The 143789-nt window shown below is 42.7% G+C and overlaps 4 protein-coding genes, 1 long non-coding RNA gene and 1 other non-coding gene across 19 annotated transcripts; 5 read left to right on the top strand and 1 right to left on the bottom strand.

The window, feature by feature from the left end:
* Positions 1 to 41432: 41432 nt before the first annotated feature.
* On the top strand, positions 41433 to 43079 carry LOC122219379 (olfactory receptor 1F12). The gene is made up of 2 exons (XM_042937613.1): positions 41433 to 41439; positions 42136 to 43079. The coding sequence occupies exons 1-2, from the start codon at positions 41433 to 41435 to the stop codon at positions 43077 to 43079; spliced, it is 951 nt and encodes a 316-aa protein (XP_042793547.1).
* Positions 43080 to 60576: 17497 nt separating this feature from the next.
* On the top strand, positions 60577 to 67327 carry LOC122219352 (zinc finger protein 165-like). Of its 5 annotated transcripts, none has more exons than XM_042937554.1 (5): positions 60926 to 61027; positions 61427 to 61469; positions 63598 to 64081; positions 64367 to 64502; positions 66352 to 67327. In XM_042937554.1, the coding sequence occupies exons 3-5, from the start codon at positions 63671 to 63673 to the stop codon at positions 67254 to 67256; spliced, it is 1452 nt and encodes a 483-aa protein (XP_042793488.1). In that variant the 5' UTR covers positions 60926 to 61027; positions 61427 to 61469; positions 63598 to 63670; the 3' UTR covers positions 67257 to 67327. The 5 variants fall into 5 exon arrangements, with proteins under 5 accessions (XP_042793486.1, XP_042793488.1, XP_042793489.1 ...); XM_042937555.1 differs by having other exon boundaries at positions 61421 to 61469; XM_042937552.1 differs by lacking the exons at positions 60926 to 61027; positions 61427 to 61469 and adding an exon at positions 60577 to 60647.
* A 1875-nt stretch (positions 67328 to 69202) lies between these two features.
* Positions 69203 to 69780, top strand: LOC122219466. The gene is made up of 2 exons (XR_006202386.1): positions 69203 to 69380; positions 69654 to 69780. It is a non-coding gene; the product is annotated as an uncharacterized LOC122219466 (long non-coding RNA).
* Positions 69781 to 79503: 9723 nt separating this feature from the next.
* On the top strand, positions 79504 to 108792 carry ZSCAN16 (zinc finger and SCAN domain containing 16). Of its 5 annotated transcripts, XR_006202354.1 has the most exons (6): positions 98264 to 98349; positions 98521 to 99152; positions 100393 to 100531; positions 102185 to 102337; positions 103833 to 104044; positions 107878 to 107963. XR_006202354.1 is itself a non-coding variant. In XM_042937590.1 (5 exons), the coding sequence occupies exons 2-5, from the start codon at positions 81267 to 81269 to the stop codon at positions 108396 to 108398; spliced, it is 1830 nt and encodes a 609-aa protein (XP_042793524.1). In that variant the 5' UTR covers positions 79504 to 79688; positions 81208 to 81266; the 3' UTR covers positions 108399 to 108792. The 5 variants fall into 5 exon arrangements, 3 of the variants coding, with proteins under 3 accessions (XP_042793524.1, XP_042793522.1, XP_042793523.1); XM_042937590.1 differs by lacking the exons at positions 98264 to 98349; positions 98521 to 99152; positions 100393 to 100531; ... (1 more) ...; positions 103833 to 104044; positions 107878 to 107963 and adding exons at positions 79504 to 79688; positions 81208 to 81665; positions 81794 to 81941; positions 90402 to 91338; positions 108053 to 108792; XR_006202353.1 differs by lacking the exon at positions 102185 to 102337.
* A 4466-nt stretch (positions 108793 to 113258) lies between these two features.
* Positions 113259 to 139330, top strand: ZKSCAN8 (zinc finger with KRAB and SCAN domains 8). Of its 6 annotated transcripts, none has more exons than XM_042937530.1 (8): positions 113259 to 113453; positions 115346 to 115462; positions 131071 to 131133; positions 131285 to 131793; positions 132395 to 132533; positions 135364 to 135455; positions 135745 to 135868; positions 136456 to 139330. In XM_042937530.1, exons 4-8 carry the CDS (start codon positions 131377 to 131379, stop codon positions 137415 to 137417), a joined length of 1734 nt encoding a protein of 577 aa, XP_042793464.1. In that variant the 5' UTR covers positions 113259 to 113453; positions 115346 to 115462; positions 131071 to 131133; positions 131285 to 131376; the 3' UTR covers positions 137418 to 139330. The 6 variants fall into 6 exon arrangements, with proteins under 6 accessions (XP_042793464.1, XP_042793468.1, XP_042793466.1 ...); XM_042937532.1 differs by lacking the exon at positions 113259 to 113453 and adding an exon at positions 114006 to 114521; XM_042937534.1 differs by lacking the exons at positions 115346 to 115462; positions 131071 to 131133.
* Positions 118584 to 118657, bottom strand: TRNAE-CUC. Its single transcript has one exon. It is a non-coding gene; the product is annotated as a tRNA-Glu (tRNA).
* Positions 139331 to 143789: the final 4459 nt, after the last annotated feature.

Genomic DNA, 143789 nt, shown 5'->3' with positions numbered 1-143789 from the left:
TTCTCTCAAGAAGGGAATGGCTGTGAACCTTGGAGCCCACACTCATACCAACTAGGGTTTGGATTGGAGCCCACACTCATAACAAACAGGGTTTGTGATTGGAGCCCTAGTAGGTAAAGTAAAGAGCGTCTAGCAGGTCACCAACAGCATTCATACAAGAGTCCATTCATGATTGTGTGCAAGGACAGAGGGACAGAACCTAGTGTACTTTACACAACACCTCAGTGCAATCACACACACACATGCATACATACACACAACTTGTCATTGGCTTAACTCACCAATTAAGTAAACATTCAGATTTCCTACATTTGTCTTCTTCATATTGGTGTATGTATTCACATGAAAGATCATCACTTCTTGTTAACAATAAAGTTAAAAACAAGATGCACTGACACAATATTCACAAAATGGAACTTCCCTGTTGTAATTTTCAAGATAGCATTTTCAAAACTCCCAACATATTTTAGATATTTTGGCAATAATGGAGAAAATGAGCATTTACGAGTTTCTAATTACACAACAAATATTATGTCATTTCACAGCCAATAAGGAACCAAGGGATAGCATGGAAACATATACTCTAATAGTTTCACACATATGCATAAAGAGCATATTTTATTACCACTGCACATGTATATTTAAATTAATTCCCACATGTGCCTACAGAGGTGTAATGAATGTACTACATAGAAGGAAATGTCTAGGAACGATGTGTTGATGTCTATACTAAATAATTAATTTTAGTTCTTCTCTTTGGTGAATTTTCATAGTCTATTCCTTTAAACAATTCATCACATATGCAAACCAATACACCCTTTTTATTTCAAGAACAATTGCAACGGAAAATAACTTCCCAATTCTAAAAGCAACACAGAGCCTTGTTCCTTTTCATTCACCTTAATTGACCTTCTCTGTGGGATCTAAGCTATTTCCCTGCCTCATTTCCAAGTTACTGCCTAAATATACTACTGGAAATTATAATTTGGCCATGTGTAATCAGTGTCTGCAGTAAATGCAAAGGTTGACTATACCAGCACTGGGTCATCCATATGTTTTTCTTAAGCAAAAGGACACTTTCTCAGGATGACTTCACAGATCCTCATGTGGTACCAGAGATCTGCACTTTGCCTCAAGGAGGTAGAAGATGAAGGCAGTCACAAACTCTCAGTATGGTTTCCCAAATACAATGACCTGCCTGTGTGACACTGAGACCCTTATGAGCAGGTGAGAGGGTGCCATGACTCTGAGCTGGGGCTGGGCTGGCACAGAGAACCAAATCCCTTCCCCTGCTGACATCTCTGGGGAACAGGTGCCCCACACTCTTAATGAGCCCATGTCACTGAGCTGTAGAGAGATGGCAATCCTCAGGGAGAATGACTATGGAAGACAATGTCAGAGGAGACCTAATCTGTGTCTCCTATTAGTTCACATATCTGTCAGAGGACAATAATTCCCTAGGCCTTCCCAGCTACCTTAGCTCCCATCTGTGAATGACCTAGATGTTTTGCAAAGCACTTAAGATTTTTCCCTTACAACTATCCAAAATATTTACATATAAAGATGCAAGGAAGATTCCATTCAGTTACTTAATTTGAAATGTTAATATGTGAATGAATTCCTCATTAATTTCACTCATAACCAAGTTATATGGGATCACAGTGCTAATAATTAGGCACATTCTAATATTGGGGTTTTTTTTGGCACTTTCTAATCTTTAGCTTGAATATAAAGGAGAGCAACCTAATTCTACCAAACTTCTAATGTGGCTAAGGGGAAAAAACTCAAATCCTCTAAAACACTGTACAGTTTATATCCACAGGTTTTAATGATGTACTCAATTTAAAAAATTATCTCTCTTCATTAAAATGTACATGGTTTATTTAAATTCAACTAGTCTTTGCATTTAAGTTCCAAACGATTTTGGCTTTACCAGGAGAGTTAAAATAATCATTAAGAAAAATGGAAAGAAGTTGATGGGTGGTTTGTGGCTCTTCTCATAGATCCGTACTTTAAGTTTAATTTACCATGTTCAGCCTTAAGAGATACGCTCCCTCCGGCTAAAAAACATTCTTAGATTTCAACTTTCTTAGCTATTCCCATACCAGTTAGATCCCATCCCGAGAGTTATGGGGAAAACTGGCAAAGACGCTGTACTCTGGGTGTCCCGAAGATGGAGGCAACTACAGACCTGCTAATCACACTTTCCTTCCCTGGCCTCACTCACTGCTGCCAGTCTACATGCTCAAATCACTTTGATAATAGTGTGACATTATCTAGAGACACTGACCCACACTGACACTCCCAGATGCCACACATCTAGAGCAATGCTTGGTCACCCATCTGAAGACACACATATAAGAAAGCTCAACTGCACCACTGTTCATATTAACCGAAATCTGCAAACAATCCTAATGCCCACTATCAGCAAACTGAGCAAATAGTGTTAGGAAAAAAAGAGTTCTCTAGAACAATATGAATAAAACTACAGCTAAACCTTTCTGGAGGGTGTTAAGATGGTGGGGAAGTAGGGGGACCTGGACCTTCCTCATCCCTCACACAGAGATGAATTGAGGTCTTGGAACACCCAGGCAATCGATCTGTGGAATGGCAGAAGGATCTCCGCAGCTGGAGGGAGACAACTTGGCAGGTGCCGGGCGCATGTATGTGTGTTGGGGGAAATAAAATGGTGGAGCTATGAAGGCGAGGGAACCCTTTCTATGGAGAGACAAGGGGAAAGAAAGAGAGAGGGGTTGTGAAAGTGCAGCATCAAATTAGCACAAGAGGAAAACCTCTCTGTGCCACAGATTTTTGCAAACTGCCTTTGGAGCTTGAGGCTTTCGAAGTGGCAACTCTTGGGGCACCTGGGTGGCTCAGGTGGATAAGCGACCGACTGAGGCTCAGGTCACGATCTCGCGGTCCGCGGGTTCGAGCCCCACGTCGGGCTCTGTGCTGACAGCTCAGAGCCTGGAGCCTGCTTCGGATTCTGCGTCTCCCTCTCTCTACCCCTCCCCCATTCACACACAGTCTCTCTCTTCCTCAAAATAATGAACATGAAGTGGCAACTTCCTCTGAATTTGAGCGGTGGCATGTGCTCCTGGGGAAGACGCAGCTGGCCCCAGAGTGCATAGCATGGTGTAGCTATCTCCATGGTGCACTGGGAGAGAACAGTGCCCTTCCTGGAGCACTTCTGGAAGTGGGTTTATTGCTTCCCCAAGGACAAATGACCCTACAAGTGCCAGTCTAAGGCCTTTCATCAGCAGGGTATAGAGGCTCTACTCGGGAGCAGGGAGTAGATACAGGCGGTGCTGGGGGTCCTTTAAGACATCAGGTTTTGAATCCCAGCCAAGAGCCTTGAAGAAGGCACAGGAAGACTGTGGGCAGGCCGACACATGAGGGCTATTCTGTGAGGGCTGCCTGAACAGCAAGGGTTGAGATCCCTGCTCTGGGTAAGAGAGACTGGGGTGACACGATTTTCCCCTCAACACTAGCACAGTAGGACTTCAGAGAGCAGCACAGGGGCCCCGGTGGAGGTGGGACCCTCTTACACCAAACCCGGCACCTCCATGCATGGTAACTGCTTATTTACTGGAGCGAGACCGCCTGAGCCAATGCAGCCGACCTCTCCTCCAGACCAGCATGGCCCCAGCCCCAGACACCAACACACAATTCTTTTGCTTCTTTTGTTTCCTCCCTCTTCTTTTTTCTTTTGGGATAAGGCTCGTGGTTTCTGATTTGTTTTTTTTCAATTCTTATCATATATTTTTTTTAATTAGGCTCTCTTTGTCCATTCTTTTCCATCTTTCTGCTTTCTTCTTGTTTATTTATCTCTCTCTTTCTATGGAATTAGACTTATAGTTTTTAAATTCTCTGTTTGGTTTTCCTGTCTCCCTTTTACTTTTTCTCTTTTTATGGGATCAAGCTCCACCCTGCCCTTTCTTTGTTCCAGGCTTACTTCAACAAACAAATCGAAGCACACCTACGTAAAGGTCCCAGCACTCCCCACTGCAGCAAGGAGGAACTCTGCAGACGACTGGCCAGTGGAAAACAGTAGCCAAAATGCAACAAAAGAGTGTACACAACATACACCAGAAACACTTCCTGGAATGCTAGGCCCTGGACAGTGCATGACCCTTTTTAATGTAGTAGTACTCTCAGGTGGGGGACAAAAAACAAGCTTTTAAAACATGCAAAAGACAGAAATTTAGCCAAAATGACAGAACAGAGGTACTCCCCCCGCAACAAAGAAAAAAGATCATGAGGAAGCCACAGCAAGAGAACAGCTAGTAACAGATATAAACAATATATCTCAACAAGAATTTAGAATAAGAGTCATAAGACTAACAGCTGTGCTTGAAAAAAGCATAGAAGACACCAGAGAAACTCTTGCTTCAGAGATCAAGACGTAAGAACTAGTCAGAATGAATTTTAAAATACTGTAACTGAGATGCACAATAAACTAGATACAATGATGGTGAGGATTGAAGGAGCAGAGGAGAGAATAGGCAAAATAGAAGATAAACTTGTGGAAGATAATGAAGCTGAAAAAGTGGGAAAGGGAATTACTAGACCAGGAGGGGAGAATTAGAGAACAAAGTGATTCCATGAAATGAAACAGTATCATTATTATAGAGGTCCCAGAAGAAGACAGCAAGAAAAAGGGGCAGAAGGTTTATTTGAACAAACTGTAGTTGAGAACTTCCCTAATCTTGGGAAGGAAACAGGCATCCAAGTCCAAGAGGCACAGAGAATTCCCTTCAAAATCAACAAAAACAGGTCAAAACCATGACATAGCATAGTAAAACTGGCAAAATACAACAATAAAGAGAGAATTCTGTAAGCAGCTAGGGACAAAAGGTCCTCAACTGACAAGGGTAGACACATAAGGTTAGTAGCACACCTGTCTACGGAAACGTGGCAGGCCAGATGGGAGTGGCAGGATATATTCAATGTGCTGAATAGGAAAAATATGCAGCTCACAATCCTTTATCCAGCAAGGCTGTCATTCAGAACAGATGGAGAGATAAAGACTTTCCCAGACAAATAAAAACTAAAGGAGTTCATGACCACCAAACCACCCCTGCAAGAGATTCTAGGGAGTATACTGTGCATGGAAAGCAGCAAAGACTACAAAGGACCAGAGAACATCACCACAAACATGAAATCTACAGATATCACAACGGCACTAAATTCATATCTTTCAATAATCACTCTGAATGTAAATAAACTAAATGCCCCAATCAAAAGACATAGGGTATCAGAATGGATAAAAAAACACAATATCCATCTATATAATCCCTACAAGAGACTCACTTTAGGCCTGAGGACACCTGCAGATTGAAAGTGAGGGGATGAAAAACCAGCTACCATGCTAATGGACGTCAAAACAAAGCCAGGGTAGCCATACTTATATCAACAAACTAGATTTCAAAACAAAGACTATAGCAAGACATGAAGTAGGGCATAATATAATTAAGGGGTCTATCCATCAACAAGAGCTAACAATTGTAAATATGCCCCCAACGTGAAACACCAAATGTATAAAGCAATTCATAATAAACATACACAAATTTATTGGTAATAATGCCATAATTGTAGGTGGCTTTAATACTCCACTGACAACAATGGACAGATAAGGTAAGCAGAAAACCAACAATGAAACAACCCTGAATGACACACTGGACCAATGGACTTAACAGATATATGCAGAACATTTCATCCTAAAGCAGAAAAATACACATTCTTCTCGAGTGCACACGGAACATTCTCCAGAATATATCACATATTGGGTCACAAATCAGACCTCAAAAGGTACAAAAAGATTAAGATGATGCCATGCAGATTTTCAGATCACAATGCCATGAAACATGAAATCAACCACAACAAAAACTTTCGAAGCCCTCAAATACATGGAGGTTAAAGAACATCTTACTAAAGAATGAATGGGTTAGCTAGGAAATTAAAGAAGAAATTAAAAATTCGTGGAAGCAAATGAAAATGAAAACAAAAGACCAAACTCCTTGGGATGCAGCAAAGGCAGTCCAATGAGGAAAATACATTGCAATTGAAGCTTATCTCAAGAAGCAAGAAAGGTCCCAAATACACAACCTAATATTACATGTAAAGGAGCTAGAAAAGGAGCAGCACATAAAGCTCAAGCCAGCAGAAGAAGGTAAATAATAAAGAGTAGAGCAGAAATAAATGATAAAGAATTTTTTAAAAAACAGAACAGATCAATAAAACTAAGGGCTCATTTTTTAAAGGATAAACAAAATTAATAAACCCCTAGCCTGACTTCTCAAAAAGAAAAGAAAGAGGACCCAGATAGATAAAATCACAAATGAAAGAGGAGAGATCACAACCAACAGCACAGGAATACAAACCATTTTAGAGAATACTATGAAAAATTATATGACAACAAACTGGACAATCTGGAAGAAATAGACAAATTCCTAGATACACACTACCAAAACTCAAACAGGAATAAATAATAAATTTGAACAAACCAATAACCAGCAAAGAAATCGAATCAGTTATTCAAAAATCTCCCAACAAATAAGAGTCCTGGGCCAGATGACTTCCCAGGGGAACTCTACCAGACATTTAAAGAAGAGATAATACTATTCTTCTCAAACTGTTCCAAAAAAATAGAAATGGAAGGAAAACTTCGAAACTCATTTTATGAAGCCAGCACTACCTTGATTCCAAAACCAGACAAAGACCCCACTAAAAAGGAGAATTGCAGGCCAATATCCCTGGAAAAACAGATTCAAAAATTCTCAACAAGATAGAAGCAAATCTAATCCATTAGTACATTAAAAGAATTATTCACCATGATCAAGCGGGATTGATTCCTCAGCTTCAGGGTTGGTTCAAAATTCACAGATCAATCAACATGATACTCCACATTAATAAAAGAAAGGATAAGAACCATATGCTCCTTTCAATAGTTGAAGGAAAAGCATTTGACAAAATACATAATCTTTCTTGACAAAACCCTCCAGAAATTCATGGTACGAGGAACATACCTCAACATCAAAAAAGCCATATATGAAAAGGCCCACAGCTAATATCATCCTCAATGGGGACAAACTGAGAGCTTTCCCCCTAAGGTCAGGAACACCACAGGGATGCCCACTCTCACCACTGTCGTTCGACATAGTACTGGAAGTCCTAGCCTCAGCAATCACACAACAAAAAGAAATAAAAAGTATACAAATTGGCAAAGAATAAGTCAAACTCTCACTCTTCACACATGACATGATACTCTACATGGAAAACCCAAAAGACCCCACCAAAAAACTGCTAGAGCTGTACATGAGTTCAGCAAGTCTCAGGGTATAAAATCAACATACAGAAATCAGCTGCATTTCTATACACCAATAAGGAAGCAGCAGAAAGGGAAATCAAGGTATTGATTCCATTTACAATTACATCAAAAACCATAAGAAACAGGAATAAATGTAACCAAAGAGGTAAAAGATCTGCATGCTGAAAATTATAGACTGCTTATGAATAAATTGAAGAAGGCACAAAGAAATGGGAAACTATTCTATGCTCATGGGGCACCTATGTGGCACAGTTGGTTAAGCATCAATTTCAGCCCAGGTCATGATCTCATGGTTCGTGAGTTTGAGCCCCGCATTGGGCTCTGTGCTAACAGCCCGGAGCCTGGAGTCTGCTTCAAATTCTGTGTGTGTCTCTCTCTATGTCCCTGCCCCATTCACACTCTGTCACTCCTTCTCTCAGAAATAAATAAACATTTTTAAACATTTTTAAGGAAAACATTGTATGCTCATTGATTGAAAGAACAAATATGGTTAAAATGTTGATACTACCCAAAGCAATCTACACATTCAGTGCAATCCCTATCAAAATAACACCAGCATTTTCCACAGGGCTAGAACAATCCATTCTAAAATTTGTATGGAATCACAAAAGACCCCAAATAGTCAAAGTCATGTTGAAAAAGATATCAGGGGGAGGCGCCAAGATGGCGGAACAGCATGGAAACTTTTAGTGTGTCTCAAGTCCATGAAATACAGCCAGACCAACACTAAACCATCCTACACTCCTAGAAAACTGACCGGAGGATTAACACAACAATCTGCACAACCTGAACCACAGAATTCAGCAGGTACGAGGCACGGAGAAGTGAACTTGGGGAACGAGAAGGTGCAGGAAGGGAGGTGCTTTTGCGAGCAGAGAGAGGATGGAGACTGCGGGGGGTGGGGGCGGAGAATACGGGAAAAGCCCCCCTCCCCAAAAGCAGCTGGAGGAAAGTGGAAAATTGAGAATGGCTGCAGGGACTAAACTAAAAAGGGAGAAAGGAGAAAGGAGAGGGTTTAAATTCCATTAAGACTGTAAACAAAGGGAGCGCAAAGGCTGCAATTCCGCAGCTCCATACCTGGCAGTGCTCTGGTGGGAAAGGTGAATCCCCAGGAACAGTGTGGGGTCCGGGAGGTTCTCGGGCCACGGGGAAAAGCGGTTCCACTGCTGGAAAGACATTTGGTACAGACCGTTGAAGCCACCTGGTCCCAGCAGACCCCCGAAGGCAGTCACATTCACTGATGCTGGGGCAAGGTTGTTGAGGGTGAAGCCTGGTGCCAGATGTGTGTTGTGATTTTCCATAATCCAGGAAACGCTGATGCTACACTGTCTTGTGATCTTTTTCTGGGGCAGGCTGGCACCTGGCCACAGTCTCGGGGCCCCAGCAACAGCAGAGTCCAGCGGGCGTTCCTGGGTGCAGCCGACATTCGGCCATTGCTCATTTGGCCATTGCTCAGTGAGACCCTCCCGCACAGGGGCAGAACGGGTCAAGGCCGCAGTCCTTCAGAAGTAAGGGGCGGGGGGAAAACAGCCGCATCTGAGACAAAACTCGGGAGGGGTACTGCCTGGGACCTGGTCACGGAGAGTGAAAACGCAGGGAGTGGATGAGAGCTGAAGACCGAGGACAGGTGCGAGATTGCTGATTCGGGAGAACAGACCGGGTGGCTGGGTAGCGCCAGTATTCACCGCTCCGCACATGCGCATGAGCACCAACCAGGACTGCAACAATCCACCCCAGTAGGCTGGCAGCGCCATCTAGGGGAGAGCTGAGCTGTTACACCGAGCCCTGCCCAACTGGGCCAACTTCACTCTTCAAGAACACAAACCTCACCGCCAGCTTAATTTATGGACTATAAAGAGCTACATGGACTGACCTGTAGGGGAAACGAAGCAATTTCACTCCTACTTCAATCTGCGAGCAGGTTCATCATTCAATTTTTTTCTCTCTCTTTTTCCTTTTTCTCTTTTACAATTCTTTTCTTTTTCTTGAATACAGAAAGAAAACACTCGCTTTTATTTTCAAGTTTTATTAAAAATATCTGGGTTTAATTTTTGTTACTATACTTTTTACTTTTTTGTAAATTTTTTCAAATTCTACTTTACTTCCATCATTTTATTTTAGTCTACTTCAGTGTACTCACCTTTTCAAATTTTCAACCAATTTCCTTTTTTCTTTCTTTTTCTTTTTTCTTTTTCATTTCTTTACTTTTTCTTGAATGCAGAAAGAGAAAAACTTCATTCTCATTTCAATTTATTTTAAAAATGTTTTTATTTTTTATTACTATATTTTTTGCTTTTATGTAAATTTTTTCCAATTCTATCGTAATCCCATCATTTTATTTCAGTCTACTACAGTGTATTCACTTTTTCAAATTTTCAAATGATTTATTTTTTCTTTTCTTTTTCTTTTTTATCTTTTTCCCTTTTCATTTCTTTTCCTTTTTCTTACATACAGAAATGAAAAACTTCATATTTCTCTTAAATTATTATTAAAAATATTTTTCTATACTTTTTTCTACTATATTCTCTACTTTAGTGTCTTCATTTTTTCAAATTCTCAAACAATTTCCTTCTTTTTTCCTCTCCTACCCCTTTTTTGTTTGTTTGTTTGTTTGTTTGTTTGTTTCTCTAATCTGTCAAACCACTTTCTACACACAGCCCAAAACACACCTAGTGTCTAGAATCATCTATTCGATTTTTTCAGTGGGTGTGTTTTTAATTTTTACTTTTAATATTTTTTTTAATTTTAATCTTTTTAATTTCAATTTTTCTACATCATTAGTTCCTTTTCTCCATCCAAAATGACAAAACAAAGGAATTCACCCCAAAAGAAAGAGCACAAAGAAATGACAGTCAGGGATCTAACCAACACAAATACAAGCAAGAGGTTTGAACCAGAATTTAGAATCACAATAATAAGAATATGAGCTGTGGTCGAAAATAGACTAGAATCCCTTTTTGCAGAGATAAAAGAAGTAAAAACTAGTCAGAATGAAATGAAAAATGCTATAACTGAGCCGCAATTATGGATGGATGCAGCGGCGACAAGGATGGATGAGGCAGGACGGAGAATCAGCGATATAGAGGACAAACTTATAGAGAATAATGAAGCAGATAAAAAGAGGAAGATTAAGGCAAAAGAGCACGATTTAAAAATTAGAGAAATCAGTGACTCATTAAAAAGGAACAACATCAGAATTATAGGGGTCCCAGAGGAGGAAGAGAGAGAAATAAGGGTAGAAGGGTTATGTGAGCAAATCACAGCAGAAAACTTTCCTAACCTGGGGAAAGACACAGACATCAAAATCCGGGGAGCACAGAAAACTCCCATCAGATTCAATAAAAACTGACCACCAACAAGGCATATCATAGTCAAATTCACAAAACACTTAGGCAGGAGAGAATCATGAAAGCAGCAAGGGGAAAAAAGTCCCTAACCTACAAGGGAAGACAGATCAGGTTTGCAACAGACCTATCCACAGAAACTTGGCAGGCCAGAAAGAAGTGGCGGTATATATTCAGTGTGCTGAATCAGAAAAATATGCAGTCAAGAATTCTTTATCCAGCAAGGCTGTCATTCAGAATAGGAGAGATAAAAAGTTTCCCAGACAAACAAAAATTAAAGGACTTTGTGACCACTAAATCAGCCCTGCAAGAAAATTTAAGGGGGACTCTCTGAGGGGAGAAAAGATGAATACATATATATACATATATATATATATATATATATACATATATATGTATATACATATATATATATATACATATATATGTATATACATATATATATATATATATATATATATATATATATGTGTGTGTATATATATATATACCAAAAGCAACAAAAGATTAGAAAGTACCAGAGAACACCACCAGAAACTCCAACTCTACAAGCATCATAATGACAATAAATCCATATCTTTCAAAACTCACTCTAAACATCAATGGACTCAATGTTCCAATCAAAAGACACAGGGTAACAGAATGGGTAAGAAAACAAGACCCAGCTATATCCTGCTTACAAGAGACCCACTTTAGACCTAAAGACACCTTCAGATTGAAAATAAGGGGATGGAGAACCATCTATCATGCTAATGGTCAACAAAAGAAACCCGGAGTAGCCATACTTATAGCAGACAATCTAGACTTTAAAATAAAGATTGTATCAAGAGATGCAGAAGGGCATTATATCATAATCAAGGGGTATATAGACCAAGAAGACCTAACAATTGTAAACATTTATGTGCCAAACGTGCAAGCACACAATATATAAATAAATGAATCGCAAACATAAAGAAACTCACCGATAGTAATACCATAATAGTAGACTTCAACACCCCACTCACAGCAATAGACAGATCATCTAATCAAAAAATCAACAAGGAAATGATGGCTTTGAATGACACATTGGACCAGATGGACCTAACAGATATATTCAGCACATTTCATCCTAAAGCAGCAGAGTACACATTCTTCTCCAGTGCACATGGAATGTTCTCCAGAATAGACCATATACTGGACACAAATCAGCCCTAAGTAAGTACAAAAAGATCAAGATCATACCATGCATATTTTCAGATGAAAATGCTATGAAACTCAAAATCAACCACAAGAAAAAAATTGGAAAGGTAACAAATACTTGGAGACTGAAGAACATCCTATTAAAGAATGAATGGGCTACCCAAGCAGTTAAAGAAGAAATTAAAAAGTACATGGAAGTCAATGAAAATGATAACACCACAACCCAAAACCTCTGGGATGCAGCAAAGGCAGTCAGTCACAAGAGGAAAGTATGTAGCAATCCAAGCCTTCCTAAACAAGGAAGAAAGATCTCAGATACACAACCTAACGTCACGCCTTAAGGAGCTGGAAAAAGTACAGCAAACAAAACCCAAAACCAGCAGAAGACAGGAAATAATAAAGATTAGAGCAGAAATTAATGCTATCAAAACAAAAAAAAAAAACAAAACAAAACAAAACAGTAGAACAGATCAATGAAACCAGAACCTGGTTCTTTGAAAGAATTAACAAAATTGACAAACCACTAGCCAGTTTGACCAAGAAGAAAAAGGAAAGGACTCAAGTAAAATCAAGAATGAAAGAGGAGAAATCACAACCAACACAGCAGAAATAAAAACAATAATAAGAGAACATTATGAGCAATTATATGCCAATAAAATGGGCAACCTGGAAAAAATGGACAAATCCCTAGAAACATATACACTACCAAAACTGAAACAAGGAGAAATAGAAAATTTGAACAGACCCATAACCGGTAAGGAAATCGAATTAGTAATCAAAAATCTGCCAAAAAGCAAGAGTCCAGGGCCAGATGGCTTTCCAAAATTCTATCAAACATTTAAGGAAGAGTTAACACCTATTCTCTTGAAACTGCTCCAAAAAATAGAAATGGAAGGAAAACTTCCAAACTCTTTCTATGAAGCCAGCATTACCCTGATTCTAAAACCAGACAGAGACCCCACTAAAAAGGAGAACTATAGACCAATTTCCCTGATGAACATGGATGCAAAAATCCTCAACAAGATATTAGCCAACCAGACCCAACAATACATTAAAAGAATTATCCACCACGACCAAGTGGGATTTATACCTGGGATGCAGGGCTGGTTCAATATCCTCGAAACAATCAATGTGATTCATCACATCAATAAAAGAAACGACAAGAACCTCTCAATAGGTGCAGAGAAAGCATTTGACAAAATACAACATCCTTTCTTGATAAAAACCCTCAAGGAAGTAGGGATAGAAGGATCATACCTCAAGATCATAAAAGCCATATATGAACGACCCAATGCCAATATCATCCTCAATGGGGAAAAATTGAGAGCTTTCCCCCTAAGGTCAGGAACAAGACAGCGATGTCCACTCTCACTACTGTTATTCAACATAATATTGGGAGTCTTCGCCTCTGCAATCAGACAACACAAAGAAATAAAACGCATTCAAATCAGCCAGGAAGAGGTCAAACTTTCACTCTTCGCAGATGACGTCATACTTTATATGGAAAACCCTAAATATTCCACCAAAACCTGCTAGAATTGATTCATGAATTCAGCAAAGTTGCAGGATATAAAATCAATGCACAGAAATCGGTTGCATTCCTATACACCATCAATGAAGCGACAGAGAAATCAAGGAAGCGATACCATTTACACTTGCACCAAAAACCATAAAATACCTAGGAATAAATCTAACCAAAGAGGTGAAAAATCTATACAGTGAAAAATATAGAAAGCTGATGAAAGAAATTGAAGAAGATACAAAGAAATGGAAAAAGATTCCATGCTCCTGGATAGGAAGAACAAATATCATTAAAATGTCAATACTACCCAAAGCAATCTACATATTCAATGCAATCCCGATCAAAGTAACACAAGCATTCTTCACAGAGATAGAACAAATAATCCTAAAATTTGTATGGAACCAGAAAAGACCCCAAATAGCCAAAGCGATCTTGAAAAAGAAAACCAAAGCTGGACGCATCACAATCCCAGACCTCAAGCTCTCCTACAAAGCTGTAATCATCAAGACAGTATGGTACTGCACAAGAACAGACACTCAGATCAATGGAATAGAATAGAGAACCCAGAAATGGACCCACAAATGTATGGCCAACCAATCTTTGACAAAGCAGGAAAGAATATCCAGTGGAATAAAGACAGTCTCTTCAGCAAGTGGTGCTGGGGAAACTGGACAGCGACATGCAGAAGAATGAACCTGGACCACTTTCTTACACTATACACAAAAATAAACTCAAAGTGGATGAAACACCTCAATGTAAGACAGGAAGCCATCAAAATCCTCGAGGAGAAAGCAGGCAAAAACCCCTTGGATCTTGCCCGCAGCAACTTCTTAGTCAACAAGTCTCTGGTGGCAAGGGAAACAAAAGCAAAATGAACTATTGGGACCTCATCAAAATAAAAAGCTTCTGCACAGCGAAGGAAACAATCAGCAAAACTAAGAGGCAACTGACAGAATGGGAAAAGATATTTGCAAATGACATATCAGAGAAAGGGTTAGTATCCAAAATCTACAAAGAACTTATCAAACTCAACACCCAAAAAACAAATAATCCAGTGAAGAAATGGGCAAAAGGCATGAATAGACACTTCTCCAAAGAAGACATCCAGATGGCCAACTGACACATGAAAAAATGCTCAACATCACTCATCATCAGGGAAATACAAATCAAAGCCACAATGAAATACCACCTTACACCTGTCAGAATGGCTAACATTAACAAATCAGGCAACAACAGATGTTGGCGAGGATGTGGAGAAAGAGGATCTCTTTTGCATTGTTGATGGGAATGCAAGCTGGTGCAGCCACTCTGGAAAACAGTATGGAGGTTCCTCAGAAAACTAAATAGAACTACCCTACGACCCAGCAATTGTACTACTAGGCATTTATCCAAGGGATACAGGTGTGCTGTTTCAAAGGGACACATGCACCCCCATGTTTATGGAAGTACTATCAACAATAGCCAAAGTATGGAAAGAGCCCAAATGTCCATCGATGGATGAATTGATAAAGAAAATGTGGTATATATATATACAATGGAGTATTACTCGGCAATCAAAAAGAATGAAATCTTGCCATTTGCAACTACGTGGATGGAACTGGAGGGTATTACGCTAAGTGAAATTAGTCCGAGAAAGACAAAAATCATATGACTTCACTCATATGAAGACTTTAAGAGACAAAACAGATGAACATAAAGGAAGGGAAACAAAAATATAAAAACAGGGAGGGGGACAAAACAGAAGAGACTCATAAATATGGAGAACAAACAGAGGGTTGCTGGAAGGGTTGTGGGAAGGGGGATGGGCTACATGGGTAAGGGGCATTAAGGAATTTATTCCTGAAATCATTGCTTCACTATATACTAACTCATTTGGGTGTAAATCTTAAAAAATTAAGAAATAAAGTTAAATTATAAAATATAACATAATTAATATAATATAATATAATATAATATAATATAATATAATATAATATAATATATTTGAAAATATATCCAAAGCTGGAGGCATCACAATTCCAGACTTGAAGTAGTATTACAAAGCTGTAATTATCAAGATAGTATAATACTGGCACAAAACTGACACACAGATCAATGGAACGGAATAGAGAACCCAGAAATGGATCCACAACATATGGCCATATAATTGTCAACAAAGCAGGAAAGAGTACCCAATGGAAAAAACACAGTCTCTTTAACGAATGGTGTTGGGAAAATTGGCATACAGAAGTGGCATACAGAAGAATGAGACTGGACCACTTTCTTACACCATACACAAAAAAATTCAAGATGGATGAAAGACCTAAATGTGAGACAAGAAACCATCAAAATCCTAGAGGAGAACACAGGCAACAACCTCTTTGACGTAGGCCATAGCAACCCCCTACCAGACATGTCTCCGGGGCAAGGGAAACAAAAGCAAAAATGAGGCTTAAGATAAACAGCCTCTGCACACAAAACTAAAAGGCAGCCTACAGAACGGGAGGAGATGTTTGGAAATGACTTATTGGATAAAAGGCTAGTTTCCAAAATCTAAAAAGAACTTATCAAACTCAACTCCCTAAACATAAATAATCCAGTTAGGAAATGGGCAGAAGACATGAACAGACATTTCTCCAAAAGAAACATCCAGATGGCTAACAGACACATGAACTCATCATCAGCAGAATACAAATCAAAACCACAACGAGATACCACCTTACACATGTCAGAATGGCTAAAAATAACAGCTCAGAAAACAACAGATGCTAGTGAGGATGTGGAGAAAGGGGAACCCTCTAACACTGTTGGTGGGAAAATGAACTGGTATAGCCACTCTGGAGAACAGTATGGAGATTCCTCAAAAATGTAAAAATAGAACTACCCTATGACCCAGCAATTGCACTACTAGGCATTTATCCACAGAATACAAAAATACAGATTTGAAGGGGTACATACACCTCCATGTTTATAAAAGCATTATCAACAATAGCCAAATTATGAAGAGAGCCCTTGTCCATTAACTGATGAATGGATAAGGAAGAAGTGGTATATATACATAATGTAATATTACTTGGCCATCAAAAATAATGGAATTTCCCATTTCCAACCACATGGAAGGAACTAGAGTGTGCTAAGTGAAATAAGTCAGTCATAGAAAGACAAATATCATATTATTTCACTAATGTGTGGAATTTAAAAATCAAAACAGATGAACATATGGGAGGCGGAAAAGAGAGAGAGGGCAACAAACCATAAGAGACTTAAATATGGAAGACTGAGGGTTGCTGGAGGGGAGATGAATGAGGGATGAGCTAGACAGGTGATGGGCATTAAAGAGGGCACTTGTGATGAGCACTGGGTGTGTATGTAAGTGAGGAATCACTGAATTCTACTCCTAAAGCCAATATTGCACTGTATGTTAACTAACTAGGATTTAAATTTAAAAATAAGTAGAAAAAAAAGAAGATATTAGATATATATCTACAATGTTACTCAGCCATCAAAAAGAATGGTGTCTTGCCATTTGCAACCATGTGGATGAAACTAGAGTGTATTATGCTAAGCAAAATAAGTCAGAGAGAGACAAATATCATATGATTACACTCATAAGTGGAATTTAAGAAACAAAAAAGAAGAACATACAGGAGGGTGAAACCAATTAAGAAAAAAGACACATCTGAACTTGTGGGATTCAGGAGAAGATGGCAGTGTAGGAGGACGCTGGGCTCACTGCATCCTGCTGATCACTTAGATTCCACCCACATCTGCCTAAATAACCCAGAAAACTGCCAGACGACTAGCAGAAAGGACTCTCAGGAGCCAAGTGTAGACAAGAGGCCCACGGAAGAGGGTAGGAAGGGCGGAAAGGCAGTGCGCGCTACAGGGATTGGTGGGAGGGAGCTGAGTGGTGGAGGGGCAGCCCGCTGGCAAGGCAGAGCCCCCAAAGTCTGGCTTGCAGAAGTGGAGGGGCCGGACTCAGTGAGTTCTGGCAGCCAGCGGGATTTAACTTGTGGAATGTTAAAGTTGACGGCTCTGCTCCGAGAGGGTGGGGCAAGAGGACACTGGGAGGGAGATGTGTTGAGCCCTGGAAGACAGAGCTCAGCTTGGTAGGGAACAAAGGCGCTGGCCAGGGCCATCTCCCTTGCCCATCCCCCAGCCAAAATCCCAAAGGGAACCAGTTCCCATCACGGAACTTGCTTGCACCACTCAAATACCCAATACTGTGCTTCTGTGGATCCATCCCTCTGACGGGTCGGCCTCCCTCCCTCCTGGTGCTGCAAGGTCCCTCCCACAGGGTACCACTGATGGCAAAGCAAGCTGAGCCTACCCCTCCTGCTCCTGTGCACCTTGTGGATCCACCCCGGCTAATACGCCAGATCCATCAAAGCAGCACCACAAGCCTGGCAGTGTGCAAGTAGCCCAGACAGGGACCATACCACTCCACAGTGAGTCCTGCCCCTGGGAGAGGGGAAGATAAGGTACACACCAGTCTGACTGTGGCCCCAGCAATGGGCTGTGGGCAGACATCCAGTCTGACTGTGGCCCCGCCCACCAACACAAGTTACTCCAGACAGCACAGGGGAAGTGATGCGCCACTCCAGGAAAGATGAATTTTGAATACAAAATGACGAAACGGAAGAATTATCCTCAAAAGAAACTCCAGGAAGTAGCGACAGCTAGAGAATTGATCAAAAACTATTTAAGTACTATAACAGAACAAGAATTTAGAATAATAGTCATGAAATTAATTGCTGGTCTTGAAAAAAAGTATATAGGACGGCAGAGAATCTATTACTACAGAGATCGAGGGACTAAGAAACAGTCAGGAGGAGCTAAAAAATGCTATCAATGAGGTGCAAAATAAAATGGAGGCAACCACAGCTCGGATTGAAGAAGCAGAGGAGAGAATAGGTAAATTAGAAGATAAAATTATGGAAAAAGAGGAAGCTGAGAAAAAGAGAAAAAAAAAAAAATCCAGGAGTATGAGGAGAGAATCAGAGAACTAAGTGATGCAATGAAACGGAACAATATCCATATAATAGGAATTCCAGAAGAGGAAGAGAGAGAGAAAGAGGCTAAAGGTACACTTGAACAAATCATAGCTGAGAATTTCCCTGATCTGGGGAAGGAAAAAGGCATTGAAATCCAAGAGGCACAGAGAACTCCCTTCAGACGTAACTTGAATCGATCTGCATGACACATCATAGTGAAACTGGCAAAATACAAGGATAAAGAGAAAATTCTGAAAGCAGCGAGGGATAAACACGCCCTAAAATATAAAGGGAGACCGAGAAGACTAGTGACAGATCTATCTACTGAAACTTGGCAGGCCAGGAAGGAATGGCAGGAAATCTTCAATGTGATGAATGGGAAAAATATGCAGCCGAGAATCCTTTATCCAGCAAGTCTGTCATTTAGAATAGAAGGAGAGATAAAGGTCTTCCCAAACAAACAAAAACTGAAGGAATTCATCACCACTAAACCAGCCCTACAACAGATCCTAAGGGGAACTCTGTGAGTGAAATGTTGCAAGGACCACAGTACCAGAGACATTACTGCAAGCATGAAACCTACAGACATCACAATGACTCTAAACCCATATCTTTCTATAATAACACTGAATGTAAATGGACTAAATGCACCAACCAAAAGACATAGGGTATGAGAATGGATTAAAAAAAAAAAACGAGACCCATCTATTTGCTGCCTACAAGAGACTCATTTTAGACCTGAGGACACCTTCAGATTGAAAGTGAGGGGATGCAGAACTATCTATCATGCTACTGGAAGTCAAAAGAAAGCTAGAGTAGCCATACTTATATCAGACAAACTAGATTTTAAATTAAAGGCTGTAACAAGAGATGAAGAAGGGCATTATATAATAATTACAGGGTCTATCTATCAGGAGGAGCTAACAATTATAAATGTCTATGCGCCGAATACGGGAGCCCCCAAATATATAAAACAATTAATCACAAACATAAGCAACCTTATTGATAAGAATGTGGTAATTGCAGGGGACTTTAATACTCCACTTACAACAATGGATAGATCATCTAGACACAGGATCAATAAAGAAACAAGGGCCCTGAAGGATACATTGGATCAGATGGACTTGACAGATATATTTAGAACTCTGCATCCCAAAGCAACAGAATATACTTTCTTTCCAAGTGCACGTGGAACATTCTCCAAGATAGATCACATACTGGGTCACATAATAGCCTTTCATAAGTATACAAGAATTGAGATCATACTATGCATACTTTCAGACCACAATGCGATGAAGCTTGAAATCAACCACAGGAAAAAGTCTGGAAAACCTCCAAAAGCATGGAGGTTAAAGAACACCCTACTAAAGAATGCATGGATCAACCAGGCAATTAGAGAAGAAATTTAAAAATATACAGAAACAAATTAAAATGAAAATACAACATTCCAAACGCTTTGGGATGCAGTGAAGGCAGTCCTGAGAGGAAAATACATTGCAATCCAGGCCTATCTCAGGAATCAAGAAAAATCCCAAATACAAAATCTAACAGCACACCTAAATGAAATAGAAGCAGAACAGCAAAGACACCTGAAACCCAGCAGAAGAAGAGAAATAATAAAGATCAGAGCAGAAATAAACAATATAGAAACTAACAAAAACTGTAGAGCAGATCAATGAAATCAAGAATTGGCTTTTTGAAAAAATAAACAAAATTGATAAACCTCTAGCCAGGCTTCTCAAAAAGAAAAGGGAGATGACCCAAATAGATAAAATCATGAATGAAAATGGAATTATTACAACCAATCCCTCAGAGATACAAGCAATTATCAGGGAATACTATGAAAAATTATATGCTAACAAATGGGACAACCTGGAAGAAATGGACAAATTCCTAAACACCCACACACTTCCAAAACTCAAATGGGTATAAATAGAAAACTTGAACAGACCCATAACCAGCAAAGAAATTGAATCAGTTATCAAAAATCTCCTCAAAAATAAGAGTCCAGGACCAGACGGCTTCCCTGGGGAATTCTACCAGACATTTAAAGCAGAGATAATACCTATCCTTCTCAAGCTGTTCCAAAAATAGAAAGGGAAGAAAAACTTCCAGACTCATTCTATGAAGCCAGCATTACTTTGATTCCTAAACCAGACAGAGACCCAGCAAAAAAAAAGAGAACTACAGGCCAATATCCCTGATGAATATGGATGCAAAAATTCTCAATAAGATACTAGTAAATCAAATTCAACAGCATATAAAAAGAATTATACACCATGATCAAGTGGCATTCATTCCTGGGCTGCAGGGCTGGTTCCACATTCACAAATCAATCAGTGTGATACATCACATCAATAAAAGAAAAGATAAGAACCATAGGATCCTGTCTATCGATGCAAGAAAACATTTGACAAAATTCAGCATCCTTTCTTAATAAAAACCCTCAAATGAATATTCCTGGGCTACAGGGCTGGTTCAACATTTGCTAATCAATGTGATACATCACATTAATAAAAGAAAAGATAAGAACCATCGATCCTGTCAATCGATGCAGAAAAAGCATTTGACAAAATTCAGCATCCTTTCTTAATGAAAACACTCGAGACACTTGGGATACAAGGAACATACTTAAAGATCATAAAAGCCATTTATGAAAAGCCCACAGCTAACATCATCCTCAACGGGGAAAAACTGAGAGCTTTTTCCCTGAGATCAGGAACACAACAGGGATGCCCACTCTCACCGCTGTTGTTTACATAGTGCTGGAAGTTCTAGCATCAGCAATCAGACAACAAAAGGAAATCAAAGGCATCAAAATTGACAAAGATGAAGTCAAGCTTTCGCTTTTTGCAGATGACATGATACTATACATGGAAAATCCTATAGACTCCACCAAAAGTCTGCTAGAACTGATACAAGAATTCAGCAAAGTCGCAGGATACAAAATCAACGCACATAAATCAGTTGCATTCTTATACACTAATAATGAAGCAACAGAAAGACAAATAAAGAAACTGATCCCATTCACAATTGCACCAAGAAGCATAAAGTACCTAGGAATAAACCTGACCAGAGATGTAAAAGACCTGTATGCTGAAAACTATAGAAAGTTTATGAAGTAAATTGAAGAAGATATAAAGAAATGGAAAAACATTCCATGCTCATGGGTTGGAAGAATAAATATTGTTAAAATGTCAATACTACCCAAAGCTATCTACACATTCAATGCAATCCCAATCAAAATTGCACCAGCATTCTTCTCAAAGCTAGAACAAGCAATCCTAAAATTTGTATGGAACCACAGAAGACCCCGAATAGAAAGTAATTTTGAAGAAGAGGACCAAAGTAGGAGCCATCACAATCCCAGACTTTAGCCTCGACTACAAAGCTGTCATCATCAAGACAGCATGGTGTTGGCACAAAAACAGACACATAGACCAATGGAATAGAATAGAAACCCCAGAATTAGACCCACAAATGTATGGCCAACTAATCTTTGACAAAGCAGGAAAGAATATCCAATGGAAAAAAGACAGTCTCTTTAACCAATGGTGCTGGGAGAACTGGACAGCAACATGCAGAAGAATGAAACTAGAACACTTTCTTACAACATTCACAAAAATAAACTCAAAATGGATAAAGGACCTGAATGTGAGACATGAAACCATTAAAAACTTAGAGGAGAAAGCAGGGAAAAACCTCTCTGACCTCAGCCGCAGTAATTTCTTACTTGACACATTCCCAAAGGCAAGGGAATTAAAAGCAAAAATGAACTATTGGGACCTCATCAAGATAAAAAGCTTCTGCACTGTCAAAGAAACAATCAACAAAACTAAAAGGCAAACAACGGAATGGGAAAAGATATTTTCAAATGACATATCGGACAAAGGGCTAGTATCCAAAATCTATAAAGAATTCACCAAACTCCACACCCGAAAAACAAATAACCCAGTGAAGAAAGGGGCAGAAAACATGAATAGACACTTCTCTAAAGAAGACATCCAGATGGCCAACAGGCACATGAAAAGATGCTCAACGTCGCTCCTTATCAGGGAAATACAAATCAAAACCACACTCAGATAATACCTCACACCAGTCAGAGTGGCTAAAATGAACAAATCAGGAGACTATAGATGCTGGCAAGGATGTGGAGAAATGGGAACCCTCTTGCACTGTTGGTGGGAATGCAAACTGGTGCAGCCACTCTGGAAAACAGTGTGGAGGTGCCTCAAAAAATTAAAAACAGATCTATTCTATGACCCAGAAATAGCATTGCTAGGAATTTACCCAAGGGATACAGGAGTGCTGATGCATAGGGGTACTTGTACCCCAATGTTTATAGCAGCACTTTCAACAAAAGCCAAATGATGAAAAGAGCCTAAATGTCCATCAACTGATAAATGGATAAAGAAATTGTGGTTTATATACACAATGGAATACTACGTGGCAAGGAGAAAGAATGAAATATGGCCTTTTGTAGCAAGGTGGATGGAACTGGAGAGTATTATGCTAAGTAAATTATTGAGAGAAAGACAGATACCATATGTTTTTACTCTTATGTGGATCCTGAGAAATTTAACAGAAGACCATGGGGGAGGGGAAGAAAAAAAAAGGGGTTAGAGGGAGGGAGCCAAAACATAAGAGACTCTTAAAAACTAAGAACGAAACTGAGGGTTGATGGAGGGTGGGAGGGAGGGAGGGTGCATAATGGGTATTGAGAAGGGCACCTTTTGGGATGAGCACTGGGTGTTGTATAGAAACCAATTTGACAGTAAATTTCATATTTAAAAAATAAAATAAAATAAACTGCACTTGTAAAAAAAGAAAAAAAAGAAAAATGACAGAGAGAAACAAACCACAAGAGGCTAAAAGACAGAGAACAAACTAAGCATTGATGGAGTGGAGGCAAATGGGGGATGGGCTAGATGGGGGATGGGCATTAAAGAGGGTACTTGTGATGTGCACTGGCTCTTGTATGTAAGTGATGAATCACTGGATTCTACTCCTGAAACTGGGGCACCCGCGTGGCTCGGTCAGTTAAGTGTCCAACATCAGCCCAGGGCATGATCTCACAGCTCGTGCTTACAGCCTCAAATCAGGCTCTCTGCTGTCGGCAAAGAGCCTTCCTCAGATCTTCCATCCCTCTCTCTCTCTGCCTCTCTCTTGCTCATGCGTGCTTGCTCTCTCTCTCTCTCTCTCTCTCTCTCTCAAAGATAAACATTTAAGGGGCACCTGAATGGCTCAGTCAGTTAAACAACCAACTCTTAGTTTGAGCTCAGGTCACGATCTCACAGCTTATGAGTTCAAGCCCCACATTGGGTTCTGCAGCTGGCAGTGCAGAGCCTGCTTGGGATTCTCTCTCTCCCTCTCTCTCTGCCTCCTCTAGCTCATGCTGTCTCTCTCAAAACAAATAAATAAACCTTAAAGAAAAATGAACATTAAAAAATTCTACTCCTGAAACAAAAAATAAATGTAAAAATTAAATAAATTGGAATTATTAAGTCAATAGATTTAAATTATCCCAAAGTGTTTGTTGTAGGAGAAATAAGACTATCTGACACAGAATACCAACAGGTGGTACTCTAGCTAAGAAACCTGAAGAAACAGAACTCTGGACTAGAATTTTCAACTAAATACCATCAGAAATAGAGGCCCAATAGCACCCTTAGTTCACTTCTCCACCTCCCTCATTAGGTCTAATGAGCTGAGAACTCTGGAAATGATTGTCCTTTTCATTTGCAGGAACTTAGCAAAGGTGCCCACCAGCCCCAGGATTGCCTTCCACCTGTGGCAGCACACCTGGGCCAGAGCTGGCTACCCTCATGCATGGAGGCAAGTATCAGACAGCCCAATAGGAGAGTTTTTAGCCCTTGTTACAGATCGTGTTTACAATGGCACAATATGTGCTTTGAAAAGTAGAGCCTTGGACACTGTATATGACACAGTCATAACAAGACTATGAAAGAGGAGGAGACAGACAGGCTACAGGCCTCAGGACCTAAAGAACAACAACACTCTGGTGAGTTCCCTGAGTTTCCATCTTCCCTCTCCTTGAACAAGACTGGGTGCACGAGAAGCCGGCATCCCAGAAACACCAGTGGGCATAGTCCAAAGAAAGGCATCAAGAAAGACTTCCTGAGCGCCTGGGTGGTTCTGTCGGTTGAGAGTCCGACTTCAGCTCAGGTCATTATCTCACACTCCGTGAGTTCGAGCCCTGCGTCAGGCTCTGTGCTGACAGCTCAGAGCCTGGAGCCTGCTTCAGATTCTGTGTCTCCCCCTCTCTCTGCCCTTTCCCTGCTCATCCTCTGTCTCTCTCTGTCTCAAAAATAAATAAAAATATTTTTAAAAATTTAAAGAAAGATGTCCTCCCCTAGCCAAAGGACAGGAGTGGAGCAGCTTAGAAAAGCAAAAAACTTTTAGACACTAACCACTGTATTCCAGAAAGTCTGTGGCCCCTTTCCCATCCACCCTGCCATGTTCAAGCTGATGTGATTTCATGGCAGCCTGGTAGAGAAGCACAAATGTCATCTGTACCCACGAGTAATGTGGTCACACCTCCCCCCTGCCAGCAGGGAAGGCTCTGTGGGGAGGAGAGGAGGCACCCACGCCCCTCCAAGCCCGTGTGGTATTAGAACCCTGGTGGGTTTACATGCCTGGGTCCCACAGGACTGGACCAAACAGAAGCAGTCCCCAACTGGCTATCCCCCCAAGGAAGCAAACTGAAACACCTAGTTATTCCCTGAAAGAAACCAATTTTCAGATCTTAATAGCTGCATCCTCTGGTGGGGTGGGGGATAGGATTCTAAATGAACACCCACCTAGGGGCCAACTGCAAGCTGACACGCACCATCTTCACTGTGCACCACCCCCAGGTCACCTGTGGATCTCTTGAAAGGAGCTTGTGCACACATCTGGAACCCCAGATTTTGTGGCTCCTGCCCAGAGGACACATTCCCTCATAGCCTGGCTCTGGTGGCCAGTGGGGCTTGCGTTACTGGGCTTGCGTCAACAGGATGTAGTAGCAGAGACGATTCTTAAACAGCAACGCAGAGGGAGCAGACGGAAATGCCATCTTCCCAACCTCCCCTGAAAGACATGTATTTTTTTTATGTTTTATTATTTATTTTTTGAGACAGAGAGACAGACAGAGCATGAGCAGGGGAGGGGCAGAAAGAGAGAGAGGGGGGGAGACACAGAATCCAAAGTAGGCTCCAGGCTCTGAGCTGTCAGCACAGAGCCCAATATGGGACTCAAACTCACAAACCGCTAGATCATGACCCAAGCCAACGTCGGACACTCAACCAACTGAGCCACCCAGGCGCCCCAAAAGAGATGTATTTAACACACTTTAAAAACTCCTGCCTGATGCTTCGGCTTCCAATCGGCCTGCATCTAGGTACTGCCTGACATCTCACTTTTGTCTTCACAAATCAAATACTGGGAGCCACTTAGAACAAAATGGAGCAGAAATGTCCTGCAGCTGTTGCCCACCTACGCCACTGCCTGAGAGGGAGGCTGAGAGAGAGATGGAGACAGAGGCAAAGGTGGAGGCAGCGAAATAACCTTCTTTAAGCCACTACGTTGTCAGGGTCTTTTGTTTTTGCAGCTTATCCCTGAACGAGGTTTCCACTAACTTCTCTGGATTTTCCTCCCATACATGTTTAGATTCTGACCCTATCACTAAATGTTGAAGTGCCCCACACCTTGGTCTCAGGTGATCTTCTTTCTCTAAAATCTCTCCCCATGAGATCTCCGTTCTTATGGCTATAAGTGTCTTTGATATGCAATAACTCCAAAATTCCTATTTAAAATCAAGACCATTTTAACAGGCCCCCAGACTCTGTGTCTTAGCAGAGGCTTTCCCAGAAAACAGAACTTAAAACAAAGGTATGTACACAAATCTAGAAAAAACGGACAAGTTCTTAGAAACATGTAAGCTACAAGAACTGAAACAGGAAGAAATAGAAAATTTGAACAGACCCATGTAAAAGAAAAGAACAGACCCAGTAAAGAAATTGAATCGGTAATCAAAATTCTCCCAACAAACAAAAGCCCAGGGCCAAACAGCTTCCCAAGGGAATTCTACAAAACATTTAAAAAAGAGTTAACACCTATTCTTTTGAAGATCTTCCAAAAAAAATAGAAATGGAAGGAAAACTTCCAAACTCATTCTATGAGGCCAGCATTACCTTGATTCCAAAACCAGACAAAGACCCCACTCAAAAGGAAAACTACAGACCAATTTCCCTGAGGAACAGGGACTCAAAACTTTGCAACAAGATATTAGCAAACCAGATCCAACAATACATTTAAAAAAGTATTCACCATGATTAAGTGGGATTGATTCCTGGGCTGCAGGGCTGGTTCAATATCTGTAAATCAATCAATGTGACACATCATATTAATAAAAGAAAGGATAAGAACCACATGATCCTGCGGTGCTTGGGTGGCTCAGTCAGTTGAGTGCCTGACTCTTGATTTCAGCTCAGGCCATGATCTCACAGTTTCATGAGTCCGAGCCCTGCATCGGGCCCTGAACATTGACTGTGGAAAGCCTGCTTCGGATTCATTCATTCTCTCTCTGTCCTGTCTCTCTCCCTCCCCTGCTCATTCTCTCTCTCTCTCTCTCTCTCTCTCTCTCAAAAATAAATAAGTAAACTTAAATTTTTTTAAAAAATAACCACATGATCCTGTCAATAGATGAAGAAAAAGCACTTGCCAAATTATAGCATTGTTTCTTGATAAAAACCCTAAAGAAAGTAGGGATAAGAAGAACATACTTCAACATCACAATGGCCTTATACAAAAGACCCACAGCTAATATCATTTTCTCAAACTGAGAGTTTTCCCCCTAGGATCAAGAACACAACAGGGATGTCTACTCTCACCACTGTTGTTCAACATAGTACTGGAAGCCCTAGCCTAAGCAATCAGACAAAAAGAAATAAAAGGCATTCAAATTGGCAAAGAAGTCAAACATTCACTCTTCACATACAACATGATACTCAATACGGAAAACCCAAAAGACTCCACAAAAAAACTGCTAGAGTTGACACATGACTTCAGCAAAATCGCAGGATATAAAATCAACATACAGAAATCAGTTGTATTTCTATACACCAATAATGAAGCGGCAGAAAGGGAAATCAAGGAATCGATCTCATTTATAATTGCACCAAAAACTATAAGATACCTAGGAATAAACCTAACCAAAGAGGTAAAAGATCTGTATGCTGAAAATCATAGAAAGCTTATGAAGGAAATTGAAGAAAACACAAAGAAATGGAAAAACATTCCATGCTCATGGATTATAAGAACAAATATTGTTAAAATGTCTATACTATCCGAAGCAATCTACACATTCAATGCAATCCCTTTCAAAATAACACCAGCATTAGGGATGCCTGGGTGGCTCAGTCAGTTAAGGGTCTGACTTCAGCTCAGGTCATGATCTCGCAGTCCAAGAGTTTGGGGCCTGCGTCAGGCTCTGTGCTGACAACTCAGGCCCTGGAATCTGCTTCAGATTCTATGTCTCCCTCTCTCTCTTCCCCTCCCCCACTCACGCTTTGTCTCGGACTCTGAAAAATGAATAAACCTTAAAATTTTTTAAAAATAAATAACAACAGCATTTTTCACACAGCGAGAACAAATAAGTCTAAAATTTGTATGGAACCACAAAAGACCCCAAATAGCCAAAGTAATGTTAAAAAAAGAAAAGCAAAGCTGGGTGCATCACAATTCCAGACTTCATGCCATACTATGAAGCTGAAGTCCTCAAGACAGCATGGTGTTGGCACAAAAACAGACACATAGACCAATGGAACAGAATAGAGAACCCAGAAATGGACTTTCAAACGTGTGGCCAACTAATCTTAGGCAAACCAGAAAAGAGTATTCAATGGAAAAAAGTCTCTTTAGCAAATGGTGCTGGGAAAACTGGATGATGACAGGCAGAAGAATGAACCTGGACCATTTTCTTACACCATACACAAAAATAAACTCAAAATGGATGAAAGACCTAAATGTGAGACAGTAAACCATCAAATCCTAGAGGGGAAACCAGGCAATGTCCTCTTTCACGTTGGCCATAGCAACTTCTTACTTGACATGTCTCCGGAGGCAAGGGAAATGACAGCAAACATGAACTATTGGGACTTCATCAAGACAAAACCTTCTGAACAGCAAAGTAAATGATCAGCAAAACTAAAGGCAACTGACAGAATAGGAGAAAATATTTGCAAATGACATATCAGATAAAGGGTTAGTATTCAAAATCTACAAAGAACTTGCCAAACTCAACACCTGAAAAACTAATAATCCAGTAAAGAAATGGGTAGAGGACATGGATAGACTTTTTTCCAAAGAAGACATCCAAACGGCCAACAGACACATGAAAAGATGCTCAACATCACTCATCATCAGGGAAATACAAATCAAAGCCACAATGAGATACCACCTTACACCTGTCAGAATGGCTAACATTAAAACTCAGGCAACAACAGATGTTGGCGAGGATGCAGAAAAAGAGGATCTCTTTTGCTTTGTTGGTGGCAATGCAAGCTGGTGCAGCCACTCTGGAAAACAGTCTGTAGGTTCCTCAGAAAACTAAAAATAGAACTACCCTACGACCCAGAAATTGCACTACTAGGCATTTATCCAAGGGATACAGGTGTGCTGTTTCAAAGGGACACATGCACCCCCATGTTTATGGAAGTACTATCAACAATAGCCAAATTATTCAAAGAGCCCAAATGTCCCTCGATGGATGAATGGACAAAGAAAATGTGGTGTATATATACAATGGAGTATTACTTGGCAATCAAAAAGAATGAAATCTTGCCATTTGCAACTACATGAATGGAACTGGAGGGTATTACACTACGTGAAATTAGTCAGAGAAAGACAAAAATCATATGAATTCACTCATATGAGGACTTTAAGAGACAAAACAGATGAACATAAGGGAAGGGAAAAAATAATATAAAAACAGGGAGGGGGACAAAACAGAAGAGACTCATAAATATGGAGAACAAACTGAGGGTTACTGGAGGGGTTGTGGGAGGGGGGAGGGGCTAAATGGGTAAGGGGCACTAAGGAATCTACTCCTGAAATCATTGTTGCACTAGATGCTAACTAACTTGGATGTAAATTTTAAAAAATTAAAAATAAAATTAAAAAAATAGAACTAGCCTATGACCCAGCAGTTGCACTAGTAAGTATTTATCCAAAGGATACAAAAATGTTTATTCCAAGGGGCGCATGCACCCCAATGTTTACAGCACTGTCAACAATCCCAAATTACGGAAAGAGCCCAAATGTCCATCGACTGATGAATGGATAAAGAAGACGTGGTGTCCATATATATATATATATATATATATATATATATATATATAATGTTTATTTTATTTTTGAGAGACAGAGACAGAGTGCAAGCAGGGGAGGGGCAGAAAGACACACACACACACACACACACACACACACACACACAGAATCCGAAGCAGACTCCAGGCTCCGAGCTGTCAGCACAGAGCCTGATGCGGGGCTCAAACCCACAAGCTGTGAGATCATGACCTGAGCCAAAGTCAGACACTTAACCAACTGAGCCACCCAGGCACTCCTATGTACAATGGAAAATTACTCAACCATCAAAGAGAATGAAATCTTGACATTTGCAACATTGTGGGTGGAACTAGAGAGTATTATACTAAGTGAAATAAGTCACTTGGAGAAAGACAAATTTATGATTTTGCTCATACGTGGAATTTAAGATGAACATAGGGGAAGGAAGGAAAAATAAGATAAAAAGAGAGAGAGGCGCAAACCATAAGAGACTCTTAAATACAGAGAACAAAGTGAGGGTTGCTGGTAGAAGGTGGGTGGGGGGATGGGCTAGATGGGTGATGGGCATTAAGGAGGGGACTTGTTGGGATGAGCACTGGGTGTTGTATGTAAGTGATGAATCACTAAATTCTACTCATGAAAACATTACTACACTATATGTTAACTAACTTAATTCTAAATAAAATAATCATAGGAGCACCTGTGTGTCTCAGTTGGTCAAGCGTCCGACTTCAGCTCAGGTCAGGATCTCGCGCTTCGTGAGTTCGAGCCCCGCCTCAGGCTCTGTGCTGGCGGCTCAGAGCCTGCTTCCGATTCTGTGTCTCCTTCCCTCTCTGCCCCTCCCTGCCTTCATTCTGTCTCGCTTGCTCTCTCAAAAATAAATAAACATTTAAAAAATTTAATAAAATAATAAAATAATAAAAATAAAGGTTTATGCATAAGTACTTAGTGCAGAATGTGATACAGATAGAGCATCAGTAGTAAAAGAAGGGCAACAGAAAAGGGAAGAAAAGTGGGCTTGTCATAAAGTTTGCCACCAGTGTGTGTAACTGGGTGCTCAGCCACATGTCCCCCTAAAGTACACACTAGGAGACATCCCAAGGAGAAATATTTACCATCAGCTCCCCTTCCCCATTGGCCAAATTTTCCCTCCCTGGGCACTACCTGCCCCACGATCACTAAGCTGTCTCCTCATCCTCTACCAGTGACTTAGTCGGAGCATCAGAGAAGCTATAGCGCAAGCAGAAGCCCAAGCTGAGGGATTGGCAGGTGGCACCGAATACAAACAGAGCTCACAGAACTAACTACTTCAGCCGTGGTTGAAATAAGAAGAACGAGAGGCCCCAGTGGTCTGAGGTGGTGCTCAAGAGATTCCTGGAACATTAAGATCCCTTTGTGTCCAAGCAAACACAGAGTCCCCTGCAGGGTGGCTGATAGCACAATCTCTATAAAATCTCAATACAAGAGATTTAGTGGGGTGCCAGTCTGGCTCGCTCGGTGTAGCATGTGACTCTTGGTCTTGGGGTTGTGGGTTCGAGCCCCATGTTGGGTATAGAGATTACTTAAAATCTAAACAAAAAAAAAAAAAGAGAGAGAGAGAGAGAGAGACATTTAATAAAACTGCTACAATCTCAATGCTGTGAGCTGTTTAGAAGCTTTTGGCCAAAAATAGGTCTCCTTTCTCCTCAGCTGCTGATTTAGCTAGCCTGTGTTGTTTGCCTGGAAGGGTGGTCCAGACATTTATCCTTGAGGCATCTGCATCACTACTTGCCTCAGTCTTGTATGGTCAGGGTTGCTGTGATTGCACATCGCCCCCCACGCACCAGACATACTCCTTCCTTCCCTTATGTTCAGCATCCACATGATCTACATCATCATCTGGGTGATAACCAAGGTCAGTCATCCTCCACCAGTACAATAATCCCTTTCTTTGCTTGCTGGCCCACTGGCATGAGGAGCCCAGAGTGGCCATGAGGTAGTCATAGCTTCGAGTGCACTGAAACCACTCCTGTGTTCCCTGATGGAAACATTCTCTTCCTTAGAATCAAATCTGGCTGACCTACAGGCACAGGGATGAAAAAGACAAATTCCAAAAGCATATCGTTTGGAGGAATGTTAAAATATATAGAGAGATAGATAGATAGATAGATAGATAGATAGATAGATAGATATAGATAGATACAGATATATATAGATATAGATATAGTACTTCCACCCTTGGTTGATTGCAAAACTGCCCACAGTTTTGCACTCCTCCGTGAATCTATGCCTTTTTGCAGTGTGGCTCTGAAGCTCCTCCACCAAGAGGGAGAGCCTTTCCCCATTCTTTGAAACTATGTTGGTCTCATGGCTTGCACTGGCCAACAGAATGCAGTAGAAGTGACATGGTGCCACTTTAAACCTAGACTTCAGAGGCTTTTCATGGTTCTACTCTCTCCCCCACCCCTCTCTCTGCCTACACCATAGAACAACTCAAGCTATCCTTCTGGGGGATGAGAGATCACATCAAGCACATAGGAGTCATACCAGCTATGGACATTCTAGAACGGTAAGCCCTAAATGAACCCAGTAGCTAACTGCAGGGATTAGAATGAGCCTAACCAAAGCCAGAAGAACGACCCATCTGAGCCTAGCCCAAATTGCTGACCCACATAACTGTGACATAAATAAGAAAAAGCTAACAGTTACACACCCTTTGGCATCTAGACACATAGGTTGGCACTGGGGACACACTACCACACGTGGTCATTTTTCCATGCACATACAGCGTCCTTGAGTTTAGAATCCCAAAACTTCTGGGTGGTATCCCCAAACTGACATATGAACTGAGGCTTTAGGAGGCATTTCACTGCTGTATCAGGCTGAACACTTTGTGGGGTTAGGGTACATGACAAAATGACCATGTGCCCATTGTCTCACCTCCTTTGCCAAAAAAATGGACCTTCTTATCTCAGGCAACATTGATAAATCAAGCATTTGGAAACCCAGAGGTGGTGTTGTTGACAGAGTAGTACAGTCAGGGAAGACAAATCCTATATTCAGAGAATAAGTCAACTCACGCTAGAAAAGATTATTTGTTATTGGTGTAATGTTTGATATTTGATGTTTGGGGGCCTCTTGGAAGGGGGAGGAGATGCGTGTTAGAACCCTTCCTAGGAGACTGTGAACAACTTCCAGATCTTTTAATTGCTTGAATCTCCCTGGAGGATTATCTGCCAGGTACATTATCCCTAGGGTTGCAATTGGGAAACCCACAAAGGGGATAAAGTAATTGTTACTCGAATTGAGAAAGCTTGCCAAGATTGGGTTCCCAGGCATGCAAAGAAGCTGTAAACTCCAGTGCTGGGGAGTCCTGAGGTCATTCCAGCCCTCACTACACCAAATACACCTTCCCCAAGAAGCATCCCATCCCTCATCCTTGTACATCCCGGAGGAGGGACAACATCCTTTTTTTTTTTTTTTCCTTCATTTTTCCCATTACCTTTTGACTTATAAGCTAAAGTCTCTTCTCAGAAGATTCCTGATGTGAGCATCTGGTAAGTGTTGTGGAAAGTGAGCAGATCTGAGAAAAATGGAGGAAGCATGTCTTTATTAGGTAAGTAAAACAAGTTCAGGTTCTACTCAAGGTCACCAAGCATTGTCTAACATACAGTAGTGACTAATACTATTTGTGGAATGAATGAATGAATGAATGAATGAATGAATGGAAGCCCTCCCTGTGAAGGTGTAAAATCTGAGATTTAGTAGTGGCTTAGTGAAAAGTTGACTAGATTTCAAATCAATTAACTCAGATACTGGCTCTGCTAACACTCAGTGTCTACATAATGAGGATATGTGACCATATTATAGAGGTGTTATGGGGATTAACAAACTATGAAACATGTAGTGTGGCATAGAGTATTTGATAGTGGTAAGCCTTGTCTTCATAGTTTTTCTATTTTTATGAAAATTGTATTATTTTTACAAAATTATAGAATTTACTCAGCTGATTTCATGTACTTTTCATCATTTTATGATGTTTCCAAGAGTGAAAACATTTGGTCCTATCAAAGCAGGGAGGGATGGGGTCCTCAACATTATCACCACTGCCCCACCTTCATGCATGGATGAAATCAATAAAATCTATGGTTATGCATCCAGAGTATATTTTCACATGCCCATAACTACTTCTTTATGTCTCCTATATATTGTTGAAAAGCTCTTTCTGCTCCCTCCAGAATATCTATTTTCTGGAATATTCTTTCGTATATTTTCTATAAATGAATGTTTCAATATTCAGATCAGTTCTTTATCAGAATCATACAAAGAGCTTAGGATAACCGTTAACAATAGGCTTGGGTCAAAATGAAAGAATCCTAAAAAAATATGTACCTGCAAAGGGTTGGATAAATGAGGACCAAAATGCCAAAGGGTATGAACTTGGCCCAAGGTAGGAACAAAAAAGCAGGAATCTGTGTCTTCAGAACTGAGTTTAGGAAGAATTGCTAGGTATGGAAGGTGCAAAGGTGAAAGGGAAAATAAATAGGGGACATCCTTTTAGATGGTAAAAGCAATTAAGAAATAAGTCAAAGTTGAAGTAAAGCAAGTACTATGTGACTCTCCCCCTTTTTCTGAAAATCTACTTTATTCTTCCCTCTCTGCAAACAGGTTTCCTTTGTTATTCAGTCCACATAGCATAAAGTAGCAATAGCCCCGTTCTAAATTTTTATATCTCCTATGTCCAAGAACTAAGTCACTTCACCTGGCCATTCCCCCACCACCTCCAAAGCTACTGAAAGTGACAGGGCAGAAACTCCGATGGAAGAAGAGAAGAAATTACAGGGGCCATTTTCTCTTTGGGTTTCTCTTTAGGTAGAAATGAAAGACCTATACACTAGTAATAACTGTCAAGGCAGAGAGAGAGGCATTCGAAAACTTCTGTGCAAAGTGGAGAAAGTCATGGCACTTTGGATCCAGAGAACCCAGGACTCATTCGCATTAGTGTGTAGAATGCCTTTCTCTTCCACTCACTTTCACGCTTCTGTTATCTGGTCACTGGAAAAGTAGTCCAACAGATTTCCTCCATTTTCTTGTTTCTTCCACCAGACTCTCCACCGCTTCAGCTAACATACAGAACAACAGGGCTAGGTGTAGAAGCAAGAATAGAATCCCAGTTCGTATTGTCTTGCATCCTCTGGCATGCAGTTCATCGCGCCTAAAAAATCAGTTTGTATTCACAGGCAAATATAAATCGTTGTTCATAAAACTGGGTTTCCCTATGCAAAGATGAATAAGATTCATTCTTACCCCATGTTGTCATTAGTCCATGTGCTCTCCAAAATAACTTGTAAGCAAGGAAGAGCCATGAAAGCAAAACAAGAAAAAAATTATAAATATTTGTATCTATCTATGTATGTATTCTTAAATGCTATATGGCCTCAGGGCAATGCAGTAGAGAATGTCTTAAGAGAAGCTTTAGGTATGGTGGTCAGAGTATTTCAAAGTGAGAAAAACCAGAGAATCATAAAGTTTCAGTTGTGTCAGGAACTTCTTAGGGTGGGAAATTAGTCACAGCAAGAGATAAGACTAGACAAGTAAGAAAGGGGTAATGAAGAAACTTGTGTGCCATGATAACTGGGAATTTGGGTTAAAGGCAATTGAAACCATTGGAAATTTTTTTTTTAATTTTTTTTTCAACGTTTTTTATTTATTTTTGGGACAGAGAGAGACAGAGCATGAATGGGGGAGGGGCAGAGAGAGAGGGAGACACAGAATCGGAAGCAGGCTCCAGGCTCCGAGCCATCAGCCCAGAGCCTGACGCGGGGCTCGAACTCACGGACCGCGAGATCGTGACCTGGCTGAAGTCGGACGCTTAACCGACTGCGCCACCCAGGCGCCCCAAACCATTGGAAATTTTTAAGGGAAGGAGGAAATTCTTGTTTTAGAGTGATAATTCTTTAATAAGTATGAAGGAGGACTGAAAGGGGGAAAACTGTAGGAAGGAAGACCAATTTGAGGGTTATTGCAAGTATCCACACAAGACATGATGAGGGTCTGACATAGTCATTACCATCAGGAACAAAGAAAAGCAGTATGGGTGTGAGAAAAGTCATAATCAACAGGGCTTGGTCATGAACTGGATGAGTCAAGGATAACTCTAAAGTTTCTGGCTTTGATTTAAAGCTCCTCAAGAGTAGAGACCATGTCTCTCTTATTCATTGTTCTCAATGCCTAAAACAGTTGCTTTCATGGTGATAAATTTTATTGTTTTTTTCATGGTAGATTTTAAGAATCTATTTGTTTAATAATAATATTCTGACTCCCAAAAAATAACATCAGTGGGGTTTAATTATTGACTGGATGTGCAGGTAAAGAGGTAAAGGAGAGGGAGTAGTCTGGGCTGACTCCCAAGTTTTCTTTTCTTGAACAACTGGATACATTGTGGTGCTGTTCATTGATAAAGGGCACATGGAGGGATGAACGGTCTTTGAGCAGGGAGGAGAATGTGATGGATACAGTTTGGGAAGTAGTAGCATAAGATGTCTGTGACATCCAAGTAGAAACATCCAGACAGCACCAGGAATGAGTCTAGAGAAATAATTTAGGAGAGATTGGCATACAGATAGTATGAAAGCCATGGGAGTGAATAGAATCATTCAGGAACATGTGTAGGATGAAAAGAAAAGAAAGCATAAGGAGCACCTGGGTGGCTCAGTTGGTTAAGCTGGGGTCATGACCTCATGGTTTGTGAGTTCAAGCCCCACATCGAGTTGTCTGCTGCCAGCGTGGAGCCTGCTTCAGATCCTCTGTCCCCTTCTCTCTCTGCCCCTCGCCCCCACTAGTGCTCTTCCTCTCAAATAAATAAATAAACATTAAAAGAAAGAAAGCATAAGACAAAACAACAATAAAAACAAACCAAAGAAACAGAGAAATGTCAACATTTAACCGGCTGTCAAAGGAAGTGCATTTTGCAAAGGCAATTGAAAAGGAATGGCCAGACAGATGTGAGGAAATCTGAAAATAAACCCAAGGAAAAGAGTTTCTCAAGGGAAGAATTCTAGGAATTCTAAAAACATAAGGACTGAGAAGTGAACATTGGGTTTTTCAAGACTCCAAATAGCAATTCATTGGAGTGGCTGGGGCAACAGCAAATTGGCATGGGGGTGTGAGGAAATGAAGTCTGTGAGGGGTTGGGCAGTGGAGAGAGAATCAGGAGGATGGCCAGAGGTAGACATGTATCTGGAAAGGGAAGCCAAAGGAAGGAGAGACGTCAGCTGAAAGTCAAGATCCAACAGAGCAGGAAAACATTTAAGTTACAGAAAGGAGCAGCTGGTGGTGACTGGCTGGCTCAGTCCAAAGAGCACGCAACTCTTGATCTTGAAGTTGTGGGTCGGAGCCCCACGTTAGCGGTAGAGTTTACCTATTTTTAAAAAAAAGGAGCAGCTGAGGCTCTGGAGTAGTGGGGCACAATGAAAGGAAAGAAGGAAGGATGAGTGGAGGCACAGGTAAGTTTCTTGCACTGATAGCAGAAAGTTGGACACATCCATTAAACCCTGGTTCTATTTTCTCTGTGAAAATAGGGGAAGTGATGTGAAGGCACATGCTGACATTCAAGAAGGGAAAATTTAAAACAGCCACTGTGGAGACTAAGGAGGAAACCTGACCTACCCAGTTCTGGCCTGATCACCAACAGTTTGCATTTATTGAGTAACCGTTACTTGCTGAGAGTTTTGCACACATTAACTCATTTCAGTTTCACAAAACTGTTAAGGCAGGTGCTATTATTTTCGTTCCTTTTTTTGATATATATTATTGTCAAGTTAGCTAACATACAGTGTATACAGTGTGCTCTTGGCTTCAGGAGTTAATTCCCATGATTCATCATTTACATAACAGCACCCAGTGCTCATCCCAACAAGTGCCCTCCTCAATGCCCATCACCCATTTTCCCCTCTACCCCACTCCCAGTCAAACCTCACTTTGTTCTCTGTATTTAAGAGTCTCTTATAGTTTGCCTCCCTCTCTGTTTGAAACTATTTTTCCCCTTCACTTCCCCCATGGTCTTCTGTTAAGTTTCTCAAGTTCCACATATGAGTGAAAACATAGGATATCTGTCTTTGACTGACTTATTTCACTTAGCATAATACCCTCCAGTTCCATCCATGTTGTTGCAAATGGCAGGATTTCATTCCTTCTCATTGCTAAGTAGTATTCCATTCTGTATATAAACCACATCTCCTTTATCCATTCATCAGTTGACGGACATTTGGGCTCTTTCCATAATTTGGCTATTGTTGATAGCACTGCTATAAACATTGGGGTACATGTGCCCTTTTGCATCAGTACTCCTGTATCCTTTGGATAAATTCCTAGTAGTGCTCTTGCTAGGTGGTAGGGTAACTTATGTTTAATTTTTTGAGGAACTTCCACACTGTTTTCCAGAGCAGCTGCACCAGTTTGCATTCCCACCAACACTGCGAGAGGGTTCCCATTTCTGCACATCCAGGACAACATTTGTTGTTTCCCGAGTTGTTACTTTTAGCCACTCTGGCCGGTGTGAGGTGGTATCCAAATGTGATTTTGGCTTGTATTTCCCAGATGATGAGCAATGTTGAACATCTTTTCATGTGTCTGTTGATCATCTGGATGTCTTCTTTGGAGGAGTGTCTATTCATGTCTTCTGCCCATTTCTTCACTGGATTACTTGTTTTTCAGGTGTTGAGTTTAGTGAGTTTTTATAGATTTTGGATACTAACCCTTTATCTGATATATCATTTACAAATATCTTCTATTCCATCGGTTGCCTTTCATTTTTGTTGATTGTTTCCTTTGCAGTGCAGAAGTTTTTATCTTGATAAGGTCCCAATAATTCATTTCTGCTTTTGTTTCCTTGCCTTCATAGATGTGTCAGCTGAGGTCAGAGAGGTTTTTGCCTGTTTTCTCCTCTAGGGTTTTGGTGGTTTCCTGTCTCACATTTAGGTCTTTCATCCATTTTGAGTTTGTGTGTATGGTGTAAGAAAGCAGTCCAGGTTCATTCTTCTGTATGCTGCTGTCCAGTTCTCCTGGCACTGTTTGCTAAAGAGACTTTTTTCCATTAGTTACTCTTTCCTGCTTTGCCAAAGATTAGTTGGCCATATATTTGTGGGTCCAATTCTGTGTTTTCTATTTTATTCCATTGTTCTATTGCTTGTTGTTGTGCCAATACCATACTATCTTGATGATAACAGCTATGTAGTAGAGGCTAAAGTCTGGGATTGTGATGCCTTCCACTTCGGTTTTCTTTTTCAACATTACTTTGGCTATTCAGGGTCTTTTGTGGTTCCACACAAATTTGGGAATTGTTTGTTCTAGCTCTGAGAAGAATGTCGGTGCAATCTTGATTGGTATTTCATTGAATGTGCAGATTGCTTAGGGTAATATAGACATTTTACCAATATTTGTTCTTCTGATCCATGAGCCTGGAATGTTTTTCCATTTCTTCCTGTCTTCTTCAATTTCCTTCGTAAGTTTTGTATGGTTTTAAGCATACAGACCTTTTACGTTTTTGTTAGGTTTATTACTAGGTAGTTTATGGTTCTTGGTGCATTTGTGAATGGGATCGATTTCTTGATTTCTCTTTCTGTTCCTTCATCATTGGTGTATAGAAATGCAACCGATTTCTGTACATTGATTTTGTATCCTGCAACTTCGCTGAGTTTATGTATCAGTTCCAGCAGTTTTTTGGTGGAGTCTTTCAGGTTTTCCATGTAGAGTATCATGTCATCTGTGAAAAGTGAGTTTGACTTCTTCTTTGCCAGTTTAGATGCCTTTTATTACATTTTGTTGTCTGATTGCTGAGGCTAGGACTTCCAACACTATGTTAAACAGCAGCGGTGAGAGTGGACATCCCTGTTGTGTTCCTAATCTCAGGGCGAAAGCTCTCAGTTTTTCCCCATTGAGGATGATATATCCTGCGGGCTTTTCATATATGGCTTTTATGATGTTAAGATATGTTCTTTCTATCCCAACTTTCTTGAGGGTTTTTATTTAGAAAGGATGCTGAATTTTGTCAAATGCTTTTTCTGCATCTATTGACAAGATCATATGGTTCTTATCCTTTCTTATATTAATGTGATGTATCACACCGATTGATTTGCGAATATTGAACCAGCCCTGCAGCCCAGGAATGAATCCCACTTGATCATGGTCAATAATTCTTTTAATGCACTGTTGAATTCGATTTGCTAGTATCTTGTTGATAATTTTTGCATCCATGTTCATCAGGGATATTGACCTGTAATTCTCCTTTTTTGTAGGTTCTCTATCTGGTTTGGGAATAAAGGTAATGCCGGCTTCATAGAATAAGTCTGGAGGCTGTCCTTCTGATTCTATTTTTTGGAACAGCTTGAGAAGAATAGGTATTAACTCTGCTTTAAATGTCTAGTAGAATTCCCCTGGGAAGCCATCTGGTCCGGGACTCTTATTTGTTGGGAGATTTTTGATAACTGGTTCAATTTCTTCACTGATTATGCATTTGTTCAAAGTTTCTATTTCTTCCCATTTGAGTTTTGATAGTGTGTGGGTGTCTAGGAATTTGTCCATTTCTTCAAGGTTGTCCAGTTTATTGGCACAGAATTTTTCATAGTGGTGTTTTCTGTGGTGTTGGCTGTGATCTCTCCTCTTTCATTCGTGAATTTATCTATTTGGGTTCTCTCTCTTTTGTTTTTGAGAAGTCTTGCTAGGGGTCTATCAATTTTGTTTATTTTTTTCAAAAAAATAGTTCCTAGAATCATTGATCTGCAGGGTGCCTGGATGGCTCAGTCAATTAAGCGTCCGACTTTGGCTCAAGTCATGATCTCACGGTTCGTGGGTTTGAGCCCCGCATCAGGCTCTGTGCTGACAGCTCCGAGGCTGGAGCCTGCTTTGAATTCTGTGTCTCCCTCTTTGCCCCTTCCCTGCTCGCATTCTGTCTCTCTCTCTCAAAAATACACATTAAAAAAATTTTTTTTAAGAATCTGATCTGTTCTACTGGGGGGGGGGGGAGGTGGATTCTATATTGTTTATTTCTGCTCTAATCTTTATTATTTCTCTTCTTCTGCTGGCTTTGGAGCTTCTTTGCTGCTCTGCTTCTAGTTCCTTTAGGTGTGAGGTTAGGTTTTGTATTTGGGATTTATCTTGCTTCTCAAGATAGGCCTGGATGGCAACATATTTTCCTCTTAGGACTAAAGCAGGTGCTATTATTATACAGGGGAGAACTAAGATTTGCAGTGGCTAAGTGTTCCAGCCTTGAAATGATTGGATCTGGTTCCAGCTGGGCCAACCAGAGCCCACACACTACAAGACCTTTTCTGTCTCCCAGGGAGCCCCTCCATTTCTGTGCAACTATCTCATCTGTGTATGTGAATGCTGGTCTTCTTATTTATTTATTTATTTATTTATTTATTTATTTATTTATTTAATTTGAGAGAGAGAGCATGTGCACACCTGTGGGGGGTGGGGGAAAGGGCAGAGAGGAAGAAAGAGATTCCCAAGTGGGACTCTGTGCCATAGCACAAAGCGTGACACAGGGCTCCATCTCACAAACTATGAGATCGTGACCTGAGCCAAAATCAAGAATTGGATGCTCAACCAACTGAACCATCCAGGAACCCCCCAATGTTTGTCTTCTTAATCGGTGTCCAGGATAGTATTTTTTGTCCACATCCTGATCCAAGTTTCAGGAATCCTCCCATTCCATTGTGTGTTCTACAACTCCAAGACAAACAGGACCCAAAGTAATCATGATACGTTACAAACATGAACCCCCTTTTTTGTAGCTACGGTTAAAATAATACAAAACCATTAAAAGGACTCTTTTAAACCTGCCCTGTATTTTGCCATAACTTTTTCTCTGTTATCTTTTAGTTTTATCCACTTATATTATGTAGTTATACTACATGTGTTATAGAACTTTTACCTTACTTGTAAATATTTTCCTATGTTGTTCATAGCCTTCATGTCAACTATTTTTAGGAGGCTTAACTTTTTACACTTGTCAACCATGTTACCATATTTTTCTTTTGAATCTTAAAAAGATAAGATGGTTTACCTTCTTCTTATAAATCCTAAGTGTTTATGCCTGACTAGTTTTCAAGAGGGATGGTTCATAGGGTGTTGGATAAATATCTGGAAAATTTTCCTCATTAAATCTCAAAGTTCAACACAGAGTTACTTAGTGTGTCAGACTCACCGATGTTTTCCAACACACAGCAGGCAGCCAGGCAGCACCTGGCAAGGGAGGATAAATAAAAAGTCAACTGATAAAATGGAAGAACATATCCATGATCAGTGAAGCTCGGGGAGACTACCAGAGAGGAGGTAGGATGGCCTAAAGAGAAAATATTTAGTAAACGGGACTAGGGGAGTAGACAAAAAATAAAAAGGGAAATTTTTTTTATGTCAAAAATATTTCATCTTCTGGGTCTTCATGCAGAGATACCCAAGCAATGGAACAAGGAAACCAAACCAGTGCCTCCGAATTTCTCCTCTTGGCCTTTTCAAGATGGCCAGAGTGGCAGGCTCTCCTCTTTGCACTTTTCCTGTGCCTCTACTTAACAGGGCTGCTTGGAAACTTGCTCATCTTGCTAGCTATTGTCTCAGACCAACGCCTCCACACACCCATGTATTTCTTCCTTGCCAATCTGTCTGCAGTAGACCTCTGCCTGCCTTCATCTACAGTTCCCAAGATGCTGCTGAACATCCGGGCACAGACTCAGACCATCTCCTATCCTGGCTGCCTGGCTCAGATGTATTTCTGTATGATGTTTGCCAACATGGACAATTTCCTTCTCACAGTGATGGCATATGACCGTTTTGTGGCCATCTGTCATCCTTTGCGTTACTCCACCATCATGACCCAGTGCCTTTGTGCCTCTCTGGTGGCTGTGCCATGGATCCTTGCCACTTTGAATCCCCTCTTGCACACCCTTATGCTCGCCCGTCTGCACTTCTGCTCTAACAACATCATCCACCATTTCTTCTGTGATATCAACTCTCTCCTCCCCCTCTCCTGCTCCAACACCAGTCTCAATCAGTTCATAGTTCTGGCTGCAGTGGGGCTTATTTTTGTGGTACCTTCGGGGTGTATCCTGGCATCCTACAGCCTCATCATCTCTGCTGTGATGAAAATCCCTTCCACCCAAGGAAAACTCAAAGCTTTCTCCACCTGTGGATCTCATCTTGCCTTGGTCATTCTTTTCTATGGAACAATCACAGGGGTCTATATGAGTCCCTCATCCAACCATTCAACTGAAAAAGACTCAGCTGCATCAGTGGTCTTCATGGTTGTAGTCCCTATGTTGAACCCCTTCATATACAGTCTAAGGAACAATGAGCTAAAGGGGGCATTAAAGAAAGCTGTGAGCCAGACCAAAATCTTCTCCCAGTAATTTGTACTGATTGAAAGGCATTAAACAGGAGGCAAGTCCTCATGAGATCATTGATATTCCAGTCACAGTTACAAAGCTGTTATCAAATACCTAACTAAAGTTGGCAATGACCTAAATTTGTTACCTAATCACAGGATTTATCTATTTCAGCTCCCAAAGGCATTACTGTTGTTGGCAAACATGCGGACAATAAAGTCCCTGAAAATCACAGTAAAAATATGAAATCAACATTCAATTGCATCATTAAGAACTTCCAGATGGCTCAGATCAACATGGAAATATACATGGGGAGTGCAGAATGGAGCACCTCCCCCCAGGCCTGTCTTCGTAGAGGAGGCAGGAGGGATGTAACCACATTGTTGTGCATGAAAAACAGCAGAGAATAAAATTACTGAATAATAAAGGTTTTAAATCATAACTGCAATGAGAGGTTAAAGAGAAAAGATATTGATGAGGGTGTAAGAGGTCAGGTAAAGTTCAAGACAAGCCACACTTGGTCTGGGTCCTAGTTGCAAAGAAATAGAAATCAATTTTATTTTTACATAGAAACAATGAGAATATGCCAAATCCATTAAGGAAGCCTTGTAGGTAAGAAGGAGCATGGTGTGTGTGAGTGAGTAAAGGTACTGAATAAACTAATCTGAAGGGGTGAAGTGTCCACATGAGGGATTGTGAGGAATGAGGGATGGGTTGTTATTTCTGGCCCTAATGTTTTTCATATTTAGTCACATTTTGTAATTGTATCATATGAATTCCCTATAACCTATCTTTATCCCTTGTGTGAAAAGCAGCATTTATATCATCCTTCTGAAATCTGTATAAACCTTCATGATGGTCTGCAGAGAATTACCTGGAAGACTATTAACCATTTTTAAACTTAAAGTCTGTGCTGTTATTTAGAGGTGTCTGTGGGAGAAGCAACCACACCAGCAATTCAGAGCATATGCCTCTGTGATCTTTGATTTGGAACTCATAGCTTATGTAACAGATTGTTTTCTGTGTCCGTGTTATCACCTAGAGCCCATATGCCATATGTCCCATATATTAAGTCATACTATCCAAAACATCTCTTTAAAGTTGGTAAGAAAAATAAATAAAATGCTTAATCATTTTTTTCTTTTTTATGTTTATTTTTGAGAGAGAGATAGAGTACAAGGGAGGGGAGGGGCAGAGAGAGAGGGAGACACAGAATCCGAAGCAGGCTCCAGGCTCCGAGCTGTCACCACAGAGACTGATGCAGGATCTTGACCTGAGCCAGCTGCACACTTAACCAACTGACTCACCTAGGAGCCTGCACTTCAATTGTTTCAAATCATAACTGTAACGTTTGTTGCAGTTCAAACATTTATTGAAATGTTGCAAGGACCACAAAGTATCAGAGACACCACTACAAGCATGAAACCTACAGATAACACAATGACTCTAAACCCATATCTTTCAACAAAAACACTGAATGTAAGTGGACTAAATGCTCCAACCAAAAGACATAGGGTATCAGAATGGATTAAAAAAAAAAAAACAAAAACAAGACCCATGTATTTGCTGTCTATAAGAGACTCATTTTAGACCTGAGGACACCTTCAGATTGAAAGTGAGGGGATGGAGAACTATCTATCATGCTACTGAAAGTCAAAAGAAAGCTGGAGTAGCCATACTTATATCAGAAAATTAGATTTGAAACTAACAAGAGATGAAGAAAGGCATTATATCATAATTATGGGGTCTATCCATCAAGAAAAGTTAACAATTATAAATGCTTATGCCCCCAATTTGCATGCACCCAAATATACAAATCAATTAATCACAAACATAAGCAATCTTATTTATAAGAATATGGTAATTGCAGGTGACTTTAATACCTCACTTAGAGAAATGGACAGATCATCTAAGCATAAAATCAATAAAGAAACAAAGGCCCTGAATGTTATACTGGACCAGATGGACTTGACAGATATATTCAGAACTTTTCATCCAAAAACAGCCGAATACACATTATTCTCGAGTGCACATGTAATATTCTCCAAGATAGATCACATACTGGGTCACAAAACAGCCCTCAATAAATATAAAAGAATTGAGATCATACCATGCATATTTTCAGAACACAACGCTATGAAACTTGAAATCAACCACAAGAAAAAAATTGGAAAACATGCAAATGCATGGAGGTTAAAGAACATCCTACTAAAGAATAAATGGGTCAACTAGGCAGTTAAAGAAGAAATTTTAAAATATATGGAAGCAGAGGAATGAATTTTATTGCCAGATAATAGAAAAGATTTGAGTAAATAGAAGCCCCAACATACTCTTTCTTCCTTAGTAAAGTTGGTAGATAAAAATGAGAAGTGAAGGGGGAGCCAAGATGGTGGAACAGCATGGAAGTTTTTTTGCATGTCTCGCATCCATGAAGTACAGCCAGACCCACACTAAACCATCCTGCACACCTAGAAAACTGACTTGAGGATTAACATAACAATCTGCACAACCTGAACCACAGAATCAGCAGGTACACGGCGCGGAGAGGTGAACTTGGGGAGCGAGAAGCCGCAGCAGGCAGGGAGCTCGTTTTGCGGGCAGAGAGAGGATGGAGACGGGACATGGAGGGGGGGGCACGGGGGAGAATATGGGAAGGCACCTGGAGAGAAAGTGGAAAATTGGAAACAGCCGCAGGGTCTAAACTAAAAAGGGAGAAAGGAAAAGGAAAGGGTTTAAATTCCATCAAGACTTAATAAACGGGGTGGGGCACAGAGTGTGAAACTCCGCGGCTAGATACCTGGCGGTGCTCTGGTGGGAAGGCAGAATCCCCAGGAGCAGAATGGGGTCCAGGAGGTTCTTGGGCCACACGGGGAAAAGTGGTTCCACTGCTGGAAGGACATTTGGTAGAGAATGTTGAGGCCACCTGGCCCCAGCAGACCCTGAAAGGTGGCCACATTCGCTGGTGCTGGGGCAAGGTCGTTAAGGGTGAAGCCTGGTGCCAGATGTGTGCTGTGATTTTCCACAGTCCCTGAAACGCTGCTGCTACACTATCTCGGGAACTTTTTCTGTGGCGGGCTGGCACCTGGCCACAGTCTCAGGGCACCGGCAGCAGCAGGGTCCAGCGGGTGTTCCTGGGTGCAGCCGACATTCGGCCACTGCTCATTCAGCCATTGCTCGATGAGACCCTCCAGCAGAGGGGCTGAAAGGGTCAAAGCCGCAGTCCTTTGGAAGTAAGGGGCCGAGGAAAACAGCCACATCCGAGACAAAACTCAGGAGAGAGGTACTGCCTAGGGCCTGTTTACGTAGAGTGAAAAAGCAGGGAGTGGACGAGGGCTGAAGACGGAGGACGGGTGCGCGATTGCTGATCCGGGAGAACAGACCGGGTAGGTGAGTGATGCCATTTTCACCGCTACCGCGCAGGCGTATACGCACCTACAAGCACCATAGCAATCCACCCCAGTAGGCTAACAGCGCCATCTAGGGGAGAGTGGAGCTGTTACACTGAGCCCCGCCCAACTGAGCCAACTTCGCTCTTCAAGAACACGAACCTCACCACCGGCTTAATTTATGGACTATAAAGACCTACATGGACTGACTTATAGAGCAAAACGAAGCAATTTCAGTCCTACCTCAATCTGTTAGCATGTTTATCTACTCAATTTTCTTTTTTTTCTTTTTCTCTTTTACAATTCCTTTCTTTTTCTTGAATAGAGAGAAAAAATTCATTTTTATTAAAAATATTTTTATTTTATTTCCATTACTATATTTTTTACTTTTGTGTAAATTTTTTCAAATTCTACTTTACTTCCATCATTTTATTTTAGTCTACTTCTGTGTATTCACCTTTTCAAATTTTCAAGCAATTTCCTTTTTTTTTTCTTTTTTCTCTTTTTCATTTCTTTTCTTTTTCTTGAATGCAGAAAGAGAAAAACTTCATTTCTACTTTCAATCTCTATTAAATATTTTTATTTAATTTTTATTACCATATTTTTTGCTTTTATGTAAATTTTTTCAAATTGCATTTTACTTCCATCACTTTATTTTAGTCTACTACAGTGTATTCACTTTTTCAAATTTTCAAATGATTTCTATTTTTTTTTCTTTTTTCTTTTTTTATCTTTTTTCCATTTTTCATTTCTTTTCTTTTTTCTTAAATACAGGAAAAGAAAAAATTCGTATTTATTTTTAATTTTTATCAAAAATATATTTCTTTAATTTTTTCCCTCTAAATTCTTTACTTTTGTATATATTTTTTCAAATTCTATTTTACCCCCATCATCTCATTTTAGTCTACTTCAGTGTATTCATTTTTTCAAATTCTCAAATGATTTCCTTTTTATGTCTTCCCCCCCCTCTTTATTTTCTCTAATCTCTCAAACCACTTTCAACACCCAGATGAAAACACACCTAGGATCTACCATCATCTATTCGATTTGTGTGCGTGTTTTAATTTTTAATTTTAACACTTTTTTAATTTTCTTTTTTTATTTCAATTTTTCTATCTCATTAATTCCTTTTCTCCCTTCAAAATGACAAAACGAAATAATTCACCCCAAAAGCAAGAGCACAAAGAAACTACAGCCAGGGATTTAGCCAACACAGATACAAGCAAGATGTCTGAACCAGAATTTAGAATCACGATAATAAGAATACTAGCTGGAGTTGAAAATAGATTAGAATCTCTTTCTGCAGAGATAAAAGAAGTAAAAAATAGCAGGAATGAAATTTAAAATGCTATAACTGATCTGCAATCACAGATGGATGCAGCGGTGGCAAGGATGGACAAGGCAAACCAGAGAATCAGAGATATAGAGGACAAACTTATAGAGAATAATGAAGCAGAAAAAAAGAGGGAGATTAAGGCAAAAGAGGACAATTTTAGAATTAGAAAAAAATATAAAATAAATTAAAAAATAAAAATAAAAACAAACAAATAAATAAATAATAAAGAATTAGAGAAATCGGTGACTCATTAAAAAGGAACAGCAGAATCATAGGGGTCCCAGAAGAGGAAGAGACAGAAACAGGGGTAGAAGGGTTATGTGAGCAAATCATAGCATAAAACTTTCCTAACCTGGGGAAAGACACAGACATCAAAATCCAGGAAGCACAGAGGACTCCCATCAGATTCAACAAAAACCAATCATCAACAAGGCATATCATAGTCAAATTCACAAAACACTCAGGCAAGGAGAGAATCATGAAAGCAGCAAGGGGAAAAAAGTCCCTAACCTACAAGGGAAGACAGATCAGGTTTGCAGCAGACCTATCTACAGATACTTGGCAGGCCAGAAAGGAATGGCGGGATATATTCAGTGTGCTGAATCAGAAAAATATGCAGCCAAGAATTCTTTATCCAGCAAGGCTGTCATTCAAAGTAGAAGGAGAGATAAAAAGTTTCCCAGACAAATAAAAATTAAAGAAGTTTGTGACCACTAAACCAGCCCTGCAAGAAATTTTAAGGGAGACTCCCTGAGGGGAGAAAAGACAGAAAAAAAAAAAAGCAACAAAGACTAGAAAAAACCAGAGAACACCCCGAGAAACTCAAACTCTACAGGCAACATCATGGCAATAAATTTATATCTTTCAGTACTCACTCTAAACGTCAATGGACTAAGCTCTCCAATCAAAAGACATAGGGTAACAGAATGGATAAGAAAACAAGATCCATTGATATCTGTTTACAAGAGACAGATTTTGAACCTAAAGACACCTTCAGATTGAAAGTTAAGGGGGTGGAGAACCATCTATCATGCTAATGGTCACCAACAGAAAGCCGGAGTAGCCATACTTTTATAGCAGACAACCTAGATTTTAAAATAAAGACTGTAACAAGAGATCAAGAAGGGCATTATATCATAAAGGGTCTGTCCACCAAGAAGATCTAACAATTGTAAACATTTATGGTCCAAACGTGATAGCACCCAAATGCAAATCAATTAATCACACACACAAAGAAACTCATTGATAATAATACCATAATAGTAAGTGACTTCACCCACAATTACAGCAAAGCACATATCATCTAAACAGAAAATCAACAAGGAAACAATGGCTTTGACTGACACACTGGACCAGATAGACTTAACAGATATACTCAGAACATTTCATCCTAAAGTAGTAGAATACACATTCTTCTCCAGTGCACATGGAACGTTCTCCAGAATAGATCACATACCAGGACACAAATCAGCCCTTAACAAGTACAAAAAGATCGAGATCATACCGTGCATATTTTCAGACCACAACACTATGAAACTTGAAATCAACCACAAGAAAAAAAAAAGGAAAGATAATAAATACTTCCAGACTAAAAAACATCCTACCAAATAATGAATGGGCTAACCAAGAAGTTAAAGAGGAAATTAAAAAGTACGTGGAAGCCAATGAAAATGATAAAACCACAGCCCAAAACCTCTGGGATGCAGCAAAGGTGGTCATAAGAAGGAAGTATATAGCAATCCAGGCCTTCCTAAGAAGGAAGGTCTCAGATACACAACCTAACCATACACCTTAAAGAGATGGAAAAAAACAGCAAATAAAATCCAAAACCAGCAGAAGGCAGAAAATAATAAAGATTAGAGCAGAAATTAATGCTACCGAAACCAAAAAAAAAAGGAGAACAGATCAATGAAACCAAGAGCTGATTCTTTGAAAGAATTAACAAAATTGATAAACCATTAGCCAGTCTGATCAAAAAGAAAAAGGAAAGAACCCAAATAAATAAAATCAAGAATGAAAGAAGAGAGATCACAACCAACACAGCAGAAATAAAAACAGATAAGAGAATATTATGAGAAATTATACGCTGATAAAGTGGGCAATCTGGAAGACATGGACAAATTCTTAGAAACATAAACTACCAAAACTGAAATAGGAAGAAATAGAAAATTTGAACAGACCCATAACCAGCAAAGAAATTGAATTAGTAATAAAAAATCTCCCCAAAAATAAGAGCCCAGTGCCAGATCGCTTTCCAGGGGAATTCTACCAAATGTTTAAAGAGTTAACACCAATTCTTTTGAAGCTGTTCAAAAAATAGAAATGGAATTAAAACTTCCAAACTCATTCTATAAGGCAAGGATTACCTTGATCCCAAAACCAGACGAACCCCATTAAGAAGGGGAACTACAGACCAATTTCCCTGATGAACATGGATGCAAAAATCCTCAACAAGATACTAGCCAACAAGATCCAACAATACATTAAAAGAATTATTCACCATGACCAAGTGAGATTTACACCTGGGATGCAGAGCTGGTTCAATATCCACAAATCAATCAATGTGATACATCACATCAATAAAAGAAAGGACAAGAACCACATGATCCTCTCAATAGATGCAGAGAAAGCATTTGACAAAATACAGCATTGTTTTTTTTATAAAAACCCTCAAGAAAGTAGGGACAGAAGGATCATACCTTGAGATCAAAAAAGCCATATATGAAAGACCCAACGCTAATACAATCCTCAGTGGGGAAAAACTGAGAGGGAAGGAACATGACAGGTATGTCCACTCTCGCCACTGTTATTCAACATAGTATATTGGAAGGCTTAGTTAGCCTCAACAATCAGACAACACAAAGGAATAAAAGGCATCCAAATCGGCCAGGAGGAAGTCAAACTTTCACTCTTCACAGATGACATGACACTGTATATGGAAACCCAAGAGATTCCACCAAAAAACTTCTAGAACTGATCCATGAATTCAGCAAAGTCACAGGATATAAAATCAATGCAGGGAAAGTGGTTGCATTCCTATGCACCAATAATGAAGCAACAGAAAGAGAAATCAAGGAATTGATCCCATTTACAATTGCACCAAAACCATAAAATACCTAGGAATAAACCTAACCAAAGAGGTGAATAATCTATATGCTTAAAATTAAAGAAAGCTTATGAAAGAAATTGAAGAAGACACCAAAAAATGGAAAAATATTCCATCCTCCTGGATTCAAAGAAGAAACACTGTTAAAATGTCAATACTACACAAAGCAATCTACATATTCAATGCAATCTCTATCAAAATAGTACCAGCATTCTTCACAGAGCCAGGACAAACGATCCTAAAATTTGTATGGAACCAGAAAAGACCCCCAAAGAGCCAAAGCAATCTTAAAAAAGAAAACCAAAGCTGGAGGCATCACAATACCAGACTTCAAGAAGTATTACAAAGCTGTAATCATTGAGACAGTATGGTACTGGCACAAGAACAGACACTCAGATCAGTGGAACAGAATAAAGAACCCAGAAATCGACCCACAAACATATGGCCAACTAATCTTTGACAAAGCAGGAAAGACTATCCAATGGAATAAAGACAGTCTCTTCAGCAAGTGGTGCTGGGAAAACTGGACAGCGACATGCAGAAGAATGAACCTGGACCACTTTCTTACACCATACACAAAAATAAACTCAAAATGGAGGAAATACCTCAATGGAAGATGGGAAGCCATCAAAATCCTCGAGGAGAAAGCAGGCAAAAACCTCTTTGATCTTACCCACAGAAAATTCTTACTCAACACGTCTCCGGAGGCAAGGGAAACAAAAGCAAAAAGGAACTACTGGGACCTCATCAAAATAAAAAGCTTCTGCACAGCGAAGGAAACAATCAGCAAAACTAAAAGGCAACCGACAGAATGGGAGAAGATATTTGCAAATGACATACCAGATAAAGTTTTAGTATACTAAATCTATGAAGAACTCATCAAACTCAACACCCAAAGAACAAATAATCCAGTGAAGAAAAGGGCAAAAGACATTAATACACACTTCTCCAAAGAAGACATCCGGTGGCTAACAGACACATGAAAAAATGCTCAACATCACTCATCATCAGAGAAATACAAATCAAAACCACAATGAGATACCACCTCACACCTGTCAGAATGGCTAACTTTAACAACTCAGGCAACAACAGATGTTGGCGAGGATGTGGAGAAAGAATATCTTTTGCACTGTTGATCGGATTGCAAACTGGTGCAGCCACTCTGGAAAACAGTATAGAGGTTACTCAAAATACTAAAAAAAGAACTACCCTAAGACCCAGCAATTGCACTACCAGGTATTTATCCAAGGGATACAGGTGTGTTGTTCAAAGGGGCACATGCACCCCAATGTTCACAGCAGCACTATCAACAATAGCCAAAGTATGGAAAAAGCCTAAATGTCCATCAGTGGATGAATGGATAAAGAAGTGGCAAATATATACTATGAAGCATTACTTGGCAATCAAAAAGAATGAAATCTTGCCATGTGCAACTTCATGGATGGAACTGAAGGGTATGATGCCAAGCAAAATTAGTAAGAGAAAGACAAATATCATATGATTTCACTCATATGAGGAATTTAAGATACAAAACAAATGAACATAAGGGAAGGGAAGCAAATTTAATATAAAAACAGGGAGGGGACAAAACATGAGATTCAAATAGAATGAAAACAGGGTTGATGGAGGGGTTATGGAAGGGGTGCGGGGTTACTGGGTAAGGGGCATTAAGGAACCTACTCCTGAAATCATTTTTGCACTATATGCTAACTAACTTGGATGTAAATTTAAAAATAAATTAATTAAAATAAAATTTAAATTTAAAAATTAAAAAAGGGAGTCACTCCACAGTAGTTCATTGTATGGACTGTCTCTTACCAGTCCCTTACTGATGGACTTTTGGGTTGTTTCCATTTTTTGTCATAAATGCTCCAATGAATTATCTTATACATGCAATATGTTTAAAATGTTCAAATATATCTGCAGGAATTTCCCCCAAATGTAATTGCTGGGTCAATGGACAAATTGAATATATATTATCAAATAGCACTCCACAAAACTATACCAATTTATTCATAGTAATCACTGTCATGGCCTTTTCCATAGGAACTCTCACTAATGATGGTTGTTAATTTGAAATCTGGGGGAAAGATTGCTGATAATTGTCCTTCCTATGATTTAGCTGTTTCTGAATAAGGACATTTCATAGTCCTTGACTTTTCCAAACTTGAATCTTTGTTACAGTTTCTATGAGAATCTTCCTGATATCACTGACATGGGATTTTATTTATTCATAGAGTTCCTGTTTAAGTAATGATGAACAATCCCCAGGCTTAAAATTTGAGATGGCAATGGAAAATATAAACCTCAAATGTCTTGAGAGAAATAAAATTGCTTTATGAAAAAAGGAATATTAAAACAAAGAGCACATTTTTTATTTAACTTTTTTATTTCAGAATAGTTTTAGAGTTACAGAAGAATTACAAAGACTTCCTGTATATCAGATTCCCTTATTACTAGCATCTTACAGAGTATGGTACATTTGTTGTAGTTGATGAATCAATGCTAACACATTATTATTAAATAAAGTCTATACTTGACTCAGGGTCCCTGAGTTTTTGTACAACAGTTTTCATTGTTTCAGGACCCCATCCAGGACACCACATTAGGCTCTTCAGGCTCCTCTTGGTTGTGACAGTTTCTCAGACTTTCCTTGTTTTTACAGTTTTGAGGAGTACTACGCAGGTGTTTTGTAGAATGTCCATCTACTGGGATTTATATCATGTGGAGTTTTTTTTTTCATGATTAGAATGGAGCTATGGTGTTTTGGAAGGAAGACCACAGAGGTAAAGTGCCATCCTTACCACATTGTTTCAAGGGCATATAGTATCAACATGACATATCACAGTTGATATTAACTTTGATCAGATGGCTTAAGTAGTGTTTGTCAAGTTTCTCCACTGTCAAGGTACTCTTCCTCCCTTTTCCTACTGTGCTTGTGGGCAGGAAGTCTTTACACACAACCACATTTAAAGAGAGCAGAGTATCTGCATAAATTAATTATTCTTCACAAGACATTTGCTTATCTTCTGCCATTTGTTTATTTATCCAATCATTTGTTTGTATCAGTATGTGCTCATGGATATTTATCTTTTGGCTTATAATCCAAAACCACTTAGCTTTTTGCTCAAATTATGCAGGTTTTGCCATTGGAAGTTCACTTGGCTCCTGAGTAACTTTGATGTAACTCATCATTTTGGTTTTAACTGTTTGTTTTGTGTTTGTTTTTGAACTACTTATTTCTGAAACCATAAGATGCTCTGGACTCATCTATTTCCTCTCAGCCCTAGAATAAGCCATTTATCAATTGCAGAATCATGTTAGAAAACAAGATCTGGGCACAAGGTGTGCTGGTTGCTACTGAACTGTTATTGCTTCTAGGCCATCTCATCTGACAGAGCAAGAAAATATGTGTATACTAACCTCTGCATATATACTTACTTATCTATCTCTATTACCATGTGTATCTATGTTAAGATAATCATAACTTTATATTGACTCTACCTTTTTATCCTGGCCTGTCACCTCCTACTCCAACAGTGAGATACCTACTTCCCACCGTCTGCCATCCATTTATTTAATCATTCAAATCTACCATACATATGTAATGGTTTCAGAACTGTTAAGCCAGACTCCCATGAGAAACAACTTTATCAACTAGAGTACTGTTAAGTACAGTTCCTTTTGTATTTATCATTACAGACTCTACTAATTTCCAATGTTATTTACATCAGTATCTTTCAGCTGTATCCCTACAGGGAAGTTGTTCTATGCATTTATAACATGGTTAGGTAGTTTGTCACTTTCTGCATTCCATCTTGGGATCCTTCAACCTCCTAAAAAGTGTTTTTAATTTGCATACATCGAGGTTCTTTTTTTTTTTTTTTTTTTGATCTTCTAATGTTCAGTGGGGTTTGAGAAATAGTGTCATGTATTCACCAGTACAGTAACATACAGAATAATTTTACTGCCATAAAAAATTCCCTGTGCTTCACTTCCTTAGCCTTCCTTGACCCCAGAACCCTAGCAACTACTGATCTGCTTACTATCTTTGTTCTGTCTTTTCCAGAGTGTCATATAAATGGAATTATACAGTTTGTATCCTTTTTAGAATGGCTTCTTTAACTTAGCAATATGTATTTGATTCATCCATGTTTTCATGTGGTTTGATAGTTCATTATTGCTGAATAATATTTCAGTGTATGGGTGTATCACAATTTGTTAATTTATTTACCTATTGAAGGACACCTGGGTTGCTTACACTTTTTGGCAATTAATAAAAAGCTGCTAGAAATATTCACCTGCAGGTTTTTGTTTTAGTAAATATATATTTTCAAGTTTGGGTAAATATCTAAGAGTGTGATTGCTGGATTGTATGGTAAGACTATGTCTAGCTTTGTAAAGAACTGCCAAACCATCTTCCAAAGTGCCTGTACCCTTTTGCATTCCCATCAGCAATCAATGAGAGTTCCTGTTGGTCTGCATTCTCACCAACAATTGGTATTGTCAATTTTGGGGGGATTTTACTGAGGTATAATTGACATATAACATATTAGTTTCAAGTGTGCAACATAATGATTTTATATTTGTATATAATGCAAAATGATCACTCAATAAATCTAGTTAACACCCATCACCAGACATAGGTGCAAATCCTCTTTTCTTATGAGAAGTTTTAAGATCCACTCTCTTAGCAACTTTCAAATAAACATGCTATTGTCAACTTTGAAAATTTTAGTCACTGATACGTATGTATGAATGTAGTGGTATTTCCTTGTGTTGATTTGCATTTTCCTACTGCCAAACGATGTTGAATATCTTTGCATATGTTTTTCAATCCATAGACATGGATTTTCCATCTGCAAATCTTCTTTGATGAAGTATCTGTTCATATACTTTGGCCATTTTTTAAATTAAATTGTTAGTTTTCTTATTGTTGAATCTTAAAAGTTACTTGCATATTTTGGATATGTCTTTTTGTAGAAATGTGTTTGAATATATTTTCTTCCAATCTGTGGCTTATGTTTTCATTCTTGTGTATTTCATAGAGAAAATATTTTTATATTTAATAAAATACAATTTATTTTTTTCATGAATCACAGTTTGGGTTGTTGTGTCTACAATATAACCACCAAACTCAAGGTCATGTAGAATTCCTCCATGGTTTCTTCTAGAACTTTTATAATTTTGGATTTTACATTTAGGTCTATGAGCCATTTTGAGTTAAGTCTGTGAAAGGTACATGATTTTCTTGCATATAAATATCTCATTGTTCCAACACCATTTGCTGAAAGAGTTATCCTTTCTCCATTGAATTGCCTTTACACCTTTGTCAAATTACTCAGCTGACTGTATTTGTTTGAGTTGATTTCTGGCCTCTATTCTGTTCCACTGATCTATGTGTCTATTGTTTTTCCAATTCCATGCCATCTTGACTACTAAAGTTGTATAGCAAATCTTGAAATTATAGTGTGAATCCCCCAACTTTGTCCTTCTTTCTCAGTATTGTATTGGTTATTCTAGGTTTTTCCCTTCCCACATGAATATTAGAATTAGTTTGTATCTACAAAATAGCTTGCTGTGATTTTTGATTCATTTATGTTGAATCAACAGATCAAGGTGGGAAGAATTGACATCTTAACAATATGGAGGCTTCCAATACATTAACACAGAATCTCTCCATATGTTTGGGTCTTTGAATTATTTCATCAATGTTTTATAATTTTCTGCATACAAATCCTATACCTATTTTGTCAAGTTTATACTTAAGTGTTGTTTTGTTGTTTTGTTTGGTTTGGTGCCATTATAAAAGATAATTTCTTTTAAGGAGCCTGGGTGGCTCATTTGGTTAAGCATCTGACTCTTGATTTCAGCTCAAGTCATGAACTCCCAGTTCATGGGATCGAGCACTGCATTGAATTCCCCTGCTCGGCATTCTCTCTCCTCTCTGCCCCTCACCCACCTACTCATGATCTCTCTCAAAATAAGTATATAAACTTAAAAAATAAAAGGTAATTTGTTCTAATTTCAAATTTCAATTTCTCATTCCTGGCATGCAGGAAAGCAACTGACTTTCAGATATTGATCTTGTATCCTGCAACACTACTGTAATTGCATGCTCCAGGCGACTTTTGTTTTGTTTTTTAGAGTCTTTGGGGTTTTCTACATAGAAAGTTTATGTTTTACATGAATAGACCTATTCTTTTCCTTTCTGTACGCCTTTTATTTTTATTTTTTTTTTTATCTTACTGTCCTAGTTAGGACTTCCACTGTGGTGTGGAAAAGGAGTAGTGAGAGAGGACAGCTTTGTCCATTTCTAATCTTAAGAGGAAAAGATTCAGCTTCTCATTCATAAGTATGGAATTAGCTGTGGTTTGCTGGGTGGGGCGTGGGGGATATTTTTTGTAGATGTTCTTTATCAAGTAGAGAAGTATTGAGAGTTTGTATCACAAATGGGTGAATTCTATGAAGTGCTTTCTCTGAATCAAGATGATCATGATTTTGCTTCTTTAGCCTGTTTATTATATTGATTGATTTTCAAATGTTGAATCACTCTTGTATGTCTGGAATAAATCCCACTTGGTTGTTGTATAGAATTCTTGTTATATACTATTGGATTTGTTCATCATTTTGTTGAGGATTTTTGCAACTATGTTCATGAGAAATCTTAGTCTGTGAGGTTTTTTTTTTTCTTATAATGTCTATCTGGTTTTGGTATTAGGGTATTAGGTATAACAGAAAGTTAGGAAGTGTTCCCTCTGCTATTTTCAATAGATGGTGATGAAATGGTATTATTTAGTCTTTAACTCCTTGATAGAATTTACTAGTGAAACTATTTAGTGGCTTCTTTTTGAGAAAGTTATCAATGAGGAAGAGCAAAGAAGTTCACCAGAGATGACAGAGCATAATGAGCAAGGGAGAGAGTAATAGATTTGAGTATAGGTCATATGGGGTCTTATAGGCCATTTTAAGTACTTTGGGTTTTGTCTTGACTGAAATGGGGAGCTATTAAAAAGTTTTCAGCTGAGGGCTAGTTTAGGGGTTGAAAAATAATTTTCCCTCTACCATTCTAAGTTCTTAGTTGAAGCCCCTGTAATAAAAGACAATTTAAAAAGAAAAATAAATAGAAGTTCATTAACATGAGTATATAGGAAATACCAAGAGAAAAAGGAGGAACCGAGAAAGCAACATTAGAATTTTCATCTTAACAGGGAAAGGGGATGGAAGATGTAGGCTTTTCAGGGGAGAGTAAATGACTTTTAGGAAAGGTGAATGGAGCCCTTAGAATAGATGGGAAGTATGAGCATTTGTGACAAGTTTGTCAGCGTGAGGTATCAACTTCTTTCTGACCATACGAGTCAATCTTCCCTGGTTGATGAAACTCCCAGGGAGGTTGTTTATGACAATGAAGTCTGTTCTGGAGGATCTGTCCGTAGGCAGATAAGGGAAATCTGGAGAAAACTTCTATCCGCATTTGCTGTTTTTTAAGAGCCTACAGCTCAAACTAATCAATATACCAAAGGGGCATATTTGAAATCAATGTACCAAAGGGGAGGTGTGTCCTGCTACCCTTCAGTAGCTAGAACTTGTACTACAATAGTATCACTATGACTGCTCTATTAAGAACACACTATGAGTAGGGCACCTGGGTGGCTCAGCCGGTTAAGCATCTGACTTCTGCTCAGGTAATTATCTCACGGTTCATGAGTTCCAGTCCTGTGTTGGGCTCTCTTCTGTCAGCACAGAACCTGCTTCGGATCCCCTGTTCCCATCTCTACCCCTCCCCAACTTGCGCACAAGCACGAGTGCACTCTCTCTCTCTCAAAAATAAATACAACGTTTAAAAAAGAAAAGGAATAGGGGCACCTTGGTGGCTCAATGGCTGAGTGTCCTACTTCAGCTCAGGTCATGATCTTACGGTTCATGGGTTTGAGCCCCAAGTCGGGCTCTGTGCTGACAGCTCAGTAAATCCTGCTTTGGATTCTGTGTCTCCCTCTCTCTCAAAAACAAAAACAAACAAACAAAAAAAAAAGGTAATAGACTGTGGGAACACAGGTAGAAGCAGAAGGAACACTTAAGAGGTTTACTGCCATAACCCAGAAGAGAGGGAATAGTATATCAGCCCATTTTTAGGAGAATGGATGCAATGCTATATTCACAACTGGATTGCTATACAGTAATGAAAATGAGTTTTAACTCAACAACAGGGATCAACTTTAGTAACCTACTGTGGAGTGAAAAAAGCAAATACCATAAGATTATCTGATGACATGATGCCTTTTAGATTTAAAAAAAACAACGAAAATTAAACCAGTTTGGCCATACATACTCATCTAACAGAACTACCTTTTCAAAAAGAAAGAGAATAAATACAAAATGTATTAAAAAGAAAACCACAGGCCCAAGATGGAGTTAATTGTCTCCAGGACAGCAAACCAGGACTACATTACAATTGCAATCTCTCTAGAAGTGAAATTTTAGGCAAATCAATCAAGAATTTTCTGGTCAGCACTAATAAGATAATCTGTCACATGGGCTCTCTCCATTCCCTTCCCCCACCCAAAGAAGATGAGGTAACCTGCAAGATTAGACCCCTGCTCATCCCCCACCTCCCAAGTGAAGGTGATCTTGCCTGGAGATAATGCTTTTTCTTTTGCTAATAACTTCCTTGCCCCGCCCTCCTTCTGACAAAAACCTTTTATTTTTCTATCACTGGTCAAGGCTCCTCTCTGCTTACAATGGCTTCATAAAGATGATTAGATCTTCAAACCTACTCGACTGAATTTTTGTTAACACCACAGATGAGAAGAGATACAAGAGAAACAGCAGCAGTAAATGTTAAGTTACCATCAAAGTTCTAGTTCTCACACATTGGCCCAGGGATTCAAGAAAGTTCACATTTTTGGGGCACCTGGGTGGCTCAGTTAAGCGTCAGAATCGGCTCAGGTCATAATCTCATGGTTCAGGTCATTATCTCAGGGTTCGTGGGTTCGAGCCCCACGACCAGCTGTGTGCTGACAGAGTGCAGAGCCTCTTTGGGATTCTCTCTCTCCCTGTCTTTCTGCCCCTCCCCTATGCTCTCAAAATAAATAAACTTTAAAAATAAAAAAGAAAGTTCACATTTCTTAGGGGCACCTGGGTGGCTCAGTCAGTTGGGCATCCAACTCTTGATTTCCGCTCAAGTCATGCATGATCTTATGGTTCCTGAGTTCGAGCTCCACCTCGCGCTCTGCGCTATCAGCGTGGGGCCTACTTGGGATTCTGTCTCCCTCTCTCTGCCCCTCCCCACTCACACTCTGTCTCAAAATAATTTTTTTTTCTTTTTTTTTAAGTTCACATTTCAGGGCATGCATGAACCCGCGTGAGCCAGGGTTATCATCAGCCACCGTTTGTAAACCTGCACTCCTGAAGCCCAGGGAGGCTTCGCGAGCTTGAAGTCTGGGCGGCGCCCCTGGTGCGTGGGCTTCGCTTCCACTTCCCCCGACTTAAGTCCGCGGGAGGCCAGCGGGAGCAGCAGGGCCGCGTTTCCCGCTACAAACGGGTGCAAGGACCCCACCCCCAAGCTCTGAGAACTCGAGGACCTCCGCCAGGCCGCAGGGTAAACGGACTCAGCGCGGAGGAGACGCCGGGGCTTCTGGGAGTCGCAGTCCAAAGCCAGGCCGCCTTCTGCGCAGACTCAACGTCCCGAGGACGGAAGCTTTGAGAGACGGCGCAGCGCCGTCCTCCCACCGGAAGTGTCCGATCGGAACCATCCTGTAGGAGAGGTGAGTCCGGCTTTGAAGACCCGAGGGTCTGACCCTTTGCCCCCTGCAAGCACCCGGTCGCTACCACTGTCCCTTCGGGATTGCAGCAGTCCCGCGGCGACCTGGAGCCGGGACCGCGGAGGAATCCCGAGGAGAGGGGGAACCAGGGTCGGCGTTGGGAGGACATTGCGCCCGCCTGCCTCCGGAGGGGAGGTGGTTTCCATGGTTACCCGCGCCGCGCGTGACGTCACCGCCGCGGGCGGGGCTGGGTCATTGGCTGGAATGACCGAGCTCGGCGGCGGCCTCAGGATGGCAGCTTTCCGCCGGGAAGAGCTGCCCGGGAGCCCGCCCCGACATCTCGCGGGAGGAAGAGCGGGGACGGCCCCGCGTCCTAGTGAAGTGTATCCATACTGTGGATGTTTGTTGTTTCCCGTGTGTCCGGCAAGCAGTGGGGACCGTCAGAGGCCGTCCCGTAGGACCTCCGGGGCAGGACAGCCGCCAGCATCCTGGCGAGAATCCCTCCCCGCCCTGCTCCCGCGGCCCCTGCTGGTCCCCCTCGTCCTCCAGCCTAGCTCCAACGCCCTCCAGCCGAGCCCCCCCTCCACGCCCCGTCCTCCAGCCGAGTGCCCAGGTCCTGCTCCTGCACACGCAGGCGCCTGCTCCTCACCGAGCTCCGACTTTCCTGGCAGTTACTCCTTCTCTCTTCTGAGACCGTCTAGAGGCTTCTCAGGCTTTCCCTCCATCGACAAATGTGAGAACTTAGAAAATAGCGCGTGGTCCTTAACCTCCTGGAGTTCCAGCCAGTTGATGAAGAGAAACAGCCAAAGCTAAAAATGATACCAGGTGATGAGTGTTGTATTCACAGGTGTTCTGTGTTAGGAACTGTAGGGGCTCAGAGCAGGGATGACAAATTGTTTATTAGAGGGAGCAGAGTTCTTAGTCACTCCAAATATTAGAGTGAGCTGGGATCGCCATCAATCTGCTGTTCATTCCCACTTCCTAAACTTTTCTCCTGCCCCTTCCTTTTGAATTTTTTTCATCTTTCATCGTCCAGTTTAAGCCCCACCAGCTCTAGGAAATATTTGCTACTCTTTGCACGTAAACACACACATGGGCTCCCTGCCCCCAAACCGTTAAGATATTTGATGCCTCTCCCATACAACTTGTTTAGTACTTCAGTTTTCAACATCTATCATCATTTCAGTGTGTGTCATGTGAAACACATCTAGTTATGTAAATGTTTTTAACCCACGTGTGTTTATTGTCATTTCTTTCCAATTGTTTTGCAAACACACACCATTTAATTCCTTATGGCTGTACATCAGAATATAGGTTTTCCAGGTATACCCATACTAACCCAGACAGCATCCCAGGATCTGTTTCTAACAAAGTTCCCACATGATGATTAGGCAATGAGCTCAGCTGGGAACTAACTCAGACTTTCTTGGAAATCATTGCTGTACAACTTCTAGCCCAGAGCTTTGCTTGTGTTCAGATTCTTAATAAAGTACATGTCAATGCAACAATCAGCAGTCAACTTGGTGAAACGTTTAGTAGAAGACCTCAAAGACTGATATGTGCATTCTGCTCTCGTAGTCTATTGCTTCACAGCTAAATTCCTGTTACTCAGTTTTTCAGTTCAGAAACCAGTCCCAGTTCAGAGACCATTCCCGTGTGCTGACTTGAGGAACTGGTATTTAATAACAAGACTCATGGAAGATGGATAAGCAAGTCATGATGCAGGCTTATTATATTTAATTTTATTGTCCAAGATATGGACTGAGCCAGGAACTAGGAAGGTAGAGAAGGAACTGTTGGGATAAAAAAAACCTACTTGAGACCTTTGGGGAAGGAAATAGTTAACATTGATTGAAAAGCCTGTTGACTAACTTGGATTTAAAGAAAATTTAATAAAATAAACAAAAAATAATAACGAACATAAATTTAAAAACTAAAAGACATGGTTAGCCTCTGGCTGTCAAGACAAGTTGCCCTGGGGTGCCCAGCTGGCTCAGTCGATGGAGCATGCAACTCTTGGTCTCAGGTGTGAGTTCAAGCCCTGCATTCAGTGCAGAGGTTACTTAAAATCTTAAAAGAAAGAAAAATTTGCCCTTATTATTTAACAGATTTATAAGTAATCCTAGTTCCAGATTTTGAATTGATAATTATCATTCCAAGCTTGTATTTTCCGCACACTTGTATGAGCACAAGTGTGGCCTCTGTTTCTCTTTCCATGTTGCAGTCTATCCCAGAAATGAACAACATATTAATTAATCTCCATAAACAGTATTTTTCAGGTCTTTGTGCTCAGAAGCCTCCCTTAGCTCCCCAGTGTCTAAAAAGTAAATTCTGAATTCCGGATCTTGACATCTGAGGCTTTCTACAGGAGGGCCTTTGCCTCTGTGATATCCTTATACAAACTTGCTGAACTTTTTGCTTTCCTGCTTCCGTGATCCTACCATTAGCCACTTGTTCAGGCCATTTCCTTGCTTGTAATTTCCTATTTTTCTCTCTCCCACATCCTTTCAAACTCCTTTCCATTCTTCAGAAGTTAGTTTCTGAATTAAGCTTTCCCATCCATTACAAACGACTAGGCTCTCTTGAATCTCCCAACTTTATGAAGCACTTTGTCATTGTACTGTGCTGATGCTTTTTTGTCTTTCTGACTTACATATAATCTAATTGCATGTGGCATGTTAACATGTAGCATCAGCTTAAAGTTATAAGTTTTATGTTTATTGTTTCTACTTTAAAGTATTTTGTTTTTAAATTTAAATTTTGGCTACTGTGAGGTAGAAATCATGGGACTGTTGTACTCCACAGAGCAGGTATTTCAGTGGTTGTACATATGCTAAATGCCCAGTACACTTCTGTATAACGGGAAATGACAATTTCTGCGATGTGATCTTTAATCTTCATAGACGGTAAGAGCTATTTTATAAATAAAAAGACACTTTTGTTTTTATTTTAGAAGAGCTCTCAAAACTAAATAAGACGCCGCACAAAGCAGAAGTGGGTTTTCTGGGAATACATTTCATCCCAGGATGATGGCAGAATCAAAGAAAACTACAGCTGAGAACCTTCAGGAGAATGCAGGACTTCTGATAGTGAAGATAGAAGAGGAAGATTTCGTCTGGAGGCAGGACACTTGCTTCCAGAGAAGTGATGCCCTCAGGCAGGAGCTCTGCCGACAGCTTTTCAGGCAGTTCTGCTACCAGGATTCCCCTGGACCCCGTGAGGCCCTGAGCCGGCTCCGGGAGCTCTGCCATCAGTGGCTGCGGCCCGAGACGCACAGCAAGGAGCAGATCCTGGAGCTGCTGGTGCTGGAGCAGTTCCTGACCATCCTGCCCGCCGAGCTCCAGGCCTGGGTGAGGGAGCACCGCCCAGAGAGTGGGGAGGAGGCAGTGACAGTACTGGAAGATCTCGAGAGAGGCGCTGATGACTCAGGAGTCCAGGTACGCAGAGGACAGGAGATCTAAGGCCTCCAGAGAGCTGGATCACACGGTGGGAGGAAAGGGTCTGAGATTGAACACCCCAATGAGACCTGCAGGGGCTCTTCCTTCAGCATTTATGTCTCCTTTCCACTCCAGCTGGTGCTGTGCCACATTTCACAGTTGAGTCGTACTTAATCCATCCTTCTGCAGTTTTGTATTCCTGTGGGAGGTTCTCTTTGTGTTTGGAAGATGTTCAGTTCCAACAGAGATTCTCTCACAAGCCCAAATATACTTTATTTTTCTCAGGTTCCAGTACTTGCACATGGGCAAGAAATATTCAGGGGAAAGGTGGTGCCTCCTGGACCAGCACTCAGTGCCCAGTTTCAGCCAGTGGACCCCAAGTCCCTTCATGATTCTTCAGCATCCCTTGTGCTGGACTATGGTAAGGAGCAGTATTACACACATTTCATGTCACTGAAGGAGTGGGGCTGTGAATTTGCCTTCTCAGAATAGTCTCAGTCACTATAGGTGGTCTTTTCCTTTATTACCCCATGAGAAGTACAGAACTCTTTCCCTATATGCCATTGGCCAATTAAACACACATACACACACACACACACACACACACCACCCAGAATTTGGTTCCTTATCAAGCATATTAACATTCTCCCATTTGTACTTTATCCAGAATATTTCCAAAACACAGGATACTTTTATGAGTAAATTAAAGAAAAGAAAAATGAATGAGAAAATGTCAGAGAATGAGTAAAGAAACAAAAGAATAAGAGGAAGAAACGCATCAAGAGAAATAAAACATGTTAGTAGAGAAGCATATATAATGATAGAGAAGCAGATACATAATGATATACTCAGAAATGGAATATAATTCAGATGCATACAAGATCCACACTCTTATCTTTTTTATTGTACTTTTGGTCTTACAAAGCTTTCACGTTTTTATAGGAAGTTGGCCATATTTCTGGTGACCACCTCCATGGAATACTCATCACTGTTCTAAAACTCCTCTGTTTAAAAATTTTTTTAAGTTTATTTTTATTTATTTTTGAGAGAAAGAGAGCAAGTGGGGGGAGAGGTAGAGAGAGAGGGAGACAGAATCCCAGGCACGCTCCGCACTGTCAGGGCAGAGCCTGACATGGGACTTGAACTCACAAACTGTGAAATCATGACTTGAGCCGAGATCAACAGTCTGATGCTTAACTGACCGAGCCACCCAGGCACTCCTAAAACTCATCTGTTTAAGAAGTTCATGGATTCAGTATCACTTTAGGTATGAGTGGTCTCAAAAATAAAGAGTAAATTACAGTCCATTTTTTTAAAAATACCTAAATTCTGCTTTCACGTTTGTTCTGGAAGCATTTCCATCCATCCTATCCAAAATCACAACATTTCCCCCATGCTAAGACCAGCACTGCCTAACCACCTTTCCTATCATAGCATATTCTAGACAAAACAAACCCAACAACAAAGACAAGATGCATAATACAGAGTCATAAGCACAGTGTAAATATGTGAGCCACAGGCAGGAATTGTGAGGACTAGATCACAAATGGATTCTGGAAACCAGGCGGAAGAATTCATGTAAGTTGTGGAGGAAAGAGGGTGAAAGTTTCTGAGTAAGGTATAGGAGGTGACAGGGTTTTAAGGACAGCTAATCTGGTGAGGATATTCAAAGTGATTAGCAGCTCAGAGTCAAAACAGCAGGGGGCTGTGACAATCCCCTAGATAAAAAGTAGTGATAAGGAACATGGTAGCAGAAATGTAAAGAAGGGGATGTGTTCAGGAGATCTGTAGCAGAAAGTGGTTACAGAATTGGGTTAGCCATGGAAGATGAAGAAATGGGTGGATGGATAGATGGATGGAGGTTTTCCCCTCTGCATGCATTCTACCTTCTTTTACCAGTTTTTCTCCCTTGTGCCCTTCAACCCTTTCATTTGAAAGGCCACATCTGAATCTTTAATTTTTTTAAGTTTATTTATTTTGAGAGGGAGACCACACACACACACGAGTGAGGGAAGGGCAGAGAGAGAGAATCCCAAGTAGGCTCTGCGCTGTCAGCACAGAGCCCGATGGAGGGCTCAGACTCACCAACCATGAGATCATGACCTGAGCCAAAACCAAGAGTCAGATGCTCAACCGACTGAACCACCCAGGCCCCCCTGAAAAGTCACATTTTTAGAGTAACCAAGTGAAGTACCAATATGTAATAGTGTTGAGTATTTCTTCCAACTCAGCAAATAGATGTTTACCACTTTCTCTTTGCGTTATTTTAGATAATGAGAGTGAAAACAATGGATCCATGCCAAAGTTGGACATTTATGAAAAAATGGAATCACAGAGAATTCTATCAGGAAGAATTTCAGAATTCGTGTCAGAAGGATCTGCTGAGCCTCAAGACATCTGTAAGTCTACAGACAGGTTAAACAGGCAATGGGAAAAAGAATCAGGGGGGTCTCAGAGACCATCATCTGCTCAGGATGGAAGTTTTAGTAAAATCCTTACCCACAAAAATACACTTACAGGTGAAATAAGCCATGATGGATGTGACAGAAGCTTAAACCTGAATTCAAGTGAATTTACACACCAGAAATCTCATAAACATAGTACCTATGACCAAAGTTTCAAATGGAATTCAGATTTTATTAAGCATCAAAGAATTTATGCTGGAGAAAAAATTCACCAATATGGAAAATCTCTCAAGAGCCCAAACCTTAATAAACATGCAGCAATTTTTAGTGGGGAGAAAACCCACCAGTGTAATGAATGTGGGAAAGCTTTCAGACACAGCTCAAAGCTTATTAGGCATCAGAGAATCCACACTGGAGAGAGGCCCTATGAATGTAATGAGTGTGGGAAAGGCTTTGGGGGCAGCTCAGATCTTACTAGGCACCAGAGAATTCACACTGGGGAAAGACCCTTTGAATGCAAAGAATGTGGACGAGCATTCAGCCTGAACTCACATCTCATCCTGCATCAGAGAATTCACACCAGAGAGAAACCCTATGAATGTAGTGAATGTGGGAAAACCTTCAGAGTGAGCTCACACCTCATTCGACACCTGAGAATCCACACTGGAGAGAAACCCTACGAATGCAGTGAGTGTGGGAGAGCCTTCAGTCAGAGTTCACACCTTCGTCAACACCAAAGAATTCACAAGAGGGAAAACCTGATAATGTAAAGAACTTACATTTTTATGGAAGTGCTAAAGAAAGAGCAAAACATGAAAAACATTGAATAAAAAATATTGAGTGAGACAAATGACTGAAAGACCAGTGTCTCTTTTCTCTCGTTCTGATTTGCTGTCCTGCATATGATCTTCACTGTGTGTGTGCTTTCTGTGAAACAGGATTTGCCTCTTCCCCCACTGACTGCTAAAGTCAAACCAGAAGGGCAGAATTTGGAGGCTGATAAGTAGGTTAGTCTATGGCAGTGGGGGTGGAGGAAAAAGGGACTCTATTGGGAAGTAACCGTGATTACTGCGTGGAGGGGAGAAGATTCAGGTAAAGAGGCTGATCAGCAACACTAGTTAATGATTCGCCACAAGAGGAGGTGGGCTAAGCCCTGAAGTGGAAATAGCCTGAGCAATACACAACAACGCTTTCAGAACATTCCTTTAAATAAAGGCACAACAAAACTGAATTAGTCATGCCAGGGGCACCTGGGTGGGTCAGTTGGTTAGGAGACAGTCTTCATTTTGGCTTGGGTCATCATCTCAGTTTGTGAGTTCAAGCCCCACGTCGGGCTCTGTGATGGCAGTGTGGAGCCTGCTTGGTATTCTCTCTCTCCCTCTCTCTTTGCCCCTGCCCCACTTGTGCTTTGCTCTCTCAAAAAAAAAAAAAAAAAAAAAGGAAAGACAGTCCTGCCAAACAAGAGGACCTACACAATGGTAGCATTACAATCTGTAGACCAAAATCTGTGTCCAGAGGTCTTGCCAGGAGGTAAACCAGGAGAGCCTCCAAGGCAAGAGGCCAGAATCCAGAGATTCAAACAAGACAGGAGAGGAGAAATAAATTGGGCAGGAGCTGGGGTAGGGAAAGGTGGTCAAATTGAACTGAAACTTGAGTTTGGAGGAGACAGTAACATACCTAGGATCTTCCTGCCCCATATGTGGGGGGGGGGGGGTCGGGGCACCTCCCTGGGGTGAACGTACCAAGACTGCAGCTCTCTCGACAGAAAGAGGGTCTCCGGCTACGGACAATTGTGGAAGAGGGCTGAGGGAATCCGCACTGGCTGCTCTTCTCTCCAGAAAAGACCGGGTAGAGAGAGTTGGCATCAGAGGGTGGAGACCGGAATCCAACAAGTAGGAACTCCACCAGTGATTTCAGGACACAAAGGCAAATCTGGCTAGACTTCTTTTACCTGCTTGACGAGGCACATTTTCCCTAATGGGATAAAAACGATATAAGGCTTTAACATCCCACTGCATGCATAAGATCTTTATGTGAAAACTCTAGCAAACCACGTCCTTTGTAGAATTATGATAATCTAATGTACAAAATCTTCCACGAATAAATAGGCTTCATAACAAATGACTTAGCATTTGTTTCTCAATTACCTTGAATTAGAAATGTCCTGATGGGATCTCAGTAACCCAATACCTGTACTGGGGGTGTTTTGTTTTGACTACTGAACGCAGAGTTTCTTTTCTGCAGGTGCTGTGTAGCGCAGCCCACGGCGTGACAAGCGCCGTACCTCTTCCCCGCTCCGGGCTGGAGGAAACGGAGCCGGGGAGCGTCCTGCCCCAAAGCTCCCGGCGTGCGGGAACCGGGGCGCAAACACGCGCGCCGTTGCGGGGCTCGGTCTCAGCCCCTAACCTTGATCACGTGACTGGCAGTATCACCACGGGACGGGGCACCCGAAGCTTTAAAGTAGGAGACAGGGGCGCGAGCATCTTCAACCTTCCCGAAGGACAACGACCACAAGCCCCTCAAATTCGCGGCGCCGCCCCTCGGGGCCGCGCGAGGCCACCACCGAGAGGAACGTGTCCCAGAGAGGCCGAGAGGGGGGCTGCGACCCTCGGGGCCGCGGGAGGTTTCCCCCGGCCGCGCGAAGCCACCACCGAGAGGAGCGTCTCCCAGAGAGGCCGGAAGCCGGCGGCTTCCGCCCTCGGTGGCTACGCCGCTTCCGGCCGGATGGGGTGGTGGCGGTGAGGCCGGTGCGCTCCCCGAGGGCCGGCCCGGCGGCCCCGGCTGATGTCCGCAGCGCCCGGGTCTCACGTCTCTCCGGCTGCTGCCGAGGTTTAGGAACGGAGTTCCGAGATGAAGGCGGCGGCGCCGGGAAGACGCCGGTTTGGGAGCAGCAGGTGCGCCGCCCCGGCAGGCCCGGGAGGGAGCGAGGACGCCCTCTGCCGGTGTCGCCTCCCCTCTGGCGCCGGCTGTGCGAGGCTGCGGCTCCCGGGGCGGCCCCGGAGCGTGTCCTCACGGGCACTCACCCGCGCTCGGTGTGGTCGTTTTCTGGTCGTGACCTGAAGTCGCACCCGCGCATTTGCTTGAACTGGAAGAGCCCAGCGTGCTCGGTTTGCTATTTTCATTTCAGTCCGTCTGTCGTCAGGCTTCACGTTCTCTCCGCATTACAGGTTTGACGTCAGAATTCACCGGCATCGCCCGTTTTCCTTCGGAATTCGTATTTCCGTGCTTCACTCGGTGGGTTTCCAGATGATGGGTCAGCTTTAACCCCAGTAAAGCCTTCAGCAGCCTTTCGCATTTGTGTACGCTAATGACTCGTCTTGGCTCAGGAGTAGCCCGAAAAACACCCCCAAAGCCAGTCTCCCCGAAGCAGAGCCTACCACATACTCCAGCCTGTGCCCTAATACGTGTTGACTCGGTGACAGCCCGCAGTGGCTGCAGCCTTGGCTCCCGACCCTGAAAGAGCAGGACCGCGCTTGGAGCCAAGAATGTGTGCTGTGCCGGAAGAACCCCCAACAACCAGGACGTAGCCACTGCTGCTCCTGACTTTGGGCGTTTCTGTTACCTGGGGACGCCTGCACCCTGGGAGGCCTCCGCCCCAACTCTAGGGCCTCTGGCGGCAGTGGCGGATGTCCCGCCGAGGAGCAGATCCTGACCATCGTGCCCGCGGAGCTCCAGGCCCGGGTGTGAGAGCATCAGCCAGAGAGCAGGGCGGAGGCGGCGATCCCGTGGGGGCTTTGCAGAGGGAGCTCCACGAAACAGGTCGGCAGGCGTGATTAAATAAATGAATAGTCAGCCAGGGAGACAAGCATCCGTACAGCCATGGGAGCAGGGTTGCGGAGCTTCAGGCTCCACTCGACCAGGCTACATGTACTGGTGCCTGCGTTACCTACCTTGATCCTTTATGGTTTCTTCCTTTCTTTTTCTTTTTCTTTCTTTCTTTCTTTCTTCCTTCTTTCTTTCTTTCTTTCTTTCCTTCCTTCTTTCTTTCTTTCTTCCTTTCTTTCTCCCTTTCTTCTTTCTTTCTCCCTTTCTTTCTTTCTTCCTTTCTTTCTTCCTTTCTTTACATTTCTTTTCAACATTTTTTTTTTTTTTTTGAGAGACAGAGCATGAGCGGGGGAGGGGCAGAGAGAGAGAAGGAGACACAGAATCTGAAGCAGGCTCCAGGCTCTGAGCTGTCAGTACTGAGCCCAACGTGGGGCTCAAATTCACAAACTGCAAGATGATGACCTGAGCCAAAACCAACTGAACTACCCAGGCACCCGTCTTTACATTTCTTTTTAAGTTCATTTATTTTTGAGAGAGAGAGTGATCGGGGAGGGGCAAAGAGAGAAAGAGAGAGAGAATCCCAAGCAGGCTCCACGCTGTCAGCACAAAGCCCAACACAGGGATCAAACTCAGAAACCTTGAGATCATGACCTAAGCCGAAATCCAGAGTTGAATGCTGAACGGACTGAGCCACCCACATGCCCTACATATTTTACATTTATAGGGCTTCACTCTAGCATGGATTTTCAAGTGACCACCAAGATGAAAGCATTGAATAAAGGTTTTCTCCCACTTACTGCAGTGATACAGTTTCTTCCCCAAGTGGGTTCTCTGATGTTCAGAAAGGGGGGAAAGCTGAATAAAGGCTTTCTCACACTCAGCATAGTTACAAGGTTTTTGTCCTGTGTTCCAGGAGAAATTTCTCCTACATTTATCACCTGTATGTTGGAAGACTTCTTCACAACTACCTTCCCTGTAAGTCTCCCCATGGAGTCTCCTAGATATGCAATGCTTGCTTCAAAGGTGTGATACCTATGCAGTCACACAGGGCCCTAGCACTCAGAAGGGTCCTACTTCCGGAAAGTCCTTAGCTTGGTTTAATATGCTATGTTGTCACAGTCTTGAGATTCTAAATTTTATCTTTGAACTCATGTTCTATAAGTAAAGCAGAACAATAATGCATACACCTACGCAGAGCGTATGTCTTGCCTTCCCATTCAGGTGTAGCGTTTGTAATCCCCCAAGAACGCAAAATTCCAGTGGATCCATGATTCATGGGAGTTAGTGAGATTCAAAGTAACTACGAAGGGGGGCAGAATAGGCTGCCCCAAAGTGCGCCACTTGGCATGTGGATTTTTTTGAGCCAAAGGCAATCAAGACCCAGAAGACCAGGAAAATCATTTACCTCTCCATTAACTACCTAAGATAATTTAGATAGGGGGCCTGTACCAGAAAAGGAGCTATTACTAGACATAACTTTTTCATCTGAAAGACTTAACTGCATGCCATGGCAAACGTCTGATTACCAACATCTGCTCTTAGTGCCCTGTGAATTACCCTCCTACCCTTTGAAGCCCCAGGTCCCTGGCCCATTCCTTGACTCGGAATGGCACATAAACCTCAATTGCCCAGGGGGTCTCATCTTTGGGATTCCTACATGCACATAATTAAGTTTTTCTCCTGTTTGTCTATCTTATGTCAATTTAATTATTAGACTAGCCAAAGAACGTCTGTAGAAGGAGCGAAACTTTGCCCCTACATTTACAAAGTAAGCTGTTACATGTGCAGCTGAGTAGCTGGGGTGCTGACAGACAGGTGAGACCATACTTTCTTGCTGGAACCATAATTTGTTTATAATTCAGAATGCTGGCAAATGGCAGGGTCTAAGAAACAGGAACAAGAAACCCCACCACGTTCTTATTTGTGTTACTTCCCTGGGCTAGGCAGCCACTTACTAGAAATGATGGCAGGAAGCAAAAGGGAAGACAGCAACCCGATGACCCTTTCTTTTTCTTCCTCCTTATCAAAAGCTAACAGTAGAGGGATCCCTGGGGGGCTCAGTCAGTTAAGCCTCCAACTTCAGCTCAGGTCATAATCTCACGGTTTGTGAGTTTGAGCCCCACACTGGGCTCTTTGCTGACAGCTCAGAGCCTGGAACCTGCTTCAGATTCTGTGCCTTCTCTCTCTGCCCCTCCCCCACTCACACTCTGTGTCTCTCAAAAATAAACAAACAAACAAAGCTAAAGGTAGAGTTCTGATAGAATGTGTACCTGTAAGAAAGCGAGGAGTCACCTTTGTACGGTGTTACTACAGATCTGAAATACATATGCACATAGGAGCTACAAGATATTAATTGTGTGTGATTTGATAATTCCAGATGCTTTTATACTTGCATTTAAAACTGGCATTGTACTGGGGTGGGGGTGGAGGGGCCTGGCTGGCCCTGTTGGTAGAGCACGGGACTTTTTTTTAAGTAATCTCTACCCCCAATGTGGGGCTCGAACCCACGACCCTGAGATCAAGAGTCACATGCTCTACTGACTGAACCAGCTAGGTGCCCCACATCTCTTAATCTTGGGGTCATTGAGTTTAAGCCCCATGTTGGCCATGGAGCCAAAATGAAATGAGATGAAATGAAATGAAAATTTAAAAACTAAATAAAACTGACATTGTACAATATTAAGGTGAACAGCAAAACTCAAAATTTTAATTTTTATTTACTTAAAATAATATTAAATTAAAAAAAACACAACTGGTGAGTTACAAGACAGCAGATGGTGAAAGACAAAAAGGTTTTATATTTAATATCTTTAACAATATGTTTTTCCTGCTTTTTGAACAAGGGGCCTCACATTTTCATTTTGCACTAGCCCTGCAGATTATTTAGCTGGTACTGCCTATGTGGATGTATTTCTCTAAATATTTGCTTCTTTAGAGCAAACTTCTTATTGGTACTATTTCTGTCACCTAAAGTAAAAAGATTGCACAGACAGAACTTATTATCTGAGAGAGACACCTAAGGGAAAGAGCAAAGGATGATTTAATCATGTCCCAGACTGGGTACCATGGGTTAACCTAAATCAAGCACAGGTAACTGGGTCAGTTGATGGGAGATAACACACAGCAGAGATCCAGGACACAGATGAGAACAACAGATTTTTGGCAGTAATGACAGTAAAATTATGAGAGCATTAAAGAGTTATACCATATATAAAGCACTTTTGAAAGATATCTTCATTTCACCTCATAATTCATTCCTCTAAGGTAGATCTTATTTTCGTCCCTCATTTAGAGGTGAAGAAACAGAAGTTCATAGAGGTTAAGAAACTCACCTGTAGTGATTTAGAATATAACCACAAATTCTTTGGCACAACTCCATCTAAAAGATGGAGCCTAATTTCCCTCCCCTTGAGTCTTGACTGAATCTAGTGACATACGTCCAAAAAAATCAGAATATGGTGGAAGTGGCGGTATGAAACTAGATCATAGGAGGCACTGCAGCCTCCTTGGACTTTCTCTTAGATCACTCATTTTGGGAGAAACCAGCTGCCATACTGTGAGGACACTCGGGCAACCCCATGGAGAGGTCCACATGTTAAAGAACTGAGACATCCTGCCAATAGTCATGTGAGGGAAGCAACTTGAAAGCAAATCCTTAGATTTCTTCAGATAACTGCAGCCCAGCCAACATCTTGACCGCTACCTCTTTTTTTTTTAATGTTTATTTATTTTTGAGAGAAAAGGTGAGTGGGTAAGAGAGAGGGAGACAGAGGATCCCAGGATCCAAAGCGGGCTCCATGCTGACAGCAGTGAGCCCCGTGCAGGGCTCAGACTCACGAACCATGAGATCACAACCTGAGCCAAAGTCAGACGCTCAACCAACTGAGCCATCTAGGCACCTTTTGAGAATACCCTTCGAGAATCCTCACCTCTTAAGAATACCCTGAACCAGAACATTCTGCTAAGCCCCTTCAAATTCCTGACCCACAGAAATCAGGGGTTTGTGTTAAGATGGTACATTTTGGGGTAGTTTGTTACATAGCAATAAACGTGGAGAGGAAATGACCACACTAGGAATCTTTACAGAAAGAATAAAGAGCATTGTCTGCTGGTGCATTGTCCCTAAAATGTCTGCTAAGTCACAGACCCCGGTACCAGATATTCTGACCCCAAATCCTATTTCTTTACTAGATTATTCTACCCATTATAAGGATGAGAAAAGAATGAGAAGAGAATCAAAGGAAAATGTGGAATTGGAAGTTGAATGAACACAAATAGGAGAGAATTAATGAGACCTATGAGGTGTTAGAGTAAATCCATCACCAAGAATCAGTGAAACATTATTAGAGGGACTGAGGAGGGAGAGACCATGAACTGGAAAAAGTGGGGACAACAGCCATTGATAATCACATGCTCCAATAGGGTCACCTAGGTGGCTCAGTTGGTTAAGCATCTGGCTCTTGGTTTCGGCTCAGGTTGTGATCTCAAGGTTCATGAGTTGAAGAGCCACATTGGGCTCCACACTGACAGTGTAGAGCCTGCTAGGGATTCTGTCTCCCTCTCTGTCCCTCCCTTACTCATGCTAGCGCACACATGCTCTCGCTCGCTCTCTCTCTCTCTCTCTCTCTCTCAAAACAAATAAACTTTAAAGAACTTACCAAACTCAACACCCGAAAAACCTAGTCCAGTGAGGAAATGGGCAAAAGACATGAATAGACAATTTCCCAAAGAAGACATCCAGATGGCCAACTGACACATGAAAAAATGCTCAACATCACCCATCATCAGGGAAATACAAATCAAAACCAAAATGAGATATCACCTCACACCCATCAGAATGGCTAAAATTAACAACTCAGGAAACAATAGGTGTTGGTGAGGATGTGGAGAAAGGGGAACCCTTTTGCACTATTGGTAGGAATGCAAACTGGTACAGCCACCCTGGAAAACAGAATGGAGGTTCCTCAAAAGATTAAAACTAGAACTACCCTACGACCCAGCAGTTGTACTATAGTTATTTATCCAAAGGATGCAGGAGTGCTGGTTCAGAGGGAAACATGCACCCCAATGTTTATAGCAGCATTATCAACAATAGCCAAATTATGGAAAGAGCCCAAATGCCCATCAACTGATGAATGGATAAAGAAGATGTGGTGTATATATATACACAATGGAATACTACCAGGCGATGAAAAAGAATGAAGTCTTGCATTTGCAACAACGTGGATGGAGCTAGAGGGTATTCTACGCGAAATAAGAGAAAGACAAATATCATGATTTCACTCGTGGAGTCTGAGAAACACAACAGATGAACATAGGAGAAGGGAAGGAAAAATAAGATAAAAACAGAAGAAGGCAAACCATAAGAGACTCTTAAATACAGAGAACAAACAGGATTGCTGGAGGAAGAGGGTTGGGGGATGGGTTAAATGGGTGATGGGCATTAAGGAGGGCATTTTTTTTTTTAATTTTTTTTTCAACGTTTTTTATTTATTTTTGGGACAGAGAGAGACAGAGCATGAACGGGTGAGGGGCAGAGAGAGAGGGAGACACAGAATCGGAAGGAGGGCATTTTTGGGGTGAGCACTGGGTGTCAGATGTAAGAGATGAATCACTGACTTCTATTCCTGAAGGCAAGACTACACTGTATGTTAACTAACTTGAATTTAAATTTAAAAAAATCAATAAATAAATTTTTAAAATAATAATATGCTCCAATAGAAATCTGAGAAAAGCAGAATGAACAGTTAAATAAAAACCAGGGGAAAGTTTCATTCAGTACGGAAGATGGTGCCGAAACAAGCCATGGTCAGAGTTTTTACCAAGGGGGATAGAGCCAGATCTACAGTGATTTGGGAATGTACTAAATACAGGAGATCCTCAACATTTCAAGTCAGCACAAGGGACTTCAAGCATCCATGTCTCCATTTCTCATTTAACAGAGTCACAAATACCTTAACACTGGAGTGTGAGAAGTTATTAAGCCAGTGAGAGAGTCCAGTTTCCACATTTCAATAAGCTATTACTATTCTCTGCTGATTCAATAAGTCTCATTAAGGCTGAGGAGTTTACTTAAGTGTTTCAGTTACATTTTAGTAAGTTTTATGGAGGACATACACAGATCACTCAATTTTCTAAGTTCTTGCTCCCTAGATGATTCTCCTTCCCTGTTCTAAGGCCCACCCACTGTCCATTTAAAGTTCAATGACTCCCATGAAACCTTCACTGACCACCCCAGGCCAGAATAAAAGTATCCATTGTTTTACTTCCTGACTACACCTTTAACAAATAAAAAGTGGGTGTCAGAAGTACTCTGGAGAGATGCTCTGGCCAAAGGTGAATTCTGCTCTTATCCCTTTCTGGTAGCACACTGAATCTCTGAGATTCGTGGCATAGTTGGCTTTCCATAAGCCAGAGTTGGAAACTCTAAGACTTGTGGTCCACTATTCTCTTTAAAAGACATTTCATGTCTAAGGCAATAAGGTAGGACCTGGAGAAAATTGGATCCAGTTGAGCTTGTGAGGGAACCACACTGGGAATTGGAAATAGAACTTCAGAAAATACATCACAAGTAGTGTAACCAAGGGACACAGAACAGCAGACCCAGGAACCTGAAGCCCAAGTACAGGAAAGCAGATAGCAAAGAGTAAGAGACAGACTTGGAACCACAGAGGTTTTAGCTCAGTAATGATCTACTCATTCCAGTTTTGCACCCTTGTGCACCTCAACTGTCCTACCCAGATTATAGCTCTTTTCTTATCCAGTGTCTAGAACGTCAAACTCCTTCCCTAAAACTTCCTAGTACACCCATTTCCTCCACATTGTGGATGCTTCTTGTGCACACGGGCTTGGAGCTCTTTGGACAGGATGGTCAAGAACTACTTAAGCAGCAGCACCTTTAGAATCTGCTCCTTAATGTGTATCTTGAACCACAGCCACTAACAGCAAAGTTCCTGGAGTTGACTCAGGGGCCCAGGCATTCATTTCCCACTAACATTACTACCTAGCGCACTGGCAAAAGTTCTGGTCAATAGACTTACTCCATTGTTGCCAGGATTCTTGCACCCTAGTCTGGCCCCCTTCTTTTATTAATAGGGGTTAGTTGGCTTTTGGAGACTGTATCTTAGGGGTCAAGGTTACTAACCCCTTTAACTCCTTAGCCATCATGATCTTGAATGGATCTGTGGTTCAGAAATATTCTTCTGAATCTTTTGGGAGAATTCCTAATGCAGAGAAACCTTAACATTTCCCAGATACAATTGTCACATACCCTAGTTTTGTATAAGACTTCATTACAACACCACAAAATAAAATCTTGTTCTCAGGCTTAGGTAATGCTTTTGTAAAGCTATACAGATAGCTTTTCCTACCTTTTCCCTCCACAATGTCCTCAAATTTTTCAGGCTTTAATATCAACCAACCAACTAAAAACCTATTTGTTAAGCATCTGCATACAAACTCAGCAGATAATAAAAAGGAAGATTAAGATATATCCCTGTCATCTAGATGCTGATAATCTTCCAGAAATAATACTTCTGCCCCAGGAAGAGAAAGTCTTTGGTGAGGACAAACTGGGTACCGGATAAGAAAGAGAACAGAATTTAAAAGGAAGAAAGCAAAATCAAAGAAAAGCAATCAAATCCCAGCTAACAGTTCTCTGTCTTGCAGCAACTGGCTCAGGCACAGAGGATTTAGAATTGCTGAGAGAGAAAGCCAGAGGAGATGTGCTTTCCTTCTCTAACCTCTTTCCCCACCAGGGCAGGTGCTCATTCTCACACATCTCAAGCTCTGGAATACCCTCAACACCAGCCCCCCTGTTAATGCCATCAGTCTTCAGTTCAATCATAACCATGTTTTCAATATATCTCAGTTCTTACAAGGGCGACTGCTTTGTCACAGATCATCTATGTTTGCCTGCTCAACACTGAAGTCCTATTCATTTGTTCCCTTTTAGGCAGGTTCTCTGCTAGTCCTTTAGCAAAAGCACCTAGGTGCTTCTCTGCCTCCCACTCCACCCACCAACTTAACCTCCAAAGTGGAAGCTTTTTGTATTAGCTGCAGCCCAACATCTGTTAAATTTTTCCAGTACCCTGTTTTCTGCCTGGGATTCCGATTTTCTTAACCCTTTTGTAGTGTCTGTGTCATTCATTCTCTGTACCAGTCACCCAGGGGTTAAAACCCCTGGAACAAATGAACTCCCCTTCTGCAGAAGCTCAGTAACACAAAAATGAGCATAGCCTCAAGGAGCTCACTGCCTAGAACAGGGCAGTAAGGATTCTTACCTAGAGGTAAGAAATTCAGTTCCTAAGCGATTTTTACTGCAGTCCGTATAAAAACGTCAAGTTACTAAGAGTTGCAATAGCAATGCGGTATGAAGTACTATCACCTCCAGTTTGTAGAGGCAGTGAGTTTAGTTTAACTAATAGTTGGAGAACTCGGGATTCCGACCCCCTACCAGAAGCTGTTGAGCACTGGGCCGACCAAGCTTGGGCCGAGAGCCCTCGTGTAACCCTGTCTTCCTGGCACATAACTGGTACTGAGCAGCTCGCAGCAACACTACACCGTCTGGGCATTCAGTTCTACCCAACACACTTCAAAGGGCCCTGTAGCGGTTTTATCTTGAAATGTCAGTACGTACAGTAAGTCCAGAAATCACGTCTCTTTAACGCGAGCACAGGGGTCTCCGGCTGTGCGGCACCGAGCGCGGCCACACGGTAGGGAACCCAGCGCGGAGCGGAGTCCCTCGCGTGCAGGCCACACCGGGTGGCTCGAGCAGGTCCCCACGCCGCGAGCAAGACGCACGACAGCGCTCCGCACGCTGAGGAAGCCCCTCAGCTTCCCCTCCGACGGCCGTCCTGCTGCTGAGCCAAGTGTCTGCCTGGGAGGTGTGTCAACGTTCACAGCACTCGGCTCGGAGAGCAGAGGACGCGGCCGGGGAGGCAGGCTCCTGGGAGAGCGAGGCGGCGGCGCTCGATCCCCTTAACACCGGGAGGGTCACGAAGCAAATTCCCACAGGCCCCAACCTCCCGGGCGGGCTGCCGGCTCCCCGCCCCTGCAAGTGCCTGAGGGCCGCGCCCTGCCTCCAGGATCCACTCCGTCACCTCCCGGCGCCCCGCCCCTTCATGCACCGGCACCTCACGTCCCGCCCCCTCGCGCCCCGACGCCCCGCCCCTCACGTCCCGGCGCCCCGCCCCTCATGCCCCGAAGCCCCGCCCCCTCACGTCCCGGCCCCGCAACATCCCGGCTCGCCTGCTCCCAGCCTGAGCGTCGGGAGTGGTCGCCGCCGCCGCAGGCGTGCGCGGACGGTCGGGGCCGCCGGAAGCGACGCCGGCCGGGTGGGATTCGCGGGCGCACATCTCCGGCGGCACGGCCGCCTTCCCCCGGCCCGGTTAAGGCTCGCGTCCGGAGAGCGCCGTACCGCGACCGGGGACTCCCAGGTCGGCAAGGGGGGGTAGGGAAGAGTCCCCCTGCCCGGCAGGGTCTGTGAGGACCACCCTGGCCTGAGGGGACCGCTGCGGTTGCTCGTGGACGCGGGGCCGGCGGGGCCGGGCGGCCGGGTGACGGGAAAGGTGTTTGCGGTCCGGCTGCTCAGCTCCCCGCGGGATCTTCCTCTTCGGAAGGTGTCAACTCCTAGAAGTCCCTGTGTCCTTTATTCTGAATGATCCCTACAACGGAGAACCCCCTAAATCCCTCGTTAGGGCGGGGGAGGTGGGAAGGGTGTAAAGGATGCCCAGTGGGGCAGGTGTTCGGCAGGCGACAGACGGCCTCCTTGTGGGCCTGAGCCCTGTGCCCAGAGAGCGGGGCGGGGCTGCGCGGGGCGGGGCTCCCGAGAGGACCCGCTCCCCGCCGAGACTGCGGCCCTCACCGAGGACTCACGGGGGCCAGGCTCCGAGTTACTGCCGGCCGTAGGCGCTCCAAACCACCCTACCCACGTTGTCCTGTTACCGGGCCGTGGTTGTGTAAGATGTTAACCAGGGGAAGCTGGGTGAAGGTGCAGGACTTTTCTGTTCCATTTTTGGAAATTTTCTTTAAAGGTATTCCAAAGTAATACGTTTAAAAAAAGGTAAGATATGTTTACAGAGGGCGAAATACAGGTTTAGAGAGGTTAAGCCATACGCATAAGAGAACACGACAGGATTCAAGCCCAGGTCCTTCACCACTGCCCACCGTGCCCGTGAATTAGTCCACATTCACTTAAACGCACAGGCCCTGCCACCACGTGGAAAACAAACCATCTGCACCCACACAGCCTACTGCCTGCATTAAGGTGATTTTACTATTCATTTGTCTTCACTAGATGTGACACTTCATTCCGCTGTCTTTATGAACATGACATTACTATTCCAGGAAATTCTTGCCCTATAAGATAAAGTCGCAAAAAATAGTATTTACTTCAAGAAATGACCCCTCAAAAAATCCACTTAAATGAGTCTCAGCTTTCAATGGATAAGATCCAGACTTTTTGAAACCCTCAACTCAAAACTTTCACCTCTAAACTGTCGTGTCATGATCCCTGCCCAATCTGTATCCTGCCTCAAGAAATGTGCCTTACACTCCCGAAACCTCATAAAAATCCTGACTTTGCCTTCCTCCCTGGGAGATTTACTAAGACTCTGCCAAGGTAGTGCTAGCACTCATAGCAATAAATTCAGTTTGGTATTATCAATTATTTTGGCGTTATTTTTGGAAAGCAGAGATCCAACAATATTCTCAGTATTATCAAAAATGCTGTTTGACAAACATTCCTTATGTTTGGAAAAAGGTTTGAATTATTTTAAACATATTTTTTCAATTCTCTTTAATTTTGGGTGGAGCCTTCTTTGTCTTCTGAACAGAAACTTTAGACTTAGTGAGTCATGTATTTAATCAATGAGCGCGCGCGCGCGTGTGTGTGTGTGTGTGTGCATGTGTGTCTATGTGTGTCTCTCTTCTTAACAGTGGTTTTTGTAACCTCAGGAGTGTGTCCTGAAAGGTAACACACTTGTTGCCCCCCGCCTCTGACTATCGGAGCTGGAATGGCTGGAGTACTCCTTCCACGGCCTCCTGAGGAGTCAGAGGGACTCTTCGGAGGAAACAACAAAAAATGGCCTGCCAAGGTTCAGGCGACTGGCCCACAGTGGAGCAGCCCAAACCACCAGGAGGTATTCCGCCAGCGCTTCCGACAGTTCTGCTACAAGGAGACCCCTGGGCCCCGCGAGGCCTTGAGCCAGCTCTGGGTGTTCTGCTGTGAGTGGTTAAGGCCTGAGATACGCACCAAGGAGCAGATGTTGGACTTGGTGGTGCTGGAGCAGTTCCTGACCATCCTGCCCGAGGAGCTCCAGGCCTGGGTGCGGGAGCATCACCCGGAGAGCGGGGAGCAGGCCGTGGCCGTGCTGGAGGATCTGGAGAAGGAACTGGATGAACCAGGCCAGCAGGTAGAAAAAGGGCCTGTGCTCAGTGCGGGGATGGTTGGGCGCGGGCATCAGGCTGATCCTTTGTGGGCTCTTGGGATCATGTACACTGTGGGCCCTTCAGATGCCCAGACGAGCCTGCTTGTTCTCAGGTTTCAACCCAGACCTGTGCACAGGAAGTGCTTTCTGAGACATCGGTGCCTCTGGATCCAGCTAAGGAAGCAACATATCTCCAGCTTCAACCCATGGAGATCCAGCTTAAGGGTGAATCTCAGGACCCTCAACACCAACAGGACTGTGGTTAGTGTTGACACTTGGGGCGTATGGCTCCCCTGGAGACCTTAGAATCATTCATCATTCAATAAATACATGTCGAATACTTATTACGTGCTGGGCACCATGCAAGGCGGTAGGTATAGTGAACAAAGCAGACGTGATTCTGGCTTTCACGGATCTTACAATAGTCTGGTGACAGAGGCATTAAATAAACACACAAATGAATGTACCATAACAGACTGCATATGGGGGAAGAAGGTAGAGAAAGCCTTTTTGAGGAAGTAATATGGGAGCTAAATCCTAAAAGTAGAAACTAGCCATAGATGGAAAAGCAAGGCAGGCCTAACAGCATGTGCAAAACCAAGTGGGAAAGAAATGGGTTTGAAAGAAGGCCAGAGTGACTGGAACATGAAGAGACAGAAGAGCAGAGAGAAGGCCGTCAGGGGCCAGAACACAGGGCTGTGTGGGACCAGGTAAGGAGTCCATACATCTTTAACTTTACTGTGTGTAAGACCCACCTCTGGGTCCTGCGAGAATCCCAGCCCTAGGGAATGCTCAGTAAAGGTGAGCGATGAAGTCCAAGCAGAGGGATAACACAGGATCAGAGATCAGCTCCTTGGCTGAGAGGAGCAGTGCCAACAAGGTGGTCAGAACAAAGTGAGAGCCTGAGAAATTGTGCATTCCTCGCCCGCTTGCTCTCTTTTTTGGTTTTTGATTAGGAACTAACAGGTGCTGCGTAAGCTGGACATTAGCCAGATTGGAGAAGGAGAAGAAAGACCACCTTGAAGACTTGCTGTAGCTTAAGTCAACATTGTGAGGGCCAAAAGTAGGGCAGTTTTGAATGGTAATGGAAGGAAGGGAGGGATGAAGAGAGGTCACTTGTCCTAAAGCCCTGGGAGGTGCTGGAAAGACAACAGACTTGCTCTCACTCCTCTCCTGGCTGGAACAAGGAATCCAGGGTTCAGAGTTGGAGCATTCGTACATCTCATGGGTGGAAGTGACGCCCACTCTTCCCAAGGGAAAATGGAGTGTCATTGTTAGAAATAGTGTCTACACAACATGAGTTATGCTTTCTCTTTGTTGTCTTCTTTGTTATGCTGAGGGAAGACTTAAAGGATGCAGGGTACTTCTTACATATAGGTAGGAGTGTGAAATTCATGTTTTCCAAATTAAGGTGTTTGACATAGGGTTTTCCTAAAGAACTGAAGCTTGCTGTGTGAAGGTCAAAACTTTATTGTATTAGCCAATTAATGGGCATCTTACCCATATGTGTAACAAATTCTTGTAAACTGAACAGAGCCTGTCCTTTTCTTGAAGATATAAGCTGATCATTATGATTAATGATTCAGGCCTGCGGATCACTGCTGCTCTTGGAGACTTTTGGGTAGGAAGGGTCAGCAGCTTGTATCCTAAAATGACACCAGACTATCATGCCAGTAAATGGCAGATGTGCGATTTAAATATAGTCTGTCTCCAGGACCCGTGTTCTTAATTCCTGAGTACTGTTGGGGTATAAAAATGAGGAAGATGGAAAGTTATAGGAAATGAAACTGAAAAGGTAGGCAGAGACATTTTTAACCTTCACTGTGCATCTGGATGACTTTAAAAATATATGTGCCTGGGCCCCACCCTCAGAAATTGGCTTTCAGTTGGACTGTGGTGAGGCCCGAGCATGGACTTTTTTTTTTTTTTTCCAACCTTCCAGGTGATTTGCATGTGTAGCCAGCTAAAGTCAAGAACCCAGTGGATCACGAAGGGCTTATATACTCAACAGATGAGTTTAGGTTTTATTCTGTGGGGAAATTAAAGTTCGATATTCAGAACTTTTAAGTCCTTGGGCAGTTTCAAAATTTGGTAATTTAAACTCTAAGTGTGGTACGTACAATCTACAAATGGCATGTGAAGTCAGAATAATTTTTAAAACAATACGAAACTGCACACTTCAATACAGCCACTGTAGATGTTGGGATAGTGTGGGCCATCTGATCACACAGCTCCTGGAAAGTAAATGGCTGTAGTCACCTGAATTCTAAGTTCTGCTAAGGAGCACAGTTTCTTGAATAACCCATGTCTTCAAGTCTCTGTAAAGAAGTCTGATAGCAACAAAGTCAGTATCGGTGTACATCCCTTAGACCACTTTGGAAAACCTCCCATGGGATTAACTATACATTGAGAGCACATGACTTGTTTTTAGTGTTTGCTTATTGATTTTGAGAGAAAGAGAAGGCGTGGGGGAGGGGCAGAGAGTGAGAGCATCTCCAGCAGGCTCCACACTGTCAGTGCCGACCCTGACACAGGGCTTGAACTCATGAACCGTGAGATCGTGACCTGAGCCGAAATGAAGTCGGACATTTAACCGACTGAGCCACCCAGGCACCCCAAAACCAGTGTCGTTTTAAAATGTGAAATCAGGGGCACCTGGGTGGCTCAGTCGGTTAAACGGCCAAATCTTGATTTCGACTCGGGTCATCATCTCACGGTTGCTGAGTTCCAGCCCCACATCAGGCCTGCTTGGGAATCTGCCTCCCTCTCTCTCTGCCCCTCCCGCCACTCACCCTCTATCTCCAAAATAAACAAAAGTCAACTTTAAAAATAAAATGCGAAATCAATTTTTTTCATAGGAAATTTACGAGATTTCCTGACATATCAGTTATCGAGGCAACATTCTCTCACATCCCTTTCCTGTGGGTTCGGTCGGTCTTCCTGAAGTTCATTCTTTAATAACTACTTCAGGCGCTTTGTGTGTAGACTTCGTCTTTGCTTATCTGAAAACACCCTAATTTTGCCCTTCCTTTCTAATCCCAGTTCAGCTAGAGTAAAATTCGGAATGACAGGTTTTTTCCTCAGGTTTTGAAGTTTCTGCTGGTCCTGCCGCCTCTAGTAGCTACTCTTGTAACTGCTGTAATTCGCTAGCAAAAGGCTCCTGTCAGTCTCAATGCTTTTGTGACATTTTTAGGAATTCCATCTTTTCTTATTAGTAGTGTTTACATTTACTCTTAACCTTTATAAGATGAAGTGTCACTAAAAAGCGTGTCCTGTTAGGGTTTTATTTTTACTCATCTTCCTTTGCCCATAAATGCCCTGTTGCTCTAAGGACCCTTGTTTTTCTTCAGTTCTGGAAAATTCTCAGCTATCAGTTCTTTAAATAATGTGGGTTTTTGTTTTTGTTTTATTCCTTACGTATTTTCTTCTGGAACTCCCAGAACACACCGGTTAGGACCTATTTATCATCTGTTCATTTTGCTTAACTGCTTTTTCACATCTATTATGTCTTTGTCTCTGTGGTACATCCCAGGGGAGTCCTGTTATGTTCCAGTTTATTCTCTCGGACTCTGGTTTATCCACTTTTAAAATCTCTATCCAGTTTTTATGCTGTCTACTCTTGTTCCATTTTTGCTGATTTTATTTCCTAACTCTGTGTTTATGTGATGTGCATACTATGACATCAGTTGTCTGTTTTAGGGATCTTTAATCTTTTCAGGATTTTTGATGAGAATAATTTCATCTGGGTTGAATTCATGTTCCAAGTGATGACTTTGTTAATCCTCTTTCCTAGCATTCCATTCACGTTTTGAAATTTTCATGTCTGGGTCCGTTTTGAGTTCCTTCCGATCTGCTTCACGCTCTCCCCTTCCTTAGCAATTCTCTCATTACCTGTGCCCCACTCCCACCCCAGAACCGGGGCTCCAGTGTCATGCGGGGAAACACAGACCATCAGTGTCATCACAGGTGTCCCCACAGGGTTGTTGGCCGCCGTGCTGTCCACGTGCTTGTGTGTGTGTCTGTGTCCCACCCAGACTCTGGCACGAGCTGTGAGCTAGAACCTGGCCCATGGCTTCCACTGTAGCTCCCATTCTGTGGTGTTGTTCCCTTTCTGGTCCACAGAGATGTTTGTCTTGTCTTTTTAGCACAGACTTGTTTTAGAATAATTTTTATTTTTTTATTTTATTTTTTTTTTTTAACGTTTATTTATTTTTGAGATACAGAGAGACACAGCATGAACGGGGGAGGGGCAGAGAGAGAGGGAGACACAGAATCGGAAGCAGGCTCCAGGCTCTGAGCCATTAGCCCAGAGCCCGACGCGGGGCTCGAACTCGCAGACCGCAAGATCGTGACCTGAGCTGAAGTCGGACGCTTAACCGACTGAGCCACCCAGCTGCCCCTAGAGTAATTTTTATTTTTATCACTCCATGTATGTGAAGATGAAGTGTGAAGTCGCTGTGTTGTCCTGACTAAAAAGCACACCATTTTCCCCAACCTTTTTTAGTGGGTTAGAAATTATGTTTCTGTACTATGCTTTTTCTTTTCCTTCTTTTTTTGTTTTGGCGTTGATTCATTTTTGAGAGACAGAAAGAGAACGTAAGCAGGGGTGGGGCAGAGAGAGAGGGAGACACAGAATCCAAAGCAGGTTCCAGGCTCTGAGCTGTCAGCACAGAGCCCGACGCAGGACTCAAACTCATGAACTGTGAGATCGTGACCTGAGCTGAAATTAGATGCTTAACTGACTGAGCCACTCAGGTGCCCCACCTATGCTATGCTTTTTGATAATAATCCATAAGTTTTCTTCTCATGCTGATATGAATTTTAGTTCTATTATATGTGCAGTGATGTTTTGGATCTCATCTAGAGTACATTTTATATTTGCTTATGGCTTTAAAAGACCATGTTCTTGCATAAATGTGTACTTTGTGTAATTTTCCTTTGAATTCTGCACACAGATGTATGTAAGGTAGATGTAACGTAAGGTTTTAAAGTGCCCCAAAACTTTACGATAACCACATATAACCAGTGACATGAGATTTTTGTTTTGTCACCCGTGTGGCAGGGTGGTCTGGTGAGTAATGATCGCAGGCCCTGGTCCTAAAAGGAGGCCCGGGAAAAGGCTCCTATCACTCTGGGCAGCTTGCTTCTCTGCTCCACCTCATCTCTGGGTTTTTGCCCTTCATATGTGGATGCCTGACCCCCATAACGGCTGTCACCCTCCTCAGCAGGGGGCCAGTGAGAGATCTCACATCTACTGTTAGACCTTGGCTCCTTCCCACCCTGCTCCCAGAGTCTCCTTAGTTGACCCATTTGGGCACATTTGGCCAGTGCCTCTGCCTAGGGTTAGGTCTGCCCTTCACTCTGGGTCCTAAAATGGGGTTACTTTCACAGAGAATCTGCCTTGAGTGGGACAGTCTCACTGTTTTCCAGAAACTGTCAACCACTGAGGAAGTGGCCACATCTCCCACCCTGGAGGAGTGTGGTCATTGGGATGCTGCTCGAGTCACGTCTGTAGGAGACACAGGCAGGGCAGTTATGGGAGCATGCCTTCCCTGGGTCAGGTCGGTGGGAGAGTCTAGGTCTGTTAAAAGACGCTTCTCTGTGTTGGTGACTATTTACCTGGGGCGTCTCAAATGACCCACAGAGCGGAGCTTCAGGATTGACAGACTCCCAGGTTTTGGGATTTTCTTTTTGTTTTGTTTTTTTTAATTTAACTTCATTCTTTATTTTTTTTTAATTTACATCCAAATTAGTTAGTATATAGTGAAGCAATGATTTCAGTAGGTTCCTTAATGCCCCTTACCCATTTAGCCCATCCCCCCTCCCACAACCCCTCCAGCAACCCTCAGTTCGTTCTCCATATTTATGAGTCTCTTTTGTTTTGTCCCCCTCCCTGTTTTTATATTATTTTTATTTCCCTTCCCTTATGTTCATCTGATTTGTCTCTTAAAGTCCTCATATGAGTGAAGTCATATGATTTTTGTCTTTCTCTGACTGACTAATTTCACTTTAGCATAATACCCTCCAGTTCCATCCACGTAGTCGCAAATGGCAAGATTTCATTCTTTTTGATTGCCGAGTAATACTCCATTGTATATACATACCACATTTTCTTTATCCATTCATGCATCGAAGGACATTTGGGCTCTTTCCATACTTTGGCTATTGTTGATAGTGCTGCTGTAAACATTGGAATGCACGTGTCCCTTTGAAACAGCCCACCTGTATCCCTTGGATAAATACCTAGTAGTGCAATTGCTGGGTCTTAGGATAGTTCTATTTTTAATATTTTGAGTAACCTCTATACTGTTTTCCAGAGTGGCTGCACCAGATTGCAATCCGATCAACAGTGCAAAAGATATTCTTTCTCCACATCCTTGCCAACATCTGTTGTTGCCTGATTTGTTAATGTTAGCCGTTCTGACAGGTGTAAGGTGGTACCTCATTGTGGTTTTGATTTGTATTTCTCTGATGATGAGTGATGTTGAGCATTTTTTCATGTGTCGGTTGGCCATCTGGATGTCTTCTTTGGAAAAGCGGCTATTCATGTCTTTTGCCCTTTTCTTCACTGGATTATTTGTTTTTTGGGTGTTGAGTTTGATGAGTTCTTTATAGATTTTGTATACTAACTCTTTATCTGGTATGTCATTTGCAAATATCTTCTCCCATTCTGTCGGTTGCCTTTTAGTTTTGCTGATTGTTTCCTTCGCTGTGCAGCTTTTTATTTTGATGAGGTCCCAGTAGTTCCTTTTTGCTTTTGTTTCCCTTGCCTCCGGAGACATGTTGAGTAAGAATTTGCTGTGGCCAAGATCCAAGAGGTTTTTGCCTGCTTTCTCCTCGAGGATTTTGATGGCTTCCTGTCTTACGTTTAGGTCTTTCATCCATTTTGAGTTTATTTTTGTGTCTGGTGTAAGGAAGTGATCCAGGTTCATCCTTCTGCATGTCACCGTCCAGTTTTCCCAGCACCACTTGCTGAAGAGACTGTCTTTATTCCATTGGATAGTCTTTCCTGCTTTGTCAAAGATTAGTTGCCCATACGTTTGTGGGTCCATTTCTGGGTTCTCTGTTCTATTCCACTGATCTGAGTGTCTGTTCTTGTGCCAGTACCATACTGTCTTGATGATTACAGCTTTGTAGTAGACCTTGAAGTCTGGGATTATGATGCTTCCTGCTTTGGTTTTCTTTTTCAAGATCGCTTTGGCTATTCGGGGTCTTTTCTGGTTCCATACAAATTTTAGGATTATTTGTTCTAGCTCTGTGAAGAATGCTGGTGTTACTTTGATAGGGATCGCGTTGAATATGTAGATTGCTTTGGGTAGTGTCGACATTTTAACAATATTTGTTCTTCCTATCCAGGAGCATGGAATCTTTTTCCATTTCCTTGTGTCTTCTTCAATTTCTTTCATCAGCTTTCTATAGTTTTCAGTGTATAGGTTTTTCACCTCTTTGGTTAGATTTATTCTTAGGTATTTTATGGTTTTTGGTGCAACTGTAAATGGGATCGATTCCTTGATTTCTCTTTCTGTCACTTCATTGTTGATGTATAGGAATGCAACCGATTTCTGTGCATTGATTTTATATTCTGCAACTTTGCTGAATTCATGAATCAGTTCTTGCAGTTTTTTGGTGGAATCTTTTGGGTTTTCCATATAGAGTATCATGTCATCTGCGAAGAGTGAAAGTTTGACCTCCTCTTGGCCGATTTGGATGCGCTTTATTTCTTTGTGTTGTCTGATTGCAGAGGCGAAGACTCCCAATACTATGTTGAATAACAGTGGCGAGAGTGGACATCCCTGTCTTGTTCCTGACCTTAGGGGAGAGCTCTCAGTTTTTCCCCATTTGGATGATATTAACGTTGGGTCCTTCATATATGGCTTTTATGATATCGAGGTATGATCCTTCTATCCCTACTTTCTTGAGGGTTTTTATCCAGAAAGGATGCTGTATTTTGTCAAATGCTTTCTCTGCATGTATTGAGAGGATCATATGGTTCTTGTCATTTCTTTTATTGATGTGACGAGTCACGTTAATTGTTTTGAGGATATTGAACCAGCCCTGCATCCCAGGTATAAATCCCGCTTGGTCATGGTGAATACTTTTTTTAATGTATTGTTGGATCCGGTTGGCTAATATCTTTTGAGGATTTTTACATCCATGTTCATCAGGGCAGACTCCCAGGTTTTTCTTTGCAAGAAGAGTAGTCATGTCTTTGGGGCCACATCAGTTTCTGTCTGTCCCCACATGATAATATCCTATTGTGCCCCATATGTCCAGACATGCTTGTTCTGCGTATTTGGAAATAGGATACTTTTCTGTGCTCTGACCCCTCATTTTTCAGTACTCCAGGGGCCTTCATGGCCCCCTGCATGGAGCTGCTTCTCAGCTCCACATCAGCACCGGCCCCCTGGCAGCTTCCCTCCTCTCACAGCCCTGTGCCTTCATCCATCTCGACCCCACTTTGGCCTTCCCTCGGAACCCACTGTCCTCTCAGATCCTCTCCTGTTATTGACTTACGCCCCACTGACCATCTCCGTCTGCACAAGCCATGCCTGGCCAGTGCAGCCACTGCTGGTCCCTCTTCCTTTGCCTTCCCCCACTGTCTTCCTCACATGGTGTGGAACAATTGTGTTGGTATAGTTAAGCTGTGTACTTGTAGTAGATGTGTTTAATTTTACTTCCTGTATGTTTCAGTGATATTTGAAATCTCTCCTTTTGTTTCAGATGACGTAATCAGAATTGAGAAAGGAGAATCGATTCAAAAGCAGGAGCTTACCATAGATACAGAGTCTCCAAAAAAGTCACCTGGCCAAATCAACGGAAAAGTCCCTCATTGTGAAGAAACCCAAGAACATGAAGGACAGACAAAGAGATATCAGAGAAATTCTTCAACCGAGAGAAGATATAAGTGTGACGAGTGTGGGAGAAGATTCACTCAAAACTCAAGCCTCATTAGACATAAGAGAATCCACACTGGAGACAGACCCTATTCGTGTAACGTGTGCGGCAAAACCTTCATCCAGAGTTCCCAACTTATTGACCATCAGAGAATACATAACCGATTAAAACCATATCAGTGTGATGAGTGTGGAAAAGCCTTTTATTACAGTTCACACCTTGTTCAGCATCAAAGGACCCACACTGGAGAAAAACCTTTCCAGTGCGGTGAGTGTGGGAAAGCCTTTCACTACAGCTCCGGCCTCGTTCGGCACCAGAGGACCCACACGGGAGAGAAGCCCTACCAGTGTCACGTCTGTGGAAAGGCTTTCTGTCTGAGCTCGCACCTGATTCAGCACCAGCGCGTGCACACTGGGGAGAAGCCGTACCAGTGCAGCGAGTGTGGGAAAAGCTTCAGCCAGAGCTCAGGCCTCTTCCATCACCACAGGATCCACAGTGGGGAGAAGCCGTATGAATGTGATGAGTGTGGAAAGGCCTTCAGTCACAGCTCAGCCCTGGTTGGGCACCAGCGAATCCACAGTGGAGAGAGGCCCTATGAGTGTGACGTGTGCGGGAAGGCGTTCAGTTATAGCTCCCATCTTCTGGGACATCGAAGGATCCACACTGGGGAGAAGCCCTATGAGTGTGACGTGTGCGGGAAAGCTTTCCGGCGGAGCTCGCACCTCCTGGTACATCAGCGAATCCACATCGTAGAGAAGCCCTGGTGATGTCAGCAATGGTGCAGAATTATCCATCCGCACTTTCCTGCAGAACGCCAGATAGGGACGTCTCCGTGATGGAGAAGTAGGGAATTCTGTGATCACCATTGCGGTTTCCGCTGTCATTTGAAAATACTTCTGGAGGCTGAAAGAGGCAATCACCTGACAGCTTGCCAAACAAGCATGTCGTCTGATGACCTGGGACCTTGGAGGGGCTCGTTCCACATCCTCAGACTTTCCTCCTCCAAGCAGGGGCCAGGAGATCTCTATAATCCGTTAGATATGTCCCCAGGGTGCTAGAGATGCTGCTATTCCCTCCCCTGCCTCCTTTCCTCCCTATTTTCTTTGGAGTTGGAGTGATGATCTTGTCTGAAGTGTGAGTTTAGAGTTACTTGATTTACATTTTTAAGAATCCTGAATTTTTGGTTAGCTTGATAAAAGACCTCAGCCTATCGGTTGTCTACACTAAAAACATAAATACAAAAACCACTTTGTAATTTGGGATAAACGTTTGGGTGGGTAGGAAGGTTCCATGGGATGGAGCAGGAGGGTTGATCACACACATCCGGTGACCTTTCATATCTTCCACCAGAGATGTCAAACAGGCCAGGGTGCTGTATTTGGCCCGTATGTGCGTTTTTCCCACATAGTATGTTTTGTGATAACATGAAATTATTTCAACTTTTAAAAATCTGGAGATTTCACATCGAATCTGACTTTCCAGATTCTCTCACAAAAACGCATGATGTGGCAATAGTAGATGCCACCTTCCCACGAGGCAGGAGTTGACTGGAGCAGATTATCACCCACTGCGGATGGACACAGTCCACTACCACACAGCGACCTGGGCTCCCTGACCACCCGCTGCTCCCCCTACCTGTGTGAGCCCTGCCCTGCTCTCCGGGCTTCTCAGGACCACCTTGCCACCAAAACACTGCACTTTAGCTTTAGGCGCTGGCCCCCAAGAAGATTTTCTCTGAAGAAAAGGCTTTCTGCTAACAAAAGCTTGAAGATTTACTGTAAAAGATTTAAGGAGCACCTGGGTGGCTTAGTCAGTCGGACATCTGACTCCTGATCTCCGCTCGGGTCTTGATCTCAGGGTAGTGAGTTCAAGCCCCTTCTTGGGCACTGCGCTGGGCATGAAGCCTACTTAAATAAACAAATTTAAAAATGTATACTTGAGCACCTGAAGGTAGAGGAAAGCCACGGTAAAATTTTCCTTAGATAGAACGTACAGGTACTTATTGAGAGTCAACTGTGATGGCTTCTAGCCAGACCTGTGGAGACTAGTTCTTCCTGTGAGATGAAAACCGCATGCTGATGGGAGTCAACACTAATGTTGGAGTGAACAGGTTCAGGGCCCAAAGCAGAGGTGCAGCTGAGGGAGAGAAGCTCAAGATCTGAAGCCACAGGGGCGGCAAGGCCGTGGAATGAGGCCCAAATGGGAGAGTGGGGAGAGGATGAGGCCCAAATGGGAGAGTGGGAAGAAAAAGCTACGAATAAGGGAGGGTCAGGGATGAACAGGGAAGGAGAAAGGTCAGAGACACAAGAAAAACCAACCGCAGACAGGAAGTGGAAGCAAAGGCAGTGAAAACGTGGAAGACCTGGAGGCTGAAGCCCTCAGTATTAATCCACCCTTCATTTCTATGCCTTGGAGGTCAAATCCCTGGTAATGAAAGACCCGTACCCAATCTCAGCTCACTGCGGTTTGTACCGCGCCCCGGGCCCTGTGTGGGCCTCTGGGTGATGGGACACAGGACACCGGTGTCCTATGGAAAAGCCATGTTCTACGGCTTCTTAGCAAAGCCAGCCAAGCAGAAGGACTCTCCCCAGGAGAAGGAAGACATTCTTGGCCTCTCTGGGAAGCGGGTGATTTGCCCATTCCTCCTAAAAAGGAAAAAGTGCGTTGTGAGATAGCAGTACCCATCTTATACTAAATAAATGATGTGGCAAAATGAAAAGTCCTTTGCAGACTGTGACAATCATGGCTGTTATTTGTTGGAACAGCAGTTGTGTCCAGCATCTTGTATCTCATGTCAGCATCCCAACTCTTCTGTAAGGTACGATTTAGTATCTTAAACAGTATGTAGATGTGATTTATTCTTACGAAGGGCTTATAATAAAATGAAAAGTTTTTATTATGTTTAAACGTTAAACAGCCTATACAAGTATTTTTAAAATATGATAATATGTAAAACAGTCTTAAAATATTAAAAATTGGAAATAACAAAATATCAACAGTGTATTTAGGTCATGAAAAGGGAGTGATTCTCACCTTTCTACTCTATATTCCAGATGAAAACATTAGAATTCATCATACACATGCGGTAAATACTTTTTAAAAATTAAAATATTACAGAATTGAGCCTTTCTGGAGATGATTCTTTGGTAGCTTTTTCAATTATTTCCTTTAGGATTGGTTTATTAGGTTTTTCTACTTTTTTTTTTTTTTTTTTTAAGTAATCCCTACACCCACCGTGGGGCTCAAAACTGCATCGCTGAGATCAAGAGTCGTATGCTCCACTGACTGAGCCAACAAGGTGCTCCTAGATTTTTCCACTACTTTTTTTTTTTTAAGTTTATTTATTTTGAGAGAGAGAGAGAGAGAGAGCCGTGCACATGAGTGGGAGAGGGGCAGAGAGAGAGAGAGAGACTGAGAATGCCAAGCAGGCTCCACACTGTCAGCACAGAGCCTGCTTCAGGGCTTGAACTCAAAAACTGTGAGATCATGACCTGAGTTGAAATCAAGAGCCTGATTCAGGGCTTGAACTCAAGAACTGTGAGATCATGACCTGAGTCGAAATCAAGAGTCGGATGCTTCACTAGCAGCTACCCAGGCACCCTGATTTTTCTTCTTGAATAAATTTTGGAACTAAAGGTTCTTTCCCAGAAAATCCCCATCATTAAGATTTTTAAAATTTTGATAGCATACTTTCTTCTTCATCTGCTATTTGTCATTTACAATTTTTAAATTTTTTCTCTCAATTGGATTTACTATAGGTTTTTTTGTTTTTAATGGGCTTGCTTACAAATAGTTCATTTTTGGATCTATTAATGTCACTTTTTCTATTTTCTAATTCTTATTTTTCTAAACTTTTACTTGGGGGTTTCTTTTTCTAATTCCTTGAATGCTCAGTGATGTGAGGAACAAAGGCAAAAAGGAAATGTAGATAAAATTAAATTTCCTTATAGCCTGCAGCCATTGACAAACACTTGAGGCAGGCAGGGTGTAACATTTCTCCAGGAACTCCCTACTGTTTCAATGTTAATGCCTCACTAGAGGGAAAAACCTTAACTTGACCTGCTGGATCCTTTGAGTCTCCTTTAACATATGAAAATCCCTTTGGAAACTTCGTCTTTACCTCCCCAACTCCCAAGTAGATAATCAATCTGTCTTCACAATCCCCGGGTGGCTCTTCCTGCCCACAGGTCCAGTCCCCGTGCTATAATAAAACCACCTGTTTGTGCAGAAGATGTCTCAAGAATTCTTTCTTTACCACATCATTTTGTTCATTTATTTTCTCCCTTTTTAAATAATGAAAGCAAGTGAAAATATACACCCATAAAATACTGTTATTTTGAAATAGTGTACTTGTGGGGCACCTGGGTGGCTCAGTTGTTAAGCATCCAGCTTTGGCTCAGGTCATGATCTCACCGTTCGTGGGTTCGAGCCCTGCATTGGGCTCTCTCCCGTCAGCTCAGAGCCAGCTTCGGATCCTCTGTCTCTCTGCCCCTCCCTGCTCGCTTTCTCTGTTTCTCTCAAAAATAAATAAAAACATTTAATTATAAAATATTTTTAAAAAAGAAACTGTCTACTAGTGTTTTTGTGAGGTGTTTTTTTTCGGGGATGGGGGAGGTGCTGTGGTAAATTTGGAAGATAGAAGTTTAAAAAAAAAAAGTTCAGGACCTGAAGCAGGGTTTGTGTTTGGAACCCAGTGAGAGAATTTGATACATTAGATAAGGAGGGAGAAACTGAAGGGGGCAGGGGATAGTGGAGCTTCCTCTGTAGTTCGAATTTGCCCATTTCTGCATCTCCTAAATGTCCCACCCTAGTGTATTTCATCACTTGTATCTGCCTTCAAAGCAAAGGGAAATTGGCTCTGTTCTTCATCTTAAAGGAATTACACCCTTTTACCAGATGACCTGCCAGCCAAAGCATTTCATAGAGAAAAGGGTTATCGGTGACATTCCCCAAACAGGAAAGTTGTAGGTTGTGAAGAACGAATGATGTTTTAAAATAATTCTTTCCTGGTTACAGCCAGCAGTAGTAAGTTTGTGTAGAAAGTTACAGTTTACAGGGATGCCTGCCTGGCTTTGTTGGTGGAGCTACAACTCTTGATCTCAGGGTCATGAGTTCAAGCCCCATGTTGGGTGTAGAGATTACTTAAAAATAAAATCTTTTGTTAAAATGTTACATTTTGGGGCACCTGGGTGGCTCAGTCAGTTAAGCCTCTGACTTCAGCTCAGGTCATGATCTTCCAGTTCATGAATTCGAGCCCTGTGCTGACAGCTCGGAGCCTGGAGCCTGCTTCGGATTCTGTGTCTCCCTCTCTCTCTGCCCCTCCCTTGCTCACGCTGTCTCTCTCATTCTCTCAAAAATAAATAAACATTAAAAAAATGTTTAATAAAATATAATTTAAAAAAATTTTTAATAAAAAATTACGTTTTACAGAAATATATAATGTATAAAATCAGGTTCCCTGTAAGTTTACCTGAAGTGATAATCACTGAGAACACAATTATTCTGTAAAAATAGTATTCTATACTGTTTTGTAACTTACTTTTTTTACTCCATATGCCTTTGGTATCTTTGAGTTTTTAGCCTTTAAAAAGATTGGGCATATAAAAATTTAAATTCCCAAATGTGGACATTTGGGTTTCCCACTTCAAATAAACAATGTTTCTTAGTGTATATTTGAACATTTGTGTAAATATTTCTACATGAATAATTCCAAGAAACTCAGTTGCTGCATCAGGAGGTATGGACGTAGTAATTTTAAAAAGTCTTGCTTTCCAAAAATATACAAAGTAAGAATGCCTATATTTTCACATACTTTCCAATACTGAATATGACTAATCTTTCTGTCTTTAGTAATTTGAACAATTTAAGAAAAGTTTGTTATTGTTTTAATTTAAATTCTTTGTGAACTTGAGCTCCTTTTCATATTATTATCTATTAATATTTGTGTTCTATAAATGTCTACTTAAGTTTGCCAATTTTTCTATTGGCTTGTTGATATTTTTTTCTGTGTGTGTGTGTGTGTGTGTGTGTGTGTGTGTGTGTGTGTTTGTGTAAGAGGTCTGTGTGTTTTAGGAAAATCAGTCCTGTGTCTTTTAGATGGCTGGCATATGTTACTCTTGCTTAGTTTTTATTTTCTTCATTTGAAATTGCAAATTTTAACATCGCCAGTTACATTCGTCTTTTCCTTTATGAGTTTTCAGTTATATGTCTTTAGGGTTTTATGCCATGTTCAGAACCATCCCCACTCCAAGGTAGTAATAGCTTTTGAACCGATCTCCCTGCTTCTGCCCTCGTCCAATCCCCTTCACTTACAAGTTTATTTTTTAACACGGTAGTCTTTTCAGTAACTGCATCTGAACATGTTACTCCTCTTCTCAGAAATTCTGAATGGCTTCCCAAGAATAAAAAGCAAGATCCTTGAACTCACCCAAGACCCTCATTTCTCTCCCTCTCTCTACTCCCAACACCCTTTTCTTCCCTTAGTTTTGGACACATAAGCCTCCTCCCTGTGCCTAGAATATTTCAAACACACTCCACTCCAGCCTGTGCATTTGCTATCCTCTCCCTGAAACAAATTTACCCTGATGACACACTCACCCATCTCCCTCAATCTTTGCTTAAATGCCAATGTACTAGTGAGGTCCTCCATGTGCACCCTACTTAAAATTGCATTACTTGTTTCTCCCTCCAAACTGCGTATTTCCTTTATTTTCTCCTTGGCAGTAACATCCACCATCTAATACACTATACGTTTTTCTCATTTTTTTATTGCCTGCCTCCCTACCTCATATGTACAAGCACACACACACTAAATTATAAAATCCATGAAGGCAAGGGCGTTATCTTCTGTTATAGTTACAGCTTCCAGAACAGTGCCTGGCATAGTAGGTGAATAATCAGGGTTTGTATAAGAAAGGGAAAGAGGGGGAAAAAAACAACAACGATGAATTTCTAACCCAAGAGATTAGCAAACATCGAAATATTTTACAAGATTATATGGCCAAATATAGGTAAACCAGAACATCTCTACTAGGTTTCATGACTGGTAATGTTACCAGTTACAAAAGTACGAATACCCTTCCTCTATACTCCACTAATTCTACTTCTAGTAATATATACTATGGAAATAACCTTACACATGAGACAGAAATATGTTTACAGTAACTTATTGCAGCAGCGTTTGTAAAAGAAAAGATTGGAAACCTACATGACTATCAACGGGGTAATTATTAATAAACGACGGCACATACGACCAACTGAGTACAATGCAATTGTTTAAATAGAGGAGGAAAAGAAAAGAAAAGAAAAGAAAGGAAAGGAAAAGAAAAAAGCAAGCCGGAGGCTGCGGGAAGCCCTTTACGAACAATCTCCAGTATTAGTTGGTAAGAGGAGACAAGCGAGGGGAACGTGCACCTGCCGGATGCGTCTACCCACCCGTGCGCGTGTCCCGAAAAACAGTGTCAAACTAAATGCTGGAGAACACTCTTCTTAAATACTGAACGATGTGAATGCATTGTTTTTTCATACCACGTATTTAATTAGTGAACCGAAAAAGCACTGGCAGGACGCGCCGCGGGCCCCGCCCAGGGCCCGCTGGTCCGCCAGGTCCTCCCCGGAAGGCGGGCAGGGAGGTGCGGCCGCCGCCACAGAGGCAAGGCTGCCTAGAGCGGCCGGAAGTGCCCGTGGCCGACGCCATTGGCCGGCCGGGTTCCAGCCTTTGTTCCGGGCCGCCGGGAGATCGCGGCGGTGGTCCCTGTGCGTGTGCGCGGGCGAGGTGAGTCCGCCCTGGCTCCTGGGTCCTGTACGGGGAAGGGGCCGGGGGCGGGCGGGTCCCCACGGCCGCGGAGCCCCGGGCGGCGTGTGTTTCGCGGCGGCCTGTGCAGCCGCCGTGCGTGCTCCCGGGTAACCTGTACGCAACCCGGTGAGCCGCGCGACCTTCGTGCAGGTGAGCACCTGTGGCTCCGGGCTGCGTAAGCAGCGTCCGCTGCCCCAGAGCCCCGGAGAGAGGACAGCCCCGCTCGGCGCGCGTCCGCGCAGCCTTCGAGGGCGCCGGCCGCCCGGGGTAGCGTGGCTTTGCGCTCGCTGCACCTTCCGTCGTTTCTCCGCCTCCAACTTTCTCTCCGAAACAAGCTTCCCAGAGACCGGCCTTGAATCCGCCCCAGAGACGATTATCCTCCAGCACAGCCCAGAATGGCCGCAGCCCTGGAACCCGAGGGACAAAGAGGACTTGGGGTAGCGAAGGCGGAAGACCGTTACCGGGGACGGGACCCCGGCCCACAAAACTACAGCCCCCGCAAGAGGGAAGTGTTCCGGCAGCACTTCAGGAGGCTCTGCTATCGGGATGCACCCGGGCCCAGGGAGGCTCTCACCCGGCTGTGGGAGCTGTGCCGCCGGTGGCTGAGGCCGGAGTGCCACACCAAGGAGCAGATTTTAGACCTGCTGGTGCTGGAGCAGTTCCTGAGCATTCTTCCCAGGGACCTGCAGCAGTGGGTGCAGGCGCACCATCCAAACACTGGGGAGGAGGCGGTGAGCGTGCTGGAGGACCTGGAGAGAGAGCTGGAGGAGCCTCAGAAGCAGGTGGGAAGGGGACAGTGCCCAGGCTGTGAGAGATGAGGGTGTATGGACCGAGCCAAAGCAGAAAAGGCATGGGAAAGGACACCTGAAGGTACTGCATATGTTATCCTAGAGGAGAACAAGGCTTAGGGAGGGACCTGGCTGCGGATGTCGAATAACGCAAGGGTAGTTCAGTAAAGACGCCGGGGACGGATTCCGAATCAGTTTGGAAGGCAAATAGGTATCAGAGGTAAAGAAGTCTCCAAAATTCACAGCTAACTATTAAGAAATGGGCTACCTGGTAATAATTTTTTTTTTTTTTAATGAGAAAACCCTCTCTTTTCATAGGAAAATAGTTAAGGTGGGTTCAAGTAGATGTCAAGAATGTTACAGAACAGCACTGTCCAATAGAATTATACTGTGAGCCACATGTGTAGTTGAGGTTTTCTAGTAGCTACATTTTAAAAAATGAAACCAAGTGAAATTAAATATATTTAACCCAAAGCGGGACGCCGGCTGGCCCAGTCAGTTAAGCATCCGACTTTGGCTCAGGTCATAATAACCTGGTTGGTGATTTAGAGCATCGGAGCCTGCTTCAGATTCTGTCTCCGTCTCTCTGCCCCTCCCCGGCTCACACTCTGTCTCTTTCTCAAAAATAAATACTAAAAAACCGTGTATATATATGTATGTGTGTGTGTATACGTATGTATATATATATATGTGTGTGTGTGTGTGTATATATGTATATACACACACATATATATATACTTTTATATATATGTAACCTTATATTTAATAATATATATACTTATCCCAAAGTAATCATGTAGATACTATAAAAAATGAGCTATTTTACATTCTTTTTTGTATTATTTTCAAAATTCATTGTGTATCTTACCCTTTGCATATCTCAGTTCCTGCTAACTACATCTCAAGTGCTCAGTAAGCACGTTGTGCTTGTGGCTATCATATTGGACAAAGGAGTTATAGAAGTGCCCCAGTTTGGTGGAAGGTGGGCTAGATAATTTTTAAGATTCTTTCCAAATCCCAAGATTGTGATCCTGCACTTCTGCGGGTCCTTGTGAGAATTTGCCTGAAGTACAGAGATTAGTCATTTGTTGCCATTTGCAATTGAATGAGAATTTTTCCCTTTTGTGTTCCTGTCCCTGGCAAATGCTTCTTTTGATCTTTTCTCTAAAGGTCTTTTAAGTCCTTTCACAAAATCTGCCTTTTACCAGCCCAGCCAATGTTTCATTGTCTCCAGGTCCCAGCCAATTCAGAAAGACAGGACACGCTCTTGGACAAGTTGGCCCCCTTGGGAAGGCCCCAGGAGTCACTGACTGTCCGGCTCCATCCCGAGAAGATCCACGAGGAGCAGGAATCTGGGGATCCCCAGAGGAACGGTAAGGAGCAAGACTTTATGTGTGTGAGGGAAGATGTGGTTCCTTGTGTTGGACAGGAACTTTCTCACTCTGATCGTCTCCTTTTCGAGTTTTCCTGTTTATCCTCCACCTCACTCTGGAAGATTTTACCTCCCTTCCTAGTGTTGCCTTATCGTGGAAAGAATTATGAAAATTTACTTTTTCATTAGACTTAAAAGCTGCTACTTGGCCCAGTGGATGGGGGATGGAATTTAAATACTCATTCAAGTTAATAATACCTTACATTTCTGGGGCCCCTGGGTGGCTAGGTCAGTTAAGCGTCCAACTCTTGATTTTAGCTCAGGTCATGATCTCATAGTTCATGGGATCAAGCACTGCTCAGGGCTCAGAGCCTGTTTGGGATTCTCTGTCTCTGCCCCTGTCCCCTGCTCATGCTCGCTCTCGCTCTCTCTCTCTCTCTCTCTTAAAATAAACAAACACTTTAATAATAAATATTATCTTCAATATGTATCTGTTATTATTCTAGTTCTGAATTCTCTTCAATTTACATTTGGAGCAGGAGAATTTGTATGACACTCTGTATTAGTCTAGTAGGGCTCCTGAAACAGAATACCACCATTTCTGTGTGACTTACACACAGAAGTTTATTTTCTCACCGTTCTGGAAGTCCACGATCAAGGTGTCAGCGGGCCTGGTGTCTGGTGAGGCCTCCCTCCTTGACTCACACACTTGCTGTGTCTTTACGTGGCCTTTTCTGTGTGCATGTGTGCTATTGGCATCTCTTCCTCCTATGTTTAGTTTTAATGTTTTTACTTATTTTTGACAGAGACAGAGCATGAGTGGGGGAGGGGCTGAGAGAGAGGCAGACCCAGAATTCGAGGCAGGCTCCAGGCTCCGAGCCGTCAGCACAGAGCCGACGCGGGGCTCGGACTCACAGACCGCGAGATCGTGACCTGAGCCAAAGTCGGACGCCCAACCAACTGAGCCACCCAGGTGCCCCTTAATTACTTTTTTTTTTTTTTAAGTTTATTTATTCGTTTTGAGAGAGGGAGCATGAGCAGGTGGGGGAGGAGCAGAGAGAGAAGGAGACAGAATCCCAAGCAGGATCTGCACTGTCAGCATGGAGCCCGATGTGCGGCTCAGACCCAGGGACCGTGAGATCATGACCTGAGCTGAAATCAAGAGTCCGACGCTCGGGGTGCCTGGGTGGCTCAGTCGGTTAAGCGTCCGACTTCGGCTCAGGTCGTGATCTCGCGGTCCGTGAGTTCGAGCCCCACATCGGGCTCTGTGCTGACAGCTCAGAACCTGGAGCCGGCTTCTGATTCTGTGTCTCCCTCTCTCTCTGACCCTCCCCCCGTTCATGCTGTCTCTCTCTGTGTCTAAAATAAATAAACGTTAAAAAAAAATTAAAATTAAAAAAAAAAAAAAAGAGATGCTCAACCGACTGAGCCTCCCTGGCACCCAAAAGTAAACAAACTTTAAATCCCAGTTTTGCCCAAACACTGGAGTTTTTTTTTTTGTTTGTTTTTTTTTGTTTTTTTTTTTTTTTTTTCCAATGCTCTCTGTCCTTTCTCAAGAGGCTCTTCCCAACTGGGGCAGTATTTATACTCCAGTCTGTTATGGATTCATTCTCGCTGCTATAAGTTTTACCAGTATGGTTTTCTCATTCTCTAGGCTCCCTGCCAGGTGATTTGTCTAATCTGAAAAATGATTTTAAGTGAAGATCTTTCTGGCTGATACCTGGAAAGATGGCATTCAATGATGTATAACTTAAAAGAGTCTCTTAGTGCTTGCGAGTGCAGTGTTGGATATTGGTTAGCTTTGAAGGTGAGACCGAGACTTCCTCTTCTGTTCATTCTTCTTTTATAAACGTTGTTGAGCAGCTGCGATATGCCAGGGGCCATGCTAGATGTTAGGAATACAAGGGTCAGACTCCTCTTCAAGAAACAGAGAAGTGAGCAATTATGCTATAACCTGCCCAAAACAGGACAGCTGTCCCTGTGGTTGGCCTGCAGGAGTGTCAGAGTGGGTTTGCTTGAGCTGAGATGGTCACATGGGTGGGAAGGGAAGCATCCCAGGCAGAGAGAACAGTGTGGGGGGTGGGGAAGCAGCATGAAAGCAGCATTCTAAGAACAACAGTTGCTGTGAGGTGTTTTTGATTTTGATGAAGAGAATTTTGTAGAAGGGAAAAATGCAAGGCCAATGGTGAAAGTTCCTGGATACCATGCTGAGGAACAGAACTTCATCCTATCAGAGATGGAGGTCTGTTACATTAAATAGAGAAGTGGGTGACACAGATTTGAGTTTTTATTTATTTATTTTTAATATTTTTTACATTTGTTTATTTTTTGAGAGACCTAGAGAGACAGAGCACCAGTTCGGGAGGGGCAGAGAGAGGAGACAAAGAATCCGAGGCAGGCTCCAGGCTCCAAGCTATCAGCACAGAGCCTGACGCGGGGCTCAGACTCAGAAACCGTGAGATCATGACCTGAGCTGAAGTCGGATGCTTAACCAACTGAGCCACCCAGGCGCCCCTGATTTGAGTTTTTAAAAATCACTATCAGTGATTCTACTTTTTTTAAAGTTACAAAGGCAAACACTGGAATGATATCTCCAAATGTAGTCAAAGATTATTTGAAGCTAATGAAATCACAAGTGACATATTCTTCTCTATTTTCCAAAGCCTGTAAGTGAATGAGCGCACAACTATAGTAAGGAGAAAAGATATAAACACAGGGCAGGGTGAGGGGAGACCACTTTCAGATATAGAACATGGTAGACTAAGGCTGGAGAGAGGAAGGAGGAAATTCAAGAGATCCATATTATTCATTTATTAATGAACATATCTGACTGGATATTGGTGGTGGGGGACTGTTATAATAAAACCAAAGTTTGCGACTTGGGCAGCTGGCAGATAATGGTGTCAGTGAGTGAGAGAAAAATCAGAAGGTGGATGTATCTATATGTGAAGATTTAAGAGTAGATTCGGTTTTTATACATACGAATTTGCTGTCTCTGAAACATCCAAATACAATTCTGTAGGCAGTACAATTTAAAGTATGATTCTAGGGGTGCCTGGGTGGCTCAGTCAGTTGGGCGTCCGACTTCGGCTGGGGTCATGATCTCGCGGTCCGTGGGTTCGAGCCCCGCGTCGGGCTCTGTGCTGACAGCTCAGAGCCTGGAGCCTGCTTCAGATTCTGTGTCTCCCTCTCTCTCTGACCCTCCCCCGTTCATGCTCTGTCTCTGTCTCAAAAATAAATAAACATTAAAAAAAATTAAAAAAAAATAATAATAAATAAAATAAAATAAAATATGATTCTAGATACAGGAGGAAGATGTGGGAGGAGAAAAGAGATTTGGGAATTGCCCCCGAGTAGATGATAGAAGACATGGCTGTAGATGAAATTGACCAAGAAGAACGTACCAAGTGAAGAGACGAGAGGCACATGTAAATGTTTGAGGCACGCCACCATGTGAATTTGGGGTGGAGGAAGAGGATTCCGTAAAGGAGACAGATCAGGGACTGTCAGAAAAGTAAGAGACACAGAAGAGGGTGGCGGCCCGTGCTGAGACACAAGATAAGAACTGGTAAGAGGGCACCTGGGTGGCTCTGTGGGTTAAGCTCCCGACTCTGGATTTCATCTCAGGTCGTGCTTTCACAGTTCGTGGGATCGAGGCCCGAGTCAGGCTCTGAACTGACAGCATGGATCATGCTTGGGATTCCCTCTCTCTCTCCCCCTAAATAAGTAAATAAATTAGGGGAAAAAAAAAAAAAGAACTGGTGTGCCTGGGTGGCTCAGTCAGTTAAGCATCCAACTTCAGCTCAGGTCAGGATCTCATGGTGAGATTGAGCCCCGCGTTGGGCTCTGCACTGACGGCAAGGAGCCTGCTGGGATTCTCTCCTTCTCTCTCTGCCCCTCCCCCACTCCTTTCTCCCTCCCTCCCTCCCTCCCTCCCTCTCTCTCTCAAAATAAATTAAAAAACATTTTTTAAAATCTTCAAAACAAATTTAACAGATAGGTCACAAGAATATTTTAACATGTTAACATGCTAAATTCTCAGTATAGAACACAGAATTATTGCTTATGATGGATAGTCTGCAAAACTTTAAGTTCTAGATGGTCGCTCTTTCTTTGTTTTTTTAATGATATCTCCGGACTACTTTCCCTCCACATGTTATAAATTCAGAAAAATACAGTTCCTAAACCTAAAATTGTAGAGGTTTGCCTACGTGCTACTATCAAAATAACTTGTCAAGGGAAAATAGAAATTGTCTTCCCTTAATATAATCTACTGAAAGGTGCTTTATGAAATCTAGCTATTCTATGAGGTCTGACAATTCTTACAGAATCCTCTCTGTCTGCACTGAACAGTGTAAGTAGGACTTTTTTTCTAAGATACAGCACCAAGGGCCATATACAATTTTTATCTGTGTCCCCACCACCACACTCCCCAAAACTGAGAAGCAAAAAACTAACAAAACCCACCAAAACAAAACAAAAAAAAAACCCTGCAGAAATCATAATACATTTTAAGACATGTCTTTCAACTTTATTAAAAGCATGTGACATCTGGTCCAAATCCTCATTTTACTGGTGAAGAAATACACCACAGTGGTTGTGACTTGTCTGAGTCTCCAGAGTTATAGGCAGAGCTGAGATTATAGTCAGAGGCTGGGCCTCCTGCCTGCTGGTCCAGAATGGTTGTTAAAAGTCATCACAATAACATACCCAAAAGCCACTATCTTTTAAAAATAATTTATTGTTAAACAGAGAGACTTTTTTTTAATGTTTATTTATTTTTGAGAGAAACAGCGTGAGCAGGAGAGGGGTCGACAGAGAGGGAGACACAGAATCCAAAGCAGGCTCCATGCTCCAAGCTGTCAGCACAGAGCCCCATGCAGGGCTCGAACCCATGAACTGTGAGATCGTGACCTGAGCTGAAGTGGGACACTTAACCGACTGAGCCACCCAGGTGCCCCTCTTTGTAACACATTTTTAAAGTATTTCATTTTGAAGTACTGGGCATGCTATTAACTTACAGCACTGACTCTCCATTAGCAAGAAATGACAGTTTGTTCCAGTTTCACTCAGCATTTAACCTTGTTCTTTCTCCCCAGACTGTCAAGCAAGCTGTACGCATGGTGATCAAATGAGCTTTGTGGACATCTCCTCTCAGTGACCAGCAGGGCTGGGTGAATCTCAAATTGTAACTGATAGGGACTCTAGGTATTACACATGCCAAAATAACATTGGAAGGACAGCCCTGGCAGAAGATGTCAGAACCCAGTATTTTTCATTTTGTCCGTTCTGAAAAAAAGGTCTCTTGGAATCCTATTAGCCTGAGACTAGCACTTAGAAGAGATACATAAACAAGACCCTGAATTCCAGTTGACCAAGAGGTAGACTGAGGTCCATGAGATGAAAAAGCTCACATTTGACAATGTCCATACGATATTCTTTATATTGTTCGGTTGCAGATCTAAGGGAGAGGATTATAATTTCAGTTGCTGACCAAAAAAAGCTGACCTTGTATTAAAAAAAAAACACAAAAAAACCTTTTGAAGTCCTGATGAGATTTTTCTCTGGATTTCTCCCAAAGCTGTGGGGGAGAGACTTATCCTGAGGACTGGTAGATTACACTGAAGATGTTGAAGTGACCATTTAGGGCAAACTCTGTCTTTTGTTGTTGTTGTTAATATTCATCAGTCAGCCCCAGGAAAGCCAGCCCCTGGTGACAGCTGTACGTAAAGAAGCTGTTGAGGCTAATTGCTGATGTTTCAGAACACTTCTTTTCATGGTAGGAGGTGTCTCTGATTTCCATGATTTGCTTGATCACTCTTACCCTGCTAACCTAGCAATACTTCTGTCACACGTTATACTTTTACAAATGCTTTATCCTATCTTCCCTCATCTGATCAAACAATGGGTAAAGAAGGCACAGAGGTGAGAAGGAAACCAAAATAGTTATCACCTGCCAGAATTCAAACATTGATCAGTTCCAGGACTGGACTCTTGATCTTCTGGCTCTGATTTAGTCCTTGTAATTTCCAGCCAAAGATAACATGGCATTTACATTCCAAAACAGTATCATCTTCGAGCAAATATCCAAACTTTGAGAAAGTCTACTGCCTGGTTTTAAAAACTGATTTTTCAGGAGGAACAGATCTGAGGACGATTGGGAGCAAGGGGGACACGGTGAGGACAGTGAAGAGTGGGCTTCGTGGCTTGGCATCAGTGAGCCACTCGAGCCAGAGTTTCCAGCCCAACCCAGGCACTGAGATGCCCTGGGAGCTCTTGCTGCTGCTTCCTTCAGGCCAAGTGAGCCCCTGAGGACTAACTAAATGACAGCTGCACTGTTAGGATTCCTAGGTTCATTGAGATGGTAGTCACAGCATGACTGAATAGGTGACACTTTCTACCTCCTCCAAATCATCAAAACAGCTATTTTCTTACAAAGTTCAACTCAAATATTTACTGAGTACTTGCTATTGTGTGCTATTGTATGCAAAGCATGAGGTGAAGGACATAGTGATCAGGAAGAGGGAAAAGAGCCAATTTGGGAGATTTAGGGAAGACTTCCTGGAGGAGAGAGTATTTGAGTTGGACCTTGAAAAATACCTAGGCCGTTGGTTCTCAAAATGTGGTCCCTGAATCCGGAGTGTCTCTCCCACCAGGAAACTTGTTAGAAATGCAAATTTTTGAGCTCTACTCCAGCTTTATCAAAGCTGAGTGGGAAGCCTAGTATTCTGGTTTAAGAAGCCATCCATGTGATTCTGATGCAAATCACGTTTCAGGGCTGGCACTGGAGATGAGAGTGTGGACACACACCAGACCATCCATTGTCACTTCCTCTATTTTTCCTGCCCTGCATGCTCTCAACCTGCTTTTAACTGATTATTATCCTTCATACGGTTCCTTTCTCCGATGGTTCCTACTCACTACATTCAGTTCAGATCCCTAATCCCACTATCTTCTCCCACTTAACCACCTATGTTTCAGGCCCTGACATGTTTCTCCCAAACTCTCAGCTCCCTCCCCGTCTGTTCTCTGACCCCCTGTCTGTCCGTCTTCGTTATCCCCAGCGTATCCGTAGTCCTCATTTACCGCTCAGCACTCTGCCTGTGCACGAGATTGCCAGGTGACCCTTCAATCCACATCACTGCCTTCTCTCTTCTCAATCTCTTCCCAAATAACCCTGCCACCGGCTTCCCCGCTCGCCTCTTAATTTCTTCCTTATATTGTCGGTATGATTTGATGGTGCCAAATCTCTGGTTTGTGCATTGTATGTGACTTTTATAACACACTTAGAGCGTTCATGTGTTCTTTCTCAAACTTAGATTAGGACACCTTTGTGTTTGGTTACAGGTGATGAAACCAGCACTAAGAATGAAGTGTTGTCCCAGAAGGAAGATACGCCCAAGGACACACAGTTCCTTGGCAAGGTAAATGACAGACTTAACAAAGACATTCCTCTGCCTCCTGAACCCGGAGATGCTACTGAAAGCAAGGGCAGAGTGGAGTGGCCGCAGAGGGAAAGAAGGCGCTACACGTGCGAGGACTGCGGGAAGAGTTTCAGTCACAGCTCAGACCTCAGCAAACACAGGAGGACTCACACTGGAGAGAAACCCTACAAGTGCGACGAATGTGGGAAGGCCTTCATTCAGCGCTCCCATCTCCTCGGACATCACAGAGTACACACTGGAGTGAAACCTTACAAATGTGAAGAATGCGGGAAAGATTTTAGTGGGCGCACAGGTCTTATTCAGCACCAGAGAATCCACACGGGTGAAAAACCCTATGAATGTGAGGAGTGCGGGAGGCCCTTCCGCGTGAGTTCGGCCCTTATCAGACATCAGAGAATTCATACAGCAAATAAGCTCTACTAAGATGGTGAAGGAACCGTTCTTAGTTCCTCAGGCCTCGTTAGTTCCCAGAGAATCCGCCTTAGACACTGAGTAACCTGAATGCAGGCAAAGCTTCAGTCGTCATTAAGCATTTCTCCGGCACCAGAGAATCTACCTGAGGAAGTTTCCTTTTATTTCTAAATTAGTTCAGTTTCTTGGGAAGAGTTAAGAGTTATTTCAGAAAGCCTTGTCTGTTGACATACTGCTGACTTGCAGCCGAAAATAGCCATTTTCTTGGTGGAAAGGCAGCAAATGCTCCTTCTCAGCTCTCCTTGTTACTTGACCGTTCAGTGTACAACTTTGGGCAAACATTCACTTTTTTTTTAAGTTTATTTACTTTGAGAGAAACAGAGATCCCAAGCAGGCGCACACAAGTGTGAAGGGGCAGAGAGAGAGAGACTCCCAAGCAGGTTCTGTGCTGTCAGTGCAGAGCCCGACGTAGGACTTGAACTCACGAACCATGAGACCATGACCTGAGCCAAAATCAAGAATCACACACTCAACCAACTGAGCCTCTTGTGTGCCCCTAAACATTCACATTTTTCTCTGCCTTCGTTTCCCATTCTGTAGCATGCAGATGACACAGCAGAAACCTACCAGATACATTGTGTTAAGTTAAAGCTGCTTTTGAAATTAATAACTAAAACAATACTATCTGTTTTCCACCACTACTGCTAGAATGGCCTAAATATTAATCTCATTTTTATCTTAAAGTAGGGAGGACAATCATTTTGTGGAATTTGTTTGCCATTGCTGAAAAAGAGGAAACCATCAGGAAAGATAGCGGGCTAAGGAAGACATTCCAGTGGAAAGGAAAGCAGTTAAGTGATAAGTAGGAGCTATTGGGAAGGAGGGGGGTGATGGTGTATGAGGCATCTATAATGTGGATAAATCACTCCTGAGTCTCCCGTCACTGTAAACTGAAGGACGTGGGAGGGATCGGTCTAGAACTGTATTGTCCAGTATAGTAGCCAGTCACCCACACATGGCTGTATAAACTTAAATTAACTGAAATAAAATAGAAAATTCTGTTCATTAGTGACATTTTAAGTACTCAACAGCCACGTGTGGCTAGTAGCACCTGGATTGGACAACACAGATCTAGACCATTTTTATCTGCAGAAAGTTCTAAAGGGTATTGCTGTCCTAATCAGTCACTGGTAAGGTATTTCCCAGCTTTGACATCCTGTGATTCTGAGTTCAGGAAGGTAGTAAAAGACATACCTGAGGAGGCTGCAATAGCAACAGATAAAATGCAAACACCCTAAGAAAGTAATTTAGTAATAACTTTATAGCACCTTTTCAGCCTTAGCGAAAGAGTCTATTATAATTGGAGGATTGAAGACTATTAAAGTAAACACAGTAACCTAATCTAAATTAAAAGGCTAAATTATAATCAAGTTTTTTCTTTTTGGCTTGGAAATATATTAGCGGTCCATGTACTTGCAACAGTTTTACATCCCTAATTTGAGAATTTTAATGACATGACAGAAATTGTGGCCAGAGGCCCAGCGCATTCAGATGTACACCATCAAACTGCCCACTGGTTTTAGGAATAGCCTTACCAGAACAACCAGGCAGTGACCGAATCTCTGCCTGAAGACAATAGTCAGACATCCTTGCTTTTGTATTGTGCTCGACTAGTTAAACCACCACAGTCCGTTTTGGGTCTCTACTACCACTGGGAGATGAATCTTGGGCCATTCCTTGTGGCTCCATAAAGGTAAACTGGGCTTTTATGTCTTTTGAACATACTTGGTAGAAAATTTTAAAACCTCAAGCTTCACACTCCTACTTGTTTTTATAATAATCATCTGGGCAATATTTTAGGCATTTGAGACAAAAGATTTTTTAATGGTCCTCAGAGAAAAGTAAAGCATTAAATCTCTAGTATTAAAAATGTCTTATTTTGAAAATAAAGTTAAATGCTTACTGAGTGAAGCTTCCCCCTTTACCTTTTGTCTTGCTGAGACACGTGCACGGGAGTTGTCGGCAGATCCTGATCTAGAATTGAGAGAGGCTTCTGCAGTGGGAAGAAAGATGATCCTGGCTGCCACAAGATTAGGGCTCTGAAAATCGGTAAAGACGTGACAGACTGGTTTGCCTTTATCCTCTCTATGCTAGAACATTCTAGACAGACTGGTTTGCCTTTATCCTCTCTATGCTAGAACATTCTATTCAGATAGTTGTGAATACCTGTCAGTACAAAGAATTGGCCTAGTCTTAGAGTTGGACACCCAAGCCCAAGGTTAGCAGAAGAGAAGTCATCTGCCAGACACTAATCAGAACCACTGGGTCCTGTGGAGCCACCCGCCACCCTCCGTGCACAGCACCTGATCTACAGGAGCCCAGGTTCTCGGTTACCTCAGAAGCATGTGCGTTGCTCCTCCCATCTTTTTCGAGAGACAATGATTGTATTTTATTTTGTTTATGGGTTTTGTTTTGTGTTGTTTTTGAAAGTGGTGAGGATTGTAGTCAGAAGCTTTTGTGAACTGACAAGACAGCTGTGATTGTCCAAGGCCCCTAAACGGAGGTGGGGGGGGGGGGGGGGCAGCTCTCTCAGCCACAGATGGGGGTGGTGGTGAACTGGGGATTTTGAATGAGGAGCCAGCAGCTTTGAGGGGAGGAAATGGACAAGTGCAGGGGAGGTGGGGTTCCAGGAGGAATGGATGGGCATCAGTGAAAAGGGAGACATAAGATCAGGGAGAGGGATGGAAGGAAGAGAATAAAAAGGAACAAGGGTGTAGGGAAAAGAACAAATCTCAAATAAGAGATGGTGATAGGAACAAGAGAGCGGCGAGTAATCTAATACTGGCATTGGTCACATTTGAGCCTGGGTGGTACGATACAAGCCATACGAAGGTACGATGAGTCTTAGGAGCACAGTGCATACCATTTATCGACCAGGTCTCTATTCTCTTCCTATGAAATTATTTATAGTCAGAAAGTCCAATAATGAAAACAACTAGAAAGTTTGAAATACTTGAACAAAACAAGCTGCTCTCCCATTACTGATCCCACAAGAGAGTTGCTTATACTAAGGTTCTCAGTCTTTCTTACCCAGATTCTCCAGAGCAAGGTTTCTCAGGCTTGTTGTATTGACATTTTCAGCAAGACAGTCCCCTGTGGTGCCCTGTCCCCTGCACTGTAGGATTTTCCCTGGCTTCCACCCACAGGATCCTACTAGCACCCCCTACTTGTGACAAGCAAAAAAAAAAAAAACTTAGGTGGGTGAGCAAATGCCCCCTTGAGGGGTCAGAGTGCCCCCAGTTGAGAACAGCTGATCTGTAGGAAAATAATCTGATTTCCAGGACTGTTCTTAATCAGACACAGTAAGATTCTACTTAGAGATGGTACGTGTGACCAGCGTTGCTAGACCCTTTTCCCACCCGTAAAAAATGATTCCCGCAGAACCTGAAATCTAAACAGCAATCATGCTAAAGAATTAGTCTGCTTTAGAAAGCCATACCTCAGTGTTGAGGACCAGAGGAATCTGCCCTCCAGCGTGACTTGTGTAAAGAGCTTACACTGCATTTAAGAATGCACACTTCCCTCCCTGGCTTATGTGTGGTGCTACCCTCTCCTTTACCCCCTGGCCTACCATGAGTAGACTTTCTGATTGGGATCTTCACTGTCCGCTGTAGTAGCCACCAAGTGCATATGCTATGCAACTAAGGAACTGCAATCTGAATTTTATTTGATTTTAATTAAATTTTAAAACATAATTCAGTTATTGGAAAACCTTTAGATATATTTAAAGTATATTTGGATATGTGAATCTACTTTTAGCATTTTAAATTTTGTATAATCTCAGTATAGATCAAGTATTTTCAATGAAAATGTAATATCTGAATTAGATGTGCAATAAGTAGGAATACAGCTTTCAAAGATTTTAATATGAAAATGTAAGATATTTGGTTAATTTTTATATTATTAGATGTTAATATTTTGGGTATACTGGTTTAAATAAAATAGATTACTGAAATTAGTTTCACCGGTCCTTTTTTACTGTGGTTACTAGAAAACTTTACATCACATTATATTCCTATTTATGGGAACAGCCTCATCAAGAGCTTCTCGCTCTCGGGTACCTCCCATTCTCCAGGTTCCAAACCACTTTAATTCTGTGAGAGTAAGTTCTATGATGCCAAAGACTTTTTACCTATTATTGATTTGTTTAATGATCAACAAATATTTATTGAGCACATACTGTGTTCCACAGGGGACAAGGGCAGGCTGCTCCAAAATGTGCCACCATGGCACAGTGATTTTTCTTTTTTTTTTTTAATGTTTATTTACTTATTTTGAGACCGCGTGAGCAAGGGAGGGTCCACGAGGACTAAATGGCGCACAGAACAAAAACGGAGAAGCAGCAGTGGCTGGAGCTGCACCAGGAGTCGTGGGAACAAGTCTCCCGGGAGCTGCTACCGAGGTGCAGCAGGGGAGTCCTACAGGAGAACCGCCGGGTGCTGGGACCCTCGGCGTGGTCTCCATGGACGCCGGGAGCCCGCGGGCCGTGGCCCCGAGCGCTAGGGAGGCGGTCAGCATCCTGCTCGGCGCTCCCGGCCCCAGTTCGTTCCCTGCGTTGCTGCTGCTCCCGGGTTTGTTTTAATACCCGTTCTGTTCACCACGACCTCACTCCGCACGCCCCCCCCCCCCCCAACACCCAGCCACAGCCCGGGCCGGAGATCCGCACCAGCCCGCGGTCCGCGGCTCCTTGCCGCCCTCCGCTCCGGAGCCGCTCGCAACCGGAAGTGGCTCGCAACCGCGAGAGCTCGGGAAAACGGGTCCGCTCTTCCTCGACGGCACAAACACTGGGGTTCCGGCCCGAAAGAGCCCTGGGGCCCCAGGTGCAGGCGGAGGAGGAGGGTGTGGGGGGGCTCCCGAAGGCTACATCCCGGCGGTAGGGACGTTCCCCGAAAGTCGCTGGGCCTCCGGCCTGGGCAAACCTCCAGGATTGCTCAGGAGGCCCGACAGTGACTGTGGGGACAGCCCTCTGCCCCCCATCCCTGCGACCTCTCATCTGGAAGAGTGAAGGTGAGCAAATTTTGCGGCCCCTTAAATATGCCTGTTAGGGTTATTTTAGGCTGATTGTTTAAAAAAACAAAACAAAACAAAAACGGGACAGGAGCTCAGAAAAACAAGTAAAAGTTACCCTTTTGTAAGAAACATTTGCATTTTTTAAGGGAATGTCCATTTGTAAGGGTGTCTCCCCAGGAAGAGAAGGAAGAACTCTAAAACTCTAGAAACTTCTTGTCGACAAAGTAACAACAAATATGGTAACAATCTCATCCATCTTTACTGTGCTTCACCTGAAAGCCCCCATAATCTTCATTTGCCGACAGGTGGACATTATATTTAAGGTGGTGACTTGCGCCATTTCAAGGAGTGATGCCGTTTTCCTGGGTCTCCCCATGTATACAGGAGGTATACCTGTTACTGTTATGCCCAGAATTCGTGACCCCCCAAAGACCACCAGGGAGCCGAGTCCGATGCAAAAGCAAAGAGCCTTTATTCGAGCTAGCTCGAACTCAATCCCCTACCTGCACTGACGCAGCGTGAGATACCGGAGAGAGGGAGTTTCAAAAGCAGGAAGGTTTTATAGGGGTCCAGGGGCAGTTGGTGAGGTAATGGCTGTGGCCTCAGCCGATTGGCTGGGGAAGGGTGGGAGTCCTGTTTCGCAGGTCGCCGCAGGTCGCCCGGCGTGTTTTGATCAGGAAGTTTGAACGGGTGAGCGGGAGGTTACTCAAGGGGAGGAGGCGTGGTCTGAGGTTTCTACGATTTTCCCGGAAAGGGGGCATGTCGGGGACACAGTCATTCAAGGTGGAGGACACAGAACAGGATGGAGTCGGAAGGCGTAGGTCCGCCCTTTCATTAGTAAACGTCATTTTCTCCTGTTAACATTTTTATTGGCTGTTGGGGGGACCTCAGCCAAAAACCTGGAAGGGTAGCTTGGAAGTTATTTTGGCTCTCCCATAAAAGTAAAGTGCAAAACAAGACTGGAGTAAGAGAAAAACCATGAAGAATGGAAAAAGGGTGTGGTCATTGTGAGCGACCTATAGCTGCTCATCTCAGCAGTCTCACCAAACTTGGCACCTGGCACAGGTGAGCTCTTGAGAAGTATTACCTGGATGAATAAGGACAGATCTCAGGGAAAGGAATTAATAGAAAAGAAAGGAGAAGGTGAATCATATTGACTAAATTTAGCCACTTGACAAAACAACTCAAACCATTTTTCCTGTCTGAAATGTAGGGCACATCTGCATATTTTAAGGGCCACCGCATACCCGAAGTGGGAGAGAGAGATCTCGGAATAAATACTAGATGAGGAAGCTTATACTCTGGTTAAGAGCATATGCAATAATAACAAGTAATACAAAATAGAATGTGATAAATAGATTAATGAAACCCTGAGAAGAGAGACCTGTTATGAGAATAACAGACTAGTGTTTAGAATGATAGGAAACAATGAGACAACTCCTGGACTTGAGAGGACTCGGGAGACTCCCAGTGATTATGGGGTAAGGAGAGAGACATTCTAGAGGGCGGTAAGGCAGATAGGATTGCTAATGGTAGAAAGAAAGGAAAAAATCTAAATGTCTGTCAATAGGAGGGACTGAAAGTCTCTGGTCAGCTCAGGGAATGCACATTTGTTCCAATCAGACTACTTTTTGCCTTACATGGGCATAGGTGATGTCAGGATAAGGCTGTAACCTCTGTAGTACTCAGCCAATGAGGAACGAGGGGACGGACTTGCACGCTAGGAGATAAATTATCTGCTGTAACTGCCCCGAGCGTGCCTGTCCATCAGACGCCCACTCTCGTAAGAACATTGATTAAAGCCTTGCTTCACTGTGCTGCGAGTCTCTGCATCCCACCTTTGATCCGGTTGATGGGTTATTTCTAACAATCTTTATTATCCCTGTTAGGAAATAAATCTGCTCCAAAAGGAGATACATCTTTGAAAAGCTGAACTGAAAGAAAATCTGTCAGAAGACTTAGAGAAATGTGAGAAATCCTTGGAGAATCGTTTCCCAACATTCTAGGTAGTAGCATTTGGGGGTAGAGGAAATGTCAGCTTTTATTTATTTATTTATTCATTTATTTACTTAATATTTTTGTGTTTGCTTTATATACATGTAGATTCTCACTTTTATCTTAGTTTGTTATTTTAATATTTTAAAATATAATAAAAAACAAAAGGCAAACAAAGAAGTTTAGTCAGCTTTGGTCACTTCTTTGAGTCTTGTAGTTTTATGAGCTCCTGTATGAACAACCCTAAAATTTTGTCCTCCAGTTAAACTGTCTCATGTTGATTTATGAGGCCAACCAAAGAACCAAGAAGGGAAGAGAGAAAGTTTTTCCTCCCCTGCCTCATTACAGTTAATCCATTTTTCTGTTCCCTGGGTTGTCTGTCCGTGCTCTGGGATCAGACACCTCTGCCCCTTCTCCTTCATGCTCTGCTCTTGATGTTCATTAGGTGTCTTCTGACGCGTGGTATCGCGGTATCGCTTGTATCTGGGAGTGAGTCACGTGCTGGTGACTGTAGGTGGTGTGAACTTCCACTGCAGTGGGAGGAGGCTGCTTCTGCAGCTGGTCTTACCCCAGTGGAGAGTCTCAATCTGGGTCCCACTCGAGCAGGCTCCAGGCAGGCCTTCCTGTAGGGTGAGTGAGCAGAGGGCAGGCAGACAGGCCAAGGACCTACACAATTACCAAAACAGGAACCTTCCTCTAGGGTGGCGGGCTTCAGTGTACTTCACTTTTAGAGAATGCTATCTTTATTTTTCCTCCTCTTTGTTCCATTGTAAATGTCCTGAATCATCTCAAGTTTTGCTATGCTTCGTTCAGTCTCTTGGTAAGAGCCTTTCCGGTTGTTTTAGAAAGTGAGTATCTAGCTGTGGGCAGAGGACGCAAGCCCCAGCGGCCAGCTAGGGAACATCTCCAAACTTCCCCAAATGCAGTTCTTAAATGAATGACCCACTCTTGCCCTTTACAATTGTCGGTCCTGAGGTTTGACCTTCTCCGGTGATACTGAGTGAGGAAGCAAGTGTGAGAATCCAGCCACCTATTAAACCAGACTTCAAAGAGACTAGCAAAAATGTGAAGTAATTCCACTCCTTTCACTAACTTTTTGTTTTAGAAGATATTGTTAGATTCCATAAAATATATTAAAGTTAACATGTAATGGAAATGTTATTGTTATTTCAAATATTTGTTAATTCCTCAGTTTTAATTTCAAATACAGCAAATCTTGATGGATATGAGCCACATAAAAATAAGCTCTTTGGGGTCCTCATTAGTTTTTAAGAATATAAAAGGAATCATGAAACCAAAATTTTGTTATTTTTTAAGTTTTTTATTCTGAGAGAGAGAGAGACACACACACACAGAGAGACAGACACACACACACAGAGACAGAGAAAGACAGAGAGAGAGAGCAAGTGGGGGAGGGGCAGAGAGAGAGAGGGAGAGAGAGAATCCCAAGCAGGCTGACAAGCTCAGCACTCTGCACTGACAGCACAGATGTGGGACTTGATCCCAGGGACCTGTGAGATCATGACCTCAACGGAAATCAAGAGTTGGGGGCTTAACTGACTGAGCCACCCAGGCACCCTGAGACCAAAATTTTAGAAAATTACTATGCTAGTCCATATACTACATATGAAGTGATGCTTCTGAAACTAAAATTCAGAGCAACTGAGGAGAATCTGGGAACACCTTTGAGGTTCCAGGTGTGGAAAATATTTGGAGTGGTATTGTAACAGCACTCCAACTGATCTTAAGGGTGAATTCGCTTCAATTTTATGCACTCCTTTCTTGCTGACCTAAGTCCCTGTGTCTGTGGCAGAAATAACCTGCTTTCCTTGAGATTTGCAGACCACTGGCCTTGAGGAGTGAAGGACCAGACTTTCCCACAGGATATGGCCTGACCGCATTGGAAAATAGCTTTGGCTTTGCCAGAGAGTCTGTTCAGGGTCATGTCCACATACGACTACCACCTGGGCACCTGCTTCTCCTGTGTGTAGCCCCCTCCCTTTCCCATGCCTTCCCCTTTAAAATTCTCTGGACTATGGGGCACCTGGGAGGGTCAGTCTGTTAAGTGTATGACTTCAGCTCAGGGCATGATCTCACGGGTCGTGGGTTCGAGCCCCACGTCGGGCTCTGTGCTGACAGCTCAGAGCCTGGACCCTGCTTCAGACTGTGTCTCTTTCTCTCTCTCTCTCTTCCCCTCCCCAGCTCATGCTCTGTCTCTCTGTCTCAAAAATAAATTAACATTTAAAAAAAATTCTCTGGCCTCACCTGGACAGGGAAGATGGTCTTTGAAAGATTTGTCCACCCTCTTTACCACCGAGGTACCACCCTCTTTACTACCTGGGAGGTAGTCCACCCAGGTTACCGGCTTCTTGACTAAAGTAAACTTTCCTTTCCCACAATCACTTGCCTCTGAGCACAGATTTTCCAGCAGCGAGCAGCTGACGCTAAGTTTGGAAATGTTTCTCCATCTGGTAACATTAATAGAAATTTGTCCCCGGCTTATAGAAGTGGGGAAAGTACAAGTAACTGGAGTCTAACATTTTTGTGCCTTGGTGGGGCTGCTGTTGCTGTTGGACTTAGCAACTCAGGAAGTTTATGTGTCCTCTAATCCCTGGCGTGGCTAGTTCTAGTAGTGGTCTAAAAAATGAAATGCTTTTTTAGGGTATGGCTCAGTTGGTTAAGCATCTGACTCTTGGTTTGGGCTTAGGTCATGATCTCACCGTTTGTGGTGAGATCTCAAGCCCTGCACTGAGCTCTGCTTATAGTACGAAACCTGCTTGGGATTGTCTCTCTCCCTCTCTCTCTCTGCCTGTCCCCTGCTCTGTCTCTGTCTCTGTCTCTCTCTCTCTCAAAATAAATAAACTTAAAAAATTAAATGCTTTTTTTCCATAGTAGGAAGTTAATGCATAATAAAGAATATTTGTAAATGAAAAATCAAGAAATAGCAGTGTTAGTACACTATAAATATAGAGGTTAATATGAAAAGTAAAAGGAAAGAGTTAACTGGATATCTCTAGGGAATAGATATTGGTAGGGAATGGAGGAGTGAGGGAGGCCTGGTGTTTTTCGCACCGTAAAACTAAGCGTACTATTTAGTTTTGTTAACTTTTTTTTTTTTTTAAGTAGGCTCTATGCCCAACGTGAGGCTTGAACTCACAACCCTTGAGATTGAGAGTTGCATGCTCTACCAACTGAGCCAGCCAGGCGCCCCCAACATAATAAATTATTTTTAAGTTTATTTATTTATTTTGAGAAAGAGAGAGAGCATGCAAATAGGGAAGGGGCAGAGAGAGAGGGAGACACAGAATCTGAAGCGGGCTCCAGGCTCTGAGCTGTCAGCACAGAGCCCACTGGGGAGCTTGAACTCACGGACCATGAGATCATGACCTGAGCCAAAGTCAAACGCTTAACCAACTGAGCCACCCAGGTGCCCCACCAACATATTTTCAAGATTCATCCGCATCATTCATCTATTAGTAGCTTCTTTTTATTTCTGAGTAGTATATATTGTATGAACATTACACTATTTCACTCTCTATTCTCCTATTGATGAACATTTGGGTTTTTCCAGTTTGGACCTATTATGAATAGAGCTGCTGTGGACTTGTGTTTTCATATGTCTTAGCTAAATGTCTAGAAGTGAGATTACTGGATCAGAATGTAGGCATTATTTAACTTCATTAAAAATTGCCAGTTGTTGAAATTAGCATACCATTTTAACTCCCACTAGCATTGAATAACAGTTCCAATCGCTTCATATCCTCACCAGTACTTGGCGTTGTTAGACATTTTAATTTTAGCCATTCTAACGGATATGTAGTGGTTTTAATGCTTTGTTGTGATTTTTGTTATATTTCCCTCTATGACGTTGAGTACCTTTTCATGTACTCATTGGCCATTCAAATATCTTCTTTTGTACAGTGTCCGCTCAGATCTTTTACCTACTTATGTTAGTTTGTCTTATGATTGAGTTGTGAGTGTCCTTTGCATACTCTGTATACTAGTTGTCAGAAATATGTATCACACATGTTTTCCAGGCTGTAGCCTCTCTTCTCACTTTCTTAATGGTGCTTTTTCTTGAGCAGAAGGTTTAAATTTTGATGAAGTCAAATTTAGCAATATTTTCTGTTATCATTGGTGCCTTTCGAGAAATCTTTCCTTAGGTCATGATACTATTTTACTTCTAAACTACCTCTGTGGAGCGCCTGGGTGGCTCAGTCAGTTAAGCGGCTGACCCTTGATTAAACTCAAGTCGATCTCAACGTGATTGAGCTCCACGTTGGGCTTTGCGCTGATGGCATGGAGCCTGCTTAGGATTCTCTCTCTCCTTTCTCTCTGCCCCACCCCCTCTCTCTCTCTCTCCTTCTCTCAAAATAAATAAATAGGGGCGCCTGGGTGGCTCAGTCGGTTAGGCGTCCGACTTCGGCTCAGGTCACGATCTCGCGGTCCGTGAGTTCGAGCCCCGAATCGGGCTCTGGGCTGATGGCTCAGAGCCTGGAGCCTGCTTCAGATTCTGTGTCTCCCTCTCTCTCTGCCCCTCCCCCGTTCATGCTCTGTCTCTCTCTGTCTCAAAAATAAATAAAACGTTAAAAAAAATTTTTTTTAAATAAATAAACTTAAAAACAAAAACCAAGGGCAGAGTTCCTAGTCTGTTGCCAGTTACTTCCAGTCACCACCCCATCTGGGAGGCAAGAACTATAAAATAAACAGCAAAAATAAGTGTTTTGAAGGAGTCTAGAAACACTGTAACTTCTCAGTGCTTATTCTTATTTGTTTCATTGTGATGATTAGATGAAAACAAAAAAGCCCTAAAAACAAATAAAACTACTAAGATTTAGTCCTGATGGGTGGACAGAATATTTTCCAGTTCAGGTTGGAGACTGGATAGAAACATTGGTGGTGGGTATCAGTAGGAGCAGCTAAAGAGGGGAAGTTAAGGTGAAGACTGGAGGGGCACCTGAGAACTCAGAATAAGTGGGTAGTTAGGAAAGATGTTGAAGGAATCATAATAGGAGGGGGACCTAAACAACACAAATAAGAGATTTTCCTCAACCCCCACCCCCAAATCCTAGTTAGTCTGAAAAGCTAAATCTTTAATACAATGGTATTAAAGTGTGCACTAACACGGCAGTAGGTGACTGATGTCAGCCTTCTGTAATCTCAAGTGACCTCAAGGAGATCCCAAAACAGGAAGAACCGGAAAAACAGTGAAACACAGGCCTGCAGGCAATACTTCTGATCAAATATGATAGAAACATAATGCATGAAGGCGACGTGTAAATTAAGATTTACAGCTATGTGGAAGTCCGTGAATCTTAACGTTTACAAGGACACATGGTAGATACCCTGAGAGGGCAAGGATTGGGAGCACTGCTTGCAAGCACGTGTACTCTTTCCATTTTTGCACGGGACCCCTGGAAGCTAATGAGCATGCAAGCAGTTGTTCAGAAGGACTGAAATAGTGTCTCAGTAAGACAATGACTAGAATAAAGCCCCTACTAATCTACTATGAGATTGGCTTTCTCTCAGTCAAGAAAAGAATGAATGTAGATGTGAACGTAGATTTGTGGTATTAAAACAAAAGTCCACTAGTGAAGCTTCTCTCCCGGGTTTGTGATTTGAAAAGCTAAGCTACAAAGCTGGCTTTAAGACATTGCAATTCAGTAAGATAGAAAAGGGCTGAACAGATACAAAGATTCAGAGGAAATTTATTCTCAATCACAATGGTTGGTCTTTCTTTCTCTCTTTCTCTGTTTCTTTCTGAGAGTAGAGAGCGAGCGAGAGCGAGAGAGTACGAGTAGGGGAGAAAGGCAGAGGGAGACAGGATCCTAAGCAGGCTCCACACTCAGCACGGAGCCGGTTGTGGAGCTTGACATGGGGCTCGATGCCCCCAACCCTGGGATCACGACCCCAGCCGGGACCAAGAGTCTGACACGCATCGGACTGAGCCACCCAGCCGCCCTTACAATGGTTGTGTGAACACAACAGTACAAGGTGTACTATTTATTATTAAGCGCCATAGGGGATTCAAAAGGCTGTGAACCGTGATGGGGAGGAATTCCTCAAACGATCGGCAGTCTGTACAGGAGGCTCGGAGGACAGCCGAGTGCGGGGGTCTTTCCGCGCCCAGTCGCCAGCACCGCCAGGACCCGAGCTCGCACCCACGTCCCCACTACCGCCGGGGACCGCTAAGCGCGCACCGGCGGACGAGCCCGGGGCCTGCGGGGGGCGGGGCGCCGGTCCCCCTAGCCGGCCGGCCATAGAGCTTCCAGACCTCCAGGTTCCTAGAGAGCCTCCGGAAGTGCCTCCCGACAAGATGCGCGTCGGTCGAGGTTGTGCCTTCGCGGGTTTGGAAGTTGGAGGCCGGCGGGCCCGCGTCCGACTACAGCTCTCGCCCCGGTTTGCCCCCCGCCCTTCCTGCGAGCCCGTCCGTCCGTCCTCTGCAGCCTCCCTTCCCCGCCCCGGCCCGCCCCCGGAACTCGCGGTGAGTAACGGGCCGGGCTCCGGGCGGGGGAGGGGAGGGCTTTGTGGGCCAGAGTAGGCCGCCGCCGGGGCCAGGCCTGAGGGTCCGCAGGGGGCGCGGACTCGGAGGGAACCGGGGACAGACCGGGTCGGGGCCGGGCCTGAGGGTCCGCGGGAGGCGCGGACGCGGCGGGAACCGGGGACAGACGGGGCCGGGCCTGAGGGTCCGCGGGGGACGCGGACGCGGCGGGAACCGGGAACCGAGGGGCCAGGGCCGGGCATCAGGGTCCGCAGGGGGCGCGTCCCCAAACTCTCGCTTTCGTCATCCCGTTCCTCTTTCTGGGGTGCTGTTGTTCTTAAAATGGGAAACCGGCCCCACGTTATCTTCTATGCAACTGTTCCCACGATCCGAATTGTTTTTACTCAGCAATTTTGCATTTCCTTCACGATACAAAAAAAAAAAAAAAATTTTTTTTTTTTTTTTTCAAGCTGTACTTTGTTTTTGGAAGCCCCGAATTATCCTTGGAAACCTATGTTTGCTGTTAAGGCAATCTGCTGTTCGTAGTGTATGCAGAACACGGTGGCGCGTTGAGATAACTGCACAAAAGACACATTTGTCACATCTCTGGGGTAATAGAGAATTCACCCTTACTCCGAGTACTTACTTTGTTCCTCAAGGCCGACTAAAGTAGACGCCTGGGAACCCTTTTTGGAGGGGCCCCGTTTCTAAAACTCAGGGCACTCACGAGTGGTTTTTTTTGTCAGGCAACAGTAAGACGGCCGCTACCACCTCTCAAAACAACCCATATTCCTGTTGTTTGAGTAGTTCAGTTAAGTATATTTATGCAGGAATCGTTTCAACAAATCGTAAGCATTTTGAATTCGTGGAAGGGTGAAATGTAGCAGATGTTAAAACTGGCTTCCTCACTTTGATAACTGTAAAGCACAGTTTTGGCTTCACCGGTTTTTCTCTTGATCTTTAAAGCCTGGACAGTCTCTTTCTTGTTTTGTTTTCGGTTCTCAAACATCCCCAAGTAGACCTCATTAGTTTGAAGGAAGAAAAGCATTCCTTTTCATCTATTAAGAGAATAATGCTTTTAAAAATTTTTTTTTAATGTTTTATTTATTTTTGAGACAGGGAGAGACAGAGCATGAACAGGGGAGGGTCAGAGAGAGAGAGAGAGAGAGAGACGGAGACACAGAATCCGAAGCAGGCTTCAGGCTCTGAGCTGTCAGTCCAGAGCCCAACGCAGGGCTTGACCTCACAAACCACGAGATCATGACCTGAGCCAAAGGTGGACACTTAACCAACTGAGCCACCCAGGCGCCCGTAATGTCCTAATTTTTTTAAACAAAATTTTTTTTAACGTTTATTTATTTTTGAGACAGAGAGAGACAGAGCATGAACAGGGGAGGGGCAGAGAGAGAGGGAGACACAGAATCGGAAACAGGCTCCGGGCTCTGAGCTGTCAGCACAGAGCCCGACGCGGAGCTCGAACTCACGGACCGTGAGATCGTGACCTGAGCCGAAGTCGGCCGCCCAACCGACTGAGCCACCCAGGCGCCCAAGAGAATAATGCTTTTAAATCGGAGTTGTGTCTTTAGTAGTTCACAGGATTATGTAGCATTTGAGATCAGGAGACTGCACATGTTGACTATTTTAACTTCCTAAATCAATAAACTTGAGCAAGTATTCTTTTTTTTTTTTTTTTTAAGTTCATTTTATTTTGAGAGAGAGTGGGGAAGGGGCAGAGAGAGAATCCCAAGCAGGCTCTGTTCTGTCAACATGGAGCCCCATGTGAGGCTCAAACCCGTGAACCTGAGCCAAAGTCAAGAGTCCGATGCTTGACTGAGCCACCCAGGTACCCCTTGACCAGGTATTCTTTTTTTTTAATGTTTTACTTTATTTTTGAGAGACAGAGAGAGACCGAGCATGAGTGGGGGAGGGGCAGAGAGAGGGGGAGACACAGAATCCCAAGCAGGCTCCAGGCTCCGAGCTGTCAGCACAGAGCCCGACACGGGGTTCGAACCCACAAACCGTGAGATCGTGACCTGAGCCGAAGTCAGATGCCCAACCAACTGAGCCACCCAGGCTCCCCAACCGGGTATTCTTAAAAGAGGATGTAAGAAGCAGTCTTTACCCCTAAAGTGCTTACATGAAACTGAGAGGCAGGTACATACTAGACTAATATTGTAGTCCAAATATTGAAGTCCATTTATAGGTTGTAATTGTCAAAAACTTGATTGGAGAGGGAAGAGACTAAAAAGTGGAAAATTAGATACTAAAAAAAAAAAATAATCAGGGTGGGGAAAGGACAAGACTGGTTGGCTGATTTGGTTGGTGTAAATTATGAACAGACCTGATAATTAGATGACTTCTCTGGGTTTCACTGTTGAGACTTTATTAAGTGTTATTTACTATGATGTTAATATGTTATGTTTACTTTAATATCTTAATATAAAGCTCTTTTTTTTTTTTTTATGTTTATTTGTTTTTGAGAGAGAGAGAGGGAGAGCACGAGCAGGGAGGGGTAGAGAGACAGGAAGACACAGAATCCAAAGCAGGGTCCAGGCTCCAAGCTGTCAGCACAGAGCCTGATGTGGGGCTCAAACTCATAAACTGCAAGATTATGACGTGGTTAAGTCCAAGGCTTAAACCAGCTGAGCCACCCAGGCGCCTCTTAATTGACTTTTCCTAAATTTTTAAAAATTATTTTAAGATGTGGGGCACCTGGGTGGCTCAGTCGGTTAACCGCCCAACTTCATTCAGGTCATGATCTCACAGTTCATGGGTTCAAGCCCGTATTGGGCTTTGTGCTGGCAGCTTGGAGCCTGGAGCCTACTTCGGATTCTGTCTCCCTCTCTCTGTCCCTCACCCACTCACACTCGCTCTCTCGCTCTCTCTCTCTCTCTCTCTCAAAGATAAGTAAACATTAATAAATAAATAAATATAAAAATTATTTTAAGACCATGGATATCAATCCTCGCTGTTCAAAACAAAAATGATTACGCCTTGTCTCAAATTCTCCGCAAAATCTCAACCTCTTGCCCAGATTCGTTTTTCCGTCAACCCTCACTATGCCAGGAAATCCCCCTGCTTCTCTATAAAAATCTTCATGAATTAAACTCTTCTGATGTTAGACACCATATTTAACCCTATCTCTTACTTCTCTGTTCTTGGTATTAGTAGTTTACTCACCAAACTATTGTTCTCATCCTTATCTAATTAAAAAAATTTTTTTTTACATTTATTTATTTTTGAGAGACAGAGCACAGTGGGGGAGGGACAGAGAGTGAAGGAGACAGAATCCAAAACAGGCTCCAGGCTCTGAGCTGTCATCACAGAGCCTGACACAGGGCTCAAACTCACAGTCCGTAAGATCACGACCTGAGCTGAAGTCAGACACTTAACTGACTGAGCCACCCAGGCACCCCTCAACCATATCGAATTTTAAAGATAATTTTCCAACTTTTTTCCTTTTCTGTCCATGCTCTCTAAGGGTGGTTTTTTGTTTTTTTAAGTTTATATATATATATATATATATATATATATATATATATACACACATATATATATATATGTATATATATATATATACACACATATATATATATATGTATATATACATATATATGTATATATAATTTTTTTTTTTTTTTTTTTTTTTTTTTAAGAAAGAGAAGGAGAGAGTGTGCGCGATCTGGGGAGGGGCAGAGACAGAATCCCAAGCAGGTTCTGTGCTGTCAGCACAGAGCCCGACACAGGGCTTGAACTCACAAACTGTGGGATCATGACCGGAGCTGAAATCAAGAGTCGGCTGCCTAACCAACTGAGCCACCCAGGCGCCCGGATATATTTTTCAGTAATCTTTACCCCCAACATGGGGCTCAGACTCAGCACCCTGAGACCAGGAGTCGCAAACCCTTCCCACTGAGCCAGCCGGGCATCCCTCTAAGTAAGGTTCTTAATGGCCCTGGAGTCCTTGCATGGGCATCAGGTCTGGGAACTGTGCTGAAATTGAATGTAAGCTTTTGTGCCTATGGGGTTTTTTTCTGTGGAAAAGCTCTGTGTTTTCATTTGATTGTAGAGACTGAACTACCCCTACCCCATTCTTCCCCCTGCCCCCTAAAAAAAACTCCTGAAAGAGGCACTGCTTTCAAGACTCATGTCAAGAAGTAGATGTAATCTGATTTTCCTCCTAAGGGCCTGTGTCTCCTCTTTCTTTGAGGATTATAGGTGTGGTTTTCTCATGTTCATCTCTTGCCAGCTGTTTTGGATATACTGCCTTCATTTATGCTCCTTTCCATTGTCTGTAGTGCTGCCTTTGTGATCTTTCTGGAATACAAATATGTAGTAAAACTTCCTTGTTTTATAAGAGGGACAGAGAAGAAGGTGACTGCCACAAACAAACATTTGCAATAAAACCGTGGCCATGGGCACACATTTACAGTACCTACACAATGTGATCAATCCTCTATTTGGACCATGTGAAAAATGTCTTGGCAAGAATGAGCACCTTAATCTGCTTGTGGGTTGGGGCATGTCAGAGTGGGAGTGACACACACCTCAAGAAAAAAATAGTGGTAAGCTGAGACTTTTAAGTTCGAGTGAATGGTTTCAGCTAGACCGGGCTTTATGAACCTTGGCATTGACAGATCATCCTTTGTCGGGGGGTCTGTGTTACGCATTGTAAGATGTTTAGTAGCATCTTGGGCTTCTACCTACTGGATACCAGTAGCATCCCTTCCCTTCAGTTTTAACAACCAGAAATGTTTTCAGAGATTGCCAAGTGTCCCTGGGAGAGGGGAGCAAAATTGGCCTGGTTGAAAACCACTGAACTAGAATAAAGAGCTCTGTAATAGAGTGGAGCTTAAAGAAAGCCACATTTGGGGGTGCCTGGGTGGCTCAGTTGGTTGAGCGTCCGACTTTGGCTCAGGTCATAATCTCACGGCTCGTGAGTTCGAGCCCCGCGTCAGGCTCTGCGCTGACAGCTCGGAGCCTGGAGCCTGCTTCATATTCTGGGTCTCCCTCTCTCTCTCTCTCTCTGCCCTGTCCCACTTGTGCTGTCTCTCTCTGTCTCTCAAAAATAAATAAAATAAACATTAAAAAAAAATTTTTTTTTAAAAAAGAAAGCCACATTTAGAAAAGGTATGTGAAGGTGAGCTTATAGTAGATAAAGGTAAGCAGGTTTACATACCATAAAGGACATTGCATATCATGCTGAAGAGGTGGGTTCCCTTTCAAAAGATTTTAAAGTGATGAGTTATATTACATATTTATTAAAAGTCTTTCTAGAAAGGTGTTAATTTTATAGGGTAACATATTATAACAAAGTAGCACAAGCTGGGTGGCTTAGCACAGCAGAAATTTATTCTTTCATAGTTATGGAGGCTAAAAGTCCAAAGTCAAGATGTTGGCAGGGGTGCCTGGGGGCGCTAAGTTGGTTAAATGTCTGACTTTGGCTCAGGTCATGATTTCATGGTTCATGGGTTCAAGCCCCACATTGGGCTCTCTGCTGTCAGAGCAGAGCCTGCTTCGGATCCTCTGTCCCCTCCCCTTTCTGTCCCTTCCCCACTTGTGCCCTCTCTTTCAAAAATAAAATAAACAGAAAAAAAAAAAAAAAAACCTTAAAAAAAAAAAAGATGTTGGCAGAGCCACGTTCACCGACTTTCTGGTTGTTAAAGGCATTCCTTGGCTTGTGGCTGCATAACTCCTTACCTCTGCGTCTGTGGTCTCACAGCTCTCTTCTTTGTCTGTGTCTTCACATGGCTCTCTCTTTGTATATCTCAGTCTCTGTGTCTCTTACTTTCCTAAAAGAACACCAGTCATGTTGTATTAAGGGCTTACTCTACTCCAGTATAACCTTATCTTAACTTAATTACATCTGCAAAGACCCTATTTCCAAATAAGGTCACATTCACAGGTATCAGAGGTTAGGACCTCAGCATGTCTTTTGGGAGGACACAGTTCAACCCACAACAGGCAGCTGTGGGGAACATGAATGAGAGAAAAGAATAGCCAAAGGCAGGAAGACCACTTAACCACTGCAAGTACAGGCAAGAAGTGATGTCTGTTACCAAAGCTAAAGGCCATAGACATACCCACAAAGAAATAGGACCCTTTAATAAAGTCTTTAGATCTATAGGCTTTGTATCTAAATCTTGCTCTTAAACAAAGATACCTTCCGTGTTAGATATTATAAATAATAGCCCTTGAATGATCTTTGATTCTATCAATAAAGTAAAAGATACAGATCTTTACTTATAGAGAACATACAATTAAGTTAGGAAGTCAAAACTCCTTTGCAACTAATAATACGTAACTGTAGGAAAATTACTCATTTAAAGTAAGCTCTACACCCAACGTGGCACTTGAACTCATGACTCTGAGATCAAGGGTTGTATGCTCTTCTGCCTGAGGCAGCCAGGTGCTCCAAGAAAAGATTTTAAAGGAGAAAATATTCTGTCAATTCCTTTAAGAATAGGTATTTGGGGCACTAATGAAAGAAATTGGAGAAGACTTAAATGGAGAGATAGAGTGTGTTTATAGAATGGATATTAAAATGTCAGTGAGCTGTATAGATCCAGCACAAATCCAGTTCTGGGAGAGAGGGTTGTTAGGAATTTATATCAAAAGACCATGGAGTTAGAAAAAACAGAGGCTCCTGGGTGGCTGAGTGGGTTAAGCGTCTGACTCTTGGTTTTGGCTCAGCTCATGATCTCACAGTTTGGTGGGTTCGAGCCCTGCATCAAGCTCTCTGCTGACAGTGTGGAGCCTGCTTGGGATTCTCTCTCCCTCTCTCTCTGCCCCAACCCCACTCACACTGTCTCTGTCTCTCTCAAAATAAATAAACTTAAAGTCAAAACAATTTTGAAAATATTGCAACAAAGTTGCAGGACTCTTAATATTTGGTTTTAATATTTTAAAGCCGCAATAATCAAGACAATTTTGTTTGGGGAAAAGGGTAAACATATAGGTCAATGGACCAGAATAGAGATTACAGAAATAATAACACACATACGTGGTCCATTGATTTTTGACAAAGATGTAAAGATAATTCAGTCGGTAAAGGGGTAATCTTTTTGAAGGTGCTGGAACAATTTGGTAGCTGTGTTCCAAAAAATTAAACTCCATCCACAACTCAAATTCTATACAAAAAATTAACTCAAAATTTGGGATGCCTGGCCGGCTCAGTAGGTGGAGTGTGTGATTCTTGATCTCGGGGTCATGATTTTGAGCCCCATGTTGGGTGCGGAGATTACTTAAAAAAATTAACTCAAGATGGATCATAGACCTATGGTAAAACCTAAAACTGTAGAAGTTTTAGAAGAAAACAGGAGAAAATCTTTGCGACTGTGAGTTCAAAAATTTCTTAGGTATGACACCAAAAGCACAATCCCTAAAAGAAAAAAAATGACAAATTAGACTTCAGAAAAGTTATGGATTTGTGTTCTTGGAAAGGCACTGTTAAAGGAATGAAGAGGAGGAAATACTTGCACATCATATATATCATAATGGTCTCGTGTCCAAGATATGTAAGGAATTCTCAAAACTCAATAATAAAGAAGTTTATTTTTAAAACAGGCAAAAGTTTTGAGCAGATAACTTCACCAGAGAAGATAATATGGGTGGTAGACAAACAGGTGAAAGGATGCTCTACAGAAGTAGAAGGAAGATGCAGATTTAGACCGTAGTGAATAGGCATCTATCTGGGTGGCTCAGTCAGTTGAGCAACCAACTTCAGCTCAGGTCATCATCTCGTGGTTCGTGGGTTCGAGCCCCACATCAGGCTCTGTGCTAACAGCTCAGAGCCTGGAGCCTGCTTCAGAATCTGTGGCGTGTGCTCGCTCTCTCTCAAAAATAAACATTTAAAAAAAAAAAAAAAAAAAAAAACCATAGTGAGATATCAGGGAGTGGTTAAAAAATAAATTAATTAATTAAACCATAATGAGATACCATTACATACTTGTTAGAATATCTAAAGTTAAAAATAAAACCATATCAAATGCTGCTTGTTAGGATAGAGAGAACCGGTTCTCACATATAGCCAGTGGAATGCAAAGTGTTATAGGCACTTTAGAAAACAGTTTTGGACTCTGCTGTCAGCATGGAGCCTGCTTTGGATCCTCTGTCCTCCCCTCTCTCCCCACCCCTCCCCTGCTCATGCTCTCTCAAAAATAAACAAACATTAAAAAAAAAAAGTTTTACAGTTTCTTATAAAGTTATACATAGACCTGCCATGTGATGCATCAGTTTTACTTTAGATATTTACCCAAGTGAAATGAGAACATGTTTACACAAAACCTCAAATGCAAATGTTCATCGTGCCTTTATTTGTAATCGTCAAATACTGAAAATGAGTTGAGATACCTCTCAACTAGGGAACAGATAAACATACATCTCCATAAGGAATAAACTACTGGTACACGCGACGTTGATGACCTCATATGTATTATGCCAAGTGGAAGATGCCAGACTCAGAAGGATACCTACTGTATGATTCTATTTCTGAAACATTCTGGAGGTTGTTAGTGTGTGTAGATGGGCATTTAGGTTCCTGGAAAGGTAGCAACCAGTGCTCCAAGGAGTTGTAGAGTGAGATAAGGTCCACGGGAGAAGTAGTTAGCTTTGACATAGGAGGGAAGATGGAGAGCACAGAAGGATAATGGACATTAGGTGGAGAAGACTTTGGTGTTAGGAATTCTGGACAATAGCTTGAGCTAGATTATGTAGAAGTGTATGTCTGTTGGGGTGCCTGGGTGGTTCAGTCCTTAAGTTCAGGTCATGATCTCATAGTTTGCCACATTGGGTGAGCTTGAGCCCTGCTTCAGGTGAGCTTGAGCCCCACTTTGGATGAGCCCCACTTCTCTTCCTTCCTCCCTCCCTCTCTCCCCCCCCCCCCCCCCCGTCAAGAAAGAAAGAAGGAAGGAAAGAAGGGAAAGAAAGGAAGAAAAAAAGAAGGAAAGAAAGAAAGGTCTGTTGAGCACAAGGGATAGGTTGAGAGTTGAAGTGTGTAGAAACAGTATAGCTAGAGTTGCAAATACTGAAGGTTAAATCAGCATCAGTGAAGACCAGCTGAGGTTAAATGCAGACCTTCAATTAGACCCAGTCTACATGGTTTCCTAACTTTGTTTTGCCATATTCCCCATCCCCAAGGAGAGGAAGCAGAAGGAAGGGAATATTCCCCAGATGGATTTGGCATGGCAGAAAGCTAAGGAGGTAAGGCGTTACTTCTGGAACAGTGGAGAGGATCACTTAAATGACCAAGCCATGAAGTCTGTGTTGTGGTAGGAACTTGTTAAGCTGTCTTAGTAAATTACTATGACCTTTGATTTGCTTTAATATTGTTTGACGATTTCTCTTCTCCAAGAATTGCCCTTAGAAAAGAGGCCCTTGGAAGGTTCTTCTTAAGAAGATAGAGAAGGTAGTGGAAACGAGCCTCCTGAGTTTTTCCAGCCCTAAATGGCAGCAGAATCAAGAAAGTTGTCAGCCTCATCCCCACCAGACCACGCTCCTGAAGAAGACCTTGTAATTGTCAAGGTAGAGGAAGATCATGGCTGGGACCAGGAATCTAGTCTGCATGAAAATAACCCTCCTGGCCAGGAGTCATTCCGTCTGCGCTTCAGGAAGTTATGCTACCGGGAGACATTAGGACCCCGAGAAGCTCTGATCCAACTCCGCGCACTCTGCCATCAGTGGCTAAGGCCAGATTTGAACACCAAGGAGCAGATCTTGGAGTTATTAGTGCTAGAACAGTTCTTGACCATCCTGCCTGAGGAGCTTCAGACTCTGGTTAAGGAACATCAGCTAGAGAACGGAGAGGAGGTGGTGACCCTGCTGGAGGATTTAGAAAGACAGATTGATATATTAGGACGGCCAGTAAGTAGACGGATGTGTGCATGCTGTGCCCACGGTGTGTGCAAGCTGGGTGATAGACACCAGCACCACAGCGGTGCAATGAGCGCTGGGTGTCGATTTCCGTTTGTGAGGATAAAAATAGTTCCGGTACGGCGTGGCTCATATTGGTAGAGTCCTTTTTATTTTTGTAAAGGCTACGTGTACGTTTTTTATCCTCAACATCCTTGCAGTGATCTTTGCCAAGTGGGAAACTGGTATGTGGGGAGCTTGAATTACTTCAGTTACTTTGGACACTCATGATTAAAGGTAGATCTGAGACCAGAACTAAGGTTTCCTGGTTTGTTACCAAAAGTTTTTTCTGTTGAGTAACTGCTCTAAGTTTCTGTTTATCAGGCTTCCCATGCCTTGGGAGTGCAAAGTGGTAGGAAGGGCATCAGAAATGATGCCTTTCTGCGCTAATCAACACATTTGTGTTCTTACTGCCTCTAGGAAGTAAGTGAGATTCTGCTTCCTCCTTTCCCAAGCGTGTGTCCCTAGAGATGAGCTCTTCTTGATTGTTTTATGTTGTTCACTTCCTCTCGCAAAGGAATTTCTTGTAATGCAGCTGCCCTGTTGTTTTCAGGTCCCAGCCCGTGCACATGGACATGGACTCTGGGAGGAGGTCGTACATTCAGAGTCTACACCAGGGCTTCCAAATACTCAGCTCCGACCCATGGCAATGCAGCACAAATCTCCGGTGTCCCAAGGGTCACAAGAGAAAGGTAAGGAACCAGACTTCATTGATGAGAGGGAGGAATAGGAAAGAAAGTACCTGTTGAGTTCCTGGAGAACCAGGAACTAGAATTCTTGTGTACAGACCAGTCCTAAGATCTGAGTTTAAGTGTTTATCTAGGCTTCAAATATAGACTGTCAGTCCCATTGGTAAGTTCAAGAACAAATCAAAGAATTTGGGGATTCTTATATATTCACACATTTCTGTTATCCCAGTATATTTTTTTAAATTTTAATTTAATTTAATTTTTAAATGTATTTATTCTTGAGAGAAAGAAAGTGAGCAGGGGAGGTGCAGAGAGAGAAAGGGGACAGAGGATCTGAAGCAGGCTCTGCAGCTGACAGCAGAGAGCCTGACATGGGACTCAAACTCATGAGCTGTGAGAGCATGACCTGAGCTGAGGTTGGATGCTCAACCAACTGAGCCATCCAGGTGCCTTCCCAGTGTGGTTTTTGTTTTTGTTTTTGTTTTTTTAAGTTTATATATGTATTTTGAGAGAGAGAGAGAGGGAGAGAGCATGTGCATGTTGGGAGGCGGGAGGGGCAGAGAGAGACAATCTCACTTGATCCCACTAACCAGGATCATGACCTGAGCCAAAACCAGAAACCAGAGTTGGGTGCTTAACAAGTGGTGGGGAGGGGAGGATGTGCTACAAATGCCTGCAACGTGAGAGCATGAGCTGGGCAGGGTCAGAGGGAGAAGTAGAGAGAGAATCTCAGGCCAGCTCCACACCTCGAGCCCGGACACGGGGCTTGATCCCATGACCCTGGGATCATGACCTGAGCTGAAATCAAGAGTTGGACATTCAGCCCACTGACCGACCCATGTTACCTCAATGTATTAACAACATAGACGTTTTGAGGTTTTGCTGGTATCATCATGCCACTTTATTTATAATTATTTCAGTATATAGTTCTTCAAGCAAGAGCATTTTCTTTGATAGCCACAATAAATGCATCACAATTAGGAAGTGTAATGCTGCTACTGTACTAATCTGATCCATAGTTCATACACGTGTTTTGTCCATTGTCCCAGTAATCTTCCAGAATCGAATCCAAGATTCCATTTTGCAGTCAGTTGTTTTGTCTCTATAGACTCCTTCAATTCAAAATAGTTTCTTGGCCTTTCTTTGCCCTTCATGACCTTGACATTTTTTGAGAGTACAGGTTGGTTATTTTATAGAATAGCTGTAAAATTTGGGTTCGTGTGATGTTTCCTTACGAGTAAATTCAAGCTGTGCCTATGTGTCAGGAACTCCCCAAAAGTACTGTTGTATCCTTCTCAGCATTACAACAGGAAATTGTCCTGTTATTGGTGTTGGTACCTTTGATGACTTGGTTAAGGTTATTCTTGGTTAGGTTTGGGGTGCCTGGCGGCTCAGTGGGTTAAATGTCCAACTCTTGATCTCGGCTCAGGTCATGATCTCACAGTTAATGAATTTGAGTCCCGCATCAGGCTCTGCGCTGACAGCAGAGTCTGCCTGGGATTCTCTCTCCTCCTTTCTGCTGCTTTCCCGCTGGCGTACTCTCTCTCTCTTTCTCAAGATAAATACACGTTTTTTTTTTTAAAAAGGCTTATTTTTGCTAAGGTAATCATTGTGGTTACTATTTTTCCCTTTATGATAAATAAGTAATTTGTGGGGGAAGTACTCTTGAGTCTGTGTAAGTATTTGGTCCACATCAAACTTTTGTTGCTAAAATACTAGTTTTAATATTCATTGTTGCTTCTTGACTGAATCGGTGATTACTAAGACTTACAAAATGATGATTTTCTAACTATGTCGTTCCTTCTACCCTTACTTGTAATAGAGAGTGTTCCCTCCCCATCTTATTTTATATGTCAGTATGGACTCCTAAATTCTTACTTTATTCCAGAAATAAAGTATCTTTAGTTATCTTTATTTTATTATTGTGTTTATTTTGATGCCTAAATTGTCTCAGATTTGTTCAGAGGAGGCCCCCCTCAGTCTGGCTTCTGTGTCCTTTTGACACTTCCCTATCATTTTTTTGAGAACTTCTTGCAGAACAAGACCATTCTAGTGTCATCTTGTGTTTACTCTGCGTTTCTTTTTTCATTTATGTGTTTTATAGCAGTTCTATATAAATGGGTTTTTAACATTCCTAAAGAAGAAACATAGGAACGGTTTCAGTTAGTTATATAATTCTTGTCTAAAGTTCTAAAGCGTATTCCCCAAAACACAGTAGTCTGTTGCCTGGTGTTGCACTGTCTGATGCCTATGGGAAGCAGATAGTGGCAGTCGTGGTGGACATTTCAGGAAGGTAATAGAGTTAATAGAGGTAGATTGGTTCTGTTGGGTCTCCTATTCCATTTGCCAAGAGATGAAGACCTGAAGAAATGCTGTACACAAGCACAAGGATGGAACGTAGTTCTGGTGGGAGAGAAGAAATTGAGAAGCAGCTCCTGTTAGGAAACCAGCACTCTATTTTCGACACGGAATTTCAGGCTGAGTGGGACGTCAAGGTGCGGGTGTCCTGTGGGCAGCCATTAGTGTGGACCCAGAGCCCAAGACGTCAGATTTGATTTGATTTGACTTTTTATACTATTTCATTTTGTGTTTCATTTTACTGTTTTACATGTTTATTTAAGCAGTCCCTATGCTCTGTACTCAAACTCACGACCCCGAGATCTGGAGCCACACGCTCCACGTACCGAGGCAGCCAGGGGCCGCTCAGCACTTCTTGTGCAAAACCTCTGACATGCGTATCTTCTGAAATGCAGACAGCTTTGGAATGGGTCAGTGCTGGCTCCTGCAACTGTGGGACAGGGTGGTCTCACTCCTCGCTTCTTTCTCCTCCCAGCCATCTCTACCTGTGAGAGTCCTGCCTCTTCCCAGAAAGGAAGTCCTGGCAACCAGGAGATGACGGCCACGCTTCTCACAGCAGGGCTGCAGGTGAGTCGTACTGCTTCTGGATCTGCTTCGCAGCACCGGTGGCATCTGCCACGTGCCCAGGCTCTCTGCAGCAGAACTCACCAGGAACTTGCCCCAGATGTTTCTGCAGGATTCTTGACTTCCCCCACCAAATCTGGTGCGTTTCCCTCTTCGTCCCCCGCTTAGTCAGATCCCTTTACACAGTACGTTCCCACCCCTTGATCCTCCCCAGCACTGGCGGACCTCTGACAGTCTGGGTTTGAGCCATGGAACAGTGCCAGTCCCACATGGGGACTTTGTTTTGTTTCAGACTTTGGAGAAGATCGAAGACATGGCTGTGTCCCTAATTCGAGAGGAGTGGCTTCTTGATCCATCACAGAAGGATCTGCATAGAGATGACAGGCCAGAAAATTACAGAAACATGTTCTCCCTGGGTAAGGAGAGCTCTGGTTATTGTCATCATTTAAGGTTTTTTTGTTTGTTTGTTATGTGATGGTAGCTGTGAGTTGTCTGAAAGACATTCTTAAGTTTAAACTCAGGAACCAACAGAGAGAAACAGTGCTGGCCCATGGACTTTTATTCTCTGGTCCAGGGCTTACTCTGGGTACTGTTCTGTCTGCCAGTGGGAGTCCTCTGCTCCCAGCCCTGTGGGACTTTCGGGCCTGTCGTGCTCCTCCCTGTCAGTGCCAGGGTTTTTCCCATTCCTTCCTGTTAGGTCATTCACTACGTCTGTATTCCTACCCACTCCCCAGCTGCCCCTCAGGTGGTCCCTTCCCTGCCTTCGTGCCTCCCAACAGCCCTCCTTGTTCATGGCCTTTCTTCCCCATTTGGCTTGTGGTACTTCTGCTTGGCCCTGTTCTCATCTCCCTGGATTATGATAGCAGCTTGGAGACAGATGGAAGCTGTGTGATTGCTGGTAGTTTTTCCCTGTGTGTTTTCCTTTTCCCTTATATTCTATTCCTTTCTAACATGGAGAATAGAAAGTGACACTGGCTTGATGTTTATCACATTTTAATTTCAGGTGGTGAGACCAGGAGTGAGAACAGGGAATTAGCTTCGAAACAGGTAATATCTACTGGCATCCAACCACATGGAGAGACAGCTGCCAAATGCAACGGGGATGTTATCGGGGGTCATGAGCGTGGAGAAGCCCGAGATCTTCTGGGCAGATTAGAGAGGCAGCGGGGAAATCCCACCCAGGAGAGACGGCATAAATGTGACGAATGTGGGAAGAGCTTTGCCCAGAGCTCAGGCCTTGTTCGCCACTGGAGAATCCACACTGGGGAGAAACCCTATCAATGTAACGTGTGTGGGAAAGCCTTCAGTTATAGGTCAGCCCTTCTTTCCCATCAGGATATCCACAACAAAGTAAAACGCTATCACTGTAAGGAGTGTGGTAAAGCCTTCAGTCAAAACACAGGCCTGATCCTGCACCAGAGAATTCATACTGGGGAGAAGCCATATCAGTGCAATCAGTGTGGGAAGGCTTTCAGTCAGAGTGCAGGCCTCATTCTGCACCAGAGAATCCACAGTGGGGAGAGACCCTATGAATGTAATGAGTGTGGGAAAGCTTTCAGTCATAGCTCTCACCTCATTGGACATCAGAGAATCCACACGGGAGAGAAGCCCTATGAGTGTGAGGAGTGTGGGAAAACCTTCAGGCGGAGCTCACACCTCATTGGCCATCAGAGAAGCCACACTGGGGAGAAACCCTACAAATGCAATGAGTGTGGGAGGGCCTTCAGTCAGAAGTCAGGCCTGATCGAACATCAGAGAATCCACACTGGAGAAAGACCCTATAAATGTAAAGAATGTGGGAAAGCCTTCAATGGGAACACTGGCCTCATACAGCATCTGAGAATTCACACAGGGGAGAAGCCCTATCAATGTAATGAGTGTGGGAAGGCCTTTATTCAGAGGTCAAGTCTCATTCGGCATCAGAGAATCCACAGTGGAGAAAAATCTGAATCCGCAGGAGTTTAGGGAAAAAACTACAGTCCTAGTGTGGGCATTATTCAGAATTAGAGAATCCACATGCTGGTGAGAGGTCTTTCAGTGCAAGCGAAAAGCCAGAAACTTTGTCATCACTACAACCTTAACGTAGGATCAGAATCGATAGCGGTGGCAGAGTTTGCATAGCTCTTCAGTAGTTTGGGCCGGTTCCTTGATGCAGGTGGATCAGCTTGACTGTCTTAGGAGGTGTCTGATGGAGTGGAGCTCCTGCTGGCCTGATGCATCCTTTAGAAACAGTAGCAGCTGAGCAAGTGGCCGGTGGTGGAGGCACTTAATCCTGTCTTGCGGGTGGGTAGCTGTAGGTGTGAGAGAGGCTCCTCCCGGTTCCTCTGCTGCTTCCCATCTCCTGTGGTCTCCTTCCCCCACTGGTTCCCCGGCAGGCGCACTTGTTATCCCGATCTGATCTGAGAAGCTACTTTAGAGTTTGAAGCAGCCTCCCTGTGAGACTTGTATTTGTATTTAGCTTTCTAAGAACCTAGTTCTAGGGAAATTTTTCCAGACACATAACGTATTTATGCTTAAGTGTGCGTGTTCTTTTATTCCAACGTTCCTGATAGTGGAAAACCGTATTCCCACGCAAACTCAGAATGCTATATTTTTAACAGCACTCCAGCATTTTTCTTCATATATCACCTTCACTGAGTCCTCTGAGTCACTGAGCATCCATACGTGTCCTCCACCACCCCCACCCCCAGCACCTGGGTCAGCAAAAGAAGTGATGTTTGTGGGGGTGAAGCAGAGAAGGAGGTGAGTGGAGACCCAGCCTGGCTGCTCTCGAGCTTGGGTGGTTGTACCTTTGGATGACTTCCGGCTCCTTTTCCACCTTCCCACTGTATGCCGTGGTGCACGGAGGTGTGGACACTGTTCCGGTTATAGCATCGCGTGGGCGAAAGGGGAGACAGGTGCTTGAAGACTTAAAATCCTTGCAGAGAACGTGCACTCATCCCTTCTGGCCCATTACAGTCCTGCCCTCTCAGGTTCCTGTCAGTCTGCACAAACCCCTGACTGGATGGTCTGTCGCTGCTGTCATTGCCTTCGTCCCCCTTCCTCAGATGGCCTTAGCACCTCACCCTTCATTCTCCATCTGTCTCTTGCCATTAGCTTTATAAATGCACAGCGGTGATCTGTCGAATACCTCACCCCACAGTTCCTCACCGTTCTGAATTCATCTGTAAGCTAGCGGAAACACAATATTAACTCATTACCGGGCACCGTCTTTCTCCTTTGAGGCTTTCCATATACCAGGGGCTGTTGTATAAAGTAACAAGGCTGTTTTAAGCAGCACACCAGAACCTGTGCATCCGAACCCGGTCTGCCCTTTCAATTTGGCGGTCCGGGTTGTTGCTGTAGCGCTACCACTCCTCCCAACATTTGGAAGACTTCTAGTCTTGAATAGTATCTCGTTTTGGACCATTACCCACTTGTTCACCAGACTTGGAGTTGAGTCATTTTTGGCTTTTTTTCCAAAGTCAGCTTCAAAATGGGAATTGATTCCATTAATCCTATGCCGAAGAATATGCTACACATTCTGAAGAAAACGCCAGGAGAATTGACACAACTTCACGCTGACTGTTCTGAACAGGGACAGCACTTACTAATCATGTTATTTTAAGATTGGTGTTTTTAAAAACCAGTCGTAAAATCTTTCATTGTAAAGGTCCAACTTTTATATCATAAATTCCTTCCCTATAAAATCCCTTCTGTATCCCGCTATGGCCCACCCTGACCACTGACAACATCAAGGTTGTTCTACCTATTTCATTGAGCCATTGATACCCACCTGTCACAGGTCATGCTTGGTTTCCTTGGTTTCCTTGGTTAACTGTTTCTATTTTCTTTTTTTTTTTTTTAAGTTTATTTATTTTGAGAGAGAGAGAATCCCAAGCAGGCTCAGCACTGCCAATGCAGAGCCCAGTGCAGGGCTTGAACTCCTGAACTGTGAGATTATGACCTGAGCTGAAATCAGAAGTCAGACAATTAGCTGACTGAGCCACCCAGGTACCCCTCCTTGGTTAACTTTTTCAAAATAGTGCTTTCCATTATCCTTTATTTTCTTACTCTTTTTTTTTTTTTTTTTTTTTTGGACTATAGATTCCCTTGCACTTGAAGGGAATTCCATTCCTCATTCTCTTGTACTTGAAATTTCAAGACACCAGGAATAAATCTGGTCTCTAGATCCTTGTTCTCTGCGTACCCTCTGTAAGACACGAACTCTGCCTGAGGCCAGTGCTGCCCACATGCGGGTCTTACAGGATGGAGTCACTGTCCGAGGGAAGATACGTGCACACGTGCACAGTCTCCCAGGCGGTTGAGGGGAGCACTTGTCCAGTGAGGGCTCTTAGAGTAACGTGTTGAAATGACTGTAGGCACACCAGCTAACATCTCTTTACTACAGTAATGTGTAGCCATGCTATGCATTAAATCCATAATTACTAAGCATCTGGCCGAATTCAGAGGAAAGATGTGCCCTGAAAGATCAGTGTTCTGGAAAGAATAAGGACAGACTGGGACCTGAAGGAACTATTGAAGCCGGTTCAGCTGCATCCAGAAATAGCCACATGGTGTAAGAAGGTAGAAAAGGCTGTTGTTTATTTGGGGCACACATAGAAGGCCATCCTTGGTCTCTGCTAATCACTGCACCAGAATGTGGTTGCTCCATCTTTATGACCTTGATTTGAGCTCTTAACTGAGTGATGTGTGCTAAATTCCTTTATATCCTGCAGATTCTATTTTTATGCTCTTGATCTGAAATGAACTGTTCACCAATACCTTCTCCCATCATGATCTTCTCATTTTAGGACCTGGCATGATAAAGTGGTTCTTCTGTCACTCTGCTGCCATCCAGCATAGTCCTAGGAGAGGCGTCTCAGGCTTCAAAGGTTTACTCCATTGAGCAAGTGGCAGTGCTAGAATGTGGTGGATGATTGCCATACACAGCAGTTAGCTTTACTCTTGGTTCTGAGACTCGAAATAGTAATAGCTGACATTTATTAAGTACGTACTGTGTGCCAAGCTCTATGCTAAGTGTTTCTCATGGTTACGACACACATTATATCTTGCATTTTATAGATGAGGAAATAAGCTTAGAGAAGTGAGTGAGTTGACCAAGGTCATGTAGCTGGGAAATGACAGAGCAGGGGCTCTGCCCAACAGTGTCAGATTCTGGAGCCTGTGCTGCTGACCACTGTGCTGTATTGTCTCTAATGAGCACACTGGCCCTGGCCAGCCATTGGAAAATCCAGTGTCCCTGGCCATTGGATAGGTAGCTACTGGGGAAGGGAATGCATAGTGGTACAGCACTGTGTAGTGCAGTTGATTGAAAATGTCATTTTGATTGATGATTCTATCTTTAACTGCTGATACTTTTGATGCTTTGTAGTATTAGAAAGCTAAATTGTACAAGTAAAGCATGTTTAAAAGAGTAACTGGCAGGATAAAGCAATAAGGTACAGATTCGAGTACATTTCTCTAAACTGCCCCAAGGAAGTAGAATTGTGGGGGGAAATGAAATACCCATGCGCCCAGCCAGGCATATGGTCCGTTGGGATGACAGTAGTTAAGTTTACCTACAGCGTAAAATGTGGAAAACCTTCAACTTCACTGCCCATATCCAGCTACCATTCTGTTTTTCTTGTCATTCATGATCTTTCAAACATGTCATCCATTGTTCAACCCCATTTTCTCATTAATATATTCTTAAAACTTCTTATTGGCTTATGTACTCAGCATGCCACTGAAGTGTCCTATGGACAAATATCAATGCCTTTTCTAAGTTCTTGTCCTGTTTTGTTTTGTTTTTGAGAGAGAGAGAAAGCGAGCATATGAGCAGGAGAGGGGCAGAGAGAGAATCCCAAGCAGGCTCTGCACTGTCAACAGGGAGCCCAATGTGGGCCTCAAACTCAAGAAACTTGAGATCATGACCTGAGCCGAAAGCAAGAGTTGGACGCTTAACTGACTGAGCCACCCCCAGGCGCCCCTTGTCCTTGACCCATATTTCGCACTGTTGAGTAGGGACCCTGCATCTCGGGAATTCTTTTCTTTGGCTTGTGGGATCTTTTTTGATCATTTTCCTCCTAATTTTTAGCTTTTCTTTATTAGTCTTTTTTCTCCACTGAAAATAATCTCCATGTCTTGGTTTTATCCAGTATTTTTTCTGTCTTTGCTTCTATTTATCTATTTTGATTATTTACACTTAACTTCTGTATTTCAGTACTTTAATTATTTACCACCCTATGGGTCAGTTACCTACATAATTTGATATTTGGGAACAGAACTCCTCACTCTTGTCCCCCAGCCTACATTTTTCTTTTAAATAGGCATTATTGCTTAGCTTCTTTACCCTGAATAGACTCACTGCCCTTCATATTTCTTTATTTTTTTTTTTTTTAAAGTAGGCTCCACGCTCAGGGTAGGGCTCAAACTCATGACCCTGAGATCGTGTCCTGAGCTCCTCAGGCGCCCTGCCCTGTCTTGGAGTTGTCCTTTAGTCTTTTTCTGCTCTTCACTGTACGTGTCTCAAGTGTTGATGAGTCATTCCAGTTCTCCGTTTTCTCCTTGAGGCTGGATCTTTTACATTTCTGCCATCCCCTGCAGCCTTCTGCAGAGCCATGTCATCTGAGGCCCCAGCTGTTGTAATTCTTTCTTTCTAGTGTCCTTGCTTTCAAGACCCCCTTCAGTAACGCTTCTAAGGTGATCCTCCTCAAAATTCATTTTCGCTCAGAAACACTCAGCAGATGATTGCTGTCCCAGCAGCGGTGTTCCAGGTTCTCCCATGTTTTGCCCTTCATGTTTCACCTGCCTCAGCCTAATTCTCTGGCATACTCACCTTGACTCTTCTTGTTCAAACTTCCGTGGCCTTCCACTGCTGTCTTACAAGCCCTTGCCTCCGTGCCTTTCTCATGCAATTTCTTTTGTTTGGATTGTTTTTTTTTTTTTTTTTTTTTTTTTCTTGGCCCCACTTCTTACGCATCCATATCTTCAAAGCCTAGCTTCTTTATATCTTCGAGTGGGCTCTCCCTGACTTCACCTCACACTGAGACCTCCCTTGTTCTGTGCTGCCTCAGCACTTACCCTTTGAGTTTGTACTGTGGTCCACGCACTTACTAATATGTTGCTTTGTAATTATTTTCTAGCTCTCTGTATTGTAGTTTCACATTTGTATTTATTTTCAGAATTAAATTGTAAGCTCCTTGAGGGCAGGAATAACTTTTACATTTGTATCTCTGCACCCCCTAGTGCCTAGTACAGTGCTGAGCACACAGTAGGTGTTTAATAAATGCTTGTTGAATCGTTGTGTGGATTATTTATGGAGTTCTATAATTGCCTGTACCTAAGACTAAAAAATCCAACTTCAGGGGAATATATGTGAAAACTGAAATAAGAAGCTCTCCATTTGACCAAATTTATTCTTTAAGGAAGAAAATAGGAATAGTAAACTCTAAAGATTCCTGTGTTAAAGTTATTGTTGCAAAAATGCTGCAGAATAGACTTTTGTATCTGATGTTAAATCAGTGGTTTTCAACTGGAGAAAATTGGCAGTGTCTGGAGATAGCTCTGGTTCTATCATCGGTGGACAGGTGGGATGCTACTGGCATCTGGCAGATAGAGGTTAAGGACACTGTAGACACCTTGCATGCACACACAGCCCCCACAACAACAAAAATTATCTGGCTTCATATGTTTAATTGGGCCAAAGTTGAGAAGCCCTGGGCTGGACATACTTAAGGTATATAGGAGAAAGAAGAGCTAGGAATGCTAGCATCACAATTAGAAAAATTAGCTATGGCAAGGTTTAAAAGAACCCTGTTATATATATTTTAGAGTATGTAAGATTAGAAAAGAAAAAGCCTTAATGTTTGGAGTTCACAGCAATATACACATCAGGGTGATGGTAAACCATAAAAAGGTTGATAATACTGTTCTAAGGTTGCTTTCAGGGTCAGATCTGCCTCCCTCATTATACCAAGTACCAGGTGTTACAGGACTACAGTCTGGTTTCGTTTTCTAGAATCAAAGATAATACTTAGGGCGCTATCCCTTTAGCAGGGGGCCGGTAACATATAAAAGACGTAGCTTTGGAGACAACACATAACCTTCAACAGTCCCTTTGGTAGCGGCTAGGCAGGATTAACTACTCCAAGGAAATCAAGCCAGAATGCAGTCAGAGTTTGCCAAGTAAAACATACCCACTTAAGTTTTTAACAGAGTATTACTCTCACCTAAGAAGGCAAATATGTAGAAGAAAATGTGATTTCCTAAATTAGTTTTAAAAAACCTTTTAAGAACCTTCATCTTTCTCATCATCATTACGTAGCTCAATGGCACTTAAACAGGTTTAAAAAG

Source organism: Panthera leo, chromosome B2, assembly GCF_018350215.1.
Source record: "Panthera leo isolate Ple1 chromosome B2, P.leo_Ple1_pat1.1, whole genome shotgun sequence".
In the NCBI taxonomy this organism is placed as follows: domain Eukaryota; kingdom Metazoa; phylum Chordata; class Mammalia; order Carnivora; family Felidae; genus Panthera; species Panthera leo.
The sequence above is the reverse complement of the archived record's forward strand: the minus strand, read 5'-3'. Positions and strand labels throughout refer to the sequence as shown.

What these genes read in the sequence shown, in the direction of transcription:
- LOC122219352 (XM_042937552.1), top strand. Translation starts at nt 63,671, where the DNA reads ATGATGGCAGAATCAAAGAAAACTACAGCTGAGAACCTTCAGGAGAAT. An exon ending in CTGATGACTCAGGAGTCCAG is followed by an intron (nt 64,082 to 64,366) that starts GTACGCAGAGGA and finishes TATTTTTCTCAG; the next exon opens with GTTCCAGTACTTGCACATGG. An exon ending in ATCCCTTGTGCTGGACTATG is followed by an intron (nt 64,503 to 66,351) that starts GTAAGGAGCAGT and finishes GCGTTATTTTAG; the next exon opens with ATAATGAGAGTGAAAACAAT.
- ZSCAN16 (XM_042937590.1), top strand. Translation starts at nt 81,267, where the DNA reads ATGGCTGGAGTACTCCTTCCACGGCCTCCTGAGGAGTCAGAGGGACTC. An exon ending in TGGATGAACCAGGCCAGCAG is followed by an intron (nt 81,666 to 81,793) that starts GTAGAAAAAGGG and finishes GCTTGTTCTCAG; the next exon opens with GTTTCAACCCAGACCTGTGC. An exon ending in CACATCGTAGAGAAGCCCTG is followed by an intron (nt 91,339 to 108,052) that starts GTGATGTCAGCA and finishes GAGGGAAAGAAG; the next exon opens with GCGCTACACGTGCGAGGACT.
- ZKSCAN8 (XM_042937534.1), top strand. Translation starts at nt 131,377, where the DNA reads ATGGCAGCAGAATCAAGAAAGTTGTCAGCCTCATCCCCACCAGACCAC. An exon ending in TTCTCACAGCAGGGCTGCAG is followed by an intron (nt 135,456 to 135,744) that starts GTGAGTCGTACT and finishes GTTTTGTTTCAG; the next exon opens with ACTTTGGAGAAGATCGAAGA. An exon ending in CAGAAACATGTTCTCCCTGG is followed by an intron (nt 135,869 to 136,455) that starts GTAAGGAGAGCT and finishes TTTTAATTTCAG; the next exon opens with GTGGTGAGACCAGGAGTGAG.